The sequence below is a fragment of the Bubalus kerabau genome, chromosome 1, assembly GCF_029407905.1.
Source record: "Bubalus kerabau isolate K-KA32 ecotype Philippines breed swamp buffalo chromosome 1, PCC_UOA_SB_1v2, whole genome shotgun sequence".
Lineage (NCBI taxonomy): Eukaryota > Metazoa > Chordata > Mammalia > Artiodactyla > Bovidae > Bubalus > Bubalus kerabau.
The window spans coordinates 186,359,930-186,467,863 of NC_073624.1; the positions used below are offsets into that span (position 1 = coordinate 186,359,930).

At 49.3% G+C, this 107,934-nt stretch overlaps 4 protein-coding genes and 3 long non-coding RNA genes across 12 annotated transcripts; 3 read left to right on the forward strand and 4 right to left on the reverse strand.

The window, feature by feature from the left end:
• Positions 1-7,693: 7,693 nt before the first annotated feature.
• SH2D3A (SH2 domain containing 3A) lies at positions 7,694-18,563 on the forward strand. 3 transcript variants are annotated; one of them, XM_055546177.1, is made up of 9 exons: positions 7,694-7,833; positions 9,215-9,564; positions 9,976-10,052; positions 15,229-15,710; positions 15,842-15,957; positions 16,116-16,290; positions 16,374-16,485; positions 17,012-17,197; positions 17,998-18,563. In XM_055546177.1, the coding sequence occupies exons 1-9, from the start codon at positions 7,765-7,767 to the stop codon at positions 18,156-18,158; spliced, it is 1,728 nt and encodes a 575-aa protein (XP_055402152.1). In that variant the 5' UTR covers positions 7,694-7,764; the 3' UTR covers positions 18,159-18,563. The 3 variants fall into 3 exon arrangements, with proteins under 3 accessions (XP_055402152.1, XP_055402169.1, XP_055402162.1); XM_055546194.1 differs by having other exon boundaries at positions 15,609-15,710; positions 16,093-16,290; XM_055546187.1 differs by lacking the exon at positions 9,215-9,564 and having other exon boundaries at positions 7,781-7,833.
• A 289-nt stretch (positions 18,564-18,852) lies between these two features.
• On the reverse strand, positions 18,853-28,663 carry TRIP10 (thyroid hormone receptor interactor 10). 2 transcript variants are annotated; one of them, XM_055546159.1, is made up of 15 exons: positions 28,532-28,663; positions 27,248-27,363; positions 27,107-27,163; positions 26,079-26,226; positions 25,939-26,001; positions 25,623-25,727; positions 25,403-25,531; positions 24,484-24,630; positions 24,166-24,360; positions 22,949-23,116; positions 22,576-22,685; positions 19,973-20,105; positions 19,602-19,747; positions 19,391-19,512; positions 18,853-19,261 (listed from the first exon to the last, which is right to left on the reverse strand). In XM_055546159.1, exons 1-15 carry the CDS (start codon positions 28,553-28,555, stop codon positions 19,113-19,115), a joined length of 1,812 nt encoding a protein of 603 aa, XP_055402134.1. In that variant the 5' UTR covers positions 28,556-28,663; the 3' UTR covers positions 18,853-19,112. The 2 variants fall into 2 exon arrangements, with proteins under 2 accessions (XP_055402134.1, XP_055402137.1); XM_055546162.1 differs by lacking the exon at positions 22,949-23,116.
• A 1,577-nt stretch (positions 28,664-30,240) lies between these two features.
• GPR108 (G protein-coupled receptor 108) lies at positions 30,241-38,345 on the forward strand. Of its 2 annotated transcripts, none has more exons than XM_055546202.1 (19): positions 30,241-30,266; positions 31,031-31,297; positions 32,023-32,142; positions 33,205-33,255; positions 33,484-33,566; positions 34,518-34,642; positions 34,742-34,806; positions 34,894-34,962; positions 35,060-35,164; positions 35,351-35,484; positions 35,595-35,670; positions 36,139-36,212; positions 36,310-36,427; positions 36,518-36,648; positions 36,734-36,777; positions 36,989-37,038; positions 37,251-37,334; positions 37,625-37,749; positions 38,010-38,345. In XM_055546202.1, exons 2-19 carry the CDS (start codon positions 31,178-31,180, stop codon positions 38,080-38,082), a joined length of 1,647 nt encoding a protein of 548 aa, XP_055402177.1. In that variant the 5' UTR covers positions 30,241-30,266; positions 31,031-31,177; the 3' UTR covers positions 38,083-38,345. The 2 variants fall into 2 exon arrangements, with proteins under 2 accessions (XP_055402177.1, XP_055402187.1); XM_055546212.1 differs by having other exon boundaries at positions 34,745-34,806.
• On the reverse strand, positions 34,063-36,380 carry LOC129626774 (uncharacterized). 2 transcript variants are annotated; one of them, XR_008702196.1, is made up of 3 exons: positions 36,290-36,380; positions 35,384-35,472; positions 34,063-34,183 (listed from the first exon to the last, which is right to left on the reverse strand). It is a non-coding gene; the product is annotated as an uncharacterized LOC129626774 (long non-coding RNA). The 2 variants fall into 2 exon arrangements; XR_008702197.1 differs by lacking the exon at positions 34,063-34,183 and adding an exon at positions 35,119-35,246.
• Positions 38,346-45,287: 6,942 nt separating the features above from the next.
• Positions 45,288-48,392, reverse strand: LOC129626782 (uncharacterized). Its single transcript, XR_008702207.1, has 3 exons — positions 48,122-48,392; positions 47,028-47,226; positions 45,288-45,985 (listed from the first exon to the last, which is right to left on the reverse strand). It is a non-coding gene; the product is annotated as an uncharacterized LOC129626782 (long non-coding RNA).
• C3 (complement C3) lies at positions 46,013-82,301 on the forward strand. Its single transcript, XM_055546239.1, has 41 exons — positions 46,013-46,279; positions 47,097-47,289; positions 48,244-48,406; positions 48,515-48,585; positions 50,399-50,493; positions 50,597-50,679; positions 50,783-50,873; positions 50,988-51,090; positions 51,221-51,347; positions 51,880-51,995; positions 52,096-52,242; positions 53,149-53,358; positions 53,494-53,700; positions 55,081-55,239; positions 55,790-55,919; positions 57,297-57,368; positions 57,537-57,734; positions 60,160-60,271; positions 60,565-60,650; positions 63,916-64,058; positions 64,157-64,369; positions 66,801-66,867; positions 66,968-67,054; positions 67,764-67,967; positions 68,566-68,641; positions 68,899-69,058; positions 70,024-70,122; positions 73,392-73,548; positions 75,197-75,360; positions 76,834-76,992; positions 77,140-77,199; positions 77,322-77,412; positions 77,553-77,604; positions 78,153-78,240; positions 78,364-78,450; positions 80,171-80,276; positions 80,746-80,835; positions 81,017-81,100; positions 81,599-81,682; positions 81,880-82,015; positions 82,098-82,301. The coding sequence occupies exons 1-41, from the start codon at positions 46,206-46,208 to the stop codon at positions 82,237-82,239; spliced, it is 4,986 nt and encodes a 1,661-aa protein (XP_055402214.1). The 5' UTR covers positions 46,013-46,205; the 3' UTR covers positions 82,240-82,301.
• Positions 62,069-68,032, reverse strand: LOC129626783 (uncharacterized). Its single transcript, XR_008702208.1, has 4 exons — positions 67,895-68,032; positions 65,699-65,835; positions 64,387-64,486; positions 62,069-62,278 (listed from the first exon to the last, which is right to left on the reverse strand). It is a non-coding gene; the product is annotated as an uncharacterized LOC129626783 (long non-coding RNA).
• Positions 82,302-107,934: the final 25,633 nt, after the last annotated feature.

Below are 107,934 nucleotides of genomic sequence, written 5' to 3' on the forward strand. Positions count from 1 at the left end.
CCTTCACCTCCTTGCTTGGCCAGCCCTGCTCCTTGCTAACCTGGACCAGTCTCCTCCCCCTCATCCCCAGGCTCCCGTTCTCACCCACCACAGTCTGTAACCCCCCCATCAGAGGGCACCTATGAACACCCCAGTCAAGCCACTGAGTCCCACAGCCCCCCTTGTTGGGAGTAAAAGTCCTGCCTGTACACCACAAGGTTCTTCCCTTATCTCTTCCACTCTCTCCTTCATTTGCTCTCTTCCAGTCAAACAGGGCCTCCTCAATGTTCCCTGAACCCACGAGGTCACCCCAAAATCTAGAGTCCTAGGACTCACCCTAGAGTCCTGCCACAGGGCCTTTGCACATGCTGGTCCTCTGCCTTAGACAGCTCCATGGCCAGCTCCCTCATTTTCTGCAAATCTTAGCTCCAGGGCACCTTCTCATGAAGTCTTCCCAAACCTCTCCATTTCAAATCACAGTCTTTATTCCCCACCCCATCACACCCTGTCCCACTCCCCCCTCCCCCACATTAAGCCCTTATTACCAGTATTCTTGCCTGGAGAATTCATAGACAGAGGCTCCTGGTGGGCTACAGTCCATGGATTACAAAGAGCTGGACACGATTGAGTGACTTTCACTTTTCACAACACTACTATCCCAGAAACCTGACATTTTATTATGCTTACTTTTCTCATTGTGTATTTGGAAATTTGTGTCTATGTTAAAACCACTATCCCCAGCACCTGGCACATATATATATATATATATATGTTCCACAAGTATTTGTTGAATGAATGAATAAATAGTTAAAAGCTCTATTGGTTCTATCTTTGACATTTATCCCATGGCTCTGGCCACCATCATCTTCTAGACTTCCATAATGTCATTCATTCATTTAGCAAATATTTGCAATCCCAAAGAAAGGCCATGCTGAAGAATGCTCAAACTACCGCACAATTGCACTCATCTCACATGCTAGTAAAGTAATGCTCAAAATTCTCCAAGCCAGCCTTCAACAGTACGTGAAACATGAACTTCCAGATGTTCAAGCTGGATTTAGAAAAGGCAGAGGAACCAGAGATCAAATTACCAACATCCGTTGGATCGTTGAAAAAGCAAGAGAGTTCCAGAAAAACATCTACTTCGGTTTTATTGACTATGCCAAAGCCTTTGACTGTGTGGATCACAACAAACTGTGGAAAAATCTTAAAGAGATGGGAATACCCGACCACCTGATCTGCCTCCTGAGAAATCTGCATGTAGGTCAAGAAGCAATAGTTAGAACTGGACATGGAACAACAGACTGGTTCCAAATCGGGAAAGGAGTACATCAAGGCTGTATATTGTCACCCTGCTTATTTAATTTCTATGCAGAGTACATCATGCAAAACGCTGGACTGGATGAAGCACAAGCTGGAATCAAGATTGCCGGGAGAATTATCAATAACCTCAGATATGCAGATAACACCACCCTTTGGCAGAAAGTGAAGAACTAAAGAGCCTCTTGATGAAAGTGAAAGAGTAGAGTGAAAAAGTTGGCTTAAAGCTCAACATTCAGAAAACTAAGAGCATGGCATCCGGTCCCATCACTTCATGGCAAATAGATGCAGAAACATGAGAACAATGAGAGATTTTATTTTGGGGGGCTCCAAAGTCACTGCAGATGGTGACTGCGGCCATGAAATTAAAAGACGCTTACTCCTTGGAAGAAAAGTTGTGACCAACCTAGACAGCATATTAAAAAGGAAAGACATTACTTTGCCAACAAAGGTCCAACTAGTCATAGCTACGGAGAGGGCAATGGCACCCCACTCCAGTGCTCTTGCCTGGAGAATCCCATGGACAGAGGAGCCTGGTAGGCTGCAGTCCATGGGGTCGCGAGGAGTCGGACACGACTGGGTGACTTCACTTTCACTTTTCACCTTCATGCATTGGAGAAGGAAATGGCAACCCGCCCCAGTGTTCTTGCCTGGAGAATCCCAGGAATGGTGGAGCCTGACGGGCTGCCGTCTATGGGGTCGCACAGAGTCGGACACGACTGAAGCGACTTAGCAGCAGCAGCAGCAGTCGTAGCTATGGTTTTTCCAGTAGTTATGTATGGATGTGAGAGTTGGACTAGAAAGAAAGCTAAGCACAGAAGAATTGATGCTTTTGAACTGTGGTGTTGGAGGAGACTCTTGAGAGTCCTTTGGACTGCAAGGAGATCCAACCAGTCCATCCTAAAGGAAACCAACCCTGAATAATCATTGGAAGGACTGACGCTGAAGCTGAAGCTCCAGTACTTTGGCCACCTGATGCGAAGAACTGACTCATTTGAAAAGACCCTGATGCTGGGAAAGATTGAAGGTGGGAGGAGAAGGGGACGACAGAGGATGAGATAGTTGGATGGCATCACCAACTCTACGGACATGAATTTGAGTAAGCTCCAGTAGTTGATGAGTGACAGGGAGGCCTGGCATGCTGCAGTCCATGGGGTAGCTGAGAGTAGGTCAAGACTGAGCAATTGAACTGTACTGCTGTCTTAAAGTCCTTATCATTACCTGAAATCATGCGGTCTACGAGGTCTCTCTCCCCACCTCCACCCCACTAGACTGGGAGTGTTCTCAGCCCGCTCTATCCCACAAGCCCCCACCCCACCCCAACACGCCTGGGATTTTTAAATTATTGTAACCACCAGGGGGCGCTAGAAACCGTCATTGGAAATAACCGAGCTGTGCACCAAAAGCAGGCTGGGGAAGGAAAAGACATTTCCTCAGCCTGAGACTGAAGTCTCTTCCACACTGGCAGGTGGGAAAGCCCAGCCTGGAAATTCCCAGATTTATGATTCCACAGACACCAAAACTTTCTTCCCCAGGCATCCGTGATTCTCTTTGTGTCAATTTCCTCATCTGTAAAATGAGTGACAGCAAACTTCACTGTTTAGAAATACAGTAGGGATCAGAGACGGCGGGGCTGCAAAGATCAGAGGAAGACAGGATAGAGCTCCAGGGCTCCAGGTTTGAATCCCACTTCGGCCAATCACAAGCTGAGTCAACCTTGGGCAAACTTGGGCTTAGTTGCCCCATGCCTGTTTCTGCATCTAGAAAATGGGGTGATGAAAATAGGACCCATCTCACTGAGAGGTCTATGTAAAAATAGAATTATGGAGGCAGGGCAAACAAGTATACAGTAAGCACTTAATGAATGTTAGCTGCAGCTACTGCTTTCAGTTCTGTTGCTAATACTACGCACCCTCAAAAACTTGGCCAGAGGGTCCTATTTCTGGCTCCAGATCCCCCCACACACCTTCCTCACGCTTGTCTCCAGGCAACAGGATGGAAGCCCCCTTTCTCTCCTTCCCTCCACCTAGGAAACCACCTGAATGTTTGCCCCCCACGTCCCGCCAGAGTCTAGATCAATTCCAGCGGTCTGTTACTGGGAAAGACTGTCGTGTTTTCCCGCATCTCTCTTCACAAACCCGACACCCAATGTGGGGTTCCTTCCGAGAAACCCAGGGGGGCAGTCTGGAGGAAGCGCACTCTGCCACGTCACAGCCGCCACCACTCCCGGTCGTGTGAGACAGCCCGTAAGGGCCGCCCCGCCCCTGCCCGGAACAGAGGGGCTAGGAGACATCCCTTGCCCCGTCGCAAGGGGTCAGGGGCTCTTAGGACCAGCCTGTGGCCTTAATTGGAAACAAGGGGCAGGGCTCCAAGGGCGGGACTAAAAGAGGGGTATCTAGATGAGTGGGCGTGGTCAGCCTGAGGGGGCGGGGCAAATTTAAGGGGGCGGGTCCACTAGTAGGAATGAAAGGAGCTCCCCAGGGAGCGTGACCTACAGGAAGAAGGTTCATCCAAGCGGGCGTGGTTAGCGAAAAGAAAGTTTATAAGGGGGCGGGGCGATAAGTTACAGTAGGAGAAAGGGCGGGGCCTGGAGGGGAGGGGCTTAAAGTGGGCGGGACCAGGTGATGGCGCTAGGAAACCTTAGGGCGCGGCAAGGGAAGGCTGGACCTGGTTGGGGAGGAGAGGGAGGGGTCGGGAGACGCAGAGCCTCAGGCTTCCGCCAGGTCCCAAGTTCTTGCGAGCTCCGCGGGTCCCGGCCCAGGTGAGTGAGGGTCCCCGTGCAGAGGCAGGACCGGGAGATTTGGTGGGGGTAGGGAGTTCTTTTTTCCAGGTGGGGCCACCTGCTCTCTGAAAGAATCTGTATGTCCCCGCGCGTCCGCGAAGGTAAAAGGGGTCACCTGATTGGGTCTCTGTGCATCATGCATGTCCGTGTACCTGGACGTCCTCCTGCAAGCGTATTTTCGCTGCGACATGGACAGCCTCCCTGCTTCCATGCCTGAGCAATGTTTTTAAACCACAAACCAGATCGTGACCCTCTCACTTCATACCTTTCCGTAGCTCCTCTTCCATCCCACCGAGACGAAAATTCGAGGTCCACCAGGTTCCTGCATCGTCTCTGCCTAACCTCACTGCTCTCCACTTCGCTCGTGGCTCACAGCATTGTCACACCTGCCTCCTTGACGACGTAAAATATAAAAAGCAAGCTCTGCACCTTTGCCCTCCCTGTATACCCCTCACCTGTACTGCTCTTTCTTCACATCTTTGCTTAACTGTTCCCTCCCCGCCCGCCCCCCCCCCGCCCCCGCCCCTACTGAGATCTCAGGTCCCAAGTCACTTCGTGGGAGACAGCCTTCTGACTACTATTCATATTTAAGGTAGCCTCCCCCAGCCAGCCTCTCTTTACATCTCCCTGTCTTATCTCCTTCGTTGTTCACCTTTAGACATTATCTTCTTCATTCATCGTGCACTTATTTGTTTTGTGTGTCTCCTCCACCGGAGGGGCCTTGGTCTCATTCATCACTGTTTCTCCTTGGCACACAGTAACCATTCAACCAGTCAGTATTTTGCTCACGTTTGAGTCTCCGTGTCCACCTGTGTCCCTGTCTCGTGCAAGTGGCTGCCCCCTGTAGGAGTATATGGTCGATAGAAAATGAATAATCCCCTCCCTTCTTTCCCCAAACTTGCCTCTCACCCACCTCCTCCCTTGATTTCTGCCCCCTTCCTCTCTCTCCTGCCCAGATACCCAGAAATTATTCCAAACGATGCAGGACAGGTGGATGACTTAATTGGCCTGTGGCCGTCCTGTGACCACTCTGAGCTCCCCCTGAACAAACCAGAGTCAGTGATGCACCTTCACACCCACTAAGGGGCACGCAAGTCAGAGGACGCTGGAGTCAGGGGACTCTTAAAACCAAGGCCAGGCCAGGCCCAGCTGACAAACAGGAAGTGCACAGGTATCCAGGAGACACACCTGGTATTCAGGTATGTGGCGCCTGGAGCCAAAGCTCTGCTCAGCTCTCCCGCCCCTTAAGCCACCTCGGACCAGTCTGGGAACTTCCAGGCCCTTTCAGCTGACTCAGGTCCTAAACATCTTCGTGCTATTTCTTTGCAGATCCTTCCGGGCCCAGAAGGCCCTGGGGGTAGGGGAAGCAAGACACTTTCCCCACCACCTCCCACTCCCTCTCCCCCTCTTCCCTCTCGTCCAGAGCAGTTTTTTCACCAGATGCTTGAGAGACCCAGGGCCTGAGGCATGCGCGATGATCAAGGGGTCCTAGAGTGTCCGTGTCCTAAGTTTGATCACAGTAATAACGAATGAAAACCTGTAGATGTCTATTTGCTGTTTGCTGACCTGTCTACAAAAATGTGACCTTTTAATGGTCTTTTAAAATGGGTTTCCCCACTGGCTCAGTGGTAAAGAATTCACTTGCAACCCAGGATTTGGCTGGAGACACAGTTTGATGCCTGGGTCGGGAAGATCCTCTGGAGGAGAAAATGGCGAGCCACTCTGGTATTCTTGCCTGGAGAATCCCATAGACATAGAAACCTGCCGGGCTACAGTCAATGGGATCACAGAGTCAGACACCGCTGAGCGACTGAGCATACAAAATGACCTTATTGGAAAGCCACGCATGGGTTAAATTTTTTTGTACAATCCAAGAATCCTTGAGTGTGCCTACAGATCACTGAGATGCTATGGGTTTTAGTAAATTTAATTCTCCCCAGCCTGGAATTTATTTCACCCCAAGAACCACCAGGCTTGAGACTTACCCAGTGGCTCTGTCTTCCCAAGGCAGGAGGCCTGGGTTCCATCCCTGGTCAGGGAATTAGATCCCACATGCCAGAACTAAGTGTTCTCATGCCGCAACTAAGACTCAGTGGAGCTAAATAAATAAATTAAATTTAAAAAAAAATTTTTTTTTAAAAGAACCACCTGACTTGGCCCCTTAAAATCCTCCCAACCTTTACCCACCCCCAAGACCTTCCCAGGTCACCGTAAGAAAAATCTTAACTCCACTGCTTGAATCTTCATATCTGATCCCTGGTTTCATTTTTCCCCTTAGTTCTCTCAGATCTATTTTAGGCTTCCTTTTCTACTCACTGATTTTCCTAATCTCTGTCTTCTCAGCTAGAAGATGCCTAAGAGCAGGAACCTTGGTCTGTGTTGTTCACTGCGAGGTCTCTAGTGCCTAGAAGGGGCTCCTGGCACAGAGTGGGTGCTGCATAAATATTCTTTTGAGTTAATTTGTTAATTAAATTTCTACAAAATATAGCACTATGTCATCTGCATTAAAAATTGCATTACATTTGAGATCATTGTCTTCTTCCTTCGCAAGAATCCCAGTGAATTTGCATGACTGTTTTCATGAAATCACAGCCTATTCTAAATTAAAGTTAGGGACTTCCCTGGTAGTCTAATGGTTAAGACTCCTCACTTCCAAAGCAGGAGGTGCCAGTTTGATTCCTGGATGGGGAACTAAGACCCCAGATGCTGCATGGCACAACCAAAAAATAAATTAATTAAAAATAATAAATTTATTCATTTCATGCTTAGTCGCTCCGTCATGTCTGACTCTTTGCAACCCTTTGGACTGTAGTCTTCCTAGCTCCTCTGTCAATGGGATTTTTCAGGCAAGAATACTGGAATGGGTTGCCATTTCCTACTCCAGGGGATCTTCATGACCCAGGGATTGAACCCATGTCTCCTGTGTCACCTGCATTGCAGGTGGCTGCTTTACCCACTGAGCCATCCAGGAAGCCCCAAAGTTACTCATAGCTTGATTTAATCTGATATATATATCAAATATAACTCATATAATTTATAATTAAAAATATATAATCTGACTATGGGTAACTTTAACTTAATATAAATATATATTAGCATATTTATATTTAGAATATAAAATACACAAATGTTATATGTAAATATTTAAATACATTTATATATAATTATCGGAGAAGGCAATGACACCCCACTCCAGTACTCCTGCCTGGAAAATCCCATGGGTGGCAGAGCCTGGTAGGCTGCAATCCATGGGGTCGTGAGGAGTTGGACACGATTGAGCGACTTCACTTTCACTTTTCACTTTCACGAATTGGAGAAGGAAATGGCAACCCACTCCCGTGTTCTTGCCTGGAGAATCCCAGGGACGGGGGAGCCTGGTGGGCTGCCATCTATGGGGTCGCAGAGAGTTGGACACAACTGAAGCGACTTAGCAGTAGCAGTATATATAATTATATAAATATGCTGTGTATTAAAATATAATATATATATACATATACAGAAAGCATTGCATTTTATGGTTTGATAAGATGTGGGCTGTTGTCTTCAAACTATGAGGAACATGAAAGGGCTGACCAAGCCATTCAGGAAGCAAGAATAATTATTCCTGTTTTACAGATGAGGAAGACTGAGGCCTGTTGGAAGTACAAAGCACAGCCCTTGCACCCTCTGCCCCCGAGAGCTCCATGCAGGTGCCACAAGATGGAGAGGACTTTGTGGGCCAACCCTGGTACCACGGCCCCCTGTCCCGCCAGGTACCACTGCCTCTCACAGGACCACATACCATCTGATGGGGAATCTCACTCATCTTTGACTTACTGGGGACTCCTGGGTCCCAGATAAGGGCCTTAAGGTCAAGATCTATCAGAAAGAGTGGCTTGAGGGCTGAGGATTGTTTTGCAACTTGGTCTATGTGGGATGTCACTTCTTATCTTTAAATTATTACTTCCTTTGGGATGGTGTTGAAGAAGGTGACAGGAGTTGAAGAGGGTACTAATGACTCCTCAAACCTCCCTTTGGCCCTACTTGTCTCTCTGTCTCTCTCTGGATTCCAGGCCACCTGTGGCCGCCAGGGTCCCATTTCCCTCTCAATTCAAAGCACCTCATGCTCATCTCCAGCTTAGGAGTCACCTTCAGGAGTCCCAGGACCTGAGACATCTAATCAAATCATGAGAGGCAGTGTAGCTTAATGGTGAAAATCCCACACTTTAGCCACAAGCAGCCTGAGTTCAAATCCTATCCCTACAATTTATATTGGATGTAAACTAGAGCAAGGTAGTTGATGTCTCTGGGCCTCTGTTTCCCCATCTGTAAAATGGGCATAATAGTACCTACCTCTTATCCTTGGTAAAGGATGAAGTGAGTTCATACATTTTACACTTAAAACAGTGCCTGGCATATAATAAGGGCCATACAAGTGTCCTTTGCGCATATTGGCCAGTCCCCAGCCTCCATCAGCAGCTCTGCTTTGCCCCTCTATGATGTTGTGGCCCTCAGGCCCTGTTTTCAGCCACCATAGCTGGCATGATAGTGCTCTATTTTTATAAAGGTGAATTTCAAGGCCATGGTCTGTTTGGAAGAACCTAGCAAATGGCTTTTCTGAAAGCCACATTTGCATAAAAAACTCAGCATATGTTACCAGGTTGGAACATGCATTAGTCAGCGTCAGCTAGTGGCTGTAACAAACATTCCCACGCTGTCAACGACTCCATCAACATTTAAAGACTAGTTCATGTCACAGTCTAAGAGGATGCAGAGCTTCAAAAGGAGTCAGACCCAAGCCCTTTCAGTCTTCTGCCTCCACTGCCCCGCCAGGGCTCTGTGGGCGTCAACTGACAGATTCAGGAAGAAACCTGTAGGATTATGCTAGACTTATTTCATGGGGCAGGTCTGACCATTCCCCACAGCACTCCTCCCACATCCCATTGGTCAGATCTTGTCACATGACAGTTAACCGCAAAGGAGCCTGGGAACTGTAGTGCGGAAGTATGTCCACTAGACAAGAAATTGTTTGGCTCAAAACTACCCAGTCTGTGGGGTGGCTTTTCTTGGGTCGGGGGGAGGGGTCGAGAGTCTCCATTAATTACTGATACGTGCTCATGTGTAAACCCTTGCCCCCTGATCCTCCATCCCCAGAAGGCCGAGGACCTTCTCCAGCAAGATGGTGACTTCTTAGTTCGTGCGTCCAAGTCCCGTGGGGGCCACCCTGTGATCTCCTGCCGCTGGCGAGGCTCAGCCCTGCACTTCGAGGTGCTTCGTGTGGCCCTGAGGCCTCGGCCAGGCCGGCCCACAGCCCTCTTTCAGCTAGAGGATGAGCGTTTCCCCAGCCTGCCTGCCCTGGTTCGCAGCTATGTGATTGGCCAGCGTCCACTGTCCCAAGCCACAGGGGCTGTGGCCTCCAGGCCAGTGCCACGGCAAGGACTAATTCGACGCAGCTTTAGTGAGGACACCCTTCCAGACGGCCCGGCTAGCACAGAGCCTCTCAGGTATTCACAGGCTCTCTACATCCTGAAGACACCCAAGACCTCCCAGGGTTCTCCACCACTGTTCCTGTGTGTTCCAATAGTGGATGGCTCTGTCCACTATTGACATTTGTAGCCAGATTATTCTTGGTTGTGGGGGGGGGCCATTCTGTGCATTGCAGGCTGTTGAACAGCATCCCTGGTCTCTTATCTACTAGATGCCAGTAGAATGCTCTGCACCCCTCCTCTTAGTTATGACAACCAAAACATATCTCTTGACATTGCCAAGTGTTCCCTGGGGTTAGCAAGCACCCTGGGGGATCCCCTGGTTCTGAGTGATGGGATGTAAGGTTTTCTGGGCATTGGTGGAGGCTATATGCTATCTAACTATCTGCTAGGAGTAGGACAACATATCTCCCTCCCTCTGTCCCCCAGGGATAGGAAGCGGAGTGATAGTCAGCCCGCAGGTTTGGAGCATATGTGGCGGCCACCAGAAGACCCTCCTGGACCAGGTAAAGGGTCTTCCAGGATAGGACATAGCTCCGAAATTCCTCTGCCATGCACTATCCAAGTGACACTGGGCAGGTGACAACCTGCTGGGAAAAAAGGATGGTGATGCTCTCGATGTTGTCACAGTGACTAAAACACACACAAGAACTCTGTAGGTGCTTAAAAGTATGGGTTTACAATGATTCCAAGAAACCCTCCATGCTCTAACCATAGCTAAGCTCTCTAATAATTCCATCCCTCATCCCCTGTTCTCTGGCCACACAGACATCCTTTCAGTTGCTGCTTGTTGTTGTTCAGTCTGCTGGAACCTTGTACATTTGTTCCTGCCTCAGGGCCTTTGCACTTGCTGGCCTCATCGTCGGAAAGCTCATTCCCTAACCTTTACCTGACTGTTTCTCATCTAACAGGAGTTCCTCAAAGCAGCTAACCCTGGCCATCCTACATAAAGGAGGAGTTCCCCTTGTGCCCTGACTGGCCTGTTGTCTCCCATTCAACATGAGCCCTCACTGTGTGTGTCAGACACAATACTAAGTGCTGAGACACATCAATGAACAAGAATAACAAAGATCCCTTCTCGAGTGGAGCCAACATCCTATTAGAGAATGAAGGACCATGAACAACAGAAATGAGTCATATTTGTTGTTCATTTGCCAAGTCGTGTCCACTCTGTGATCCCATGGATACAGCACACCAGGCTTTCCTGTCCTTCACTATCTCCCAGTTTGCTCAAATTCTTGTCCATTGATTCAGTGATGCTCTTTAACCATCTCATCCTCTGTCACTCCCTTCTCCTTTTGCTTTCAATCTTTACCACCACCAAGGTCTTTTCCAATGAGTTGGCTCTTCCCATTAAGTGGCCAAAGCATTGGAGCTTCAGCTTTAGCATCTGTCCTTCCAATGATTATTCAGGGTTGGTTTCATTTAGGATTAACTGGTTTGATCTTCATGCTGTCCAAGGGACTCTCAAGAGTCTTCTCCAACACCACAATTTGAGAGCATCAATTTTTTGGCACTCAGCCTTCTTTATGATCCAACTCTCATGTCCATACATGACTACTGGGAAAATCATAGCTTTGACAATACAGACCTTTGTCAGCAAAGTGATGTCTCTGCTTTTTAATATGCTGTCTAAATTTGTCATAGCTTTTCTTCCAAGGAGCAAGCTTCTTTTAATTTCATAGCTGCAGTCACCATCCACAGTGATTTTGGAGTCCAAGAAAATAAAATCTGTCACTCCTTCCACTTTTTCCCCTGCTGTTTGCCATGAAGTGATGGAACCAAATGCCATGATATTTGTTTTTGGAATGTTGAGTTTTAAGCCAGCTTTTTCATCCTCCTCTTTCACCCTCATCAAGAGGCTCTTTAGTTCCTCTTCACTTTCTGCCATTAGAATGGCATCATCTGCATATCTGAGGTTGTTGATATTTTGCCCAGCAATCTTGATTCCAGCATGTAATTCATCCAGCCCAGCATTTCACATGATGTACTATGTATATAAGTTAAATAAACAGGGTGACAATATACACTCCTTTCCCAATTTTGAACCACTTTCAGTAAGATTCTAACTGTTGCTTCTTGTCCAGCATACAGGTTTTTCAGGAGACAGGTAAAGTGGTCTGGTATTCCTGTTTTTTTAAGAGCTTTCCACAATTTGTTGTGTTCCACACAGTCAAAGGCTTTAGCATAGTCAATAAAGCAGAAGTAGATGTTTTTCTGGAATTCCCTAGCTTTCTCTATGACCCAACGAATGTTGGCAATTTAATCTCTGGTTCCTCTGCCTTTTCTAAACTCAGATTTTCTATCTAGAAGTTCTTGGTTCATGCACTGCTGAAGCCTAGCTTGAAGGATTTTGAGCATAACCTTACTACCATGTGAAATGAGTGCAACTGTATTGTAGTTTGAGCATTCTTAAAGAAGGAAATAACAACCCACTCTAGTATTCTTGCCTGGAGAATCCCATGGACGGAGGAGCCTGGCAGGCTACAGTCCGTGGGGTCACAAAGAGTCGGACATGACTGAGCGACTTCACTTTTGAACATTCTTTGGCATTGCCCTTCTTTGGGACTGGAATGAAAACTAACCTTTTCCAGTCCTGTGGCCACTGCTGAGTTTTCCAAATTTGCTAATATATTGAGTACAGCACCTTAACAGCATCATCTTTTAGGATTTGAAATAGCTCAGTTGGAATTCGATCACCTCCACCAGCTTTGTTTGTAGTAATGCTTCCTAAGGCCCACTTGACTTCACACTCCAGGATGTCATGCTCTAGGTGAGTGACCACACCATCATGGTTACCCATGTCATTAAGACCTTTTTTTTGTACAGTTCTTCTGTGTATTCTTGCCACCTCTTCTTAATAGCTTCTGCTTCGCTTAGGTCCTTACTGTTTCTGTCCTTTATTGTGCCCATTCTTGCCTGAAATGTTCCCTTGATATCTCAGTTTTCTTGAAGAGATCTCTAGGCTTTCCCATCCTATTGTTTTCCTCTGTTTCTTTGCATTGTTCATTGAAGAAGGCCTTCTAATCTCTCCTTGCTATTCTTGGGAACTCTGCATTCAGTTGGGTATACCTTTCCGTTTCTCCCTTGCTTTTCACTTCTCTTCTTTCCTCACTGTTTGTAAAGCCTCCTCAGACAACCCTTTTGCCTTCTTGCATTTCTTCTTCTTTGGGATGGTTATGGTTACTGCCTCCTGTACAATGTTACAAACCTCTGTCCATAGCTCTTCAGGTATTCATGTCTATCAGATTTAATCCCTTGAATCTATTTGTCACTTCCACTGTATAATCATAAAGGATTTGATCTAGGTCATACCTGAATCGGAGAAGGCAATGGCAACCCACTCCAGAACTCTTGCCTGGAAAATCCCATGGATGGAGGAGCCTGGTAGGCTGCAGTCCATGGGGTCGTGAGGAGTTGGACACGACTGAGCGACTTCACTTTCACTTTTCACTTTCATGCATTGGAGAAAGAAATGGCAACCCAGTCCAGTGTTCTTACCTGGAGAATCCCAGGGACGGTGGAGCCTGGTGGGCTGCTGTCTATGGGGTCACACAGAGTTGGACACGACTGAAGCAACTTAGCAGCAACAGCAGCAGCAGCAGCATACCTGAATGGCCTGATGTTTTCCCCCTACTTTCTCCAATTTAAGATTGAATTCTGCAATAAGGAGCTGATGATTTGAGCCACAGTGAGGTCTAGGTCTTGTTTTTCTTGACTGTATAGAGTTTCTTCATCTTCTGCTGCAAAGAATATAATCAATCTGATTTCCATATTGACCATTTGGTGATGTCTATGTGTAGCGTCGTCTCTTGTGTAGTTGGAAAAAGGTTTGCTGTGACTAGCATATTCTCTTGACAAATCTCTGTTGGCCTTTTCCCTGCTTCATTTTGTACTCCAAGGCCAGACTTTCTTGTTATTCCAGGTATCTCTTGACTTCCTACTTTTGCAACTCCCTATGATGAAAAAACATCTTTTTTGGTGTTAGTTCTAAAGGTCTTGTAGGTCTTCATAGAAGGGTTCAACTTCATCTTCTCTGGCATTAGAGGTTGGGGCATAGATTTGAATTACTGTGATGTTGAATAGTTTGCCTTGGAAACGAACCAAGATCATTCTGTCATTTTTGTGATTGCACCCAAGTACTGTGTTTCAGAGTGTTTTGTTGACTGTGAGGGCTACTCCATTTCTTCTAAGGGGTTCTTGCCCACAGTAGTAGATATAATGGTCATATGAATTAAATTTGCCCATTCCCGTCCATTTTAGTTCACTGATCCCTAAAATGTCGATGTTTACTCTTGCCATCTCCTGCTTGACCACATCCAATTTACCTTGACTCATGGTATGCTGCAGTTCATAGGGTCACAAAGAGCTGGACAACCTTAGTGACTGAACAGCAACAACAAATGGCTCTAACTTTCCAGGTTCTTATACAATATTGTTCTTTACAGCATTGACATTCACTTTCACCACCAGGCACATCCACAACTAAGCACCATTTCCCCTTTGGCCCAGCTGTTTCATTCTTTCTGGAGCTATTAATGATTGCCCTCCACTCTTCCCCAGTAGCATATTGGATACCTTCTGACCTGAGGGGCTTATCTTCCGGTGTCGTATCTTTTTGCCTTTTCATACTGTTCATGGGGTTCTAACGGCAAGAATACTGGAGTGGTTTGCCATTCCCTCCTCCAGTGGACCACTTTTTGTGATAACTCTTCACTGTGACCCATCTATCTTGGGTGGCCCTGCACAGCATGGCTCATAGCTTCACTGAGTTATGCAAGCCCCTTTGCCACTACAAGGCTGTGATCCATGAAGGGGAATCAATTATGCTTTGGGTTAAAAATTAAAAGTAGGACAGAGCAAGGAGTATTACAGTTTTTAGCAGTAGTTAGGAAATTTTCTCATGGGGAAATATTTGAAGGAGATGAGGGAGGGAACGATGTGGATAATGGGGTGAGAGTGGCCCAGACAGAGAGAACAGTCAGAGCAAAGTAACTAGAACCAGAACAAGAGTCTGAACTGTTCATTGAACCAAAAAGAAATGAGTGTAGCAGAAACAGTGGGAGTGAGAGGGAAGTCGGAGAGAGATCAGGCTCAGATTGTGAGAGCTTTGAGGGCTAACAAGAGGACTTTGGTCCTTATTCAGAGTGAGATGGGAACATTAGGGAGGTTTTAAACCCCCATAACAGGGTTGACATAAATGTTTAGTAGATATAGTCTCCCAAAAGTCTGTGTGCAGTTTTAAGTTAATAACCTCAGAAGTAAATATACCACAAACTTAACAGAAGACATAATTCAAAAGTTTGATAAATTCAGTTTCTTTGAGGCATATGTAACTTTGTGAATTTTGAGTGACATATTTTTTTTCATTTTAATTTTGTGTGGTCAGTGCTTACCATCTTCAATCAGAGGAGCAAAAAGACTACAGACTTAAAATGTAGTATTCAGAATTGGCAGAACTACATCCATGTCAGAGAAAGTTCATTTTCAGACCATTGGTAGGTATCTAGCATCGATGTTGGTGAAGCTGTTCAGCTTCAAAGCTGCAACAAGGTAATTTAGGATACCTGGTTATTGGCTGAATGAATGCAGGAACCAGGAGGTTGGTAGCTCAGGAAGCCATCACCCTAGCCAGCTATCTTCTCTGTGTACCTCTTTCTCCCCCTCTTGTATGACCCCCAGGATCCTCCACTGTACCTGCATCTGGCCTGCCTCGGACAGGTAGTGACCCCGTGATACTAAAGACCCCAGTTCCCTTGGGGTCCGTTGCTGACAGTCTCAGGGCCTCTGATGGGCAGCTTCATGCCAAGGCCCCAACCAAGCCACCTCGAACACCCTCATTGCTACTGCCTGATGCCTCTGGACGCCCCCCAACGTACTGTGAGCTGGTGCCCCGAGTGCTCAGGGTCCAAGGACCGCCCCCTGGCCACAGCTGCCCAGAGTCAGAGGTGCCCTGGTGGGAAGCCGAGGAGGAGAAAGAGGAGGACAGATGTTTTGCAAGACCACAGGCTGAGGTCTCTTTCTGTCTCCCTGACACCCCCTTCTGCCTGCTGGGCTCCCAGAATCGGCCTCTGGAACCCGAAGTCCTGCATACTCTCCGTGGCCTGTTCCTGGAACACCATCCTGGGAGCACAGCTCTCCACCTGCTATTAGTAGACTGCCAGGTGGGTCCCCTACCAGGTTTCCCTCCCCAGGTAAGGCCTGAAGCCAGGGCATGACCCAACCCCACCTCACACCCATAGACTCACTCTGCTCCTTTAACGTCCCTACTCTTACCCCCGCCCCCCATCACCAGGCCACAGGTGTCCTGGGAGTTACCAAGGCTCAGCGGGGCGCCATGGGGGTCGCCTCCGGTCTGGAGCTGCTCACACTTCCCCACGGGCATCGTTTGAGGTTGGAATTGCTGGAGAGGTGAGCCAGCCACCTGAAATCCCCAGGGTCTTCAAACCTCCTCCCATTTCCGGTTCCCCAGGGAGGAGGGGAATGGGCAATGCCGCTGACTGTCCCTCCTCACCCCCACATCGCAAACCTCCCCACTGCCCCCAGACCCTTGCCCTCCGCCTCTACAGGCTCGAGACGCTGGCGTTGGCTGGGGCGCTGGCAGTGCTGGGCTGCGCAGGGCCGCTGGAAGAACGCGCGGCCACCCTGAGGGGCCTGGTGGAGCTGGCCGTGGCGCTGCGGCCAGGGGCGGTGGGGGACCTGCCCGGACTGGCCGCGGTGATGGGCGCCTTGCTCATGCCCCAGGTGCGTGGGAAGCAAGGGAGGAGGCCGGAGTGCAAGAGATGGGGAAGAGTGGAAGGAAGGAAGGCTCACGTCTCTTCCTCCAGGTGTCGCGTTTGGAACGCACGTGGCGCCACCTGCGAAGGAGCCACACGGAGGCTGCGCTGGCCTTTGAGCAGGAGCTGAAGCCGCTGATGAGATCGCTGAATGAGGGCGCCGGTGAGTGGCAGCTTTCGAGGAGTGACAACCCTAACCAGAATCTGGATTCAGCCCTAAGCCCCGCCCGCCCGTGTCTTAGTCCCCGCCCCTGGGTCTCTCCTAGGCCACGCCCCCTGCCTAGGCCCGGCCCCTGACTCACATCCAGCAATGCGCTAGGCTCTGGCCTCCGGGTCTCGCGCCGAACCCTTGTTTCTGTCTCGGGCTCCACCTTGGCCGTACGAGCCGCCAGCTCGTTCGGTCCTAGGCCCCGCCCCTTAATCGAGGCCCCGCCCCCCGCGCCCTTGCCCCCGCCCTCTACGCGAGATTCAGCCCTGGACCCAACCCCTGGGCGGGCCTGTTCTAGGCTCCGCCCCAGCTTTAGGCCACACCCTTGTCCTCCTCCGGTCTGGGCTCGAGCCTCAGTGTCTGACCCAAACCCCACCCGCAGCCCTGCCCTAGGATGCCCTGGCCCCAGTATATGTTGCGTCCTCTTCACCCTAGGACCCGCACCCCGTCCCTAGCCCAGCCCAGATCCTTCCCCCAACAGGACCCAGCGATCCCGGCGAGGTGGCGCTGCCGCATGTGGCACCCGCGGCGCGCCTGCTGGAGGGTGAGGAACTCCCGGGGCCCTTGGACGAGAGCTGCGAGCGGCTGCTGCGCACCCTGCACCGGGCGCGTCAGACGGCCCGGGACGCGCCCAGATTCCGCGAGGCTGTGGCGCGGCGCCTGCGAGGTGAGCGCCTCCCCTTCGAGGGGTTGCCAGATGATCCCCACTTTCGAAACAACCTGCATGCTCCAGCGCGGTAACCCCCAAATCCACCGGGCCAGAGACTAGACTCATGTCACACCTCCCAGAGTCCCACCCAAACTGGGCGGGCCCCGGTCCCAGGGGTGTTCTCACCTCCACACACGCTACCGCCACCTGCAGCGTTGATGGGCACAGCACCCTCTGCCCCTCGGAGCCAAGCCCACAGGGCCCCATCCCCACTCTCTCACCTGGGAAGGCCCTACCCCCAGAGGGTCTCAATTCCCCACAGGAATGCGAAGCGCCCTCCAAAATGACTCAGACCATCACTCTAGCAGAATAGCGCCCCCACTGTACTCAGAACCACACTTCTGTCCTGGGGCAGCCCTGCCTCCGAATCCCGCACCTGGGTGGTTCCTTAAGACCCTTCTTCTTCCAACATGGCCCAACCTCCTCCTCCAAAGTTTGTTAGGCAGGGTGGCCCCAAATTCCACCCTCAAGGCAGCTCCATGTCCAGGTTCAAGCCCTAAAGTAGGGGGTGCTCTGATGTGGCCCCTGAAACGGACTGGCCCCCATGCACCCTGGCAGAGCCCGCATTGACCAAGCCCTTCAGCCACCGCCCCCCTCCCCACTCCTGCAGACCTCTCCCCAGCTAACCCTGCCCGGTTGTTCAGATAACCGGGGGCAGAGTCCCTCCTGGGTCAAAGTCCAGAGGGAACCAGGCAGGTGTGGGAGGAGCAAGGCAGGTGCCTGGGCCCTACCCCCAGCTCACCTGGCCTCGCCCCCAGGATTCCGGCCCAACCCGGAGCTGACAGAGGCCCTGACCACTGGCTTCTTGAGGAGGTTGCTCTGGGGGAGCCGAGGGGCTGGGGCGCCATGGGCCACACGACTCGAAAAGTTCCAACGCGTCCTCAGCATCCTCTCACAGCGCCTGGAGCCCGACCCTTGAAAGCACAAGCCCCCTTCTCACGCTGGGATACCCAAGCATCTGGGGACTCCTGATGGAGACCAAGGAAGCTGCCCAAGTTTCTTCACCCAGCCAGATACAGTGGGGACCTGCACCCTGCCGCACAGAAGGAGCAGACTGGTTTGCAAGAACCCACCTTGCACCCTAAAAAGGCATGTGGATCCTGGGAGTGGACAGCTCCTGCCTTACACTAGAAGACCCAGATGTATGGAGGCTCTGCACACCCCACCCCACCCCTCAAGTGGTGAATGTATGTCTCTTAATGTTAAAGAGAACTTGAAGATCTGTCTGTAAGAGGCCAGAGTTCAAGTGTTTTAAAAGCTGTGTGACTTTTATCAGATCACTTGACCTCTCTGTGCCCAGTTTCAATATAAAAGTGAGACTGTACTTTCTAAGGGTTATCATGGGAATGAAAACTCAACGTTTGAATGAGCTCCTGGGTGGAGAAGGCCTGGCACACAGTAGGTGCTCAGCAGGGAACACCAAAGGGGTGACATCCAGCACTCTCCTCCCTACCGGAGTCACAGACACTCGACTCCCAGCAAGGGGCAGTTTGTCCAAGGTGTACCCAGGTTCATTGCCACTTCCTCATTCCCTGCGTAGCCCTTAAGGAGGGTGATGTTTGAATATCCAGCCCCAGTATCCAAACCTCCTAATAAGCCACAGACTCCAAGAGTTTTTCATCATTTTTTATATAAAACAAAATGACCCTAGCCGAGCGGCAGGAAGAAAAAAGATTCGAAACATGAGTATGTACATCAATGGTAGAAGGCACAGCGGGTCCATCTGGGGAGAGGAGTGAGGGGGTGGGGGGCAGCAGGTTACACAGGTCTCAGCCAAAGCCACGGGGGCAGAAATAAAGTGCGTAGGTCCTGGGGCCCCCCGTGGCCCAGAAGCAGCAGCCAACAGCCCCCCTCTTCCCGCTTCCAGCAGGGTTCAGTTGAGCATGACGCGGAGGTAAGAGGTGGGCACGTAGCCCTCACCCCCCTGTTTCCGCCTGACCCGGGTCCACCCGTCGCCTTTGTCTTCTTCCATGAGACTGAGGTCCTCGCCCTCAGCCATGGAGATGGTGCCCTCGCTGGACCCTGTCACAGAACGGCAGTGGGCTCAGGTCTTCTGGAGGCGGATCTCAACAGAGCCCAGCCCCAAATGCCACCCTCCCCTGCCCCTACCCCCCACCAAAGTCACCAATGTACCACCCAGGCTGTCCATACCTTCAAAGTGGTAGATGGCCACACAGTGACCAATGGGGGAGGCGGGCTCCTCCTCAAATTCCTCATCAAACTCCGTGTAGATGGGGGCATCCTGACCCTCCTCAGATGGGGGCTCTTCAGAGCTGATTGGAGAAGGCAAAGCAGTGAGAATAGGCACCCCTTACCAGGGTCCCGGGTCTGGGGACAGACCCACCCTGGCCTCCCTGCTCACCTCTCCTTGTTCTCTTGCGATCCATTGTTGCTGTTGCTGCTGCTGTCCGGCGGCGCGCTGGCTGGGGGGTCTGGAGGCCGGGTGTGCCGGCCCAGGGTGTCTCCCCGGTTGCTTAGGACTCGGCTCTCAGCTTCTGCCAGCCAAGCCTGAAAGGAGGGGACCGCACACTCAGCTCCAGGGCCAGGCTCTGGGGTCAGCCCACTCTGGGCCTGGAGGTTTCCTGAGATCACCCATGTACACCAGAGGCAGTGATGAGAAACAGCTGGAGCCCCCACCACCTACACCTCCCTGTCCCTCATTCTCCCCCTCCCCACCAGGCAGTGACTCAGCCAGGCCTGCCGGCCCCGCCTCTCCCCAGGGTCTGCCCTGACCTCATACTTCTGTACTTCCAGTTTCAGCCGTTCGATGTTGTTCAGGGTTTCCGTGATCCGGGGTTCCAAGCTGGCTGGGTCTCCCATCTGGGGTGTCTTTTCATACACATCCTTCATTTTCTTCAGGGCCTCCCTAGGGTGAGACAGATGGAGGAGAAAGAAATCCATGTGATTTAACAAACAAAAAAAGATGGGCTTTGCTTCAGGGAGCTCAGCCAGTGCTTCATAGCCTGGATTCAAATCCCAGAGCGGGCATTTCCTAGTTGTTCCAAAACTGTGTCTCAGTAGGCTTGTCTGTGAAAGGAGAATAATGGTATCTATATGTGTTGTGAAGATGAGAGCAGTGCCTTTACTGGAGTATAACTATGCTGGAGTATAGTTGCTGTACAATGTTGCGTTAGCAAAGTGAATCAGCTCACACGTACACATATATCCCCTCTTTTTTTGGATTTCTTTCCCATTTAGTCCACCACAGTGCATTGAGTAGAGGTCCCTGTGCTATACAGTAGGTTCTCATTAGTTATCTATTTTATACGTAGTAGTGTATATAGGGGGCTTCCCAGGTGGAGCTAGTGGTAAAGAACCACCCATGTAAGAGATGCAGGACATGCAGGTTTGATCCCTGGGTCAGAAGATCCCCTGCAGAAGGAAATGGCAACCCACTCCAGTATTCTTGCCTGGAAAATTCCATGGACAGAGGAGCCTGGAGGGCTACAGTTCATGGGGGTCGCAAAGAGTCTGACATAACTGAGCAACTAACACTTTCAGATTTTCATACTGAGTGCACACAGCATACCAGAAACCCATTCTAGGCATGAGAAATACAGCACTAAACAGAACTATGTGGATCCTACCTCTCAGTTAGGATACACATTGTCTCCTATGTGTATCACAGTCTCTCAGGAAAACAAGAATTCTAATGATCCATGTAAGGAGTTAGAAGCTTTATAAATGCTAGGTGGTATTATTATTATTATCATTAGTCTCCTGTCCCTGCTTCCTCCATGTCTATATATACAGATGGTAATTGTTACACGCATGGACCTCTGGACGATGACAAACCTGGGTTCAACTTCTTCCCAGTCCTAATACCTGATGCACATTACAGATGAGGAAACTGGAAAGAGCTAGAATAAAGACCAGTCCATTTGGACTCCAGAGCATGCACCAGTAACCCCAACATCATAAAAATCTCAGGAATGGGGATTTCTCTGGTGGTCTAGTGGTTAAGAGTCTGCACTTCCCCTGCAGGGGGCACAGGTTCCATCCCTGGTAGGGAACGAAGACCCAGGATGCCGCTTAAGGTGCAGCCAAAAATTAAAAAAAAAAAAACGAAACGAAACACTCAGGAACAATAATCAAATGGAACTTTACACCAATAAAAGCCATTTTGTACAAGGAGTTCTGTGCAAAACAGCAAAATATCATTTGGCTGCCTATCTGCAAGTGGCAAACGTCATTCTTATTATGTAAGAGGACTGGGAAGAGAATCTTGCTGCTTGGAAAGTGTGAGTAAAGATTTTCTTTTTTTTTTTTTTAATCTGGCAGGTTTTTTTATTGTTAATATTTTAAGTGTTTTGAGTTATTAAATGAAAAAACCATATGCTTTTTTTTTCTTTTAGCCAATTAATGGAGTGAATAAGACTCATAGATGTTTTTGATATTGAACCATCTTTGCATTGCTGGGCTAACCCCACTGATCATGATTTTGTTTGTTTGTTTTTTATTATTATTCTTTATTGTGGTATATACATAATATACAATTTCCCATTTGTGCTATTTTTAAGTGTACATATCCATGGCATTAAATTCATTCATGGAGTTGGGCAATCACCATCACCACATGATATAATACTGTTTTTAATACATTGCTGGACTTGGACTGGCTAGGATTTTGCAATCTAAGATTAAGTTAATTAAATAAATCCATAATTTTATTTTCTTGAATTCTTGCTAACTCAGTTTTGGAACTGAGATTCCACCAGCCTCCTAAATGAACTGGCAGCTTTCACTCTTTTTTTTCCCAGTCTTTTTGGCAGCATGTGGGATCTTCATTCTCTGACCAAGGATTGAACCTATGCTCCCTGCATTGGCAGCACAGAGTCTTAACCACCGGACCTCCAGGGAAGTCCCTTTCACTTTTTTTCTGTTTCCTAGAATGACTTGTATAAGGTGGGAAGAAACCATTTCTTCTACTTGCTGCTGCTGCTGCTAAGTCAGTTCAGTAGTGTCCGACTCTGTGCGACCCCATGGATGGCAGCCCACCAGGCTCCCCCATCCCTGGGATTCTCCAGGCAAGAACACTGGAGTGGGTTGCCATTTCCTTCTCTAAGGCATGAAAGTGAAAAGTGAAAGTGAAGTCGCTCAGTCCTGTCGGACTTTTAGCAACCCCATGGACTGCAGCCCACCAGGCTCCTCCGTCCATGGGATTTTCCAGGCAAGAGGACTGGAGTGGGGTGCCATGGCCTTCTCCACTTCTACTTGCAGTTCACCTTATAAACCCACTGGGGCCTGGGGTTTGTTAGGAGACCTTTGGGTACCATTTCAGTGTGAATCATTTATCCTTTCACCTTGTTCCTTACCTGCTCAGCCCCTCACCTTACCTCTGGTCCATCTCCTTCTGGAGTTCACGGTTCCGTTCTTCCAGCTGCTGCTGCAGTCGCTTTCTCTGCTGCTCCGGGGGCAAGTGGCTGAAATCCTCAGTCACCACTGTCTGCGAGGTGGAAGAGGATTGAGCTCCGGAACACAGAGTTTGAGCTCTCAGGTCTAAGATAGGCCTAAGACACACCAAGTCCACCTTCCTCCCTGCCCAAGGTTCTTGGGGGGGCAAGGCCATGCACAGAGCGAAGCAGGTCCAGGTGGGGCCTTGGAAGGAGGGGGCCCAGCCTGCGGCAGGAAGCGAGCCCAGGGTCCCGCCACCCGGCCGCTGGGCGGGCTGGGGCCGCCCCCTCCTCCTCCCCCAGAGGCCTCACTTACCCCACGGCTGCCTCGAAGGCTGCGGAAGGATGCTAGCCGCGGTTTGACCGACTTACTGATCTCGCTCAGTATGGCCAAGGGGTCGAGGCCGGAGCGGGGGGACGGGGGTCCATTAGGTAATGCCGAGGGTAGGGGGCCCCCCAGGGGGGAGAGAGGTGGGGGACACGGCTACCGGCAGGGGCCAGGGAGGGCATGGGTCAGAAGGGTCGGGAGGATGTAGAGAACAAAGATGGATGGACGGACGGATGGACGGCGGATGGACGCAATAAAGAAAAAAGAAAAAAAAACCAAATGGAGAAAAGAAAAAAAAAAGTAAGAAAACCACAACTCAAGATGCACAATCACACACACAGAAAATGCATGCAAAGAGCAACACAAATATCTGGGAGGTGACGGGAGGGCATTAGATTGTGAGCCAGAAGGCCAGACCCCTCCCCCTCTACCCCCCAACACTTCCCACCTCCCTTGCATCCTATGTCCAGTTTCTAGAATGGAGCCTGGAGGCACAGGGAGGCCCAATTTTCTCTACCCGACCCCCAACCCCAGCTTTCTGGGCTCACAGTCTAGAAGGTGGAAGGAGAGGCATGCAGAAATCAAGGTCTCAGACAAAAATGGGGCCACAGATGTCAAGGGCAAGCTAAGAGAAGAGTCAAAGGCATGAAATACCAAAAGGGCTACAGCCGGGGTTTAAGCTAGGGGATTCAAAGCATATGTCGACAGGGATCGAAAGTATGAAACAGGAGTCAAAGGTATAAATTGGGCAGAGGAGGGGGTTGTCAAAGGTAGAAACCAGGGGTGTCCAGGTACGTGCCTGACATTGAAAGCCAAAAATCCCAAGAAAAACCAGCCTGAGGTTAGGGGGCCCAAAGACTCATCAGAGGGTTGAAGAGACTCAAGGGGAGTCCCTAGGGCTGGTGTCCCAAGCCCTCATCCAGCCCTGAACCCCAAAGCAGGTCTCTTCTCTCAGCCTCCTGAGAAGCAGCAGACAGACGCCACAGGCCCTCCCCTGTCAATCCGCCCCCACCCCACCCCCCCCAGCCTCGGGGGACTCCCAGACCAATGGCCCAGCCGCCTTCCTTCCCTCCAGCCCGGGCTAGCAGCCAAGAGGAAAATTCCTGCCTGGGACTCAGCGTTCCGGCGGCTGGGGCTGACTCAGTGTGGGCCCCTGCTGTCCCCACTCACACCCAGCCCTCCACCCTGAGGGCCCCGGCCCCCACCTTGTTCTTCTTGCCGAATGGCCAGCGCTTAGCCCGGCTGCGGCTCGTGCCTCGGAGCTCTGGCCGTCCATCGGAGGGGGTACCCAGGCTGCTGTCCGAGGGCACACGGTTCATGGGCTGGCTAAAGTCTTCGAATTCCACGTCACCCGGACGGGCAAAGCCTGACTTGTGCAGCTCAATTAGGACCTGGGAATCCTGGGGATGGTGAGGGGCAATCAGGGGCAAGACTGGGGGCCCAGCCTTCGGACTCCTACTTCTGCATACCACCCCCAACCACTGCTTGTCCCCTGTGGTCCACTGCCAGGACCAGGCACCCACATTCTTGGCATTCACAGCATCTGCAGCCACCTTCATGCCCTCCAAACACTTGGCAATGATGGGTACCACCTCCAGCTCAGTCTCTGACAGGAGCCCGTAACCAGCCCCCAGGTGGGTGGCCCGCCGCTCGTCCATGTCCTGCAGCTTCTGTAGAGACAGGGGGCACGGTTCTCAGGGGCATTGGTCGAGGGGCTGGTGGCAGAGTGATTCCCTCCTGAGCATAATGGAGCCCCACACTGACCCCAAGCCCAGTTTAGCAGGGAAAACACAGAATTGAACACAGAGACTTCAAGCTCAGTGTGGTCAGGGGAGAAATTTCAGAGGCCAGGGAGATGTCAGAGAGGAATTTGAGGCCCTCCTTTTGCCTAGGGAGTCAGGAAAGGCTCCTCAAAGGAGGTGAAAATGTAGCCAGGAAGGGACTTCCCCAGTGGTCCAGTGGCTAAGGCACTGCATTCCCAATGCAAGGGGTCCAGGTTCAATCCCTGGTCAGGGAACTAGATCCCACATGCTGCAACTAAGACAAGGTGCAGCCTAATTAATTAATTTTAAAAATATACTAAGAAAAAAACACAGCCAGGAATTTCAAGAAAAAAGCAGACCCAACGCAGATACTCCCAGTCTCAGTGTTGGGATAGAGAGTAGAGTACAGAGCTGAAACAGGAGAAGGGAAATTTGAGATCTTCCAGAGGGTTTGTTAGAATTGGGGCTTGGAAGAATGTAGGAATTACAAAAGGAAAGAACGACATCCCTGGCAGAAAGAACAGCTTGAATAAAATCGGAGAACACTTGACTATTTGGTTCTAACTTCTTTACAATTTAGAGATTAGGGCATTACAGCTGGGGTTTTGACAAGTGTATAGGAGTTGGTTAACTCTGGGGTTCTCTAGGGAAGGTGGGACTGGGGGTTTGTAGCACTCACATCAAATATCTGGGGCATCTGGGAAAAATAGAAGTGAGACTGGTCACGGTTGAAGCGCTGTAGTTGGGCTGCATACTCATTTTTGCTTTCTTCTGCCATATGACTCCGAAGGTGGGCTTGTTGTTTGGCCTGAGGAATATCGAGGTGGGGGGAAGGTCATAGCCCAGTTCTGGCCTTGCCTAACCCTGACCCCCAAGCCTGTCTCAGACCCCACAGGCACCTTCTCCACATCAGCCTTGGTGGCGTTGATATCCTGGTCAAGCCTCTCAGCGGTCTGGGCTGCCTTCTCAGCCTCCCTGCAGTCCCGTTCAAATTTACGTTTACTCTGTGTTGGAGACAGAACCGGAATGAAGGAGCTGCCCGCCATGGTTTCAGGGACTGGGGGGAAGTCACCAGCAACTGGGAGTCAGGGTGGGGACAACAGGCAGGTTGGAAATCCACAGGAGAGGAGGGGTCCAGGCCAGATGAAGTGAATCGACAACCCTCACCCAGCTGCTCGGGGCCAGAGCCTCACTTCTCCACACCCACACACTCACATTCTCCAGCTGCTTGAAGCCACTTTCCAGCTGCTGCTGGGCCCGACGACCTTCTTGGAAGTGCTATGGGAAGAGGGGGCGATAAGGCTCACCCTGATGTCAGGGGACCCTCGGGAAGCCCCAGAGAAGGGATCACCCACCATCTTTCTCTCCTGTTTCATCTCCTGCGAGTACTTGGCCAGCTCCAGACATACACGCACGCTGAGGTTCTCGGCCACCAGCTCCCGCTGGCCAGCAAAATCATTCACCTCCTGCAGAATCTGCACGAAGGACTGTTGCTGGCTGAACCTGGGGTGGGATGGAGGGGGGACAGGGGCTGGGGGTCAGGACCCCCGGGAACCACAAGCCCCCAGACCCACCTCCATATGAGAAAGCATGAGCCCCAAGACATTCACCCCAGAAGCAACGATAAATTCTGGCCCACACCCCCAGCCTTCAAAGGGGACACAGAAACTCAGAATTCTCAGAATTTGGGGAGGTCTTAGAAAGGGGATACGATGCTTACACCATCTTTTTGCATCACTCTCGTGGTGTCAGTAGCAGCATCATATAATCAAATACTATAAATGCTTTTGCAAGAAGCATTAGTATTCACATAAGTGAGATAAAATCCAAGAAGACCCTAATGAACTTAATTAACTTCATGTCAGTTCAGGTCTTGAGATTGCCTCCAAACAAGCGACCAGAAAACCTTTTGCTTTCTAGAGCTTTGGGGGTTTCTGGAACTGGAATAAAGTGAAATGAGCCAGGCATTGTTTTAACACACTATCTTAATCTTCATATGAGCCCCTACAAGGACATCGTCATCCCCAATTCACAGGAGAGGAAAACCAAGGCTCACAACATGAGTCACTTGCCCAGAGTCATTCATTTAATAACTGTGGGAGCCTCTCCCATTTAATAGGCGAGGGAAACGGAGGCTGAGAACTGAAGTCAAGTGGCCAAAGCAGTTCAGCTGGAAAGTAGTGGATTTAGAATTCCAAGCCAGGTAATTCGGTTCCTGCATCCAAGCTCACGCCTCTAGGTGGAACTGGGGTGAGAAGTCAGGGATCTGTTTGCGGGGAGCCCAGCTTGAGAGAGAGAGCCCAGCTTGAAAGAGAGAGGAAGTGGGTCCCATACCCTGGCCCTCCCAAATCTAGCCCTGTATCCATCCGGTGTTCGTTCTTACTTGGATTCAGGGTCATCTTTGGCAGGTCTTTTGGGCATGTATTTTTTCACCAGGCTCCTAAGGAGAGAGGCAGGAAGGCTGAGCCCCCAGTCCTCCAACCGCTCCCCCTAACCCCAGGGCGCGGCCACCTTAGGGTCTCACCGCAGTTGCTTTGCATAAGCCTGCTCCACCTCCGTCCGCTCTTTCACGAACTTCACGTATCTGTCCAACAGGTCCAGACCCCACTGCGTGTGCCGCTCGAGCACCTCAAACTGATCCTAGCAGGGGGATTGGGAGGACCAAGGTCAGGACCCGGGGACCCCACAGCCGCCGACCCAGCGGCAGGGGAGCCTCCTGGCTCCGAGCTCCAAGAAGGAGTGGCTTCCCGGCCCCGCCCCGGAGCGGTGCGGGGGGAGGCAGGAAACCGGCGGGAACCCCCTCCCCTTCCCGGGAAGGGCCAGAGAACTGGGGCGGGGCCCCAGCCGGACTACAGGGTCCCCTCTCCCGGCGTCCAAGAGGGGTGTGGAATGGGGCAAGGCCACTCCCCCTGCCCTGGGTCCCCTAATCCCCCCCAGATTCCGGAAAATCCGGCCGGCCTGGCGTGAGTCAGGGCCAGAGGGGCAGGGTTCCCTGCAGCTTGGGGGGGGGCCCAGAATGGTGGGAGCGCGGGCATCAGGTTCCCCCGGTCGCCACGCTTCCCAGGGTCCCCCCAGGGGCGACTCAGTTTTCCTCACTGACTTCACTTTACCTCCAAAAGAAATCCCAGAGTTGGTGTGGGGGGGACGATCTAGTTAACCCAGGGCACCCAGGAACCCAGGAGTGCCACCGCCCCCAGAAAGAGGAGGGGTCAGAGGTTCCGGCTAGGAAAGGGGGAAAAAATTCTGGGGCTTCCAGGGCATAGGTTCGAGGCGATTAGTGGCGGCCCCTCCCAGTGCCTAAGGAGGGCTGGGGGAGGGGGCTGAGGCCGAGGCTCGCAGCCCCCTCCCCCCTACAGCGTCCCAATCCCTAATTGTAGATTAGAGGCGACGTGAAGGCGGTTTGGACTTCCAGGTCCCACGTGGGGTTGGAAGTGGCCAGAGGGCCCCCTCCCCCGCCCCAGCCGGACAGGCGGACGGCGGGCAGGGACCCAGGGGCCGTAAGATAAGCCGCCGGCCCAGTCAGGGCGCTCAAAATAGGTGACCTCTCCCGGCTGCTCAGGCCTGGTCCCAGGACTTCTTCTGCCCTCCTCACTATGAACCCCGTACCTCAGTTTCCCAGCGCGGCTCCTGAAAGGTCGCCCTCCGCTCCGGGGCGTCCTGAACCGCCCTGGGAAACTCCGCGGAGAGAGGGGATTCCAGGGGTCGGTGGAAGGAAACGCGCAGAGATCCCGCTGGGGTACTGCAGGGGCAAATCGTGGGTCTGGACCCCAGGAAGGGAGGAACTTGGAGTCAAGCGGAACAGACTCACCCACAGTTCGGTGCCCCAATCCATGCTGCTCCTGCCGCGGCCGACGCCTCCACCGCACCCGGTCCCTGCCGCCCGCCGCCGCCGGGAGACTCAGCCCAGGGCTAGGAGCCCGACCCCGCCCCGCTAAAGGCCCCGCCCACTCCAAGCTCTGCCACGCCCCGTACACTCTGCCACGCCCCCGCACTCTTGGAGCCCTGGCACGGCCCCCTGAAAGCAAGAACCCCCTCCAAGGAGGCGGGCCCCAACGGACGCCCCGCCCCTTCCTAAAGGAATGCGCGCCACCCGACGCCACTGGACAGACCCCTTAAAGGACCCCCATCCATTTTCCAAATCCCCTGGGACCCTTTTGTCCACCCCATCCCTGACCCCGCCCTGGACGGTTTTTTCTTTTCCTCTTCCCTTTCAATCATTCATTAAAGGGCCAAGACACTAAAACCCCAACTCAGGAGGTTTTCCCCCCACTCCATCGCAGGGAGAACTGAGGTCACCCCGCTCTTGCGGGCCGGCCTGGCTCCAGACGTCTACGTTCGTCCCACTAATGGTCTGGTCCCTCCGGCCACAGGGCGGATGGGAGGACTTCGATCCTGTCCAGGACGCGCCTCCGCCAAGGCCGGGTCCATTAGTGCCCCTACCGCATCCTGCCTCCCTCCCTAAAGTCTACGCCGGGAAACTGAGGACGGGCTGTCCTTGGGGCGCCAGGCCCAGGCCTTTACTCGGCTCCCGTACAGTTCGAGCTTGCACCTGCCCATTTCCCAGTCTCATCCATTAAAGCCCAATCAGGTTTAATAGTTTGCATAGACTCTAGTATTCTACTCCACGACTCCCCCGCTCCTCGAACCCTTGGGCTTGGAAGTCTGTCACCTCTCTCATAAAGTCAGTTCACACACTGTTAATCCCTTTGAGGCACTGGGATGAAAGGGGCGAGATCCAAGGAGCAACCTCCCCAACTCCCATCCTCTCCTGCCTTTGGTACTTTCTCTTTGGTTACAGAGGTGACAGTCGCCCTGCTGGGGCTGAGGGCTTTAGACCCCCTGGGACAAGTCAGGCTCTGAGCCCCGTCTTCCAGGACACAAGAAATACAACAGGGCTAGGATAGATAGCTCCAGTAACCCACACTGGGACAGACGGCTCTGCGGGGACCTGGCCCCACCTGCTGGTGGCTTCCGAGTTAGAAAATTTCAGATTGCAAAATAGACGGGCCTCAGAGGTTAGATGGAGAAGGAAACGGCAACCCACTCCAGTACTCTTGCCTGGGAAATCCCATGGACAGGGGAGCCTGGCGGGCTACAGTCCATAGGGTCACAAAGAGTCGGACACGACTGAGTTATTGAGTATGCATACCAGAGGTTAGAGGGTCAGATCGAGTCAGAAACTCAGCCTGGGGTCTGGAACTCAGCGGCTCAGCCTGGGAGTTAGGGTCTCAGCTGAAATTGGGGTTCATCCCAGGTGGGCACCACAATTGGGATGGGACCTGACTAGGATCGGAGGTTTAGGAGAGGGGTGAGCCATTAGTCGAAGGCCTGGGACTCAAACGAAGGTCCACAGGTCTGTCCTAATCTGAGGTCAGGGCTCAGTCTTTATCTGAGATCTGTCTAGGTGTAAACTCAGCCAGAGATTAAGGCTCAGTAGAGTTGACTCATTGGAAAAGACTCTGATGCTGGGAGGGATTGGGGGCAGGAGGAGAAGGGGACGACAGAGGATGAGATGGCTGGATGGCATCACCGACTCGATGGACGTGAGTTTGAGTAAACTCCGGGAGTTGGTGGTGGACAGGGAGGCCTGGCGTGCTGCGATTCATGGGGTTGCAAAGAGTCGGACACGACTGAGTGACTGAACTGAACTGATAGGCTGAGAGTAGAAGGGGAAGGGAGAGCTGCGTTTCAGCTGAAGTCAGGACTCAGCCGCAGGTAGGCGCTCAGCGTGGTGCTGGGGTTCAGCCTGAATCAAGATTGTCCTGGATTCTGGGGATGGGACTCCATCCAGTGGCCTCACTCCAGGATAGAAGTGTCCGCCGAAGCCTGGTAACTCAGTCTGGGATCATAGGTCATTCCAGGGTCATGATTTAGCCTGGGGCCAGGTTTTGGCCTCTCGGTGGATCTGCAAGATTAGGAAAACAAGACAGGCTTTAGCAAATGCAAGTGTTTACCAAAAGCCTGAGCTTTGGCAGGGAGCCACATCCCCAGGGGAAAAAGGGGAAGTCTGTCCTTAGGGATATTGGGAGATGTAGTTTATTGTATGCCCCCATTGAGTTGTTTGCTGCCCCACCCCCTCCAACCTTGCGTTGTGGGTAATGTAGTTCTGAACGGATCTGTCAGTTAAGAGTGGGTGGAGGAATTCCTCTTCAGGGAAGGGTATCAGATCTATCACAATTGGCTGGATGCGCTGTCCATCAACTTACATCCGGGACAATCTTTCTAGTGATTGGTGGGTGTAAAGGCGGGGTTAAGCAATATTAGCATTCCCATTCGGGACTGGTGCTGTCCATTTGGTGTCTTACAGGGGGCGGGCACGAGAGGAGGCAACCGGTGATTGGCTGAGAGGGCTCAAAAAGCAGAAGGGTCGGCCCCCACCGTGCGGCGATTGGCTCACCGGTAGGCGGGCCTGGGGGCGTCAGAGGCGGAGTCAAGGGAGGCGGTGGCTCCAGAGATGGCAGTGAGCGAGAGGAGGGGGCTCGGCCGTGGGAGCCCCGCGGAATGGGGGCCGTGGCTACTTCTGCTGCTGCTGTTAGGCGGTTCCTCTGGACGCATTCACCGGCTGACGCTGACGGTGAGTCCCGCCGCGTGGCGGTCTGGGGTGCGGGGCACAGCTTTGGCCCGGAAAAGCCCCTAGCTTGGAGTGGTCTCGTCCTATCTCCCCCGCTCCTTATGCGGGATGGAGAGGTCCAGCGCCCCCTGCTTCAGGCCAGGAGTGGTCTCGCCAGAGGAGCCCTCTCCGTGGTTCTTTTGAAGATGCCTGGCCTGCCGCGCTGGGGTCGTCCCTTGCCCACAGCGGGTGGGGCTTCACCTCTGGGGACCCAGGACTCTGAGGCCTTTAAATTCTTGGGATCGCTTTGGGGCTGCTAGGGACCCTTGACGCCGCCCAGGGAAGTCCCTGGGGGTTCTAGAATGAGAGTACTAATTGGGATCTTGGGGACTCAGTTGGAACCTAAAAATTTTCCGAGAAGTGAGGACCAGGGTCCCCAAGATGCGTAACCCTGCTTTACGGGTGATGCCCACCTCGTAGGGAGAATTCCACGTATCCCAGACCTTCTCTTCCTGGACTCTCCGAATGGTGGCCAGAGGATCCCGAACCATTCTGTGCTTACTTGGAATTGGTCTGGGATCATGGCCTACAGGGGTGGCCCTCTCTTCCTCTCCCGTCACCCTTTGAACCTGTCCTAAATACAGAGATACCGGGAGGGGGCCGAAGCCCTTGGCGGAATCTCGTGCCAGAGCCCTGGGGCTGGGCTGGTGGGAAGTCTGAACTGTCTCTGTTTCCTTGGTCTCCGGCAGGGGGAGAAGCGAGCAGACATCCAACTGAACAGCTTTGGTTTCTACACCAACGGCTCCCTGGAGGTGAATCTGAGCCTCCTGAGGCTAGGCCGCCAGGATACAGAAGAGAAGGCCCCGCTGGTGAGGGGCTTTGGGAAATTTGCTGGAGGAGGGAGATGTGCACGAGTTTCTGAGCCCACCCACTCCCCCCCAGTTCTGGATTCACATCCTAGCTCTGCCTCACCCTTGTGATCGTGGGCCAGTCCTTTGGTCTCTCTGAGTTTCCATTTGCTTATCTGTAACTGAGGAATATTTGCTTATCTGTAACTGAGGAGAAGGCAATGGCAACCCACTCCAGTACTCTTGCCTGGAAAACCCCATGGATGGAGGAGCCTGGTAGGCTTCAGTCCATGGGGTCGCTGAGTCGGACACGACTGAGCGACTTCACTTTCACTTTTCACTTTCATGCGTTAGAGAAGGAACTGGCAACCCACTCCAGTGTTCTTGCCTGGAGAATCCCAGGGACGGGGGGAGGCGGGGCTGATAGGCTGCCATCTATGGGGTCACACAGAGTCGGACACGACTGACGTGACTTAGCAGCAACTGAGGAATAATTTCTCAGGCTATACACGGAGCTGGTGAGAGGGGAGCCTACCAGTGAACGGGACAGCCCCAGTTCCTGCAGTCAAAATCAGAGGCTAGTGTTATTGAATCCCCTCTGGGTACCCATATACTGCAAATAAATTTCCATGAGTCTGTTCTGTCATAGCCACCTTTCAGGATCCCTGTGAAAATATTATACCTGTAAACCAAATTTTACAGGTGTTTGTATAGACTCAGAGGTATGTGGCTTACTCAAAGTCCCAGAGCTTGGATGTAGATCCAAGTGTGTTGGATTCCAGAGCCCAAGGCAGGAAGCCGTAAACATTCTATTTATTTTTTGCATAATCATTTTAAATTGGGGGCGGGGAGGGGGGGAGAGGAACCAGCGAAGGTCTCCTGGAGGAAATGACATCCCAGTCGAGTGGTTAGGAGTTAAAGGAAGAGGATTGGGGTGCTGGGGGCAAGTGGGAAAAGTCAGTGAATGCAGGATCTCCCCCTTAGTAGGTATTAAGGAAATTCGAGGTTATGTGTCTGTTGCCACTGATAGAGGTCCTTGCTGGTGTCCCCCACCTCACAGTTTGTTTTCTTTCCACTTGCCAGGTGGGGTTCAGTCTGACCCGGGTGAGATCTGGCAGCATTCGCTCCTACTCAGTGAGTGGTAGGGGTGGAAGTGGGGAGAGGAGGGTGGAGGGGCCGAGGCAGAGGAAGGGGAGGGTTGTCTGTCGGCCTCTGAAACTCAAAGGCCCCTGGTCCTCTCCCAGAGAGGAAGGGAGAGACTCACCCTTGTCCCGGGGAAGGAGGAGAGGATGGGGAGGGAGGCAGGGTGGGCCTGGACCAGTGGGTGGGGGTAACCAAAGCTCCCTACTGCCCACCCTCCAGAATCGGGACTCCCATGAGTGTCCTCTCCGGAAAAACAGTAGCAGCCTCCTGGTTCTCTTCCTCATCAACACCAAAGATCTGGAGTGAGTATGGGGGCTACCCTAAAGATCCATCACTGGGGTGTCCCTTGTTGTGATACCCATGTGAGCTGATCAGGTGGAATGAGAACCAGCCAGAAAGAACCTTATGCCTTTGGAGAAAGCCACTCGCTTTTGTTGTTGTTAAATTTTAGTTATTTATTTTTGGCTGCACTGGGTCTTTGTTGCTGCACATAGGCTTTCTCTACTGGTGGCGAGCAGAAGCTACTCTCTCCCTACCCAAGATGCTCTGGCTTCTCATTCCTATGGCATCTCTTATTGCAGAGCACGGGCTTTAGGGCATTCGGGCTTCAGTAGGTTCGGCAGGTGAGCTCTAGAACGCAGGCTCAGTGGTTGTGGTGCATGGGCCTAGATGTTCCGTGGCATAGGGGATCCTCCCAGACCAGGGATTGAACGCATCTCCCCTGCATTTGGCAGGTGGATTCTTTACCACTGAGCCACCAGGGCAGCCCTCCCTGGTGGTACAGTGGATAAAAATCCACCTGCCAATGAAGGAGAGGCAGATTCGATCTCTGGATCAGGAAGATCCCCTGGAGTAGGAAATGGCAACCTGCTCCAGTATTCTTGCTTGGAGAATCCCATGGACAGAGGAACCTGGAGGGCTACAGTCCATAGGGTCCCAAAGAGTTGGACAGAACTGAAGTGACTTAGCATGCACACATGACCAGGGAAGCCTGACAGCATTTTCTTATTAAATAAGGTGTACTTCAGTAGAATGAGTGACTCTTTGTCATGGGAAGTAACAGATAATCCCTGGTGCTGGCAACACAGGGATGTGGCAGCCATCTCGATGGATGGTGGCCAAATGCTGCCACTTGATGACCACTGGTAGAACCCCCCAAGAGAGCAGACCCTGAGGACCTGAGTGGCCATTGAGTCCCTCAGCACAGCTGGTGTTCCTGACCTCGGGCTTCAGCCTCCCCACATCATCCCCAGGGTCCAGGTACGAAAGTATGGGGAGCAGAAAAAGCTGTTCATCTCTGCTGGGCTCCTCCCAGAATCACCCTCCGAACCAGGGCTCCCGAAGTCAGAGCACATGGTCACCCCCAAGGTGGACCACGGTGAGTCGGGCTGGGAGGAGTGGGTGGGCAGGGGTGCTCCATACATTCCCCCATCGTTCTGCTGTCTGTCCATCTCTGATCTCACCTGTGTTTCACCAGCAGGGACCACTGCTGCACCTGACAAGGCCAAGTCAAAACCCACAGGATTACAAGGGGACCGGCAGGTATGGGAAGCCAGGGCAGGAGGGAGGAAGGCCCCACCCCCATAGGGGGCAGCTGATGCTCCATCGACTCACTCTGTCCCCCCCCAGGGTGTCAGTGGGAAGGACCAGGAGCTGGTATTGGGCCTGGGCCACCTCAACAACTCCTACAATTTCAGTGTGAGTATCCGGGAGTGCCTGCAGCACCTCCCCTCCACAAAGTGGGGACGCCCCCAAGTTGAGGTCCCCTCTCCCCTCTGTCCGCCCCGCCTCTCAGTTCCATGTAGTGATCGGCTCTAGGGCTGAGGAAGGCCAATACAACCTCAACTTCCACAACTGTGACAACTTGGTGCCAGGCCGGGAGCAGCCGTTTGACATCACGGTGAGTGGAGGGGGAGGGCAGTGGGTTCATGGAGCCCTCACTGCGGGCCAGGTACCCCATGTGCATCAGGGAGACGGGAAATCTGAGGATCAGAAATGAGAGAACGGAACCTGGAGACTCACACTCAGGGCCCAGCATGTCTGGAGCTAGCCTGCAACCCCCTGTCCCCCACTGCTTCCTCCCCAGGTAATGATCCGGGAGAAGAACCCCGAGGGCTACCTGTCAGCGGCGGAAATCCCTCTTTTCAAGCTGTACATGGTCATGTCCGCATGCTTCCTGGGCGCCGGCATCTTCTGGGTGTCCATCCTCTGCAAGAACACGTAATGCCCTTGATCCTGGGGGTCCTCCACCTCCTGTCTCCCCACTTTCCCATCCTTGCCCCTGACCAATGCCCTCTCTCTTCTGTCCCTCATCTCTCCTCCCCCTCCAGGTACAACGTCTTCAAGATCCACTGGCTCATGGCAGCCCTGACTTTCACCAAGAGCGTCTCTCTTCTCTTCCACAGTGTGAGAGTCTGGGGCCAGGAACAGCGTGGGGTGGGCTGGAGTCTCTGGGGCCAGGAAAAAGCCCCTACAAGCCACTCCCCAAATCTCTGCAGACCCTGGGCTGGAGAGTTCCATATGTCCATCCGAGTGTCCATCCATTTTATCACTGTAGCCAGCTTTCCATCCAGCCCTTCTGTCCAGCTGTGATAGCCCACCTTTCAGTCTGACTATTTGTGGGTCCAGCTGTGACTATCAACCAGGCCGATTGTCTAACTGTCGATCCGTCCGACTGTGACCTTCCCTCCATTGTCGCGGGTGTGACTGTCTCTTTCTCTGTCCACGCACCATCCTGATTGGAACCGTCCGTTCCTGTCCCCTTCCTGGTCATCCATCCATCAGTGATTGTGCATGTTCCCAAACCACCATCCATCCACCCTCCCCATTCCCCTGTCCATCTGTCTGAATGTCAATCCATCCACCCACCTCCAGATCAACTACTACTTCATCAACAGCCAGGGCCACCCCATCGAAGGCCTCGCTGTCATGCACTACATCACGCATCTGTGAGTGCCCCTTTCTGCTGGGCAAGGTGGTGGGGAGGCAGACAGGGGAGGGCTGGGCCCCCAGGGTCTCACCACACCTCCTACCTCCCTCTGCCAGGCTGAAGGGTGCCCTCCTCTTCATCACCATTGCCTTGATCGGCTCCGGCTGGGCCTTCGTCAAGTACGTGCTGTCAGACAAGGAGAAGAAGATCTTTGGGATAGTGATCCCACTGCAGGTGCCTAGGGAGGTCCCAGGGGCGGGGCTGGTGGGCGTGGCTACACACACCCAGTCCTCCGCCCACCTGCCCCGCCCCCTGCCCCCGCAGGTCCTGGCCAACGTGGCCTACATTGTCATGGAGTCCCGCGAGGAGGGTGCCAGCGACTACGGTATCTGGAAGGAGATCCTCTTCCTGGTGGATCTCATCTGCTGTGGCACCATCCTGTTCCCCGTGGTCTGGTGAGGACCCCCACTGGGCCCCTCCCGCCGTGGGCCCGGGCGGGGGCAGTACTGACTGCCCCCTGTGTCCCTCCCTCCGTCCCAGGTCCATCCGGCATCTCCAGGACGCGTCTGGCACTGATGGGAAGGGTGAGACTGTGCCCGGGGCCCTTGGCTGGCTGCTGGTCCCTCTTGCTGACCCCTGGATGCTCCTCCCATCCCTCCTCTGACTGCCTCTCCTCCCACTTACCTTCCCTTGCACATCCCTCTCCACCCAAATGTCCTCTCCTCCACCCCTGACCCCTTCGTCCTGCCCCCAGAGTCCTTCCCTTGACCCCCACTCTCTGTGCCCACCGTTCAGTGGCAGTGAACCTGGCCAAGCTGAAGCTGTTCCGGCATTACTATGTCATGGTAGGAACCCTCTGCTCACTCGGGAAGTTTGGGAGGCGGTGGTGGAGCGGGGCGAGGGGGCGGAAGACAGCCAGCTCATTAGCAAGCACACCACCCTAACGCCTCCATCTGCAGTCCCTTGGAGCCCGGCCCCCCTGGCCCCTACCCCAGTTATCCCCAGCGGTGCCGGTGGTCTCATCCCCCGGTGGCCTCTCACCCCCATGCCCCTGCAGGTCATCTGCTACATTTACTTCACACGGATCATTGCCATCTTGCTTCGGGCGGTCGTGCCCTTCCAGTGGCAGTGGCTGTACCAGGTGAGCACAGAGGCCCCAGGAGGGGCGGAGGGTGAGCCAGACAATAGCGGTGGAGGCAGGGGGAGTGTGCCTGACACTCCCACTGCACCCCCTCGACCCCTGAGGGGATGAGACCACCGGGACCCCTGGGGATGCCTAGGGTGGGGGCCGGGGAATTATCGGTGGAGGGCAGGGGGGCCGGGCTTCAAGGGACTGCAGATCGAGGGGTTAGGGTGGGTGTACGTACTAACGAAAGGGCTGTCGTCCGTTCCCCCCACCCACCCCCCACCTCCGCCTCCCAAACTTACCAGCTCTTGGTGGAGGGCTCCACTCTCGCCTTCTTCGTGCTCACGGGCTACAAGTTCCAACCCGCAAGGGATAACCCGTACCTGCAGCTACCCCAAGAGGATGAGGAGGACATGCAGATAGAGCAAGTGTGAGCCCTAGGGCTGGGGTGGGTGGGGCTTTGGCAGCGAGGGGCGGGGCCTGGGGCGGGGCCAGGAGGCTCTGGGGTGGGTGTGGTGGGGCTGAGTGGGTGGGCCTAGGCAGTGGGGAGGAGAGGAGGGAGCCAGTCTCAAAGCACAGGTGGGTGGGATCTGGGCGAGGCCGGGAGGCTCGGGGTGGGCGTGGTGAGCTTCTAGGGTGAGACTTGGCTCCCCTCAACTCCTGGACCACCTCCTTACTCTCTGCCTGTAGAATGACCGATTCTGGGTTCCGGGAAGGCCTGTCCAAAGTCAACAAAACAGCCAGCGGGCGGGAGCTGTTGTGATCAGGTCTCCACCTCAAACAGCCCTTCGACCTTCTTCCTCCTCGTCTCTTCAGACATTCCCTGCTCCGGCTTCTCCCAAAGACAGTGAGGGGAGGAGGGGGCCGGTGCTCACAGGGCACCCAGCATCCTGGGACCAGAGTTCCTGGAGCCCGTTCAGAAGATGACCGACAGCCTCCATCCCCCACAGATGTTGAGCACCATGGCCCCACCCGGGACCACCCCCCCACTTGCAGCTGTACAATAATGACCCATCTGTTTTGTTACGCTGGTCTCTTGCCTTTTGGGGGGTTGGAGAGCGCATGCAGAGGCTGTTTGGAATTTAGAGACCCCTGGTGGGGATGGGGGCGGGGGTTGAGGGTGCAGTACCCATTACTTAACACGGTCAGTAAATATCAATTGAGCCACCACTGCATGCCTGCCCCACACAGGACACAGCAGTGACCACAGCCCACGCCAAATCCCAACACTTAAGTGCCTGCTTCCAGCACAGGGTCCTGACCCAGCCTGGGGAGTCAGAGGTGAGCAGAGAGAGAAGAAAGGGAGGAAAAAATGGTTGATTGGATGACCGCAAGTGGCTCAGTGTCATATCTTTTTGCCTTTTCATACTGTAAAACATTTCTCTCACAATGGAAACAGTGAGAGACTTTATATTTGGGGGCTCCAAAATCACTGCAGATGCTGACTGCAGCCATGAAATTAAAAGATGCTTGCTCCTTGGTAGAAAAGCTGTGACCAACCTAGAGAGCATATTAAAAAGCAGAGCCATTACTTTGCCCACAAAGGTCCATCTAGTCAAAGCTATGGTTTTTCCAGTAGTCATGTATGGATGTGAGAGTTGGACTAGAAAGAAAGCTGAGCGCTGAATAATTGATGCTTTTGAACTGTGGTGTTGGAGGAGACTCTTGCGAGTCCCTTGGACTGCAAGGAGATCCAACCAGTCAATCCTAAAGGAAATCAGACCTGAATATTCATTGGAAGGACTGATGCTGAAGCTAAAGCTCCAATACTTTGGCCACCTGATTCGAAGAACTGACTCATTGGAAAAGACCCTGATGCTGTGAAAGATTGACAGCAGGAGAAAAGGGGTGAGATGGTTGGATGGCATCACTGACTGGATGGACATGAGTTTGAGAAAGCTCAGGGAGTTGATGATGGACAGGGGAGCCTAGCACGCTGCAGTCCATAGAGTTGCAAAGAGTCGGACACGACAGCGTCTGAACTGAACTGAAATGAGGTGGCTCAGGCTGAGTGCTGTGTGCCACACCCTAGTCTAAAGCCTCCAGGGTCTTTAGAAAAGCTTATGAAGCACAGAAAGACTGTTTAACTTGCCCAAGGTAACACAGCAAAATGTTGGAAGGCTCGAGACTCAAAACATCAGCAGTCTGGTTCCAGGGCTGCCCTTTACCATGGTATGCACTGCCCGTTCTGCACCCAGACTTGCCCCCAAGCCTCTTGATCTTGCCCGCATTTGCTGTGCAGCCTGTTAAGTAGCTTAACCTCTCTGTTTCCTTTCATGTAAAATGGGGACCCCAGAGAGCTGAGTATCACACATCATGATGGGAATCTGGCTCAGCACAGTACCCTGCAACACAGCCTGACCATTTGTGAATTTTCCCCAACCTCCAGGAGTGCAGATTAGAGGTGCACCTGTGCACACATCTGTGCACACACCTGTGGGCAGGTGCCCATGATGCATTTTGCTCCGCCCCACTTCGCCCTTCATCTAGAGCACTCAGAACCTCTTCTGGAGCCCTGAGAAATATTCCTTGGTGGGGACTGCAGGCATGGATGGGCCAGGGGGAGGCAGTCAGGCTGGGGTCAAGGCCATCTGCAAGCGGAAACAGGTCCAGCTAGGGCCCAGATGAATATATATAGCCCAGCCAGACAAAGAAGGAAGTGGGAAGGCATTGCAGGCTGAGGAAATTCTGCAGCAAGGCGATGCCCAGAACAGTTTGCAAGTTCCTCTACAGGTCTGGCGGGGGTCAGGGTGAGGGCAAGAGCAACTGGCAGAAGCCTAAAGGCAGGCAGACATTCTTGGACTTTATGCTGGGGCCCACGGGAGCCAAGAAGAGTTTAAAGCAATGAGGGACTTGGTTGTCCGGGGATGATGTTTTATTCTTCGTGTGTGTTAGGGCATATGGCTCTCCCAAGTTGTCCCCTCCCTAATCCCCACGGCCTGGGACTGTGTCCCCTTACATGACAAGAGGCACTTTCCATGTGTGATTCAATTAAGCATGTTAGAATGAGGAATGATTCTGGATTGTTCAGATGGATGCATTGTCATTACAAGAGTCCTTTTAAGAGGGGGGCACTTCGCAGGTGGCTCAGATGGTCAAGAATCTGCCTGCAATATAGGAGACCCAGGTACGATTCCTGGGTCAGGAAGATCCCCTGGAGAAGGGAATGGCAACCTGCTCCAGTATTCTTGCCTGGAGAGTCCCATGGACTGAGGAGCCTGGTGAGCTATAGTCCATGGGGTCACAAAGAAATGGACACGACTCAGTGACTAATACTAGGAGGGTCAGGATCAGAGAATGAGATGTGATGATGAAAGTGATGTGGGGTCTTTTGTTTGGTTGAGTTTTGGTTTGGTTTTTGGCTGTGTCAGGTCTTAGTTGCTGCACGCAGAATCTTCAATTTTTGTTGCAGCATGTGGGATCTTTAGTTATGGCACTCAGGATCTTTTATTTGCTCCCTGTGGGATCTAGTTCCCCAACCAGAGATGGAACTCAGGTCCCCTGCATTCAGAGCGCAGAGTCTTAGCCAGTGGACTGAAGAGAAGTCCCTAGAGTCATGCATTTTGAAGATGGAAGAAGCCATGAGCCAAGGAATGCAGGCAGCCCATAGAAGCCGGAATAGCCCTGATACAGATTCTCCCCTAGAAATTCCAGAAGAAACACAGCCCTCCTGACACCTCAATTTCAGACTTCAGCCCTCCAGAACTGTAGGATAATAAACATATTGTTTCAAGCCACCAGAACTGTGGTCATCAGAAATTCTGGAGACCACCTGCCTGCTTCAAATCTCAGCTGCTACCAGCTAGAGGCTCTTAACCAAGTGGCCAAAGCCCTCAGTTTCTTTATCTGTAAAATGGGGATAGTAATAGCACCTAACGGGCTTGCCCAGTGGCTCAGTGGTAAAGAATCCACCTGCCAATGTAGGAGACTTGAGTTTGATTCCTGGGTTGGGAAGATGCCCTGGAGAAGGAACTGGCAACCCACCCCAAAATTTTGCCTAAGAAATCCCACGGACAGAGGAGCTTGGTGAGCTCCAGCTCGTGGGGTCACAAAAGAGTCAGACACAACTGAGTGACTAAACAACAGTAGCACCTAAGGCATTCAGAATAAACAAGATGTGCAAAGCTAAGATGCATAAAGTCAATAAGATGCTGCCCCTGAGAGGTTCACAGTCATTAGCATGTATTCTGGTATTACGCATCATAATTTTGTAGAAGGAATACAAAGGTGTGTTTTAGAAAAAAATCCCCAGGAACCTCCCTGCCAGTTCAGTGGTTAAGGCTCCACACTTGCAGTTTGAGAGGCGCAGGTTCAATCCCTGGTCAGAAAACTAAGATCCCACATGCTGCACCATGAGCCCAAAGGTAGGGGGGATCCCCAGTTGCTGTGCACTAGATGACCTGGAAGAGGTGAGTTTACAGCAAGGAGGCCAGGGACCACAGGGGTGGAAAGAAGGATGGGTGGGGAGAGACAACCAAGGGGTCCCAGGGAGGATTATAGGGGATGAGGGAGAGGGAGGAAGAGGGAACTCTGGCTTGGAGGCCTGGAGGGGCTGTCACTGAAATAAGGCAAGAGAAAGGAGAAGCAGATGTTAGTAAAAATAAAAATACAGTTCAAGTACATCCTGCATGCACCAAGTGCTGGGCGCCTGTCTGACCACTGGCTTGCCTGATGAGAGGTGCTGTCACCCCAAAACTCAGAGGGAGGTTCCATAGCTGCAATGTCTAATTTAAAGATGAGGAACAGAGGCTGGGAGAAGGCAGAGCTGGAGTCAAAACTTCTGGCTTGGAATTCACTGGTGGTCCAGTGGTTAGGACTCCATTGTCACTGCTGATGGCCTGGGTTCAATCCCTGGTTTGGGAACTAAGATTCTTCAAGCTGAGTGGCACCGTTCAAGAAAAAAGAAAAAAAAAAAAACACCCCTGGCCCCTGTATCCCCCAAAGTGGAGGGTTCCTGGTGTCTCTGCTTGCATATGCATGAGTTGGTGGGGGAAAGGAGCCAGAGGGCAAATGGATGGGTTCCGTCAGGTCAAGGTTAGCCCAAGTTAATGAGTAACAAGTAGGGGAGAAGGGGGAGCCTAGGCTGCTGGTAGGGGAGGTGGAGGTGGGGACAGGCTCTGGGTCCTGGAGAGAAATTTCCAGAAAGCAGTTTAGCACCCATCCTGGAATGGGTGGGGGTGAAGCGTGAGGAAGATGGATCTCAGCTGCTCCCAGATGTGGCCACGGCTGTGTGGGGAAAGGGTGGGGTTGGGGAGATAACAGTACTAAGGCAAATGCAGAGAACTGAAGGGGAGAGGGGCACCTGTGCTCCCGTCACTCAGAAATCACGCCCATTTCTGCCCCCCTCCCCATTCTATTTGCACCCTAGCTAGCATTGCCAGACAAAATACAGGATGCCCAGTTAAATCTGTATTTCAGATAAGTAACAAATATTTTGGGTTTCTCTGGTGGCTCAGTGGTAAAGAATCCACCTGGTAATGCAAAACGACTGGGGTTCAATCCCTGATCCAGGAAGATCCCCTGGAGAAGGAAATGGCAACCCACTCTAGAATTCTTGCCAGGGAAATCCCATGGACAGAGGGCCCTGGTGGGCTACAATCCATGGTGTTGCAAAAGAGTTGGGCACAACTTAGGAACTAAACAACAACAAGCAAACATATTCTGTTTGTGTAAGAGTCTCCTAGGGGGCATCCCTGATGGTCCAGTGGTTAGGACTCTGGGCTTCCAGTGCAGGGGGTCCTGGGTTTGTTCCCTGGTCGGGAAACTAAGATCCTGCAAGATGTATGGCATGGCCAAAAAAAAAAAAAAAAAAAAATCTCCTAGATATTCCACTTAGAACCTGCCCAGGCAGCCTCGCTCCCCCTGGGTCCACACCTAGGAATGCCTCCTTCTCTTTCTCCCCTGCTGGCTTATCTTTCCCATCATCCTCCTCCCAAACTTTTGGATGCAAATATCCATTCCCCTGAAAAAGGCCTGGAAGAATTAAATATCCATTCCCCTGAAAAAGGCCTGGAAGAATTCCTCTTGTTTCCTTCCCTCCCAGGAGACCTTGGTTCACTTTCACCCCCATCCCTCTGGTCACCTCCTAGATGTCATGGGTAGGACCCTTCTCAGACCTCCATGCCTGTGGGCATGAGCCTTCCCTCCAAGCCCAGGACTTCAAGGCATCTATGTGTACTCAGTCACTCAGTGTCCGGCTCTTTGTTACCCCACGGACTATAGCCCACCAGGCTCCCCTGTCCATGGGATTCTCCAGGCAAGAATACTGGAGTGGGTAGCCATGCCCTCCTCCAGGGGATCTTCCCAACCCAGGAATCGAACTCGTGTCTCTCACAGCATCTGGGTTCTCTTAATTGTCAAAACAGCAGGAACTGAGACTTCCCTGGCATTCCAGTGGTTAAGACTCTGAGCTTCAAATGCGGGGGTGGGGGGGGGGGTGAGGAAGCAGTTTCGATCCCTGGTTGGGGGAGCTAAGATCCCACCTGCCTGCTGCACGGTGAGGCCAAAATAAAAAAATAAAAAACAAAGCAGCAGGAACTGCCATTAACCCCTTTGTTCAGATAGACTAACTGAGGCTCTGAGGGAGGGGCAGGCAACCCCACAGGGAGAGCGAGGTCAGCAGGAATTCCTTCTCAAATTCTTGATATCTTGACAAATCACAGAGCCCTAAGGCTTAAGTCTATAACGGAACCAGGAAACGGGGTGAATATTTTGGCGGGTGGACAGGGGAGAAAGATAAAGAAAGTATTGGGGAGTGGAGGATCCTAGCAGGTGGCCACATCCCAGTTTCAGAAGTTGAACCCCAGTTCTGTAGAGTAAGCAAGTGTTTGCATCCCTCCCCCCGCCCCCCTCCACTTCCAAAGAAAGGGTGTCGCAATCAGATAAGACAGAGTCCAGGTTTGTTGTTTCTCCACGCCTCCCCCTACTAGGGGGAGGGACACAGGGGGCATGGCCAGGAAAAGAGCGTGGTTTACAGGAAATCAAAGTGAGGTCCCTGTTAACCCCTTCAAGGAGGCTTTGGAAAAGAGCCCTCTGGGCTTCTGAATCCTCCATCTCTTCAGGGCCCTAGATCCCCCATCCTCCCTACACCTGGCTTCACATTCCCCCTATCTCACAGAGGCTCAATTTACAAGCAAATTAAATTGACACTGAGGCAAAAATCCAGTTTGGACAATGTGCCCTTAAGTGGGGCGGTGGGCCGGGGGCAGGGGTGGGGTGGGGGCGGGGCGGGAATGAGGAAATTGGCAACTTTGTGCAAGACTGGTGAATATGCAAATCAATATAACTATGGAGGGGAATTTAGCGATATCTAGCAAGGTTACCGTTAACACACAGCCTTTGATCAGAATTATCTTTTCTCATTGTAGTAAGAACCCTTTGAAGTTGCTTGCTGTTATAACCCCTTTACAGGAGGAAACTGAGGCTCAAGTGGTTATCAGTAATTTCCCCAAGGTTTACCAGTTAATAATCATGAAAACTGGGCAATAACTGGGCAATAATGCAGATTACTGTCTGGAGGGAGCATGGTTTTGTAACAATAGGAAGTCTGTCTGTCCATCAGTAGATGACTGGTTACTTTCACTGCAAGAACAAGGAAGCTCTCTGTGCTCTGATAATGAAACAATCCTACCGTATACTGTTTATGAAAAAGCAAGGTGTAACCCAGGGAGACTAGGAAGAAGAGTGTGTAGAGCTTTCTGATATTGTTTTTGTGTAGAGCTTTCTGATTTGTTTTTGAAACGTGTGAATGTTTGTAAATGTATAATATACCTCATGAGAGAAACATGAGACTTGGTTACATGGTCATGTCTGAGACCCTGATGGCTAGCAACAAGAGCAGGAGAAAGGTTACCTTTTAGATATTGAACCATATGACTATATTACCAATTCTTATGCAACAAGTTAAATACAATTTTTAATAATAATAATATCCCAAGAGGATGTTTTTAAATTTTTTTTAATTGGAAGGTAATTGCTTTACAATGTTGTGTTGGTTTCTGCCATACATAAACATGAATCAGCCATAGGTATACACATGTCCCATCCTTCTTGAACCTCCTTCCCCTAAGAAGGCATTGATGTAATACAAAAGCTAGCCATGGGACTTTCCTCAATTATGACTTTTTAGCCACTCAGGCCTCTTGACGAGATTAGGTGAAGGGAATTCCAGGCTCTCCTTGCCCTAGAAAACATTGTCCTTGAATAGTGAACTCCTACACACACTTCAAAGCCCAGTTGAAATGTCCCCTCCTCCAAGAAACCTTCCCTGACTCTCCAAGAAGCTGAGTCCTTCTCCACTGGAGAAAACACTCCATGGGGCTAGGAGCATTGATGCTGGACTCTGTCCCCGGCCCCCAGCCCCATGCCAACATGGAAGATTCTGGAAGTGGAACATGAGATGCTAGCACAGAAATGGACTCACAGGAAGAGTCTGGTGAATAAATGCATGCTTAAAAGTAGACTGAGGGCCAGGACCAGATATCTGGAGTTGGGGGCGAGAGGTGGCTCTCTGCCCACTGCTTTCATCTGCTACCAAGTGGATGTAACAGGGAAAGGTCCCTGATCACCAGATGGCCATGACCCGGAGGGAGGCCCGGGCAGGAGGTTGTTGTGTCTCTGTAGCTGAAGAACATGGCCCCGGGTTACTTATGCCAGGCATGCAGGCCCTACAGATTGAAAAACGTAGGAAACAGTATTGAGAAATCTGGGGCAGTCCCAGGGAGGGGGGAGGCCGCGGGGAGTGAGGGCTGGTGGGAGGAGGGAGGAAGCCAGGAGCCAGATAAAAAGGCAGCCTCCAACAACCTCAGCTCACTCCCCCCCTGCCCTCTCCCTCCGTCCCTCTATCCCTCCATCCCTCTACTGCCCCAGCACCACTGCCCCAGCACCATGCAGCCCACCTCAGGTCCCAGCCTGCTGCTGCTGCTTCTAGCCAGTCTCCCCATGGCCCTGGGGAACCCCATGTGAGTAGTCACAGCCTGACCCCCAAAAAAGGCTGCTTCGGAGACAAGAGTGTGTATTTGTGGTATGCGGCCCTGCGTGTGTAGGGCGTGTATGCGGTGATGAGTGATTCTGCAGGAGAGGTGATTTGGCGTCCTGGACATTTGACCGTCATAGATTCTGGGAGTTTGTAGTTTCAGACTTTAAGGGTCTAGAGATTTCGCGTGGGTGTATGTGGCTGAGGGCGTGGATCTGGGTCTGGGGTGCCACAGGTTTAGGGAGGAGTTTGGGATGGTCTTGGCTGCCCTGGTGGCTCAGTAGGTAAGGAATCCGCCTGCAATGCAGGAGACACCGGAGACGCGGGTTTGATCCCTGGGTCAGGAAGATCCCCTGGAGGAGGGCACCGGCAACCCACTCTGGTATTCTTGCCTGGAGAATCCCATGAACAAAGGAGCCTGGCCGGCTACAGTCTAGAGGGTAGCAAAGAGTCGGACACGATTGACGCCACTTAGCACATAGCACATATGGTGTTCCAGGGCTGGGTGTTTAGAGACTTGGGGTGTTTAAAGATTTCGGGATTAGAGCTCCTGGAATAAGTGGGTTCAGTGGTTAGTTTGGAAGTCTTGGAAGAGGTGGCACCTCTCATTTTGGTGTTGAGGAGTTGATGGGATGTGAAGCACCGCCCCTGCCTCCTCCTCCCCCGCCCCGCCCCCAGTTGTCTGCAGGTCACCGGATCCCCTGTGAGACCAGGGACTGGGGCAGAGCGCTCACCCTGGGGAAGAGCTGGCAGCTCGGGCTTCCGGGGATGACAGCTCCACGCCCCATGCTCCCCTCCGGCAGGTATTCCATGATCACCCCCAACATCCTGCGTCTGGAGAGCGAGGAGACTGTGGTGCTGGAGGCCCACGGAGGACAAGGGAATATTCAGGTCTCGGTCACCGTCCACGACTTCCCGGCCAAGAAACAAGTGCTGTCAAATGAAAACACCCAGCTGAACAGCAACAATGGCTACCTGAGCACCGTCACCATCAAGGTGGGCGCGCCAGGGAGCCCAGTCCTGCTGATGCCGCACCAGCTCCGAGAGTCCTCCACGCATGCACGCGGCTGAGCCCCGTCTCGCTCTCTGAGCCCCACCCACACTGCCTGAGCCCCGCCCCGTCTGAGTCTCCCCCTCCCCCATCTGAGCCCTCCCTTTTCTGAGCCCCTCCCACTGCTTCATCCAGAGCTTTCTCTGAGCTGTCTCCACCTTCTTTTTTATTGTAAATTAATTAATTTATTTTAATTGGAGGACAATTACTTTACAATATTGTGATGGTTTTTGCCATACATTAACATGAATCGGCCACGGGTATGCATGTGTCCCCCTCCATCCTAAAAACCGCTTCCACATTGCTCCCCACCCTATCCCTCTGGATTGTCCCAAAGCACTGGCTTTGGGTTCCCGGCTTAAAAAAAAAAAAAAAACAACTTTTAATTTATACTGGAGCATAATTGATTAGCAATGTTGCAGTAATTTCAGGTGTACAGTTAAGTGATTCAGTGATACATATACATGTATCTATTCTTTTCCAAATTCTTGCCTCATTTAGGCTGTTACATAATATTGAGCAGAGGTCCCTGTGCTATACAGTAGCCCCCTGATCTCTCTCAAGTCCACCTCCTTCCAAGCCCTAGGATCTCTGAGCCCTTTCCCATTTCTGAGCCCCCGCCCCCCAAGCCCCTCCCTCTCTAAGCCCTCTTCCTTCAGAGGCCCTTCCATCTGAGTCTTCTTTTTGAGTCCCTTCCCCTTCTGAGCCCTCCCTCCTCTGAGCCGCCTCTTACTCCCCCTTCCCATCCCTCCCTCTGACCCTCACCCCCTCTCTTACCCTCCCGCCATCTCAGTACCCCGTTACTTCCCAAATCTGGGCAAGCCAGAATTGATGGGCAGGCTGTGTTGTGAAGAGGGCAGGTGGAGCAGACCCCTAATGATCTCTTGGTTCACGCCCAGATCCCGGCCAGCAAAGAGTTAAAATCCGACAAGGGGCACAAGTTCGTGACTGTCGTAGCGACCTTCGGGAATGTGCAGGTGGAGAAGGTGGTGCTGATCAGCCTTCAGAGCGGGTACCTCTTCATCCAGACGGATAAGACCATCTACACCCCAGGCTCCACGGGTAAGGAGCGGAGAGGGGTGGCTGGAGAGGGCGGGATTGGGGAGGGGCAGGGCTGGGGGAGGAGCAGAGTCTCACCCAACTCTCTCTTTCTGTCCCACCACCTCTCAGTCCTCTATCGGGTCTTCACTGTTGACCACAAACTGCTGCCCGTGGGCCAGACGGTTTTCATCAGCATCGAGGTACCAGCCAACCGGGGCCCCAGACTCACCCGGGGCTGAGACTAAGGGAGAGACAAAGAGATCGAGACAGAGAAAGAGCCACCGACGGAGACCCAAAGTCAGAGGCATATAGAGAGGTCGGGAGAGGGGGCCGGGAGCCAGGGAGACCACGTGGGGCGATGCTTGCTTGCGCCTGAGGATTCTAGCTCCAGGTAGACACCCGGTCACTGTGTGACTCTGGACAGGTCACTTCACATTTCCGAGTCTGTTTTCTTCATCAGAAGATTGGGATGATGACAGACACTAATTCTCTAGTGCCGCCAGAGGGCGCCCGTGAGCACTTGAGTCATGCCCTGCCCCCTCCTCAGCCCCCAGCCTTCCAGGGCTCCCACTTCCCTGAGAACAAGATTTCAAGTCCTCCTGCAGCCCACAAGACTCTGCAAGACCTACCCCATCCCCTCCGTGCCCTCGCTTCTTCCCTCTTCTCCTCGGCTTACTGTGCTCCAGCCACACACCAGTCTCCTCAGGCACAGCCCTGCCCCAGGGCCTTTGCATGGGCTATTCCCCCTACCCAGAAAACCCTCTTCCTGGAAATTTCCACACAGACCGCTCCCTCACCTCCTTCAAGTCTTTGTTCCAGTGTCCCAATTTTACAGTGAGATCTCACTGAGTGCCCTGTAAAATTGCAACACCCCCTCTCCTTCTGGCATCTTGTAAATGGGATCTATACATTTTATTAATTGCACCTTCCCCTAACCTCCACTGAACATAAATTCCAAATGGAGGGGAAGGGATTTTCTGTTGACAGCGTGCTTGGCGGGTAGTAGGATAAATAAAAACTTACTGGAAGGAGGGAGGGAAGGAGAGGGGAGAGAGAAGCAGGGAGAGATGGGGAGGCAACCATACATGTAGAATGAAGGGAGAGAGAAGGGAGGAAGACTGGGGCATGTCCTCCTCTGGGGATCTTCCTGAGTATTTATTGAGATTACACAGAGCTAACAAGGACCAAGTCCTTAAGGCTGTGAGGTGGCTTTAGAGATTTGGGGGTCTACAGGGAACAGGACACACATCTCCCCTAAAGGCACAGTGCTCAGCTCCCAGCAAATGTCACCCTGTACCAACAGAAGCATGTTATCCAGTGACCCTAATTTCCAAGAGAAGCCAGAAAACCGGGTTTCTATGTGATGTCTCCTGATGTTTAACTGTTGGCAATGCATGAAATCACATGTGTATGAGGTCTAGCCATGCAACATTGCTTTGTCAAAAAGGCAAATGTGGGCAGTTATGTGTGGTATATGTATGTGCTAATCAAATGCTTAGCACAGGGTCCTGCATCACAATAGATGACACATGTCATCTATTTTTAACATTTATTTATTAGGTTGTGTTGCGTCTTAACTGCGGCATGTGGAATCTAGTTCCATGACCAGGGATCAAACGTGCAATCCCTGCATTGGAAGCATGGAGTTTTAGCCACTGGACCACCACCAGGGAAGTCCCAAATGCTAGTTATTATTTGTTTTTGGAGAGACGCTGATCATCATCAGCTCTTGCCTATATTAACATGTCCCAAACCAGTGACATAGGAGTAATAATTATCTTTTTCCAGATATGCTCATTGAGCACAGAGAGGCTAAGTAACTTGCCCAAGGTCACACAGCTTATAATTGGCTCAGTGGGGATTTGAACCCAAGCTGACTGGCTCAGGGGCACATTCTTCACCACTGCCCCTGTGGACCTAACACAGAGAAAATGTCCAGACACAGACAGGGAGGGGCAAGCCAAGAGGCAAAGCCTCATCTCTGAAGATCCATTTCTCTCTGTCTCCCCACAGACCCCCGATGGCATCCCTGTCAAGCGGGACTCCAAGTCTTCTCAGAACCAGTTTGGCATCTTGACCTTGTCCTGGAACATTCCAGAGCTAGTGAAGTATGTCAGGTCCTCCAGGAGGGGGTTTGGGGCTCCCCTACCCCAGGAAAGGGAGTGGGGGGCTGCCAGGTCTGTCCAGATCACCAGCCTACCTCCCCCACAGCATGGGGGTGTGGAAGATCAAAGCCTACTATGAAGATTCTCCGCAGCAGGTCTTCTCCACTGAGTTTGAGGTGAAGGAATATGGTAAGAACGTCCAGGGAGGTGGGGTTAGGGGGTAGGGGGACGGGGGAGTGCATCAGGCTGGGCCCAATGCTGGTCCCCCACCAACATGATCTGTCCCCCCCAGTGCTTCCCAGTTTTGAGGTCCAACTAGAGCCTGAAGAGAAATTCTACTACATTGATGACCCAGATGGCCTGAAGATCAACATCATTGCCAGGTGAGGGGCAGGGGGAGGGGCCAAGTGGGGGGAGGGGCTCAACCGAGGCCAACGCTAGTTTGGAGGAAGACTCATCTGCAGAGGGGAGAATCTGAGACTGTCCCTGTATCGCAGGTTCTTGTACGGGGAACAGGTGGACGGAACAGCTTTCGTCATCTTTGGGGTCCAGGATGGCGACCGGAGAATTTCATTGACTCACTCCCTCACCCGTGTTCCGGTACCTAACAGAGGCCCTGTCTGGTCTCCTCCACCCTAAACACCCTTCCTGTCTCCTGTCATCTGAGCCCACCCCCTGGGCCCTAACCCCAGGTCCCCCCTCCGCCATGAACCCTTACTGTCTCCCCCAGATCAATGATGGTAATGGGGAGGCCATACTGAAACGTCAGGTTTTGCTGAATGGAGTACAGCCCTCCCGAGCTGATGCCCTGGTGGGCAAGTCCATATATGTGTCCGCCACCGTCATCTTGCAATCAGGTGAGGCCCAGTCTGGGGGCGGAGGCCCAGAATGAAAGGGGGATCCAGTCTGAGAGGGGAGACCCAGAATGAAGCGGGGGATCCAGTTTTGAAGGGGGAGATGCAGTCTGAGGGAGAAGGCCAAGAAGGAAGGGGGCAGGATCCAGTCTGACAAGGGAGGTCTCTCTGAGAGAGGAAGCCCAGAATGAAGGGAGGGTCCAGGCTGGCAGGGGAGGTCTAGTCTGAGGGAAGAGGTGCAGAATGAAGGGAGGGGGGATCCAGTCTTACAGGGGAGACCTAGTCTGAGGGAGGAGGCCCAGAATAAAGGAGGGGTCCAGCCTGACAGGGAAGAACCACTCTGGGGCATAAGACCCAGTGCAAGAGGGAAACTCATTCTGAGGGTGGATGTTCAGAATGAATGTGGAATCAGGTCGATGGGGGAGATACAGTCTAAGGACAGAGGCCCAGTACGAAGGCAGAGTGCAGTCTGACGGGGGAAGCCTGGTCCTGAGGGGTGGCCCAGGAGCCCACCCTCATGGCTGGCCCCCCTCAGGCAGCGACATGGTGGAGGCAGAGCGCACCGGGATCCCCATTGTGACTTCCCCCTACCAGATCCATTTCACCAAGACCCCCAAGTTCTTCAAACCTGCCATGCCCTTCGACCTCATGGTGAGACCCTGGGCAGGACTGCACCCCTCAACACTGCTCCTGAGCACGATCACACCCCTGGGTCTGCCTGAATGCCCTCCACCTGCCCCTGTACCCACAGGTGTACGTGACAAACCCCGACGGCTCCCCCGCCCGCCACATCCCGGTGGTGACCCAGGGCAGCAATGTGCAGTCCTTGACCCAGGATGATGGCGTGGCCAAGCTAAGCATCAACACACAGAACAGACGGGATCCCCTGACCATCACCGTGAGTTCTGGGCCAGCCTCAGGGGACTTAATTTTGTAGACTGGGGTCCTGACATGTGCACAAAAGGATCCTGTCTTGGGCATAGAGTGGGTTTCTTTCATTTGCATAAAGGGATGTGCCATCCACAGAGATGTTTTCATTTGCATAGACGGGCTCTTTTTATGTTTTCATTTATTTGATTGAAGTAGAATTGATTTACAATGTTGTGTTAATTACTGCTGTACAGCAAAGTGATTCAGTTAGACATATACATATGTCTTTTTCATATATTTTTCCATAATGGTTTATGACAGAATATTGAATAGAGTTCCCTGTGCTGTACTGTAAGGCTTTGTTTATCCATTCTATGTATAATAGTTTGCACGCATAGATGTGTTCTCATCTGCACAGCAGGGTCCTACCTTCTAGATGTCTTCTGCCCAGATGTCTTCTTATTTTAAATTATTTATTCATTCATTTTTGGTGCCACTGGGTCTTTGTTGCTGTTTGCCAGCTTTCTCTAGTTGTGGTGCTTGGATTTCTCATTGAGGTGGCTTCTCTTTGTTGCAGACCACAGGCTCTAGGGTGCACAGGCTCAATAGTCGTGACACACAGGCTTAGTTGCTCCACAGCATGTGTAATCTTCCCGGACCAGGGATGGGACCCATGTTCCCTGCGTTGGCAGGCAGATTCTCATCCACTGTGCCATCAAGGAAGTCCCTGCCTAGACATCTTATATGGACACTTATGATGGCATTGGGCCCACCTGGATCATTCAGTCTCCTCCCCACCTCCTTAATATCCTTAACCTAATCTCGTCTGCAAAGTCTTTCTCGTCACATAAAATACCCTGGTCTCAGGGGTGTGGATTTAGATGTCTCTGGGGAGGGCGGGTGGGCATCATGGCATCCATCTTTCCCTGACCAGGTACGCACAAAGAAGGACAATATCCCCGAGGGGCGACAGGCCACCAGGACCATGCAGGCCCTACCCTACAACACCCAGGGGAACTCCAATAACTACCTGCACCTCTCTGTGCCCCGCGTGGAGCTCAAGCCTGGGGAGACTCTCAACGTCAACTTCCACCTGCGCACGGACCCCGGCGAGCAAGCCAAGATCCGCTACTACACCTACATGGTCCGTGGCTTTCTAGAACTCCCAGTATCCCCAGGAGCCCTCATCCATCCCAGATTCCACCCCCAACCCCCGCCCCTGACTCCCACCCATTCTCCCGCTCACCTTCCTGATCCTTATACCGAACTGTCCCCCCAGATCATGAACAAGGGGAAGCTGTTGAAGGTGGGACGCCAGAACCGAGAGCCCGGCCAGGACCTAGTGGTGTTGCCCTTGACCATCACGTCAGACTTCATCCCTTCCTTCCGCCTGGTGGCCTATTACACGCTGATTAATGCCAAAGGCCAGAGGGAGGTGGTGGCCGACTCCGTGTGGGTGGATGTCAAGGACTCGTGTATGGGCACGGTAAGCTCCCTGGCACCTCTCTGTGCCCATCTGGAGACCCTCCACCTGGCTGTCCCTCTCCCCGTCTTGTGCCTCTGGCTCTGTCTCTCTCCAACCTTTTGAGTCCATGCCTCTCCCCATTTCAGAGTTCCTGCCTCTCCTCCTTTTCCATCTTATTCTTCCATCTCTTTCAGCCTCAGTTTCTTCATCTTTTTTTTTCTTGATATGGACCATTTTTTAAAGTCTTTATTGAATTTGTTACAGTATTACTTCTGCTTTATGCTTTTGGTGTTTTGGCTGGGAGGCAGGTGGGATCTTAGCACCCCAACCAGGGATCAAACCTGTACTCCCTGGATTGGAAGGCAAAGTCCTAACCACTGGGCCACCAGGGAAGTTCCCTTAGTAGCTTCTTTTTCTTCCAGTTTTATTGAAATGTAATTTACACACAGTACTAAGTTTAAGGTGTAGAGCATAATGATTTAACCTAGGTACATCATAAGTGATCAGCACAATAAGTTGAGTGAATACTGATCACCTCATAGAGATATGAGATTAAAGAAATAGAAAAAGAGAATCTTTCCCTTGTGATGAGAATTCAGGGTTTCCTCTAACGACCTTCCTTATATAATGGCACAGCAGGGTTAATTACATATATTTATTATGTTGTACATTACACCCCTGGTACTTAAAACTGAAAGTTTGTTTTTAACCACCTTCACTCAATTCCCTCTCCCTTTACCACACATCTGATCTCTTTTTCTATAAGTATGTTTGTTTGAAGTATAATTGACCTATGGTGGTGGTTACACGCTAAGTCATGTCTGACTCTTTGAAACCCCATGGACTGTAGTCTGCCAGGCTCCTCTGTACATGGGATTTCCCAGGCAAGAATACTGGAGTGGGTTGTCATTCCCTTCTCCAGGGGATCTTCCCAACCCAGGGATCAAACCTGGGTCTCCTGCATTGCAGGCGGATTCTTTACTGACTGAGCTACAGGGAAGTGCCTAATTGACCTATGCCACTATGTTAGTTCCTGGTGTACGACATTTCTACAATCCACATATCAACATGTGATTCGATATTTCTGTGTGTTTCAAAATGCTTACCATGATGAGTCCTGTTAGTAACCACGTGTCACCATACAAAGATCCTATGTGCTTATTGACTATCTTCTTCACACTGTGTATTTGATCCCTATGACTCATTTATTTTGTAAGTGGACGCTTGCACTCAGTATCTCTCTTGCTCCTGGTTTTCTCTCTTTTCTTGATTTTCTGCCTGATGCCAGTTTGGCTTGCTTCTTCCCCTCCCCTTTCAGTCCAGCTCAAGACCTCCTCTGTCTTGGGCTTTTTGAGGTCTTACAGGGCTGAATTCCCCCTCCAACCTGCTCCCCTCCCATAGCTGGTGGTGAAAAATGGTGGGAAGGAAGAGAAACACCATCGACCCGGGCAACAGATAACCCTGAAGATCGAGGCTGACCAGGGGGCCCGAGTGGGGCTCGTGGCCGTGGACAAGGGCGTGTTTGTGCTGAATAAGAAGAACAAATTGACCCAGAGAAAGGTATGCCCCAGAGTCGCTGAGGTTGGTTCAGTGATGGCATTGGGTTGAGGTGGGAATGATGCTTATTGTCGTTCAGTCACTCAGTCCTGTCCAACTCTTTTTCAATCCCATGGACTGTAGCCCACCAGGCTTCTCTGTCCATGGCATTTCCCAGGCAAGAATAGTGGAGTGGGTTGCCATTTCCTTCTCCAGGGGACCTTTCCCACCCAGGGATGGGACCTGTGTCTCCTGCATTGGCAGGCAGATTCTTTACCACTGAGCCACCTGGGGATGATGCTGGAGAGGAGCAGATAGGTTGAGCATAGAGGTCTGAATGGATGTAGACATGGGGATGGGTTGAAGTCAAGTTGAGGATGAGAATGTGGGTGGACAAAGGTCCACGTTGGAGATGGTGCTGGGAATGGACGCAGTCCAGAGTCCAACTCTGGATCATCCATCGTGGCCTGCCGGCTTGGGGAGCAGAATAAGGATGGATGGGGTGGGGCTGGATGGACAAGCTGGCCAGAGGGTGGCGGCACTTCTGACCCTCCGCCTCCACTCCACCCCGCAGATCTGGGACGTGGTGGAGAAAGCGGACATTGGCTGCACCCCAGGCAGTGGAAGAAACTATGCTGGCGTCTTCACGGATGCAGGACTCACTCTCAAGACCAGCCAGGGCCTGGAGACCCAGCAGAGGGCAGGTGAGGATGCAGGGAGAGGCAGGGCAGGTGAGAAGCAGGGCCTCCATCCCCCAGATACTGAGATCAGGTTAAGGGCAGGGCTCTGGGGTGCAGGTTGGGGTGTTGAAGTCCCGCCTCCACCACCATCTCGCAAATCACTTCTTTCTGAGCCTCGGTATGGGCCACAATAACACTCCAACATCACGGCGGGGGTGGGGGTGGGGGGAGGCAGCAGTGGGGAGGAAACCAAGGACACATCAGTCAGTCAGTCAGTTCAGTCGCTCACTCGTGTCCAACTGCAACCCCATGAATTGCAGCATGCCAGGCCTGCCTGTCCACCACCAACTCCCAGAGTTTACCCAAACTCATGTCCATCGAGTCAGTGATGCCATCCAGCCATCTCATTCTCTGTCATCCCCTTCTCCTCCTGCCCCCAATCCCTCCCAGCATCAGGGTCTTTTCCAATGAGTCAACTCTTCTCATGAGGTGCCCAAAGTATTGGAGTTTCAGCTCAGCATCAGTCCTTCCAATGAACACCCAGGGCTGATCTCCTTTAGAACGGACTGGTTGGATCTCCTTGCAGTCCAAGGGACTCTCAAGAGTCTTCTCCAACACCACAGTTCAAAAGCATCAATTCTTCAATGCTCAGCTTTCTTCACAGTCCAACTCTAACATCCATACATGACCACAGGAAAAACCATAGCCTTGACTAGACGGACCTTTGTTGGCAAAGTAATGTCTCTGCTTTTCAATATGCTATCTAGGTTGGTTATAACTTTTCTTCCAAGGAGTAAGCGTCTTTTAATTTCATGGCTGCAGTCACCATCTGCGGTGATTTTGGAGCCCCAAAAAATAAAGTCTGACACTGTTTCTACTGTTTCCCCATCTATTTGCCACGAAGTGATGGGACCAGATGCCATGATCTTAGTTTTCTGAATGTTGAGCTTTAAGCCAACTTTTTCAGTCTCCTCTTTCACTTTCATCAGGAGGCTTTTTAGTTCCTCTTCACTTTCTGCCATAAGGGTGGTGTCATCTGCATATCTAAGGTTATTGATATTTCTCCCGGCAATATTGATTCCAGCTAGTGCTTCCTCCAGCCCAGCGTTTCTCATGATGTACTCTGCATATAAGTTAAATAAGCAGGGTGACAATATACAGCCTCGACATACTCCTTTTCCTATTTGGAACCAGTCTGTTGTTCCATGTCCAGTTCTAACTGTTGCTTCCTGACCTGCATACAGATTTCTCAAGAAGCAGGTCAGGTGGTCTGGTATTCCCATCTCTTTCAGAATTTTCCAGTTTATTGTGATCCACACAGTCAAAGGCTTTGGCATAGTCAATAAAGCAGAAACATAGTAGGTGCCTAACCCATCTGGTTCCCCTTCCACCTGCCTTTAGATCCGCAGTGCCCGCAACCAGCCACCCGCCGACGCCGCTCGGTGCAGCTCATGGAGAAGAGGATGGATAAAGGTGTGCGCCCTCCGCTGGTCCCCACCCATTCTGGATCCCAGCTAGAGAGGGAAGGGGAGGGTCTGACCGTGGGGAAGTTCTCCCTGGGCTGTGTCCTGAGTGCCTGCTGCTTCGAGGCCCGCAGCTGAGGGCGCGGGGGACGTGTGGGGGAAATCTGTGTTCCCATAGCGGGTCAGTACAGCAGCGATCTGCGCAAGTGCTGCGAAGACGGCATGCGGGACAACCCCATGAAGTTCCCGTGCCAGCGCCGGGCCCAGTTCATCCTGCAGGGCGACGCGTGCGTCAAGGCCTTCCTGGACTGCTGCGAGTACATCACTCAGCTGAGGCAGCAGCACAGCCGCGACGGCGCCCTGGAGCTGGCCAGGAGTGAGTCCCGTGGCGGGGAGGGCGGGCCTGTCCGAGGTGGGAGGAGGAGCCAATCCGAAGAGGGTAGAGCCTATCTGTTCAAGGAGCGGGGAGTCCAGTCCTAGGGGGAGGAGGTGCCTGTCCGAAGGAAGAGAAGGTCTCTATCCAGCGAGTCCGAGGTGGGGAGGAGGCCTGTCCGGAGAGGGAGGAAGACGTGCCTGTCTGAGGGAGGAGGAGATCTCCAGTGGGGCAAGGAGATCCCTGTCTGAGAGGGAAGGACGTCCTGTCTGAGGGGAATCCGGGTCTGTCGCAGGTGGAAGAAAGTGCCTGTCTGAGGGAAGAAGGACCTAGTCTAGTGGAGAAGACTCCTTTCCTGAGGGCAAGGAAATTTCCTGCCTGGGTGGATTAGCCTGGCCCTGGCCCCAGACCCTCTGAAGTTTGACTTTACCAGTGCCCAGGACACCCCTCCCTCCCATGGTCTAAGGGATCGTTCTAGAAGATAGAGCTGGTCACACTAGTTGCCAGTAGGAAGACATGAGATGGGTTATAAGCTTGCCTTTACCAAAGAAAACTAATTCCTGTTGCCTTATTAAGAGACCTGCTCAACCTTTGCCCAGTCAATGTTCGATCATTCATTCATCCATTCGGTTCTGGAGAGGACATGTACACAATCAAAACTCTACATCTCAGGCCACATCAATCTTAAGCAAAGCCAGGTCTTCTCTTAGAAGCCCCCTTTAAGCAAAATCAGAATGGTCTCACCACAAAGTGGCCTTTACAGAACTGACACATAGTCTCCACTGCCATCTGTTGAGAGACAGAGGAGCCCGGTGTGGCCTGATCCCACCAGTTTTTAAAATTTTTGGTTATGCCATGTGGCATGCAGAATCTTAGTTCCCTGATCAGGGATTGAACCTGTGCTCACTGCAGTGGAACTTCAGGACCTTAACCACTGGACCACCAGGGAAGTCCCTCTCCTTTTTGTTTTTTAAAAATATCTTTTAATATGTCCTAATTAGAAGACTTCTGTGCCAGAATGGGCTTTGTTGAAACTGAACTATCTGCAGACACTTCTCAAAAGCAGCCATTGCCAAAGTCAAATATTTCTGAATTCCTTTAACTGGAAAACTAGCAACCCCTTCAACCCTCTACCCCACCAAAAACATAATGATTCCCAACATAGATGAACACAGAATTCTACCTTCAGTCTCTTTGCAAATTATAATGACTAGGCATGCTACTCTCTGCTCCAGTGACCCAAGACTTTTCTTTCGCAAAGAAGAAATTTAGACAATGTATGTATGATTTACACACACGGATGACTTTTTTCCCCCAGCATTGTGTCATTTCTTTAGCCAACTGGGGGTGATACAGAGGGTTGATTAAGAGTTAGTATCCCAAAGGCACTTTCATAGATTATTCCAGAGTATTGGGCTTCCCTTGTGGCTCAGCTGGTAAAGAATCTGCCTACAATGCGGGAGACCTGGGTTCGATCCCTGGGTTGGGAAGATCCCCTGGAGAAGGGAAGGGCTACCCACTCCAGTATTCTGGCCTGGAGAATTCCATGGACTCTATAGTCCATGGGGTTGCAAAGAGTCGGACATGACTGAGCGACTTTCACCTTCTTCGCTTTTATGGGTGGATTTAAGTATCTATGGAATTCCACCTACTTTGTGGTTAGGCAGAAAAGTGAAAGTGTTAATCACTAAGAGTCTGACTCTGACTCCATGGCTGTAGCCCACCAGGTTCCTCTGTCTATGGGATTTCCCAGGCAAGAATACTGGAGTGGGTAGCCATTTCCTCCTCCAGGGGATCTTCCGGACCCAGGGAACCTGTAATTCCTGTATTGACAGGCAGATTCTTTACCATCTGAACCACCAGGGAAGCCCCAGAACCAAATTAAAATCTGTTCATCATTTTTTGAGGAAAGCCCAGCCAGGATTAAACTCTATTCTAGTCCAGCTTTGTGTACTTGCTGATGGGGTCAAGATGACTTTTAAAGGCCACTGTCTCTTTGGCAATCTCCATCAAGTCCAGAGAATCTCTCAGCTAGCCCACTTGCTTTCAGGATAGACTTAACCATCACATGGTTAACATAACACAGCAGGCATGGGTCAATGATGCTTTTAGAGGCTCATTCATGCAAATGTTTTCATTCCCTTGAAAATCAAAGAAGGGGAAAAAACAAATCAACCCAATGCAGTGTGGCTTATTTTCACCTTTATACCAACATAGTTGTAAAATGTGACTTTTAATATTTTTTTTATGGAGAAAGGAGCCCCTTGGGGCAATGTGCCTAGGATCCCTGGAAGTGATCATGTGACCTTGGGTGTGTCCATGCTAGGAATCCCTCTAGGGGATGATAAAGATAAATATCTAAAAGGGACAGTGGAGGGAGCAGGAGGGGGGATTCAGTCTGTTTTAACCCCCCACCCCCCATCCACAGGTGACCTGGATGATGACATAATCCCAGAGGAGGACATCATTTCCCGAAGCCAATTCCCCGAGAGCTGGTTGTGGACCGTCATTGAGGACCTTAAACAAGCAGACAAAAATGGGTAAGGCTGGCATGGCCCCACTTCAACCTATCCCCAGGCCAGCTTCTATGATCACCCTAGATTGGACACTGCATTTGCATGCCCCTCAAACCCCCTTCTTTTGTGGAATAATGGTGGAAGCACACAACCCAGCCTAGAAAAATAGAGTTGGGGCTACCTAAATGTACCCACCTCCAGCCCCCTTCCAACCCTGTCCCTTGGGGCCCCTCCCTACCTGCTCTCCCCCTGCATCCTGCTAGATGTCTTCTCCTAATCACCGCCCCCTCCCCCCCCTCAACTTCTCCCTGGACCAGAATCTCCACGAAGCTCATGAACGTGTTTTTGAAAGACTCCATCACCACTTGGGAGATTCTGGCCGTGAGCTTGTCAGACAAAAAAGGTGAGAGAGGATGGTGGTCTGGTCCTCGGAGGCCGGGACCCCAGATCCCCTGAGCATTTTTTCATTCCATCCTGACAGATCTTTTGTTTCTTGGTGGCTGACACTTTGCCGGTTACTAGAGAGGGATTAGAGTGCAGAATGTGAGTGACATCGTGATTTGGTAAATAGACTTTATTTTTAGTGCAGTTTTAGTTCAGAGCAAAATTGAGAGGCTGGTGCAGAGACTTCCTATGTACCATTTTCCCTGACCACATACATAGCCTCCCTCACCATCAACATTGTAACAATTGATGGACACATCATTATCTTTGCTAGTTCTTAGCTGACATTACGGAGAAAGCAATGGCAACCCACTCCAGTACTTTTGCCTGGAGAATCCCATGGACAGAGGAGCCTGGTAGGCTATAGTCCATGGGGTCACATAGAGTGGGACATGACTGACGCAACTTAGCAGCAGCAGCAGCTGACATTAGGGCTCACGCTCGGTGTCTTACGTTTCTGCGGGTTTGGACAAATTTATAAAAATACATAAGCTTCCCAGGTGGCGCCGTGGTAAAGAACCTGCCTGCCAAGGCAGGAGATGCAAGAAAGGCAGGTTCGATCCCTGGATCAGGAAGATCCTCTGGAGTAAGAAATGGCAACTCGCTCCAGTATTCTTGCCTGGAAAATTTCATGGGTGGGCTACAGTCCATGGGGTTGTAAAGATTTGGACACGACTGAGCGATTGAGCATACACGTGCATAAAGACATATATCCACCATATCATATAGAATTATTTGCTATATGATATATTATTCTATAATATCATAGAGAATAATTTGCAACAAGAACTTGGTAGGGGTGATGTTGCCATGATAGTGAGTAAAGCAATTAAGAAAAAAGAGGAAGCGGGATGAAGTGAGTGATTGAAACATCAGTGGGTAGGCTGTGAAACACAACAAAAAGGGGTATTCATACCCTCCCCCCACCACTGCCACCAATGGCTGCGTGTGGGACCCTGACAAACCCTAGTCAAGTATGAATGATTTAGAGCTGGTCTGGGAGTGGGGCAAGGAAAGTGAGGCACTGACTTTGAATGCAAAATTAGGTGGGTGCCAAAAAAACTCAGTCATCAAGGTAAATTGTATTTTCATGCAATAGTTTTTTTAAAAAATCAAAATGAATGCCAAAAAAAAAAATCCATGATGTACAAAATACCTAGATTTTAAATAAAAACCAGCACTGTGTTGAACCCTGTTAGAGCTTGAGGCCAAAGGAAAGATGTGTTTCATATACATATTTTCTGTCCATTTTAAAGGTTATTTTTTCCCCAGAGCATTAAAGTAGTTGAAAAACTATTAAAAATGCTAAAAAAAAAAGATGTATTAAAACTCACAGCATTAAGTGTATTTCATTTATACCACACCCAGTTACTCTAGTATAAGTTTATTTAGTTATAATTTATCATAAATTATACACAAGGTACATAGTTTTCCTTCTGCCTGGGACTCCAAAGCCACTCAGCACAGTTCTAGTTTGGGGTCCCCATCCCTGTTTCAAATCAGGGCATCTTCATATTTGCTTGTTGTACATTTCTGTATACCAAGGTTCTGTCTGAGGTTTCCTTTACCTAAAAAATGTTCCTGCAGCTTGAAAAAAAAAAAGTAAACTACCGTTAGACCCTTGCCTCTTAAGCATGTTCCCTGGACTAGCTGCAATCTGGTCAAGAAGCTTTACCTCGGAGTTTGTTAGACATTATCTTTTTTTTTTTTTAACTTTTTTATTTTATATTGAAGTACAGCCGATGAACAGTGTTGTGATAGTTTCAGGTGGGCAATGAAGAGAATCAGCCATACATATCCATGTATCCATTCTCCCCCAAACTCCCCTCCCATCCAGACTGCCACATAACATTGAACAGAGTTCCCTGTGCTATACAGTAAGTCCTTATTTGTTGTCCATTTAAAATATAGCAGTATGTATAAGACATTTGGGCTTCCCTTATGGCTCAGTCAGTAAAGAATCTGCCTGCAATGCAGGAGACCTGGGTTTGATCCCTGGGTGGGGAAGATCTCCTGGAGAAAGAAATGGCAACCCACTCCAGTATTCTTGCCTGGAGAATCCCACAGACAGAGGATCCTGGCGGGCTACAGTCCAGAGTGTTGCAAAGAGTCAGACATGACTGAAGCAGCTTAGCATGCATGCAACCAATAGAACTTGAAAATGTTAAACTTAAGAGCTCTTATGGGGTAAAGAAATAGTATCGTTAAAAGTGGGGCGCTTCCCAAGCCCAAGTCCCTGAGTCCAAATCCCACATCTTTCTCTGGGCAGCTGTGTGGCCTCAATCAAGTTACTCAGCCTCTTGATGCTCATCCATAAAATGGGCACAACTGAAAGAGTAACTACTCAAAGTGTTGGGATTTTATAATAGTTATAATAGTACCGGACACATTGTACATGTTCAATGAGTGTGAACTATTATTTTTATTATTGGAGTTGAGCATATTTTAGGGGTCAAAGAGTAACTGCCTTTTGGAGACGTATAGACGCCTCCTTAAATGACACAAATCAGGTATCAGAAGTCAATTCTTTTTTAAAAGATATTTCTTTTTATTTATTTATTTGACTGCACTGGCTTTTAGCTGTGTCATGTGAGATCTAGTTCCTTGACCAGGGATCAAACCTGGGCCCCCTGCATTGGAAACCCAGAATCTCAGCCACTGGACTACCAGGGAAGTCCCTTTTTTAAAAATTGAATTATGGTTGATTCACAGTGTTGTGTTAGTTTCTGGCTTAGTCATTTCTTTTTAAGAGATTTTCTTTTTGTCCACTCCATGTGACTTGCAGGATCTTAGTTCTTTGACCAGGGATCAAACCCCCCCAACCCCCCACCCCCGCCACGATGTGACATCTATGTGTGTGTGCTTAGTGGCTCAGTCGTGTCCAACTATGAGACCCCATGGACTGTAGCCCACCAGGCTCCTCTGTCCACAGGATTTCCCAGGCAAGAATCCTGGAGTGGGTTGCCACTCCCTTCTCCAAGGGAATCTTCCTGACTGAGAGCGAACCCAGGTCTCCTGTGACACAGGCAGATTCTTTACTATCTGAGCCACCAGGAAAGGCCCCATATTATGTCTATGGGCTTCTGCAAAGACCTTGGGATAGCTCCCGCGGTCAAGTGTAAGCACTGAGACATTGGTAGAGGCAAGAGTTTGGACCCAGTCTACCCTGCCCAGTCCCCTGACCCCACTCCTGACATTCTGTGTTCTGTTTCCACTCCGGGCAGGGATCTGTGTGGCTGACCCCTATGAGGTCACTGTGATGCAGGATTTCTTTATCGACCTGCGTCTCCCCTACTCGGTGGTGCGCAACGAGCAAGTGGAGATCCGAGCGATCCTCTACAACTACCGGGAGGCGGAAAATCTCAAGGTGCGTCCCTGGTGCAACAGAGGCATGGAGGGCAAGGGGACTTGGGGGAGCGAGTCTGTGGCATGTTCTCCTGACCCCATACTCTCTCTCCCTGGCAGGTGAGGGTGGAATTGCTCTACAATCCAGTCTTCTGTAGCCTGGCCACCGCCAAGAAGCGCCACCAGCAGACTATAACGATCCCAGCCAGGTCCTCGGTGGCGGTGCCTTACGTCATTGTGCCCCTGAGGGTCGGCCTCCACGAGGTGGAGGTCAAGGCTGCCGTCTACAACCACTTCATCAGTGATGGTGTCAAGAAGACCCTGAAGGTCGTGGTGAGTCCTTGGGGTACCTGCTGCCCCTTGTCCTTCAGGAGAGGCTCCGGTTCTCCCTGTGCTGTCAACCCAACTTGGAGACCCAGGCACACCATAGGAGATTCAGGAGTTCTGGAACTTTGAAAGGAGGGCCAGGATTAGGGTGAGGCAAGTGAGGCATTATTCTTGGGCACAGAATTTTTAGCAGACACCCGAAAACTCAGAGATCAATAATATTTTTTCATTAAAATATATTTTAATATCAAATATGACATCTTGTAACATTTTAGCACAGGAGTTTTCTTCTGACTTTAAAAATCTTGGGGACAGTTCCCTGGTGGTTCGGTGATTCGAACTCAGTATTTTCACTGCTGTGGCCCTGGATTTGATCCCTGGTCATGGAACTAAGATATCATAAGCCACACAGCACAGCCAAATAAATAAATAAGTAAAATTTAAAAATCTTGAGAAAATATATTTCACAGAGCAAATATTGCAAAGGAATAATACACAATTGCAAGAACTAGAATACTTCTTTTTTACCTATGAGTCTTTACCTATGAGTCTTACCCTTAAAATATGTGTTGACACACAACAAAAATGAAGACCCATGGGGGGAAAAAAACTCAACTCAGAAAAAAAGAAATATGCATTAACAGTCATATTTCTGTTACTGTTTCCTATAGTGTTGAACATTTTCAAATACAATAGACAAAATCATCAACCAAAATGAAAGGATTTTAGCATCTTTCATGAGTACTTTAAAGCAAAACATAAGATCATAAACAAGATCAAAAATATTTTAATGCAATATTTTAAGAAATCAAAATTCATTCCCAAAACCCCCGCAATATACAAAATATCAAAACTTTAGAGACAAATTTGGTGGTGTCAAACTATGTCATATTGATGCCTAAAGCAAAAGAAAACTGAGTTGGGCCTGTGTATATTTTTTATTGGTTATTTTTTCCCAAAAAACATTACAATAGTTGAAAAAATATTGAAACATTCAAAACCAAATGTATCAAAACTGCCTGTAAAATTTCACATTGAAATGTTTTATTTGTACCCAAATCATAATTTATTATAATTTTTCTTTCCTGGCTTTAATGGAAGCAAACATATTTTTTCAACTACTTTAATGTTCTGGAATAAATCTAACCATTAAAATAATATATTTTAAAAATTACATGAAAGTGTGTATATATAGGTGCACACATTTTTCCTCTTGCTGTGAATTTCAATATGACTCAACACAGGCACTGGTGGGAAGAAACCAGTAGTGTGCTGGAGCCTGTGATACCCAGCTCCCTAGATCCAGTATGTCTACCACATCCCAAGTCTACTCACTCACGGTGGTAGCTTGAGATCCATCATGGTGGAGATATTTACACCAAGGAAATTGGCAGCACTACAAATCAAGAGCTTTTCTTCCTGGAGAGCTGGATGTTACACACTGATGAATACAACATAGGCAGGAACTCAGTCTGCAAAGGAAAAGATGGGACTCACTCCAGGCAAAAGGAGAATGGGTTCTGTGAGGGCAAAAGCACCCACTGTCCTGCATGAAGGCTTATGCGCATATACACATGAGAGTTTGTTTTGGGCCTTTGACTCTAATTAAGATGCCCTATTTTAGTTGAGCACTTACTATCTGCTAGGCACTGTGTTAAGTAGTTATGTACATTCTTTCATCTATTTTTTCTCTTTCCTTTATTATTTATTCTTGTTTACTGGCTCAAAAATCTTCTTTTAAATTATTTGTTTTAAAATTTTTATTTTATTTAGCCCATTAAGAGGCACTGGGTTAAAAACAGACTCTGGAGCCAGACTATTAGGTTCAAACCCAAATTCTGTTCTACTTGCTTTGTGACCTTGGGCAAGTTACTTTACCTGTCTGTTCCCCAGTTCCCTCATCTTTAATATTTATTTGGCTTAGTTGTGGCACAGGGATCTTCTTCTCTAGTTGTGGCATATGGGCTCAGTAGTTGCAGCACATGGGCTTGGTTGCCCCATGGTATGTGGGATCTTAGTTCCTTTACCAGGGATCAAACCCATGTACCCTGCACTGCAGGCAGATTATTAACCACTGGGCCATGAGGAAGTCCCCCCCTCCTTCTGTAAAATGGAAGTGATAAAAGCGGTACCCACTCCAGTGGGTTGTTGTGAAGATTAAATGAATTAACCACAGGAGAGCAATCATCTAGGCACATAGAAAGATTTCTAAAGGTCTTGTTACTTCTTTGTTAATTTATAATTTTATTATGAACTTGCACAACAATAGGCATGAGGAAAGAAGGAAGATGAGGCACAGAGAGGTTAAGTAACTGACCTACAGTCACACAGCTAAGATTGGGTGGAGGCCCTCATGCCTTATACTACAGTAATCCCCAGCATATGACCAACTGTCTGTCTTATTCATGCAATTCCCCCTGCCCCTAACACCATCCAGCCAGAAGGAATAAGAGTCAACAAAACTGTGGCTGTTCGTACACTGAATCCAGAACATCTGGGTCAAGGTGAGTCATGCACGGGAGAGGGAGTGAGGCCTGGGTGGTGGTGATGCAGGATGGGGTGGGAGGGAGCTGGTGCCATCTGTGTCTCCCATTCATCCTGCAGGGGGAGTGCAGCGAGAGGAAGTCCCAGCTGCAGATCTTAGTGATCAAGTCCCAGACACTGAGTCAGAGACCAAGATCCTCCTGCAAGGTGAGATGCCCTTGGACCCCAACCCAGGAGACCCAGAACAGTGTTGGGAGGAGAGTCATGACCCGAGAGTCAGGAGCCCAGTTCCATCCACTCTCACCCCAGGGATATTTAACCATGTGTCTCCTGCCTCCTCTTCAGCTAGAACCCCTCCTCGAACCACTTCATAGAAGGCTCCAGGCAGTACTTAGTTCAGCAAACAGCTTTTGCTGATAAAGAGGTTTACATTAGCAATATAGTTCAAGAGCAGAAATTCCAGATCTAATTGTCTTGGATGGAGAACTGGGGCAAGACGGAGCTAGAAAGGCACCTTGCATCTTGACAGCTGTGAAGTTTGGGGAGGAGACCCTTGGTTTCTTCATCTGTGATAGGAGCGAATAATAGTGTTGATATCTAAGGGTATGATATCTAAGAGAATACTCTATGGTATTCTCCTAGAACAGAGCCTGGGGAATAGCATGAAGCCTGGTAAAAGTATTCATGACTGTTATTACCGCTGGTGGAACCAGAGGAACCAGGGCCCAGAGTTCCCTTGTGAAGCACAAGCCCACCCCCCACAAAAGCAAAACCCTCTCCAGCCATTCAGCCATGAAGCATCTCCATCATTCACATGCCCCCAGCTGTCCCTGACCCCTTTGGCCCTAGCTGGTCAGAGCCTGAAAAGTCTGGAAGCAGCCGTGGACTTGAGTGCCATCCTCCTGCCGGGTTGCAGGGACTCCGGTGGCCCAAATGACGGAGGACGCCATCGACGGAGAGCGGCTGAAGCACCTTATCCAAACCCCCTCCGGCTGTGGGGAGCAGAACATGATTGGTATGACGCCCACGGTCATCGCCGTGCACTACCTGGACAGCACCGACCAGTGGGAGAAGTTCGGCGTGGAGAAGCGGCAGGAGTCCCTGGAGCTCATCAGAAAGGGTGCACGTCCTACCTGTCCCTCTGAGCCTGCTCCACCCCTGAACCCCGCCCCTCTGAGCCTGCTCCACCCCTGAGCCCGCCCCTCTGAGCCCACTTCATCCCTGAGCCCCGCCCCTCTGGCCTTGCTCCGCCCCTGAGCCCCGCCCCACTGAGCCAGCTCCACCGAGCCCCAGCCCTCTGAGCCGGCTCCATCTCTGAGCCCCCTCCACTCCTAAGACCCCGCCCCTCTCGGGGTCCCGCCCCTCCTCTGAGACTGCCCCCCTCGCCCCTCTCTGAACCCCTCTCTGAGCTCCCTCTCTCGCTGAGGCCCCCTTGCCCCTGAGAACCCATTTTGAGAACCTCTTCTCTTTGAATCCTCTTTCCTTCAAGAATTCCTTCCCCCTCTCTCTAATCCTCCCACCTTCTGAGTCCCTCTTTAGCTCTCTGTCCTCCCACACACCCGCCCCCTACCCAGAGACCCTCTTTCCTCTCTAGACCGCTGTCCCGCCCTTCACAGAATCTTTATCCTCTCTCTAAGCCCCTTCCCTCCCTGGAGGGCGTACGCCCACCAGCCACCCCCTCCACTCAGCCTCTGGTGACACATCTCTCTTCCCCGCAGGGTACACCCAGCAGCTGGCCTTCAGACAAAAAAGCTCAGCCTACGCCGCCTTCCAGAATCGGCCCCCCAGCACCTGGTGAGTCTCCAGGATCAGCTTGCACATCTTCAGCCTTTCACATCCCTGAGCAGGCCCTCGATCTCGGCCTGGGGTGGTCTAGGTAGGTCTCCACCCAGAGTCAAGGTACCAGCCCGCTGAATAATCAGCATGCCACACTGGTTTACGAGCTTGAAGGAACCAAGCCAGGCCCAGCCCCACTCTGCTCATTGGTTGGTTGAGATGCCAGTCTCCGGATCCCAGAGCCAATTGCCTCACGCTTTGTACCCACCCCCCAGGCTGACTGCCTACGTGGTCAAGGTCTTTGCACTGGCCGCCAACCTCATCGCCATAGACTCCAAGGACCTCTGTGAGACCGTCAAATGGCTGATCCTGGAGAAGCAGAAGCCTGATGGAATCTTCCAGGAGGATGGGCCTGTGATACACCAAGAAATGATTGTAAGAGGCAGAGATTCGGGGCAGGCCAGGGGAGAGGGCACCAGAGCATCACAGGATGGACTGGAGAAAGACTCCACCATCCACCCACTGCCCAATTCACTGCATGCGGGGACAGGGAAATAAGGAAGCTGACAGTGTCCCTCTTCCCTTGCAAAGATCAGAGACCTGCAGTATCTAGTACAAAACGAACCCCTCTGGCTTCCTGTTGCTCTTAAACATAGAACGCCTTAGAGCTATGGTCCTAAGAGTGTGATCCCCAGGCCTGCAACATCAGCAAAATTACCTGCAAGCTTTTAGAAATGCAGAATGTCAGAAATTCTCAGGCTGGACTCCAGGTGCACTGAATCAGAAGCTTTAGGGGCAACGTCTAGGAATCCGAGTTTTAACACCTCTCCACCCCCACCGAGTGTTTAAGCACAGTGAGCCTGACCTTTCAGGCTTCCAGCCTCGTGGCCTTACCCACTTCTCTGCTCATTCCATCTGTACTGCTAGGAACCTTGCTCTCCTTTGTACATGCTGTTCCTCCTGCCTGGCATGCTAAGCCCTACCCTCTTTGAGAGTTGACTTCTCCTCTCTGCTCAGATTGTGGTTTTAGCTATCATCTCTTGGGGACACTTTTCCACGACTGAGTCACACTCCCATAGTCCATTCTCAATGCCACATCCACTTCTGCACAGCACTCATCACTTTCTAATTATGTATCTGTTGACAAGCTGGTTGGTTCCTATCTGTCTCCCCTAGCAGACCGCGAGGGCTGGGGCTAGAATCTGGTCTTCATCCAACATCTCATCCACAGCACCAGCAACATTTGCAAGATGAATGAATGAATACTAAAGAGCCTGGCCCTTCTGGAGAGACATTGGGAGAGACCCAGCCCTGCCTTGATCCACTGAGCCTACAGGGGGCGTAGGTTGACATGTGAAGACATTGGTGACCCTATCTTTGCTTCCACGCTTCTCCTCTAGGGTGGCTTCAGGGACACCAGGGAGAAAGATGTGTCCCTTACAGCCTTTGTTCTCATCGCGTTGCACGAGGCTAAAGACATTTGCGAGGCACAGGTCAACGTAAGTGTCCCCGCCCTCCCCTCCCCCACCAACAACACACCCACCTGAGGTGAGATGTTGCTTTCAGGCCATTTCCAGTGCTCCCAATGCGCTAACAGTCACCACAGCGGCCATAATAGTGTCCAACATTTACCTGGCAATTAAGATCCCAGGTGGTTCAGTGGTAAAGAATCTGCCTGCAATGCAGGAGATGTGGGTTTGATCCTGGGTCGGGAAGGTCCCCTAAAGAAGGAAATGGCAACCCACTTCAGTATTTTTGCCTGGGAAAGTCCATGGACAGGGGAGCCTGGCAGGCTACAGTCCATGGAGTTGCAAAAGACTCGGACACGACTGAGCGACTAAACAACAAAACAAGAGTCTCATATGTTTAATTCCTGTAATCCTTGTAACAGCCCAAGAGATAGGCTACTCTTATTGCCCCCAGTTTACAGAAGAGACAACTGAGGCACAGAGAAATCAAAGATTGGGTCTTTTCTGCCTGCTTTACCATTTTCAGAGAGTTGTAGCCAAACCCAACAAAAAGCCCCTTCAGCTTGCTTTCCACGAGACTCCTACATTCATATTCCTGTGTGTTAGTCACTCAGTCATGTCCAACTCTTTGCGACCCCATGAACTATAGCCCGCCAGTCTCCTCTGTCCATGGGTTTCTCCAGGCAAGAATACCGGAGTGGATTGCCATTCCCTTCTCCAGGGGATCTTCCTGACCCAGGGATCGAAACTGGGTTTCCTGCATTGCAGACAGATTCCTTACCATCTGCACCACCAGGGAAGCCCTTCATATCCTTATGGCTTCCCTAAAGAAAACTGAGGACACAAAACTAAAAATGGAAGGAAAATCCTTCCTGGAGATCTTTAAGGGGATTCTTAAAGGGGTCCATGTCCATGACCCCAAAGGATCACCCAGTGGCTCAGTAGTAAGAATCCACCTGAAGTGCACAGGAGACACAAGAGACGTGGGTTCGATCCCTGGATTGGGAAGATCCCCTGCAGTAGGAAATAGCAACCCACTCCAGTATTCTTGCCTGGGAAATCTCATGGACAGAGGAGCCTGGCAGGATACAGTCCATAGGGTCTCCCATAGGGTCACAAAGAGTCAGTCACGACTGAGCATGCATGACCCCAGAAGGGAAAGAATTAATAATGTGGGCTTTTTGCTGTCCCATATTCCTCTAGTTTGGGTTCTGAAGCAGAGAAGCTTAGAAAGAGAGCCTGTAATCACTCCATCTGCTTTGCTCTGGGGTTTGGAGATTGGGTTGTTTGACTTTTAGTTTCCCTAGTGGGGAACTTCAGGATCTCTCTTTCAGCCAGCTGCTTCTTCCTTCTCAGGACCCCAGAAAAGAGATGGAGGGGAGGGGGCTGCTACCATTAATGCTGGTGACCTTTAAACCAGGATTTCCTGGTTCCAATCTTGGAGATTTGAGAGAAATTATAGTAGGAAAGAGCACCAGGACTGTGGGGTCAGACAGAATTGACCTCAAATCTTGACTCTCATGTACCCTTTGTCAGGCCTTATTGTGTGCATTTGTAAAATAGGTATAATAATTTTTTGCATTTTTTAGGACTCTCTGAGTTATCTCAGAGGCCACATGTGTGTCCTGGTTGTCATATGTGTGACTAGATTGTGCAAAAATAAATGGGAAATTTATTTTAGGGATCTAAGAATTTATAGAGTTCAAAAATGAAAGTAGGAATCTGGTAGTCCAGCGGTTAAGACTCCTTGTTTCCACTACAGGGAGTATGGGTTCATCCCTGGTTGGGGAACTAGGTTGCCATGCGTTGCACCCAAAAAATTAAAAAAAAAAAAAAGAAAGTAGCCTCAAGGACTCTGCCAGAATTCTTTGTTCTTTATGTTCTCCATGTCTTCCAATCCTTTCTCGCCCAATAATTCACCTTTGCCTGCCACCCAACCTGCCTTGCAGAACATGGCTGTCTTCCTTGAGGAAATAGACCAAGGCTAGAACTTTCGGATTCCCAGTGAAGGGCTCTGATTGGTTCATCCTGGGTCAGGTGATCATCCCTGAACCAATCAGCTGAGACCAGGAAGTAGGTCTCAGTTGGCAAATATGGGTGCTTCCATTGTGGCCATTTGAATGAAAGGGAGGAGGTGTTCTTACAACAGAGGAGGATAGATGTAGGAAGGCAGTCAAAAGGGTTGTTTCTACTACAACACAACATTTTCTACAATACAGCAACATTAAAATAAAGAATGGCATAGGCGGTGGAGCCAGACTGATGGTGTTTAAATAATAGGATGCTACCCAGCTTGTGAAAGCCAGTTGTTAAATTTCTAGGAATTTGCAATCTGGTTGCTGAACACAAATGTTGTTAAAAATTAAATCATATAAACTCACACTGCAAAGATTAAACACTGAAAACAGGAGATAAAATGTATCACTTCCTAAATATTTTGCTACTTTTTATCATTATTCTCAGGGTTATTTATGTCTATTGTATCTCTGTATTGAAAATATTATATCATGTTGTTCCACTGTTCCTCTCTTCCGAAATCTACAGTCAGCGATGCCACATTGGTGGGTTGAAATCAAGCATGATAGTATTGACACCATGGAAATCATCAAACACTTCAAATCATGTATTCCCCTGGTCCCCATCTTTCTGTGTCACAGTATTTAATCTGTGTAGTAGGATAATGATGAAAGTAATGTCTGCCTCATAGGATTTTATGAGATTAAATGAGCAGCTATATGACTGGGACATTGTAAGAGCCAGCTGATAATGATTGAATAAGAGGTGTTCCCTGGTGTGCTGAATCTGACTCACACTAGTTCATGAATGCCTGTTGGGAGTATGTCTTCCCCATTCTATGTTCAAGGACATCACAGTGGTTACTTGAAATTGACCCTGGTGGAAGTTTTTATGCCATTGTAATGGGCTATTTATTGGATTGGCAAAAGTTCAGGTTTTTCTATAACATCTTACAGAAAAGCCCGAATGAACAACTAGTACCACACCCCTGGCCCCCCGCCCAGTCCTGTGCCTCCACTGAAGAGCTGGTTGTTAAATATTCACCAGCACACCACTTGGTATTTAGACACACACACCGCACCACACACATACACGCACATGCACACAGAGCCCATAGTAGGTACTCAGCAACAAAGCAGCTCACAATGGAAAACCCTCAGACATAGATCCAAGGCAAACAGGTCCCAAGGGCAAAAGCCACCTGGTCCCAGAAAGCGACCTTCATCAGTTGTCTGTAACAGCAATGCTCTCCTGACCAGAGTTCCCAATCCTCTTTGTCACAGAGCCTGGGCCGCAGCATCACTAAGGCAGGAGACTTCCTTGAAAACCACTACAGAGAGTTGCGAAGACCATATACTGTGGCCATTGCTGCCTATGCCCTGGCTTTGTTGGGCAAGCTGGAGGGTGACCACCTCACCAAATTTCTGAAAACAGCCAAAGGTGAGGGGTAGCCTGGAGGAGTACGGAGGGACCCATGGCTGGGGACTGAGGGTGGCCCTCTCCAGCTGGGGTGCATGGTTTTAAGCTGCACTGGGATGAACCTCTCCAAGCTGAATTGGGATGAATGGCTTTGTGGTGTAATAATTTCTCCTTGTAAACCACACAAGAAGGCTCACTGCATAATTCATTCAACCATGTTGAATGCTGAGCACTTGCTATGACCCAGCAGTGAGGTGTCATTAAGACCATGAGCATGGACATCAGACAGATCTAAATTGAAATCCCACTCTGCCACTTTCTCACTGTCTGACCTTGTACAAGTTGCTTAACCTCTCTGGATCTTAGTTTCCTCATCTTCAAATGATACCTAGGGCTTCCCTAGTGGCTCAGGGGTCAAGAATCTGCCTGCCAGGATATTCTTGGGTTCAATCCTTGGGTCAGGAAGACCCGCTGGAGAAGGAAATGGCAACCCACTCCAGTATTCTTGCCTGGGAAGTCCCATGGACAGAGGAGCCTGGCAGGCTACAGTTCATGGAGTTATAAAAGAGTCAGATACCACTTAGTGACTAACAGCAACAATACTGTAATATTATAATTATCTCAAAGGTAATTAGGATTCAGTAAAATAATACCATAGGGAATTCAGCACAGTGCTTAGAACATAGTGGGCAGCTAGTCATTGGTTCCAGTGATGACACTGTATCATGTTTGTACTCACAGATAATAAGGTATCTCAAGTATCATATAAATACCAAAGTGGTTTAACACGACAAAAGTATGTTGTTGGTGGACATCTCTCCTCCATACAGTGACACAGGGATCAAGGTCTCTATCTTTTCATGGCTCTGCCATGCTGGGGCCTCAGAATCCTGCCCTTTCAAGCTGAAAGGGAAATAGGAAGATTGTGCAAGGGACTAGACATAGAAGAGGCCCAGTCACTGCTGTGCACATTCCATTGGCCAGAGCTTAGTCATGTGGCCATATCTACCTGCAAAGTCTTCTGGGAAATGTAGTCCAACTGTGTGCACAGGGAGAGGAGGTTATCCTCCTCTTGGTTCTCAGTGACAATCTCTGCCATCATAACTTTCTTAGGCACTTGGGACACCACCGTGAGTACAGCACAGCCCTTGCCATTATGGCCTCACACTCCAATTGAAGAATGAAATGAGTTCATAGATTACTATAGAGTATCAGAGTGCTGGGATCGGAGAAGCACAGGATCCTTTGAGAGACAGGAGGAAGAGGGACCTCCACTCAATCTTGGGGTGCCCACTAATTGTGCAGGGTGGGTAAGAATTAACAAAGTAGATGGAGAAAAGGGGTGGGTAAGAATTAACAAAGTAGATGGAGAAAAGGTACTCTATGTAAAGAGAACAGAATATGCCAAGGCTCAGAGGTAAGAATGTGTGTTTCAAGTTTAGGAAATCTCCCACAGTGGGGCTGAAGTGCAGAGCTCATATGGAAGAGTGAAGGTGGATGAGGGAAGAGAATGAGGCAGGAGCCAGCAGATTGAGGACCTAGAATGTGGGCCAGGACACCTGAACACTGAGCAGTCTAGGCTATGAGTCTTTTTTTCCTGAGTTTTCTCTGAGCTGTTTACAGGATGGACAGAGCAGTGAGCACTGGGGGTGGGGGGTTCTCCCTGCAGAAAAGAACCGCTGGGAGGAACCCAACAAGAAGCTCTACAATGTGGAGGCCACGTCTTACGCCCTCTTGGCTCTGCTGGCACGCAAAGACTACGACACTATGCCTCCTGTCGTGCGCTGGCTCAACGAGCAGAGATACTATGGAGGTGGTTATGGCTCCACGCAGGCAAGTAGTCCACACATACCCCACCCTGGTAACTGCATCCCAACCTCCTCTGGCCTCATTAGTCTTCTGAAGAAAGTACCGAGACCAAGAGAGGCAGTGCTTCTCTTCCATCAGCCAGGATGATTGGAATGAAGTCAAGAATCTTTTTTGTTTTTAATTGCAAACCCATCTATGGACTCTAGACTACATTCTGAATGCCCTGAACTGTGTTTCAAGCCTCCTTTTCCCTCTTGGTGTCTATATCATGTTCTCAGGGCCCAGGTTCAAGTGTGAATCTCTCTCTCCCACTGTGGGTTCTAGACCATGTTCCCAGTGCCCCTTCTTACTCTGTCTCACTGGTGGGTTCTAGATAATGTTCATTTCACCAGGCCCCCAGTGTTACTCTGTCTCACTGGTGGATTCTAAATTAGATTCTTAATGACCCTACACCATTATCCAAACCTCTCTGTCCTTCTGGTAGGTTCTAGATCGTGTTCGTTGTTCCCTATCTTATTCATCTCACTAGTGGGTTCTAGCTCATGTTCATTTCATCAGGCCCCCAGTGTTACCCTGTCTCATCAGTGGGTTCTAGACCAGGTTCTTAATGACTCTACAGCATTATCCAAGGGGCTTCCCTTGTGGCTCAGAGATGAAAGTATCTGCCTGAAATGCAGGAGACCTGGGTTCGATCCTTGGGTTGGGAAGATCCCCTGGAAAAGGGAATGGCAACCCACTCCAGTATTCTTGCCTGGAGAATTCCATGGACAGAGGAGCCTGGTGGGCTACAGTCCATAGGGTCACAAAGAGTTGGACACAACTGAGCAACTAACACTTCACACACCATTATCCAAGCCTCTGTCTCCCACTAGTGGGTTCTAGACCACATTCTAAGTTCCATCAGGCTCCCAGTGTTACCACATCTTATTGTGAGTTCTAGACCAGGTTTTTAGTTATTCTAGTCCCTGATGGGTTCTAGACTATGGGTTCAGTAACCTCAAACTCCAGGAAGCTCAGGCTCCAGTCTAACTGCTTTTCTTTCTGGTGGGTTCTCAATCACACTCTCAGTGTCACTTTGGGGTTCTAGATCAGATGCTCAGTGTTCCCAGATTCCAATTTCATTCTTTTATTTCATGAGTGGGTTCTAGACACATCCTCAGTGCCTCTACCAATGCTTGTCTTAGACTCTCTCCTCTGGATGTGTCTAGAGCACCTTCTCGGTGTGGCTGGACTTTCTGTCTTATGCCTGTACACTCTGGTGGATTCTAGCCATGTTCCCAGTGTCTCTAAGCTCTTGTCTGACCTGTCTCACTCAGAGAGTTCTAGGACATGTCCTCAGTATCCGACCAGCCCCTAATCATATTCTCACCCTCTCTGGTGGGTTCTAGGTCACTGCCTCAGTGCCCCAGGTCTGATATGAGTCTCTTCATCCCTCAGTGGTTCTAACCACTTTCTCAGTCACCCAAATTCACCCCCTTTCTCTGTCATGGGTAACAGGCCACTTTCATGGTGTTCCAAGCCTTGGCCCAATACCAGAAGGATGTTCCTGATCACAAGGAGCTGAACCTGGATGTGTCCATCCAACTGCCCAGCCGCAACTCTTTGGTCAAGCATCGTATCATCTGGGAATCTGCCAGCCTCCTGCGCTCAGAAGAGGTAAAGTCACCTGGCCACACCCTTATCACTTTCATCCTCCATGCCAGCCAGACTTTCTAGGAGGCAGGAGATAGAGTCGATGACCATCACCAATGGGGGAAGGCTTGGTTTCAAATACTCTCTCATCTCTCTCCCCACTCCTTGCAGACTAAGGAAAATGAGCGTTTCACAGTCAGAGCTGAAGGGAAAGGACAAGGCACCTTGTCGGTAAGGAATGGGAACCTACACCTTCTTGACCCACCACCTTCTCTAGGCCCCTCTGTTCCAGTATCCCCTTTCCTTCCCAAGTCAAATGGACTGACACCTCATCTCCCCTCCTACCTCACCAGGTAGTGACTGTGTACCATGCCAAGCTCAAAGGCAAAGTCTCCTGCAAAAAGTTCGACCTCCGGGTTTCCATACGCCCAGCCCCCGAAACAGGTAAAAGAAGTAGAGACCCTATCTGTTACCCTTCCCCCAACCCTGTTCTTATGTCTGCCTCCCTCCTGGATTAGAACCCAGGAACTACACTCCTCCCCCTTCCCCACCACCATCCATCCTTCTGTTTTCTGTGTTTCTAGTCAAGAAGCCTCAGGATGCCAAAGGTTCCATGATCCTTGACATCTGTACCAAGTAAGAGATGGTTCACTGGGATTCATCTTGGCCATCCCTCTGTCTCTAGCAAGACTTCTTAAAAATAATAACTGTGATGCTTAACACTTTCTGAGAGTATATTGTGCATCTAGTCTTGTGCTGAATACAGGACAAGAAGTCCTCCCTTTGCATGGCAGTGTGAGATTAGCAATGTGGTCTTGATGTCAGAACATGGTGCTGGGGGATTGGTGATGTTGAATTAGACCATGGTAACAGAAACATACAAAGTGAGACCTGCCCATGTTCATTTCTAAGAACTGAGGCACAGAGAGGTTAAGTAACCCATCAGATGTTACAGAGAGCTGGGATTTGAACCCGGGCCAGTTGGGTTCCAGAACCTGAAAAATGAATCACCTTGATCATTATGTAGCTTTTCCTGAATTCCCCTTAGGAGAATGTTTCCTACATTTGAACCTCCCTCTGTGCTCCTATGTGGGAACTAGAGGCCTCAGTCTTTGATATGACCCCCTTGTCCGGGCACTGATCCCACCTTGGGGGCCAACCCCCTCTCCCTCTGCCCCATCTAGGTACCTGGGAGACCAGGATGCCACTATGTCCATCCTGGATATATCCATGATGACAGGCTTCTCACCTGATGTTGAAGACCTCAAAACGGTATAAAGGCCTTGGGCTCAGGGGCTGGGATCCATGGGCAGGAGCCCAGGGTCTGGAAGAAGCTGGAGTGGCAGGGGGAATGGGGATGCAGGAGGGATTTTTACAAACCACATCCTTCCCCAGCTGAGCACTGGTGTCGACAGATACATCTCTAAGTATGAGATGAACAGAGACTCCAACAAGAACACACTCATCATCTACCTGGACAAGGTAAGGCTTCCATTGGGATCCTGAACCTCTACCTGGCTGACCTTTCCTTCTCCACTGGCCTCGTGCCCAGGTGGGGCCAGGGAGACAGGGTCTGGACTGCTGGGTGTGGGAGGACAGGGGCATGTAAAACAAGGCCAACCCACCTTCTGTAAGCATCGCACCTTCTGACCACTCATGTGCCAACCGTATTTTTCACTTGTTCCCTCCAGCTTTTTCTCACCAGTCTTAACCACTGAGTGGAAACAAAAACCCACTTGTGGTTTAAAAAAAAGCAGTGCTTGATGGAGAGAAAGAGCTTCCCTTGTTTCCCATCCCCTAGCATTTCTCTCTTCTCTTATTTTCTCCCCATTCTTCCCTTGTTCTATTTATTCCCGTGTTCTATTTATTCATTTATATGACAGAGCTGGGTCTTCATTGTGGTGCATGGGCTCTTGGCTGTGGCATGCCACAAGTCCTGAACCCACATGCCATACCTGGAGAAGTCCACATGTCGATTTACAGTCCGACCAATAGTGCACAGCTTCCCAACATGTGTTAGTTGTGTTCTTTGTGATGATAGCTATTCCGGCCTGTGTGGGTGCTATCTCATTGCAGGTTTTGGGTTTTTTTTTTTTTTTTGGCTGCACTAGGTCTTCTTTGCTGCACGTGGGCTTTGTCTAGTTGCAGCGAGTGGGGGCTACTCTTCATTGCAGTGCGCGGGCTTCTCATTGTGGTGGCTTCTCGTTGCTAGAGTGGGCTCTAGGGCACAGGCTCAGTAGTTGTGGCGCCTGGTCTTAGTTGCTCCGCAGCATGTGGAATCTTAGTTCCCCACCCGGGGATCAAACCAGAGTCTCCTGCATTGGCAGGTGGATTCTTTACCACGGAGAGACCTGGGAAGCCCCATATTGATACATATACACGTGTATATGTGATGACACATATATTTGGAGAAAAGTCATAGTAGAGAGAAAGAGAGCAAGGGCAGGGACCTCCCTGCTGGTCCAGTGGTTAAAAATCCACTTTCTTAAGAAGGAAAGGAAATAGCAACCCACTCCAGTATTCTTGCATGGGAAATCCCATGGACAGAAAAGAGCCTGGCGGGCTACAGTCCATGGGGTTGCAAACAGTTGGATGCCACTTAATGACTAAACAACGTCTCAGTACATATATGTGTATATCTGTCTCCTTCCTCCTTCCCTCACTCCCTTTCTCCCTCTTTTCTTTCTTTCTAATTTTTCCAATTTTATTGAGCTGTAATTGACGTATAACACTGTGTAGTTTTAATGTGCACAATGTAACGATTTTATATATTTATATACTGAGAAATAATTACCACAATAAGGTCAGTTACATCCACCCCCTACATAGTTATAATGTGTGTGTTGAGAACTTTTTTAAGATCTACTCTTTTAGCAACTTTCAAGTGTCTAATGCAGTCTTGTTAACCACAGAATGTTTTTAAAGACATAAATAGCAGTCCTTGGCCAGAGCTCAATCACGTGGCCACAAGGAATTGAAACATGCTGAGAAGTGCAATCTAGCCTTAGCGGGGGTGGGGTAATGGATTTGATGAACTGCTTATTAATCTTTTGTCAAAGATTCCTGCCCACTGCCCCCGCCCTGCCCCCGGCATCTTCCCACCTAGATCCCTCAGCTTCTCCACCACTTTCCAACCCCCAGGACCCCATGCTGGACTTCCTCCCATGTTGGCCCTGCCACTGACCAACCTCCTTCTTCCCAGGTCTCACACACAGTGGAGGACTGTCTGTCCTTCAAAGTTCACCAGTACTTTAATGTCGGACTTATACAGCCTGGGGCAGTCAAGGTGTACTCCTATTACAACCTGGGTGAGCAGCCATCCTAGGACCTGGGATCTGGGAGTTAGACTCTAGGGGTCTTGGGGATCTGAGGGTTAAGATCTGGGGGTCTCCAGGTCTTGGAGTTAGGGGCCTGGGGTCCCCAGGTGTGGGAGTTAGGGATCTGGGGGTTAAGGGTCTGGGGGCCCCAGGGATCTGAGAGCTAGGAGTCTGGGGATTCCGGAAATCTGAGGGTTAGGAGTCTGGTGGTCCCTGGGTCTGGGAGTTAAGGATCTGGGGGTCCCCTGGTCTGGGAGTTAAGGGCCTGGGGGGTCTCTGGATCTGGGAGTTAGGGGCCTGGGGATCCCCAGGTCTGGGAGTTAGGAGTCTGGGTGTCCCAGGGCTGGGGACCTGGCATCTGGAGGTCTGACCGACTGGAGTTAGATAACTGAGCCTCCAGGTGTGGTGTCTGGGGCGGAGGCCCTAGCCCTCTGACCCCTCCCCATCACCTCTGCCGCAGATGAAACTTGTATCCGCTTCTATCACCCGGATAAAGAGGATGGAATGCTGAGCAAACTCTGCCACAAAGATACCTGCCGCTGTGCAGAGGGTAAGTGCTCAGGCGCCAGGAGGGTGGCCACACCCACTGGACCCCGACTCCCTTGGGGTGGGGGGTTGACCCAAGAGGGCTGGACCAGGGTACCAGGTGTACCCCTGGGTAGTGGGTGCCCTGAACAGGAAGTGGGTCTTAGACCGTGTCCCCCCCGCCCCGCCCCCCACCCACCCCTCAGAGAACTGCTTCATGCACCACACGGAGCAGGAGGTCACTCTGGAGGACCGGCTGGATAAGGCCTGCGAGCCGGGCGTGGACTATGGTGAGTGGGGTGCTGGGCGAGAGGCGCGGAAAAGGCGCATGCATGCATGCTTGTGTGTGAGCAGCAGTGTGAAGGCGGGTGTGGTCCTGGCTGCGTGTGGTGACTGTGGTTGTGGGTGACTGGTGTATGTGTGTGTGTGTGTTGTGAGGGGCTCTGATTGCACGGGGAGACATGGTCATGAGTGGGGTGGGTTTGTGGGTGTGTGTGTGACAGGTGGTTGGGAGTGGATGTGGTTGTGCATACCGCCATGTTGTGGGGAACCTGTGGGTCACGGTGGATAGGAGTCGCTATCGTCGTGTCTCCGACGGTGGTTGTGGAGGGCTCTGATTGTGTGCATGGCTGTGAGTGTAGCCCGCCGTGTTATACTGCGGTGAGGGGGGTGGCTAGCAGGGACCTGAGCATGCCTGGCTGTGATCATCGCTTGGGAGGAGCCAGGTGAAGGCGCCCCACAGACAGCCTTGCCCAGGACGCCCCGCTGTCCTCCCCACCCCTCAACAGTGTACAAGACCAGACTTATCCAGAAGAAGCTGGAAGATGACTTTGACGAGTACATCATGGTGATCGAGAACATCATCAAATCGGGTTAGTCCTATGTCTACTGTCTTTCTACCTCCCCCTTCCCCCAGCCCCTCCCCTTCTCCTCCCCCAACTCAGCTTCCCTTGCCCTCCCCACTCTCCCCCTCTCCCTCCCCCAGCTCAGCTTCCCTTCCCCTCCCTCCCCATACCCAGTCCCTCCCCTCCCCCTCCCCCAGTTCAGCTTCCCTTTCCCTCCCCTCCAGGCTCGGACGAGGTGCAGGTTAAACAGGAGCGCAAGTTCATCAGCCACATCAAGTGCAGGGAAGCCCTTAAACTGAAGGAGGGGGCACACTATCTTGTGTGGGGCGTGTCCTCTGACCTGTGGGGCGAGAAACCCAAGTGAGTTCCCACCCCCGTGCCTTCCGGAGGCTGCCTCCTCCCACCCTCCGCACCCCGTCCTGACGCGTCTGTCTTCCCGCAGGATCAGCTACATCATCGGGAAGGACACCTGGGTGGAGCTGTGGCCCGAGGCTGAAGAATGTCAAGATGAGGAGAACCAGAAACAGTGCGAGGACCTGGCCAACTTCACGGAGAACATGGTCGTCTTTGGCTGCCCCAACTGATCCCACACACACACACCCTCTCATACACACTGTCCACCCAATAAAACTTCACTTCTGTTCCACATGTCTCCTGAAGTCTGGAGGTCTTTGAGAGGGGGACAGAGGCAGCTTCGACCCCCCACTGCCTCACTTGCCGCTCAGCTCCATCCTACAGGAACCTGACCTGATTCCCACTTCATTACCTCCTGCAGTTCACCTTCACATTCACCGGCTTCCTCATCTCCAGTGCCCGTGCCTGCCTCACCTGTTCCTAGCCGGAAGTGCGTATGCCTCTTACGGAGGCGGCCTCCGGAAGGCACGGGGTGGGAACTCACTTGGGTTTCTTGCCCCACAGGTCAGAGGACACGCCCCACACGAGGTAGTGTGCCCCCTCCTTAAGGTGGATTCTTCACCATCTGAGCCACCAGGGAGGCCCAAGAAGAGTGGAATGGGTAGTCTATCCCTTCTCCAGGGGAACCTTTTGACCCAGGAATCCAACCAGGGTCTCCTGCACTGCAGGTAGATTCTTTACCAGTTGAGCTTCCCTGACCAGAGATTGAACCCTGCATTGGGAGCATGGAGTCTTAGCCGCTGGACCACCAGGAAGTCCCTCTTCGTGTTTTCTTACCAGCATCCTTGCCTACATCCTCACCTGGATATTTCCCTGGCTTCTTGCTTGCACCTCCCCCTGCATCTCTACCTGTGTCTTCAGCATCAGAACCCTCCAGTCCTTCTCTGCCTTCTCACCCTCATGCCCGCCTGTATCCTGAGCTCCCATCCTCACCTGCTGGGACCTTCATCGCATTTGCCCTCCTCCTCAGCTCACTTTCACTCCATTTCCAGTCTCACCTGCACCCCGTGTGCCACCCTCTAGACTCACCCTCCTGGTCACCATTTTGTAGATGGGCCTGAGCAGACTGGTGGGATTGTGTGAGGCGGCTGGGCCGGGAGGGGGCAGTCACAGGCAGGTCAGGGTGATGTTTCCGCCTAGAGCCTGAGGGACCAAGTCAGAGATCTGACTCATCAGCCAGCGATTGAGGAGGCAGTGCAGGGGCTCTTGTGGTCACAGCCTCATCAGAAACACATAGTGAGGCAGCAGCCACAGAGGGTGAGGCCACTGGCTGCCCAAGGGCCTTAAGTGCCTATCCACCTGTGGCCCCTTGAGGATGGTTGAAGGTGAGATCCAGGCTCCAGCTCTGGGTGAGACCATCACAGGAAAACACCTCTGAACCTGGAAGTCACCCCTGCACAGCCCCCTTCCCCTAAGACCCCAGGTTCTGGAATTCCCCACCCCCTTAACTCCAGGAATGTGAGGGGAAATTGACTCAGCCCATCCCTACTCCCTCCAGTCCCTGATAGCCAGAGGCTCCTGTCAAGGGGACACTCAAAAATCCTCCTTACTCACTAGGTCTCCCAGCTGACGTCTACCAGCCACTCCCCGCCCCATCGCTCTCCTTCGTGGACAGTTTCTCATTTCTTTTCACATTCATTTCTCCTTCCTTCTGGCTTGGAATTCAAGTTCCTCGTTTCTTTAATGCATTGGGTGGTTTTTTTTGGTTGTTGTTTGATTTTTTTTTTTTTCCAGCATCTATGGTTCGAGGCTGTGAACATAGGGTTTGAGGATCTCACATTTCTAAAGATAGCATGGAGTTGATTTCACACAGCGAGGGTGTCCAAATAAGAAAGGAGAACAGGGCGATGTGGAAAGCCTGCCTGTGATGGAACCACCTTCAAAGTCATTTAGATTGAGGGATGGTTCAGTTCACATGTCAATTTTTGCTAGGCTATGGTGACCAGTTGTTGGGTTAAACACCAGTCTAAATGTTGCTATGAAGGTTTTTTTTTTCCCCTTGAATTTTTTTTTTTCTTTTTTGAAAACTGGGCAGAATGCTAAATATCCATCTTTACAATAAACAAATACAGTAACAGTAACTCACACTGAAACAGACCATATTGGAGAAGGAAATAGCAACCCACTCCAGTATTTGTGTCAAAAAATCCTATGGACAGAGGAGCCTGGCAGGCTACAGTCCAAAGGGTCACATAGGGTCGGACAAGACTGAGCAACTAAGCACGCATGGGGCTGATTCGTGTTGCTGTCTGGCAGAAACCAACACAACGTCGTAAATCAATTATCCTCTAGTTAAAAATAATTTTAAAAAACATTTCTGTAGCCATTATTTTTCTATTTGGGACTGTTTTCAAGGTTTCTTTTGTTAATATTTATATATTTATTTGGGTGTGCCAGGACTTCAGTTGCAGCATGTGGAATCTAGGTCCCTAACCAGGGATGGGCCCCAGGGCCCCTGCACTGGGAGTGCAGAGTCTTAGCCACTAGACTACAGGGAAATCCCTGTTTTCAAGGTTTTTTGTCTCAAAAACATGAATGTCCCAATCCAAAGGCTCAGAGTAGGCCATCTTTTAAACAAAGAGGCAATGATTGACAAAAGGCTATGAATACAACATGTAAACAGTTGATACAGACCTAATAGGATTTGTCAAAATCAGTCACATCTAGTAACACACCTGAAGTGTTCTTGTATAAAATACCATGTGAAGAAAAGAAGACTTTATCAATGTCTAAAAAAAGTGGGTTTGTTTATAGACAATCTGACAAGTTATCATAAGTGTTTCCTGAGACTTCCCTGGCAGTCCAGTGGTTAAGACTCTGTGCTCTCAGTGTGGGAGGCACAGGTTTGATCCCTGATTAAGGAACTAAGATTCCACACGCTGCGCAGCATGGCCAAAAAAAAAAAAAAAGTTTTCCTGAGACATAAGTTAACGCAACATTATTCTTGAACCCTTTCAGTTCGACTTCCCACTCCATAAAATTGCTGAGGATCTGAAACTGAGAAAGTATATTTGAGTACAAACAGCTTGTGAAACTTAATACATTTTTAAACTTTTTTAAATTTATTTTTTAATTGGAGGAAAGTTGCTTTACAATGTGGTGTTGGTTTCTGCCATGTGTGCTTTAGTGCTCAGTCATGTCCTACTCTTGTGACCCCATGACTGTAGCCCGCAGGACTCCTCTGTCCATGTGGATTCTCCAAGCAGTAATACTGGAGTGGGTTGTCATGCCATCCTCCAGGAGATTTTCTCAATGCAGGGATTGAACCCAGGTCTCCTGCATTGCAGGCGGATTCTTTACCATCTGAGCCACCAGAGAAGCTCTGTTTCTGCCACACAACAAAGCAAAATTGGCCATAATTATGCATATATCCCCTCCTTCTTGAGCCTCCCTCCTCTTGCCCCACCTCTCCCCTCTAGGTCCACAGAGCACCAAGCTGGGCTCCCTGTATTATACAGCAACTTCTCACCAGCTATCTGTTTTACACATGTAGCATATATATATGTCAATGCCTCTTTCTCCATTCATCCCATTCTCTCCTTCCCTCCCTGTGTCCACAAGTCATTTTTTTTTCTTTTTTGCATTATCGGCAGGTCTTACTGAACTACCAACCAACTTGCCCATTCCATATGCATTTCAGATGGGTGAGGCTTCTCTGTGTAGGAGCCTATATTGTCTTTGATCCTGTGCTCAAGTTTGTCTAACAGAACAGTTTTCTCCCCATTTTGCAGTACTTTAGCCTTCCTATTAGCAAAAGAGGTGACCAGTCCCATAGACCAAAGAGACTACAGTCACAGGATGGGGATTTCCTCTTACTTTTTGTTTTTTGACGGAGCTGCATGGCATATGGGAGGGAGCTTAGTTTCCAGACAGGGATTTAACCCATGCCCCCTGCATTGGAAGTGCAGAGTCTTAACCACTGGACCACCAGGGAAGTCCCTCCTCCTCTTACAATTTTTTATTTTGATGTTTGGAATTCTTTTGTTGTTGTTTGAGTTTTTGGTTTCTTTTCTTGCTTGTTTGGGGTTCTTTTTGTTTCTTTGTTGGTTTTTAATTGAAATAAGAGCTTCCCAGGTGGCGCTAGTGGTAAAGAATCTGCCTGCCAATGCAGGCGACACAAGAGATGTGGGTTTAGTCCCTGGGTGGGGAAGAACCCCGAAGGAGGAAATGGCTACCCACTCCAGTCTTCTTCCCTAGTGAGGAGTCCCATGGACTGAGGAGCCTGGCGGATTACAGCCTGTGGGGTTGAAAAGAGTGGGACACAACTGAGTGACTGACACTACTACTGCTACTAAAGTTGACTTACAGTGTTGTGTTCGGATGTTTGGAACCCTTGATGCCAAGTCTATTTACTTTATTGTTTTGGGTTTGAGTTTATACACCCTTTCTGTGTTTCCTGTCTAGAGAAGATCCTTTAGCATTTGTTGGAGAGCTGGTATGGTGGTGCTGAATTCTCTCAGCTTTTTTTTTTTTTTTTTGAAACAGGACTTTATTCTTTTTTAAAATAAATTTATTTATTTTAATTGAAGGCTAATTACTTTACAATATTGTATTGGTTTTGCCATACATCAACATGAATCTGCCACGGGTGTACATGTGATCCCCATCCTGATCCCCCCTCCCACCTCCCTCCCCATCCTATCCCTCTGGGTCATCCCAGTGCACCAGCCCCAAGCATCCTGTATCATGCATTGAACCTGGACTGGCGATTCATTTCACATATGATAATATACATGTTTCAATGCCATTCTCCCAAATCATCCCACCCTCGCCCTCTCCCACAGAGTTCAAAAGACTGTTCTATACATCTGTGTCTCTTTTGCTGTCTCGCATACAGGGTTATTGTTACCATCTTTCTAAATTTCATATATATGCATTAGTATACTGTATTGGTGTTTTACTTTCTGGCTTACTTCACTCTGTATCGGAGAAGGCAATGGCACCCCACTCCAGTACATTTGCCTGGAAAATCCCATGGATGGAGGAGCCTGGTGGGCTGCAGTCCATGGGGTCGCTAGGAGTCGGACACGACTGAGCGACTTCACTTTCTCTTTTCACTTTCATGCATTGGAGAAGGAAATGGCAACCCACTCCAGTGTTCTTGCCTGGAGAATCCCAGGGATGGGGGAGCCTGGTGTGCTGCCATCTCTGGGGTCACACAGAGTCGGACATGACTGAAGTGACTTAGCATAGCATCACTCTGTATAATAGGCTTCGGTTTCATCCACCTCATTAGAACTGATTCAAATGTATTCTTTTTAATGGCTGAGTAATACTCCATTGTGTATATGTACCACAGCTTTCTTATCCATTCGTCTGCTGATGGACATCTAGGTTGCTTCCATGTCCTGGCTATTATAAACAGTGCTGTGATGAACATTGGGGTATACGTGTCTCTTTCAATTCTGGTTTCCTTGGTGTGTATGCCCAGCAGTGGGATTGCTGGGTCATATGGCAGTTCTATTTCCAGTTTTTTAAGGAATCTCCACACTGTTCTCCATAGTGGCTGTACTAGTTTGCATTCCCAGCAACAGTGTAAGAGGGTTCCCTTTTCTCCACACCCTCTCCAGCGTTTATTGCTTGTAGACTTTTGGATAGCAGCCATTCTGACTGGTGTGAAATGGTACCTCATTGTGGTTCTGATTTGCATTTCTCTGGTAATGAGTGATGCTGAGCATTCTTTCATGTGTTTGTTAGCCATTTGTATGTCTTCTTTTCAGAAATGTCTGTTTAGTTCTTTGGCCCATTTTGTGATTGGGTCGTTTATTTTTCTGGAATTGAGCTGCAGGAGTTGCTTGTATGTTTTTGAGATTAATTCTTTGTCAGATGCTTCGTTTGCTATTATTTTCTCCCATTCTGAAGGTTGTCTTTTCACCTTGATTATAGTTTCCTTTGTTGTGCAGAAGCTTTTAATTTTAATTAGGCCCCATTTGTTTACTTTTGCTTTTATTTCCAATATTCTGGGAGGTGGGTCATAGAGGGTCCTGCTGTGATTTATGTCGGAGAGTGTTTTGCCTATGTTCTCCTCTAGGAGTTTTATAGTTTCTGGTCTTACATTTAGATCTTTAATCCATTTTGAGTTTATTTTTGTGTATGGTGTTAGAAAGTGTTCCAGTTTCATTCTTTTACAAGTGGTTGATGAGTTTTCCCAGCACCACTTGTTAAAGAGATTGTCTTTTCTCCATTGTATATTCTTGCCTCCTTTGTCTAAGATAAGGTGTCCATAAGTGTGTGGATTTATCTCTGGGCTTTCTATTTTGTTCCATTAATCTATATGTCTGTCTTTGTGCCAGTACCATACTGTCTTGATGACTGTGGCTTTGTAGTAGAGCCTGAAGTCAGGCAGGTTGATTCCTCCAGTTCCATTCTTCTTTCTCAAGATTGCTTTGGCTATTCGAGGTTTTTTGTATTTCCATTCAAATTGTGAAATTATTTGTTCTAGCTCTGTGAAGAATACCGTTGGTAGCTTGATAGGGATTGCATTGAATCTATAGATTGCTTTGGGTAGTATACTCATTTTCACTATATTGATTCTTCCGATCCATGAACACGGTATATTTCTCCATCTATTAGTGTCCTCTTTGATTTCTTTCACCAGTGTTTTAAAGTTTTCTGTATATAGGTCTTTTGTTTCTTTAGGTAGATATATTCCTAAGTATTTTATTCTTTTCGTTGCAATGGTGAATGGAATTGTTTCCTTAATTTCTCTATTTTCTCATTATTAGTGTATAGGAATGCAAGGGATTTCTATGTGTTGATTTTATATCCTGCAACTTTACTATATTCATTGATTAGCTCTAATAATTTTCTGGTGGAGTCTTTAGGGCTTTCTATGTAGAGGATCATGTCATCTGCAAACAGTGAGAGTTTTACTTCTTTTCCAATCTGGATTCCTTTTATTTCTTTTTCTACTCTGATTGCTGTGGCCAAAACTTCCTAAACTATGTTGAATAGTAGTGGTGAGAGTGGGCACCCTTGTCTTGTTCCTGACTTTAGGGGAAATGCTTTCAATTTTTCACCATTGAGGGTAATGTTGGCTGTGGGTTTGCCATATATAGCTTTTAGTATGTTGAGGTATGTTCCTTCTATTCCTGCTTTCTGGAGGGTTTTTATCATAAATGGATGTTGAATTTTGTCAAAGGCTTTCTCTGCATCTATTGAGATAATCGTCTGGTTTTTACCTTTCAATTTGTTAATGTGGTGTATTACATTGATTGATTTGCAGATATTGAAGAATCCTTGCATCCCTGGGATAAACCCCACTTGGTCATGATGTATGATCTTTTTAATGTGTTGTTGGATTCTGTTTGCTAGAATTTTGTTAAGGATTTTTCATCTATGTTCATCAGTGATATTGGCCTGTAGTTTTCTTTTTTTGTGGCATCTTTGTCAGGTTTTGGTATTAGGGTGATGGTGGCCTCACAGGATGAGTTTAGAAGTTTACCTTCCTCTGCAATTTTCTGGAAGACTTTGAGTAGGATAGGTGTTAGCTCTTCTCTAAATTTTTGGTAGAATTCAGCTGGGAAGCCGTCTGGTCCTGGGCTTTAGTTTGCTGTAAGATTTCTGATTACAGTTTCAATTTCCGTGCTTGTGATGGGTCTGTTAAGATTTTCTATTTCTTCCTGGTTCAGTTTTGGAAAGTTGTACTTTCTAAGAATTTGTCCATTTCTTCCAAGTTGTCCATTTTATTGGCATATAGTTGCTGATAGTAGTCTCTTATGATCCTTTGTATTTCTGTGTTGTCTGTTGTGATCTCTCCATTTTCATTTCTAATTTTATTGATTTTATTTTTCTCCCTTTGTTTCTTGATGAGTCTGGCTAATGGTTTGTTAATTTTATTTATCTTCTCAAAGAACCAGCTTTGGCTTTGTTGATTTTTGCTATGGTCTCTTTTGTTTCTTTTGCATTTATTTCTGCCCTAATTTTTAAGATTTCTTTCCTTCTACTAACCCTGGGGTTCTTCATTTCTTCCTTTTCTAGTTGCTTTAGGTATAGAGTTAGGTTATTTATTTGACTTTTTTCTTGTTTCTTGAGGTATGCCTGTATTGCTATGAACCTTTCCCTTAGCACTGCTCTTACAGTGTCCCACAGGTTTTGGGTTGTTGTGTTTTCATTTTCATCGTTTCTATGCATATTTTTATTTCTTTTTTGATTTCTTCTGTGATTTGTTGGTTATTCAGCAGCGTGTTGTTCAGCCTCCATATGTTGACATTTTTAATAGTTTTTCTCCTGTAATTGAGATCTAATCTTACTGCACTGTGGTCAGAAAAGATGCTTGGAATGATTTCAATTCTTTTGAACTTACCAAGCCTAGATTTATGGCCCAGGATGTGATCTATCCTGGAGAACATTCGGTGTGCACTTGAGAAAAAGGTGAAATTCATTGTTTGGGGATGAAATGTCCTATAGATATCAATTAGGTCTAACTGATCTATTGTGTCATTTAAAGTTTGTGTTTCTTGTTAATTTTCTGTTTAGTTGATCTATCCATAAGTGTGAGTGGGGTATTAAAGTCTCCCACTATTATTGTGTTATTGTTAATTTACCCTTTCATACTTGTTAGCATTTGTCTTACATATTGCGGTACTCCTATGTTGGGTGCATATTTATTTATAATTGTCATATCTTCTTCTTGGATTGATCCTTTGATCATTATGTAGTGTCCTTCTTTGTTTCTTTTCAAGGCCTTTGTTTTAAAGTCTATTTAATCTGACATGAGTATCCCTACTCCTGCTTTCTTTTGGTCTCTATTTGTGTGGGATATCTTTTTCCAGCCCTTTACTTTCAGTCTGTGTGTGTCCCTTGTTTCGAGGTGGGTCTCTTGTAGACAACATATATAGGGGTCTTGTTTTTGTATCCATTCAGCCAGTCTTTGTCTTTTGGTTGGGGCATTCAACCCATTTACATTTAAGGTAATTATTGATAAGTATGATCCTGTTGCCATTTACTTTACTGTTTTGGGTTCAAGTTTATACACCCTTTCTGTGTGTCCTGTCTAGAGAAGATCCTTTAGCATTTGCTGGACAGCCGGTTTGGTGGTGCTGAATTCTCTCAGCTTTTGCTTGTCTGTAAAGCTTTTGATTTCTTCTTCATATTTGAATGAGATCCTTGCTGGGTACAGTAATCTGGGCTGTAGGTTATTTTCTTTCATTACTTAAGTATGTCCAGTGCCATTCCCTCCTGACCCGAAGAGTTTCTATTGAAAGATCAGCTGTTATCCTTATGGGAATCCCCTTTGTGTTACTTGTTGTTTTTCCCTTGCTGCTTTTAATATTTGTTCTTTGTGTTTGATCTTTGTTAATTTGATTAATATGTGTCTTGGGGTGTTTCGCTTTGGGTTTATCCTGTTTGGGACTCTCTGGGTTTCTTGGACTTGGGTGATTATTTCCTTCCCCATTTTAGGGAAGTTTTCAACTATTATCTCCTCAAGTATTTTCTCATGGTCTTTCTTTTTGTCTTCTTCTTCTGGGACTCCTATGATTCGAATGTTGGGGCATTTAACATTGTCCCAGAGGTCTCTGAGGTTGTCCTCATTTCTTTTAATTCGTTTTTCTTTTTTCCTCTCTGTTTCATTTATTTCTACCATTCTATCTTCTACCTTACTTATCCTATCTTCTGCCTCCGTTATTCTACTGTTGGTTCCCTCCAGCGTGTTTTTGATCTCATGTATTGCGTTATTCATTATATAGTGACTCTTTTTTATTTCTTTCTTGCATCTTCTCAATCCTTGTCTCCAGGCTGTTTATCTGTAACTCCATTTTGTTTTCAAGATTTTGGATCATTTTCACTATCATTATTCGGAATTCTTTATCAGGTAGATTCCCTATCTCTTCCTCTTTTGTTTGGTTTGGTGGACATTTATCGTGTTCCTTTACCTGCTGGGTATTTCTCTGCCTTTTCATCTTGTTTATATTGCTGTGTTTGGCATGGCCTTTCCGTATTCTGGCAGTTTGTGGAGTTCTCTTTATTGTGGAGTTTCCTCACTGTGGGTGGGGTTGGACAGGTGGTTTGTCAAGGTTTCCTGGTTAGGGAAGCTTGTGTCGGTGTTCTGGTGGGTGGAGCTGGATTTCTTCTCTCTGGAGTGCAATGAAGTGTCCAGTAATGATCTATGAGATGTCAGTGGGTTTGATATGACTTTGGGCAGCCTGTATATTGAAGCTCAGGGCTATGTTCCTGTGTTGCTGGAGAATTTGTGTGGTATGTCTTGCTCTGGAACTTGTTGGCCCTTGGGTGGTGCTTGGTTTCAGTGTACGTATGGAGGCATTTCAGTGATCCAGCAGATGTTGGAAATTTGATCTCTGGTTCCTCTGCCTTTCCTAAAACCAGCTTCCACTGTGGAAGTTCACAGTTCACATATTGCTGAAGACTGGCTTGGAGAATTTTCAGCATTACTTTACTAGCATGTGCTGCTGCTGCTGCTAAGTCGCTTCAGTAGTGTCCGACTCTGTGCGATCCCATAGACGGCAGCCCACCAGGCTGCCCCGTCCCTGGAATTCTCCAGGCAAGAACACTGGAATGGGTTGCCATTTCCTTCTCCAATGCATGAAAGTGAAAAGTGAAAGTAAAGTCGCTCAGTCATGTTTGACTCTTCGCGGCCCCATGGACTGCAGCCTACCAGGTTCCTCCGTCCATGGGATTTTCCAGGCAAGAGTAGTGGAGTGGGGTGCCATTGCCTTCTCCGACTAGCGTGTGAGATGAGTGCAATTGTGTGGTAGTTTGAGCATTCTTTGGCATTGCCTTTCTTTGGGATTGGAATGAAAACTGACCTTTTCCAGTCCTGTGGCCACTGCTGAGTTTTCCAAATTTGCTGGCATATTGACTGTAGCACTTTCACAGCATCACATTTCAGGATTTGAAATAGCTCAACTGGAATTCCATCACCTCCACTAGCTTTGTTCATAGTGACGCTTTGTAAGGCCCACTTGACTTCACATTCCAGGATGTCTGGCTCTAGGTGAGTGATCACACCATCATGATTATCTGGGTCGTGAAGATCTTTTTTGTACAGTTCTTCTGTGTATTCATGCCATCTCTTCTTAATACCTTCTGCTTCTGTTAGGTCCATACCATTTCTGTCCTTTATTGAGCCCATCTTTGCATGAAATGTTCCCTTGGTATCTCTAATTTTCTTGAAGAAATCTCTAGTCTTTCCCATTCTGTTGTTTTCCTCTATTTCTTTGCATTGATCACTGAGGAAGGCTTTCTCATCTCTCCTTGCTATTATTTGGAACTCTGCATTCAAACAGAAATATCTTTCCTTTTCTCCTTTGCTTTTCACTTCTCTTCTTTTCACAGCTATTTCTAAGGCCTCCTCAGAGAGCCGTTTTGCATTTTTGCTTTTCTTTTCCATGGCAATGGTCTTGATCCCTGTCTCCTGTACAGTGTCACGAACCTCCATCGATAGTTCATCAGGTACTCTGTCTATCAGATCTAGTCCCTTAAATCTATTTCTTACTTCCACTGTATCATCATAAGGCATTTGATTTAGGTCATACCTGAATGGTCTGGGGGTGTTCCCTACTTCCTTCAATTTAAGTCTGAATTTGGCAATAAGGAATTCATGATCTGAGCTACAGTCAGCTCCTGGTCTTGTTTTTTGCTGACTATATAGAGCTTCTCCATCTTTGGCTGCAAAGAATATACTCAATCTGATTTCGGTGTTGACCAAATAGTGATGTCCATGTGTAGAGTCTTCTCTTGTGTTGTTGGAAGAGGGTGTTTGCTATGACCAGTGAGTTCTCTTGGCAAAACTCTATTAGCTTTTGCCCTGCTTCATTCCGTATTCCAAGGCCAAATTTGCCTGTTACTCCAGGTGTTTCTTGACTTCCTACTTTTACATTCCAGTCCCCTATAATGAAAAGGACATCTTTTTTGGGTGTTAGTTCTAAAAGGTCTTGTAGGTCTTCATAGAACCATTCAGCTTCTTCAGCATTACTGGTTAGGGCATAGGCATGGATCACCGTGATATTGAATGGCTTGCCTTGGAAATGAACAGAGATCATTCTGTCATTTTTGAGATTGCATCCAAGTACTGCATTTCGGACTCTTTTGTTGACCATGATGGCTACTCCATTTCTTCTAAGGGATTCCTGCACACAGTAGTAGATATAATGGTCATCTGAGTTAAATTCACCCATTCTAGTCCATTTTAGTTTGCTGATTCCTAGAATGTCAATGTTCACTCTTGCCATCTCCTGTTTGACCACTTCCAATTTGCCTTGATGCATAGACCTAACATTCCAGGTTCCTTGCAATATTGCTCTTTACAGCATTGGACCTTGCTTCTATTACGTAACATCCACAACTGGGTATTGTTTTTGCTTTGGCTCTGCCCCTTCATTCTTTCTGGAGTTATTTCACCACTGATCTCCTGTAGCATATTGGGCACCTACCAGCATGGGAGTTCCTCTTTCAGTATCCTATCATTTTGCCTTTTCATACTGTTCATGGGGTTCTCAAGGCAAGAATACTGAAGTGGTTTGCCATTCCCTTCTCCAGTGGACCACATTCTGTCAGATCTCTCCACCATGACCCATCCGTCTTGGGTGGCCCCACACGGCATGGCTTAGTTTCATTGAGTTAGACAAGGCTGTGGTCCATGTAATCAGATTAGCTAGTTTTCTGTGATTATGGTTTCAGTGTGTCTGCCTTCTGATGTCCTCTCGCAACACCTACCATCTCACTTGGGTTTCTCTTACCTTGGACAAGGGGTCAAACATCTATTTCTGCTTTATTGACTATGCCAAAGCCTTTCACTGTGTGGATCACAATAAACTGTGGAAAATTCTGAAAGAAATGGGAATACCAGACCACCTCACATGCCTCTTGAGAAACCTATATGCAGGTCAGGAAGCAACTGACCAGCATAGAACTGGACATGGATCAACAGACTGGTTCCAAATAGGAACAGAAGTACGTCAAGGCTGTATATTGTCACCATGCTTATTTAACTTATATGCAGAGTACATCATGAGAAACTCTGGGCTGGAAGAAGCACAGCTGGAATCAAGATTGCCGGGAGAAATATCAATAACCTCAGATATGCAGATGACACCACCCTTATGGCAGAAAGTGAAGAGGAACTAAAAAGCCTCTTGATGAAAGTGAAAGAGGAGAATGAAAAAGTTAGCTGAAAGCTCAACATTCAGAAAACTAAGATCATGGCATCTGGTCCCATCATTTCATGAGAAATAGATGGGGAAACAGTGGAAACAGTGTCAGACTTTACTTTCTTGGGCTCCAAAATCACTGCAGATGGTAATTGCAGCCATGAAATGAAAAGACGCTTACTCCTTGGAAGGAAAGTTATGACCAACCTAGATAGCATATTAAAAAGCAGAGATATCACTTTTCCAACAAAGGTCCATCTAGTGAAGGCTATGGTTTTTCCAGTGGTCATGTATGGATGTGAGAGTTGGACTGTGAAGAAAGCTGAGTGCCGAAGAATTGATGCTTTTGAACTGTGCTGTTGGAGAAGACTCTTCAGAGTCCCTTGGACTGCAAGGAGACCCAACCAGTCCATCCTAAAGGAGACCAGTCCTGGGTGTTCATTGGAAGGACTGATGCTGAGGCTGAAACTCCAATACTTTGGCCACCTCATGCGAAGAGTTGACTCATTGGAAAAGACTCTGATGCTGGGAGGGATTGGGGGCAGGAGGAGAAGGGGACGACAGAGGATGAGATGGCTGGATGGCATCCCCGACTCGATGCACATGAGTTTGTGTGATCTCCAGGAGTTGGTGATGGACAGGGAGGCCTGGCATGCTGAGACTCATGGGGTCGCAAAGAGTTTGACACGATTGAGTGACTGAACTGAACAGACCTGATGGAGGGGTTTGGTGAGCTCCTATGAATTAATGTTCCCTGGAGTCAGGAGTTCTCTGGTGTTCTCAGGATTTTGACTTAAGCCTCCTGCCTCTTGTTTTCAGTCTTATTCTTACAGTAGCCTCAAGACTTCTCCATCTATACAGCACCGATGGTAAAACATCTAGGTTCAAGATGAAAAGTTTCTCCACAGTGAGGGACACCCAGACAGGTTCACAGAGTTATGTGGAGAAGAGAAGAGGGAGGAGGTTAATCGAGGTGACCAGGATGAGAAGAGGGGGAATCAAAAGAGGTGAGAGCAAGCTACCCAGTGATCACTTCCTTATGCGCTCTCCACAGTCTGGACCTCTCAGAGATGTTCACGGAGTTATACAGAGAAAAGAAGAGGGAGGAAGGAGACAGAGGTGGCCAGGAGGATAAAGGGGGGAATCAAAAGGAGAGAGACAGATCCAGCCAGTAATCAGTTCCCTAAGTGTTCTCCACCGTCCGGAACACACAACAAGATTCACAGAGTTGGGTAGAGAAGAGCAGGGGGAGGGAGGAGATAAAGGCAATCTGGTGAAGAAAAAGGAGAGTCCAAAGGGAGAGAGAGCAGTCAAGCCAGTAATCTTGCTCCCAAGTAGAAATGGGTACTGAATATTGGGTTCTTAAAGGTACAAAATTGATAACAAATACCAAAAAGCAAAGATTAAATATCTAGAGTAGAGGTTGGATTCTCAAAAGTACACTAGTAAAGAAAAAAAACAAAGTCACAAAAATTATAATATATGAGATCCAACCAGTCCATTCTGAAGGAGATCAGCCCTGGGATTTCTTTGGAAGGAATGATGCTAAAGCTGAAACTCCAGTACATTGGCCACTTCATGCGAAGAGTTGACTCATTGGAAAAGACTCTGATGCTGGGAGGGATTGGGGGCAGGAGGAGAAGGGGACGACAGAGGATGAGATGGCTGGATGGCATCACTGACTCGATGGACGTGAGTCTGAGTGAACTCTGGGAGTTGGTGATGGACAGGGAGGCCTGGTGTGCTGCGATTCATGGGGTCGAAAAGAGTCAGACACGACTGAGCGACTGATCTGATCTGATCTGATATATATATATATATATATATATATATATATATATGAAGTTTGCTTTAAGAAATAGGGTCTTTTTTCTCTTTGCAAAGTAATAGTAGGTTATAAAAATGAAAATTAAAGGAGTAATAGAGGACTTAAAAATAATTTTTTTAATTAAAAAATGATAATAGTAAAAATATACCTAGGACTTTCTCTGGAGGTGTTGCGGACAGTGTGGGGTCAGTTCATTTTCAGATAGTTCCTTGATCTGGCTTATGCTTCTCAAGATCTATAGGCCCCTTCCTATGTAGTCAGTGCTAACTACAGGCTTTTAATCTATTGCACCTGTCACTTCCAAAGCGGCTCCCTCTGTTTGTTTTAGCTTCTGTTTGCTGGTCTCTTCAGTGTCTAAATTCTGCCCTGACACAAGGGGTCGGTGGTGGTCACTTTTTCTAGGTTCGCTTGTTCAGTTGTGCTGTGGGGAGGGAGGAACACTGCAAACAAATATCACTGGTGTCTGTGGGGAGTGTTCACAGTGTTTCAGCCACACTAGGTTTGCCTCCCCCGCCCCACACTGGCTCCCGGCATGTGTGCTTTCCCAGTCTACACTGTTCAGGCTCTAGGTTGCTCTGCTGGGAACTGTCTGATGCGGGCCCTGGGTTGTGTGCACTTCCCAGGTCTAAGCCGCTCAGGTTCAGGTACTTGGGTACTCCACAAAGGCGCAGACTTGGTTGGGCCTGCGTTTTGTGCCCTTCCTGGGCCCGAGTAGCTCAGGTGACCAGGTGCTTGTCAAGCGCAGTCATGTCTTATTACCTCCCCCCGTCCCAGCCGCTTGGTTTTCTGGGTGTACAACGGGCACGTCTTCTCAGGCGTGCTGTGTATCTCTTCTGGGTAGCTGATCTCTGGCTGCGACCCTCCCGCCAGATGTCAACCGTCCAGAATCCCAAGAAGTTTTGGTTAGCAATGAACTTTGCTTGCAGTTTGGTATAGGATGCCTCTCTGGGGCCGCAATTGCCCTCTTCCGGCTATTGCTGCCCTCACCTGCCTGTCTCCAGCAGGGGATGGGCCCTGCCGCAGCTGGCTAGCTCTGCTCAGTCCTTTGTTCTGAGAGTGGGCCTGGTGGTGTCTTAGGTTAGGGCTTTTCGCGGGATAGGTATCCCACAGACTGGGTTGCTCTCTCGAGCTAGTTCCCTCAGATTGCCCTTGGGGCATTCAGGCCAGGTCTTTACCCTAAGCAATGCAGCCAGCACCAATCTGTCTAGCCCCCCCCTTGCTAGTGGGGGATGCCAGCATCTGGGCTGCTGCTCTGCTTGCAGTTTCTATTAGGCAGGTAATCTGTGGGTTTTAATTAATTAATTATTTTTTCTCCCGGTTATGTTGCCCTCTGAGATTCCAAGGCTCGCCACAGACCCGCCAGAGAGAGTGTTTCCTGGTGTTTGGGAACTTTTCTCTTTTTAAAGACTCCTTCCCTGGGATGAATCTCTGTCCCTACCTCTTTTGTCTCTCTTTTTATCTTTTATATTTTGTCCTATGTCCTTTCGAAGACAACGGGCTGCTTTTCTGGGCACCTGATGTCCTCTGCCAGCATTCCGAAGTTGTTTTGTGGAATTTGCTCAGCATTCAAATGTTCTTTTGATGAATTTTGGGGGGAGGAAGTGGTCTCCCTGTCTTATTCCTTCACCATCTTCTGTGTCTTCCCTGATGCCAAGTCTAGAGCAAGGTGTTCAGGACCTGCTATGCCCAAGGAACAGATAAAGGACTTCTTGGTGACTGATGCACAGATGAAAAACTTAACATACAATAACAGAAGTTGTTGTTACTAAACTATGTCCTAGTCTTTTTCTGTGCTTCCACAAGCAGATCACATCTTCTTCAATTTGCCCATGCCTCCAGCTCTTTTGTAGTTTTAACTCTGCAACATCCATGGTGCCTATGTACAGAATCAGTTAAAAAGACTGTCAAATTCCTTTTCTCTTGAAAGTGAAAGTCACTCAGTTGCATCTGACTTTTTGCTACCCCATGGACTATACAGCCCGTGGAATTCTCCAGGCCAGAATACTGGAGTGGGTAGCTGTTCCCTTCTCCAGGGGTCTTTCCAACCCAGAGATCGAACCCAAGAATTCCACATTGCAGGAGGATTCTTTACCAGCTGAGCCACCAAGGAAGCCCAAGAATACTGGAGTGGGTAGCCTATCCCTTCTCCAGTGGATCTTCCTGCCCCCAGAATTTGAACCAGGGTCTCCTGCATTGCAGGTGGATTCTTTACCAGCTGAGCTACCAGTGAAGCCCCAGAGCAAACAGTTGACCCGGACATGATCAATTAAAAAAAAAAATTTTATTGGAGTAGAGTTGATCTACAATGTAATGTTAGTTTCAGGTATACAGCAAAGTGAATCAGTTATATGTATACATATACCCACTCTTTTTTAGATTCTATTCCCATATAGATCATTCATTACCGAGTATTGAGAAGAGTTTCCTGTGCTATACAGTAGGTCCTTACTAGTTATCTGTTTTACATACTAGTATGTATGTTGATCCCAAACTCCCAATTTATCCTTCCCTTCTTTTTCCTCCCTGGTAACTATATGTTTGTTTTCTACATCTGTGACTCTATTTTTGCTTTGTAAATAAGTTCATTTGTGCCATCATTTTTAGATTCCACATATAAGTGATATCATGTGATATTTGTCTTTGTCTGACTTACTGCATTCAGTCTGACAATCTCTGGGTCCATCCATGTTGCTGCAAATGGCATTATTTTATTATTTTTATGGCTGAGTAATATTCCATTGGATATATGTACCACATCTTTTTTATCCATTCATCTGTCAATGGACATTTAGATTGCTTCTACATCCTGGCTATTGTAAATAGCGTTGCAATGAACATTGATGCATGTATCTTTTCAAATTATAGCTTTCTCCAGATACATGCCCAGGAGTGGAATCGCAGGATTGTATGGTAAGCTATTGTTAGTTTTTTAAAGAATCTCCATACTGTTCTCCACAGTGGCTGTACCAATTTACATTCCCACCAAAGAGTGTAGGAGGGTTTCCTTTTCTCCATACCCTCTCCAGCATTTATTCTTCATGGATTTTTTGATGATGGACATTCTAACCAGTGGATACCGCACGGTAGTTTTTACTTGCATTCCTCTAATAATTAGTGATCCTGAGCATCTTTGCATGTGCTTTTTGGGCTATCTGTGTGTCTTCTTTGGAAAAGTTCATCTATTTTTCACCTGGTCCCAGGTGTATCTGAAGGATTACCTTTCGTCATTCTCTGCTATCACTTGTAGGGGGTGTTCTGGATCATCCCTGTGTTTTGTGGGTTTGTTGGGAGAGGGAGCTTGGGGAGGCTGTGCCACTGTGGAGAGGTTGTGGGTTACCAGGATGCCTCCAAGAGCTGGTCCCTCTCTTGGCTGCAGGAAATCATCCTGGAGCCCTGCCCATGATGCCTGGGGGGCATCTGCAGTGGCAGCACCGCACTCTGGATGAATTTCCTGCTGCTCTATATGGACCAGGCTGCTGTTGTGACCAAGAACTCCTGATTCATACAATTTCTTAAGCCTTCTGGGATGCAACTTGTGATTGCCAGGTAGGTCTCTGCTCACTCTACCATGCCGTGGGAGGTGTACAAATGAGAGATCTTTCAAGGACCCTGAGCAAAGCTGTAAGGCTCCGATCAGTGCACAACCAAGGGCCACCCCTCTATCCTGCCTTCCTTGAGGTTTAGACCTAAGGATTTCTCATCCACCAGTCCCTCAAGTGTCTCATTCACTAGGGATGCTCCATACCTCATTTGCTCTTTTTTTTTCCCCCAAAAACACCTCAAATTTTACTCATGGTACAAAAGTATTTCATAAGCACCATGTTGGTAGAGGAAAACACACAGCCTATAGCTCATCCTTTAAAACCAGAACAGCCAAGTGAAAAGTCAGTATTTTTTTTTTACTGAAAGTCAGTATTATTTTTACTTGAAAAATTAAAACACAAACAGAAAAAAAAAATTAAGGTACACATTGGGAACGGAACTACTATGGTTTTTGTTTCTAGGGATGTGACATCCATGTTTTCTAGTCAGTGATGTTCTACCAAACATTGTGCTAAACCAGTGTACGAAACCCAAGCAGACAGATGACCAGTGAGGCTGTCTGCTATCTCCTACTGGTGTTGAGGTCGACCAGTGGAACACTATCATGATAAAGTTATTTTGACAGCAGGAAGGGGGTGCAGAGGGCTTCTCTGGTGGTCCAGTGGTTAAGTATCCTCCTTGCAATGCAAGAGACACTGGTTCAACCCCTGGCCTGGGAAGATTCCACATGCCATGGAACAACTGAACCTGTGCACCACAACTACAGAGCCTACACTCTGGAGCCCACAAGCTGCAACCACTGAAGCCCATGTGCATAGAGTCTGTGCTCTGCAGCAAGAGAAGCCACCACAATGAAAAGCCCTCGCCATGCAATGAAAAGTAGCCCCCACTCGCTGCAACTAGAGAAAGCCTGAGTGCAGCAACAAAGACCTAGTGCAGCCAAAAAATAAATTAAATAAGTAGATATAATCTTTTTCTTTTTTAAAGAGAAGGAAATGCAGAGCCCTTAACGCAACAGAAATCCTAAAGAGCTGATTTACATAGAAAGCATTTTAAGCAAACATGCGCAAACACCAACGTGCTTGAAGAAAAGGATGCCTTTTAGTCTACTTCCACCATGCATTCATTAGTGTCAGTACTATAGGACCACCTGCTTTACAGTAAAGTCATTGATGAGGTGGTGGTTATGTCCATTGAGATTATAGTGCAAGGAGACCACAAGGAGACCGTTCTGATAACAGTAAGTCCTGAGGGGCATAGACCATCTGCAGGCCCAGGGACTGCTCAATCCTGCCCTGCAAGTAAGGGTCATAAAATATGATGCTGAGGGACTTCCCTGGGGGCCCAGTGGTTAAGGCTCCGAGCTCCAAATGCAGGTGGCCTGGGGCCGATCCCTGGTCAGGGAATTAGATCCCACATGCGGCAACTAAGACCAAAGAATGCAGGGGATGAGGGCTGCTCCCCCGGATCAGCTTGATGTTGTGTAATGGTGTGCCTTCAACAGCTTGCCCTGCAGCCTTGATGCCTATATGCAGGGTCACTCTCAAGGGCCTTGAACTTCTCGAGGTCCTCCCCGATGAGGGTGATGATGTGATACATCATGGCACCATGGGGGATCTTAATTCTTTGACCAGGGATTGAACGCATGCCCTCGGCAGTGAAAGCATGGAGTCCTAACAATTGCACCACCAGAAGTCCCCTTAATGTATATTCTTACTTCATGGGACAGCCCTTCTACAAAGCGCTATACAGTAAATATTTTAGTCTTTGAGGACCGAGAGATAAAATTAAGGCTATTAAGAAGGTATTCATAAAATGAAGGATGCTTCCAGCCTGCCTTATGCCCCATTTGCTTGGGATGGGCCGTCCAGGGTTGGAAGACAGGATTTCTGTCCAGCTGCTGGAGACATTCTCTGGATGAAGAGTGATGGGCCCGAGGCTTGGAGATTGTCAACTACAAATTGGCACTTGCCAAGGGCATTTGCCACCTGCCTCTGCAGAGATGGACGCCTGTGCTGCTGCAGTTGCTGACTCTCAATATGCCTTGAAGACAGTTCAGGGTGAGAGTGAGGCACTCTGTGCTCCAGAGAAACTGGTGGGACAGGTCTTTAGATAGTCAGATATTTTCAGAAACTGATTTCATGATCCCAATCCTTGTATCTCCTCACATCTAGAGAGTGAGTGTTAGTTTCTCAGTTGTGTCCAACTTTTTGTGACCCCACGAACTCTAGCCCTCCAGGCTCCTCTGTCCATGGAATTTCCCAGGCAAGTATACTGGAGTGGGTTGCCATTTCCTCTTCCAGGGGATATTACTGACCCAGCGATCGAACACGGGTCTTCTGCATTGCAGGTGGATCCTTGACTTATATCTAGAAAAGCACTAAATCCCTTCATGATGACATCAGCTCCTCATGACTAGCAGAAAACCTCATGTGAAATGAGTGCTTGACTGCACTGAACTCCCCCTTCACCAAAATCTTATATATTGACCTTCTTTGATGACTGCTCTTTGAAGCAGTCTCTCAGAGCTATCCAAGGTGCTGTCTCCTATGTTGCAGTCCTCATTTTATCCCAAATGAAACTTAACTTACAACTCTCACATTGTGCATCTTTTTTAGTAGACAAGATCCAGGTGAGTGGAGAGGGTGTGGGATGACCACCAAGGCCAGTTTCTCTGTGCTCCAGTGATGCCCAGTTTCCAGCCAACCTCTCTTTCCCAAGTCTGGGCTGTCTCATCTGGGTGAGCTGGCCGGAGTTGAAGCAACATGCTGAGTCACCAACCCCCAGAATCAGATGCACCCAGTCAATGCCTAGTAACTGCCAACAGAAGACACACCAACATGTAGGTGTCAGCCCATGTGATGATTACGCAGCCCAGGCTTGCTCTGCTCACCACATGATGGGCCAACTAACCAAAGGAGGTGTTGAAGCAAAGAACACGACTTTATTCGGAAAACTGGCTGACCCCAAAGATGGCAGACTAATGTCTCAAGGTAACCATCTGGTTGGTGTCTGGATGCCAGGTTCTTTTATCTAGACAGAGAGGGAGAGGCGGTGAGGAAGTAAAGTAAAAAGACCATTTATCTTGCAAAGTAGGATGGGGTGTGTTAATTTCTTCTTCTCTTGCAGCCATTCACAGGTGGGCAGGGTCAGATTATCTCTCTGTGAGCTAAACAAAGGCACTTTAGTTCAACTCAGGCAGAGGGGTAGGGTCCTCTGAGGCAGTCAGTCCATAATGTATGATTATAAGAACAAAAGCAAGTCACAGTTCCAAAAGCAAGTCATGGGTCCTGCCAGCTCACCCAGATGAGACAACTGAGGCAGAATCAGTTCTTCCCTGCAACACAATCAGCTACGAAGCCTGGATAGTGCTGAGTGTTGGCTGCCATTTAGGAAGCCAGTTGGAAGCAAAGGGGGGAACAGGGACCAGAGGAAGGTGCCCCATCTGTGACTCAGGACACTAAATATGAGTCCCCTGAGAGCAACTCCTGTGGCTGTACAGAAATATAAGCCTGGGCTGACTCTGCCCAAGGGCCACAATATGTCAACCCTCATAAGCTCAATATGAGGTCATTGGAAGATTTGTACGGATGTGAGAACTGGACAGTGGCAGCTGCGTGGCACAGGGGCGGTGGCTGCGAGGCACAGGGGCAGAGGCTGCGTGGCACAGGGGCGGCCGAGAGGAGCTACCCCACGCCCAAGGTCAGGAGCGGCAGCTGAGAGAAGCTACTCCATGTCCAAGGTAAGGAGCAGTGGCTGCGCTTTGCTGGAGCAGCCCTGAAGGGATATACGTCCAAGATAAGAGAAACCCAAGTGCAGCTGAGAGGAGCTACCCCACATCCAAGGTCAGGAGCGGCGGCTGAGAGGAGCTACCCCATGTCCAAGGTCAGGACCGGCGGCCATGAGGAGATACCCCATGTCCAAGGTAAGGAGCAGTGGCTGTGCTTTCCTGGAGCAGCCCTGAAGGGATATACATCCAAGGTAAGAGAAACCCAAGTAAGACGGTAAGCGCTGAGAGAGGGCATCAGAGGGCAGACAGACTGAAACCACAATCACAGACAACTAGCCAATCTGATCACATGGACCACAGCCTTGTCTAACTCAATGAAACTAAGCCATGCTATGTGGGGCCACCCAAGATGGATGGGTCATGGTGGAGAGGTCTGACATAATGTGGTCCATTGGAGAAGGGAATGGCAAACCACTTCAGTAGCCTTGCCTTGAGAACCCCATGAACAGTATGAAAAGGCAAAAAGATAGGACACTGAAAGATGAACTCCCCAGTTGGTAGGTGCCCAGTATGCTACTGAAGATCAGTGGAGAAATAACTCCAGAAAGAATGAAGGGAAGGAGCAAAAGCAGAAACAACACCCAGTTGTGGATGGGACTGGTGATAGAAGCAAGGTCCGATGCTGTAAAGAGCAATATTGCATAGGAACCTGGAATGTTAGGTCTATGCATCAAGGCAAATTGGAAGTGGTCAAACAGGAGATAGCAAGAGTGAACATCAACATTCTAGGAATCAGCGAACTAAGATGGACTAGAATGGGTGAATTTAACTCAGATGACCATTATATCTACTACTGTGGGCAGGAATCCCTTAGAAGAAATGGAGTAGCCATCATGGTCAACAAAAGAGTCCGAAATGCAGTACTTGGATGCAATCTCAAAAACAGAATGATCTCTGTTCATTGCCAAGGCAAACCATTCAATATCACAGTAATCCAAGTCTATGCCCCGACCAGTAATGCTGAAGAAGCTGAAGTTGAATGGTTCTATGAAGACCTACAAGACCTTTTAGAACTAACACCCCAAAAAGATGTCCTTTTCATTATAGGGGACTGGAATGCAAAAGTAGGAAGTCAAGAAACACCTGGAGTAACAGGCAAATTTGGCCTTGGAATACAGAATGAAGCAGGGCAAAAGCTAATAGTTTTGCCAAGAGAACATACTGGTCATAGCAAACACCCTCTTCCAAAAACACAAGAGAAGACTACACATGGACATCACCAGACGGTCAATATTGAAATCAGATTGACTATATGCTTTGCAGCCAAAGATGGAGAAGCTCTATACATTCAGCAAAAACAAGACCAGGAGATGACTGTGGCTCAGATCATGAACTCCTCATGGCAAAATTCAAACTTAAATTGAAGAAAGTGGGGGAAACCACCAGACCATTCAGGTATGACCTAAATCAAATGCCTTATGATCATACAGTGGAAGTGAGAAATAGATTTAAGGGACCGGATCTGATAGAGTACCTGATGAACTATGAATGGAGGTTTGTGACATTGTACAGGAGACAGGGATCAAGACGATCCCCAAGAAATGCAAAAAAGCAAGATGGCTGTCTGAGGAGGCCTTACAAATAGCTGTGAAAAGAAGAGAAGTGAAAAGCAAAGGAGAAAAGGAAAGATATAACCATTTGAATGCAGAGTTCCAAAGAACTTCCAGATGTTCAAGCTGGTTTTAGGAAAGGCGGAGGAACCAGAGATCAAATTGCCAACATCCGCTGGACCATCGAAAAAGCAAGAGAGTTCCAGAAAAACATCTATTTCTGCTTTATTGACTATGCCAAAGCCTTTGACTGTGTGGATCACAATAAAGTGTGGAAAATTCTGAAAGAGATGGGAATACCAGACCACCTGACCTGCCTCTTGAGAAACCTCTATGCAGGTCAGGAAGCAACAGTTAGAACTGGACATGGAACAACAGACTGGTTCCAAATAGGAAAAGGAGTACGTCAGGGCTGTATATTGTCACCCTGCTTATTTAACTTATATGCAGAGTACATCATGAGAAACGCTGGGCTGGAAGAAGCAAAAGCTGGAATCAAGACTGCTGGGAGAAATCTCAATAACCTCAGATATGCAGATGACACTACCCTTATGGCAGAAAGTGAAGAAGAACTAAAGAGCCTCTTGATGAAAGTGAAAGAAGAGAGTGAAAAAGTTGGCTTAAAGCTCAACACTCAGAAAACTAAGATCATGGCATCTGGGCCCATCATTTATGGCAAATAGATGGGGAAACAGTGGAAATAGTGTCAGAGTTTATTTTTGGGGGCTCCAAAATCACTGCAGATGGTGATTGCAGCCATGAAATTAAAAGACACTTACTCCTTGGAAGGAAAGTTATGACCAACCTAGACAGCGTATTCAAAAGCAGAGACATTGCTTTGTCAACAAAGGTCCATCTAGTGAAGGCTATGGTTTTTCCAGTAGTCATGTACGGATGTGAGAGTTGGATTATAAAGAAAGCTGAGCACAGAAGAATTGATGCTTTTGAACTGTGGTGTTGGAGAAGACTCTTGAGAGTCCCTTGGAGTGCAAGGAGATCCAACCAGTCCATCCTAAAGGAAATCAGTCCTGGGTGTTCATTGGAAGGGCTGATGTTGAATCTGAAACTCCAATACTTTGGCCACCTGATATGAAGGGTTGACTCTTTGGAAATGCTCTGATGCTGGGAAAGATGGAGGGCAAGAGGAGAAAGGGATAACAGAGGATGAGATTGTTGATTGGCATCACTGGCTCAACAGATATGAGTTTGAGCAAACTCTGGGAGATAGTGAGGGACAGAGAAGCCTGGCATGCTGCAGTTCATGGGGTCACAAAGAATCAGACACAAGTTAGTGGCTGAACGACAACACAAACATGTTAGAGATGAGAGCTGACTGAAGTGTTTAAAAGCTGATGCCAGGGGATTTCCCTGGAGGTCCATTGGTTCAGACTTCATGTTTGTAACTGCAAGGGGCATGGGTACAATCCCTGGTTGGGGAGCTAGGATCCCACATGCCCCATAGTGTGACCAAAAAATTAAACTATAATTTTTTTTTAAGGCTGATGCCAGCAGTCCCTGTCCTAGGTATATACCCAAAAGAATTGTGACCTGGAACCCAAACACATGCACACACATGTTCGTAGCAGCATTTTTCAAAATAACAAAAAGGTGGAAATAATGTAAATATCCATTAATGGGTGAATGGATAAGCAAAATATGGTTCATCTACACACTGGAATGTTACTCAGCCTTAACAAGGAGTGAAGCCCTGAACACATGCTACAGTGTGAATGAATCTTGGAAACATTATCCTCAGTGAAAGAAGCCAGGCACAAAAGACCACGTAGTGTGTGTTTCCATTTTTTTTTTTGAAATGCCCAACACAAGTCAATCCATAGAGCAGGAAAGCGGACTCGTAGTTGCCAGGGTCTGGGGGTGGGGGAGCTGGGGAATGACTTCTTGATAGTTGTTAGGTTTACCTTTGAGACACTGAAATGCTTTTGAACCAGATAGTGTTGTACAACCCTGTAAATGTACTAAATAGCACTGAGTTGCTTACTTTAAAATGATTCACTTTGGGACTTCCCTGGTGGTCCAGTGGTTGA

Coding starts and splice junctions, on each gene's coding strand:
- SH2D3A (XM_055546177.1), top strand. CDS start 7,765: ATGCAGGTGCCACAAGATGGAGAGGACTTTGTGGGCCAACCCTGGTAC. Junction 9,565..9,975: donor GCTAGCACAGAGCCTCTCAG/GTATTCACAGGC, acceptor TCTGTCCCCCAG/GGATAGGAAGCGGAGTGATA. Junction 17,198..17,997: donor TGTGGCGCGGCGCCTGCGAG/GTGAGCGCCTCC, acceptor CCTCGCCCCCAG/GATTCCGGCCCAACCCGGAG.
- TRIP10 (XM_055546159.1), bottom strand. CDS start 28,555: ATGGATTGGGGCACCGAACTGTGG. Junction 27,364..28,531: donor ATTGGGGCACCGAACTGTGG/GTGAGTCTGTTC, acceptor TCCCCCTGCTAG/GATCAGTTTGAGGTGCTCGA. Junction 24,361..24,483: donor ATGCTGTGAATGCCAAGAAT/GTGGGTGCCTGG, acceptor CACCATCCCCAG/GATTCCCAGGTCCTAATTGA.
- GPR108 (XM_055546202.1), top strand. CDS start 31,178: ATGGCAGTGAGCGAGAGGAGGGGGCTCGGCCGTGGGAGCCCCGCGGAA. Junction 35,485..35,594: donor TCCATCCTCTGCAAGAACAC/GTAATGCCCTTG, acceptor CTCCCCCTCCAG/GTACAACGTCTTCAAGATCC. Junction 35,671..36,138: donor TCTCTCTTCTCTTCCACAGT/GTGAGAGTCTGG, acceptor ACCCACCTCCAG/ATCAACTACTACTTCATCAA.
- C3 (XM_055546239.1), top strand. CDS start 46,206: ATGCAGCCCACCTCAGGTCCCAGCCTGCTGCTGCTGCTTCTAGCCAGT. Junction 60,651..63,915: donor GAGCTTGTCAGACAAAAAAG/GTGAGAGAGGAT, acceptor CACTCCGGGCAG/GGATCTGTGTGGCTGACCCC. Junction 81,101..81,598: donor CGAGCCGGGCGTGGACTATG/GTGAGTGGGGTG, acceptor ACCCCTCAACAG/TGTACAAGACCAGACTTATC.